Raw genomic sequence first — 144,179 nt, forward strand, 5'->3', positions numbered from 1 at the left:
ACCAGATAAAAGAAAATTAATTGATTACGCAAACGCACACATAATCAGGATTTCAAAGGTAAAATGGTCATTTCTTTTAATTACTCAAAGTACCTTGGACAATAAAACTGGAATAAAACTACTCATTAATCTAATTTTTCTTGATTTAATTAACTAAATAAATAATTATCCAAAAAGGGTTCTCTTGCCCCTTTGATTAATTACAATAAAAATATTCTTCAAAATATCATTTTCCACAAAAATTTAAAAGTACCCTAGAGGTTTCTTTATCAACTTAAAAGGGTGAAATACTATCCCAAATAATTTTCATAAAAACTACCTAGACCCCTTTGGGGTGCACAACTGATTTTATTTATTGTCCAAGGACTCCGAGCACTTAAAATAGATTTCGGGAGGTCAACAATTAGGTGTTAACACATATTATAGAGTTCGTGGTCCATTAATAGATAAACAAAAGTCTGAGATACTGAAGTATCATATGGTTATGTCATTGAGGAATGAGGAAATGATCAGTATGGATTTTGTAATTGTAAGGAATTAGGCGAGCTACATATGGAATTATTCGATTATCTAGTAACTTTGGTTACCCGATTAAGATGTTCGTTCTCTACTAGCACATGAGGATCAGTATATTCAGAGAAACCTAAAGAATATAGATTACCCCGGTATTCTTTCCCACCTTGAGATAAGTGGGTAAGTAGAGCACACTTTTCCGGCGTCCAAGGACATGTCATAACCATGTATATTAGAACCTTGAAGAAAATTGGAATGACCAATTAGTATGCATTGAATTGCATATGGTATTAGTCATCATTCCAATATCCATATGGCTCATATGAAGCTCTATAAGAATGGGAGAATGTCAGATTGTTTGAAATTTGGAATCTCATCCTGAAGAAATTTATGAGAAGTAATAAGAAAGATAAGTTGACCCTTGGATATCTTAGACTTCGCAAGATGATAGTCGAAGGACCTACTAGATTTACCCTCAAAATCGGAATCTGTATATTCAGTCTTTTACATGTCTATGCTTTGCAAGTGTATTGAGAAATCCCCCCCCCCCCCCCCAACAGTTGTACCAATTGATGATATTTGGAGTGCAGAACAATTATCGTATGAGGAAGTCCCTTCTACCCTCTCAGATCGCCAAAGTTCTAGGATTGTGGATTAAAAACCAGAGATGTAGCCTTGGTAATAGTACTATGAAAGAATGTGAAGGTAGAAAGATGACTTAAGAAGTTAAGAGAGATATGAGATCCAAGTATTCGCATTTGTCTCCATTACTAAAGGAGATCTAGACTGAGACATTATAACCTTCATGTTGGTAGTATTACAGCTACAGAGGAAGCTCTGCCGAAACTTCCATAAGATCTCTGAGAGTTTAACATTTGAAGATGAATGTTTTTAATAGGGGGGAGAATATTACACCTTGAAAATTTCACTCTGTTTGTGTTGTGAGTAAACTAACGTAAGCTCGGAGAGGTCATGGAACCCTTATAAGATTAAGGAATACTCTTAACAAGTGTTAAGCAAATGTCTAAAGGTTCCGGGATCAAGCAAATCAGAGAAAATAAGTTTGTCAAAAATTTGGGAAAATTTAGCAAAATTTTGGATAGAAATTTTGGGTAAATTTTAGAGAAGTATATCTCCTAGGATATGAGGAATTACGGAATCCATAACCTATGTAAACTGAAGTTCAGCGAGTCTTCTTTTCAATGCAACAAACCGTTCATCGATATCACATCAGAGTAGAAAGTTATGGATGTTTCACAATTGGCCGTTTGAAGCTTCTTCGCGAAAGCGAGCCAAGGCCTCACGAACGCGAAGGGCAATTATTAAGTCGGTGGAAACCGAAATTCTACCCTATAAATACCAATCCCCACTCATTTTAACTCATTCTTACACCAAAATATGGTCTAGAAACTTCAGGGATCACTCTACCAACATTCCATATTATTAAAACCAAGAAAATCATAAGGATGTTATGTAATCTAGGCTCGGAAAGCTCGTGACAACATCGTATTATCGTGAAAGATGGCGGGATATTGGGCTTGAAGCAATCAAGGACAAATTGAAAGTTAATAAGGTAAGATCTTTCCTCTATAACTATGGAATTGAGTTAATCCGAAGTTATATTCGCTAGATTATCTTGTCATATGTCAAATTGGACAAAAGGTGAAACAAGTCTTGTATGAAATACCATATTGAGGTAATAGGAATGTTGATTATATGTGATTGTTGTATATGTTGAAGTGAGTTGCTTTTGGAGGATATTAATGGTTTAAAGTGAAGGAAAAACATAGTATAAAGGTTGCAATTTGATATGTTGATGCTGTTGGCTTATGGATTGATTTTTGAAGGAAGTCCCGGACGGATTCGTATATGTTTTTCATATAGTATCTTGATTATGTTATTGTTGATATTGTTAGTGATGTTTGGGAGTTGTTTTGGAATTTGGAGAAAGTAAATAATATAGGGAAAATGCTGCTCAAATTTCGTTAGCTTACTTAATAGCTTGGTTTGACCTCATAAGCATTTCACCGAATTAACCTTGGTGCGAATTATCTTGAATGTAGATTTGCAAATTCAGAAGGATAAGCTTCAAGTAGTTAAGGAGAGGAAAAGGTATGCTAAGGCTGTCCCTTTCTTTCTTAAGGCATGATTCCATTGTTTTGAGCTTACACGAAGGATGTCCATAATGATTCCTATCTTAGAAATATTAGAAAGCATATGTTCTTGATGTTCTTATGATATTGTTGATTTTTATCACCTGATTATTATGGTTATTAATCTTATTATTGATGTTGATCTCATCTTATGATTATTGTTCCTCTAAGGTGAGATATGTTCATGATGATAGTTCCATAATAACAATCGGAGGTTACCGATCTTAAGTCACTCCGATAGAGTTATAACGTTTATTTGGGCTCTCATACATGTTTTATATGTATGTATGTATGTATGTATGTATTTTCTCACATCGAGCCGCGCTATAGTCGACCGGATACGACACCTATTGTGCACACCACTGCAGTGGGCAGGTTATGATGATACCCCGAACACGGGATGATATCATATATGGATCGGGCTGCATGTTCCACAGTACTAACATTTATAGATCGGGCTGCACGTTCCGCAGCACTAACACTTATATTATATATGTATGAAAGTGTTTTTTTTTAAAGCTAAGCATGCATGATATCCGCCTTAAGAGGCAATCAGAAGTACAGGTTACTTCTCTTATCTCATGTTCCTTCCATACTTTCATTATGTTGTTATCCATGCCTTACATACTCAGTACATTATTCGTACTGATGTCTTTTTGTTTGGAGACGCTGCATTCATGCTCGCAGGTAGACAGGGAGACGGTTCAGACTCATAGGCTGCCTTCTCAGCAGATGTACTGAGGCACTCCACTTGTTCCGGAGTTGCAGTCCAGTTGGTATGATCCTGTAACACCTCAGACCTTTAACATAAGCTTTGACCATGATTCCAGACTTAGAAAATCAGATAAAGAATGTGGGAATTGGAAATTTCTCTTCAGCTGTCAGATGGGAATTTACGCCCCAGAATATGGATCGTATTTCAGTATATGGCCCGTATTTCAAGTCGTAAAGTGACACCCAAAATCACTGTGCATTCTGGAATTTAGCTTGTGGAATTTTATATTGTTAAATACAGACATACGGTCCGTAAACTGTGATCGTATTTAAGAAAGAAACATAAAGCAGTGTTTTTGTTTGAAATATGTTGAATTACGGTCCAGATTATCGGACCATAACTCAGTATACGGACCGTATCTTGGTCCGTATTTCTCGACCCGCACCAGAACCAATAAATACCAGTCTTCAGTTATTTTACTTCGTTTTTCATAATTCCAAGCCTTAGAAACGAAGTGTTTTTCTCCCAACAAACCAAAACAGCAAGGTAAGTCATTCCACGCTCTTCCAAATCAGTTCCATCATATATGCTCTTAATCTAATCATGAAACCATGTTCTTAACATAGGGTTTTCAAGAAAACCCTATTAAAGAGCATAAAGAGCAAAACCTTGGAACTCTTTTTCCAAGACCAGATTATTATTCAAGTTTGGGAGCAATTCCAAGTATGTTAAGCATATTATCTACATGAGGAACATTGTTTAATCATCCTCATACCATAATAATGATAAATCCCAGTAATCCAGCAAGTTCATGATTTTTCCCTAGTTCTTGATTTTCATAACCTAGGTTAGAGCTTAGTTTTTTAATTATGTTCATACTTGTTTACGTATGCTATGGACCCTAACTTAGTCTAAAAGACTTGTAATTCAATCTACGAGTCTCAGAATGCAGTCTAAGTCAACAGTTATGATAAAGAGTCAGTTGTCAGTTTTACACCTGTTGCTTCATGTTTGATTGGGCCTAAGGCCATAGTTATGATTCATATGTATATGTAATTATTTTGGGCCTAAGGCCATAGGTTTGAGATCTCATTATTTATTGGGCCCGAGGTCATAGTTACATGATATTTGCACAGGTGGTTTCGATACAGATCAACTCATGATATGAGTATCCAGTTTCATTATGCTTTATTGTTCATATATCCCTTATCATTTCTTTAGTTGCTTATCATGCTTGTACAATTCAAATGTACTAACGTCATTATGCATGGACCTGCACTTCACGGTGCAGAGTCTGACTTTCAGGAGGATACAGCAGCCGCTTAGCCTTGAGCACTTTAAGTACATCAGCTAGTTGGTGAGCCCCTCTCATTCAGGGCTTGCCATCTATTTCCAGCTTTCGAATACTAGTTAGTTCATTAGTATTCGAGGCATGTCAGGGTCTTGTCCTGACCTAGTTATTCTTACAGTATTTTGATCATAAAGGTTTCATAGACACGGTTTTTAGTCAGTTATGTTGGTTTTGCCTCACAACATCTATTTCCGCATCATCTATTATATTTGAGTGTGAATATTATCTTGGATCATTTTATATATTGCATGCTTTCATGATACATTGTTAGACTCAGTAGCCATGTGTTCGCTCGGTCATAGACAGTCAGGCACCGAGTGTCATGTCACGCCCAGGCCATGGTTCGGGGCATGACAGATCCTTTGTGTACAAATGGGTATGGTGGGATACTGTCCCATCCTTATTATGTTATGTACTCCAGTAGAGGCTGGTAGACAGTTATGCACAGTTAGATGTTCTATGACCTTCTCGATCCTTATTTTGTTGTATACTTGGTTTCAGCTTGATGACGCTTATATATATCTTTTGGGTTGGTATCCCTTATCGCTGACGATATTTATAAGTTAGCAAGATGGCCCACTCAGGTATGATTATATGATGAGATGCGTGTATATTTTGTGGTGCTCGGTAGGCTAGCTCCGGGCTCCCGTCATGGCCCTCTGGTTGGGTCGTGACAAGTTACTAGATTGCAAAGGTTGTAATCTGAAATTTGCTTAGTGTAGTGGAATTAAAATCCTACTGGGGTAGGTCGTGATTTTTAATCCCTTGAGCAAGGAGTTTTCGACGTAAATATCTTGCCTTCTTTACTTCCGCACTGCATCAGGGAACTAGTAAACAACCAGGTCCCTCATATACTGTTTGGTGGACGCATAGCCTATAACACTTACAGAAAGGATTTGCTATTATTGAGGTCCGACGGTTTTGAAAAGGAATTATTTTATTTAACAGAGTCGCCACTTGAAATTGAGTTTTGATGTTCTAAGTCACCTTATTAATTCATAATCAAAAGGAAATAACTCTTTTATTATTGGTCTGCGAAAACAAAAGAACGAGTAAGGAATTTTGTTGACCGGGAGAAGGTAACAGGCATTCCCAAGTCTCGTGGTTCTATTACGGTCGCTTTTATCAATTTTCTTACTTAGCTTAAATTGTTTTTGGATAAATTGTGTTACAAGCCTTCCAAACCCAACATTGTGGGATTTCACTGGGTATGTTGTTGTTGTGTTACAAGCCTTGATTCACTCATGCTTTTTATTGTTGAATTTTTATTAGTCTTAACCAAGATGCGTAACCGCATTCTGGATCTTGACATACACTGACTTAGAAGCGTAAGCGCTTTCTTCAATATACACGGTTTGTTCGATACTCAAAGATTTATCCGGGTTTCTCGGAATCAATCTTACGGAAAGGATTTGCTATTATTGAGGTCCGACAGTTTTGAAAAGAAATTATTTTATTTAATAGTGGCACCACTTGGAATTGAGTTTTGGTGTTCCATGTCGCCTTATTAATTCATAATCAGGAGGAAATAACTCTTTTATTATTGGTCTGCGAAAATAAAAGAACGGGTAAGGATTATGTTGACCGGGGAGAAGCTACTAGGCATTCCCAAGTCCTGTGGTTCTAGCACGGTCGAATTTATCAATTTATATTAAGCTTAAACTATTTTTGGATAAATTGTGTTACAAGCCTTGATTCGCTTGTGCTTTTTATTGTTGAATTTTTATTAGTCTTTACCCAAATGCTAATCGCATTCTGGATCTCGACATACACCGACTTAGAAGCATAACCGCTTTCTTCGACATACACGGTTTGCTCGATGTTCAAAGATTTATCTGGGTTTCTCTGAATCAATCTTACGGGAAGGATTTGCTATTATTGAGGTCCATTTCCTCCTGATTATTTCCATTCTGATTATTTCTACCTCAAAACTTCTTTGTGTATTCGTGTTGATTTTCCCAGTTACTTGATTACATGGATATCATGCTTGGTTTTAAGTGATTGTGCTTTTTCTGCTTTTTGCTTTCATTAACTGCATATGATGTGAATTAGGGAATGGGCAACAATTAATTTAAAAATCAAGTAAATGGCTTGTGGGTTTAAAATTATGTATTAGCGTGAATCTTATCATTAATTAATGAAAATTTACTTGGCATAGCTACCTCCGGTAAACACCTAATTTTTTGTTATATATGTGTTTCTGTTACTATTATTAACATTTAAATATTTTCTAGATTTAATCTTGACTTTTGACCTTTTTAGTTCATTTTTTATAGGTTTTTATTAGAGAATTTAAAAACCACAAAAATAGTCTCATTTTCATAATATAAGTTTTGTTCTTATTTATAAAGAAAGAAAATACAAAAGATCGAACTAATGATAGTCCGTCACTTGGCAAAATTCCACCATGTCCATACAAAAAGTATATTTCATTTGCGAAGAGAATATTTTATTCTTCCTTCCCAAGATATTTTTATCCACATGAATATTTTGGAAAAATATGACGAAGAAAAACACACTCAAAACCCTAAACTTACACGCTGTATAAAATGCTAAATGTAGAAATCAATACCTAGACCTACATCATACTCAGCAGCCGCAATTCCACTCAAGAAAAGATCCTCTCCAAAGTTGTTTTACCCCTCACGTTCTTCACAGAAAATTCACCAAAAACACAAAAAACAAAACCACCCGTTAACCACCATCCAAACACCATTAATCTCACCTATTTTTCATCAAATAAAAACCCATAAGCTTACCCTTTAAACTTCAACAAAAATCAGCCTAAAACAGCCATGTGAGCGTCACTTTCACTGCTCCTTTTCTCCATTGTTTGTACGCTATTAAAAGCTCCCAAAAACACCATCATAGACCCCATGAAACTCATCTTTACACCCCATGAAACACATGAAACATACCATTAAAACACCATAAATTCCAGCTTTGAAAACCGTCGTCTTTCCGGTTGTTCGGCCGGGTTGGAGTGAGGTTTGTTGAGGTCCGAGGCTAGGTCCATTTTTGTTCTGGTCTGAGGTTCACAAGAATATTTCGGCTCTGTTCGAGGTTCACTCTTTGAATTCCCTATTTCATTCTGATAATGATGTTTGTCCGTATTTATTGTTCCATTCATCTTAGTGTGAGTACTGCTTAAAATGTACTATTTTACATTTGAAAATGACTAGCTGCATGTTGATAGTTATCTTATCATGTCTAAGTTAATGCACTCAAATGATGAGAAAAATTAAGGTCAAAGAATTGTTACGTAAATTGGTCTAAAGTTGATTTTGTTTGATTGAGGGAACTTATAATGGGTTGAGTTGGATTTTACATGTTTGCATGCAGAATTGAATTAATCATCTCTAGGAGAGTGTGAGTTGGTCATGGGTCTGTAATTGAAATTGTAATGTTTGACCTGATGGGTATTAGCTTTCTGTAAATCAATGCTTTTATTTCATGGCTTAATCCACTTTTCTTGAATGCATTTTTTTTTATTTTTTTTTTTGTTATTTTTAGTCTATGTTACTCTTTGAGCGTAAATGAAATGGCTTTAGTTGATTTAATATGGATTACCTTAGGTTTCAGTTATGTATTCATGCTAAAGTAAAGTTTAAGTTTTTAATTTTAGGCAGATGTTCAGGAGAATAATAAGTACTTATTTTTTATATGAAGTTTGAACCTTTATACTCCAATAAAGTTAGGACAGATCTAGTATACAGTAATGTTTCTATTTGAGCTTTTGTTTCTGTTAGCTGAGCATGCGGTATTGAGCCGTACGAGAATTATTTGAATTGTTCCGATAAATAGTATGGGCCTAGTCTGAGTTGAGGGAGACGAGATGCGAATTATTTCAAACCTCGTTGTCAATGATAAAAGAAAAGAGTGGAAAAAACAATTATAAGGGAGAATGATGGGTGGTGAATATAATCAAAACCCGTTATTAAAAGAGTGAAAAATTAATCAAATAATAAGTCTCGGATTTTAGAGACAAATAATGGCTTTTAACGTTAGACAAGCTTTAGGAACGTTTTAAAATGTTTGTCTTGATTAATAATGCAGTTACACATCTTATTTTGAGATGCTTAAACAACTCAAGGATGCGGTTACGCGCCTTAGCCAATTCATTTTTTTAATAATTAATTTCTTTTCGGTCAAAATGCGGTTACGCATCTTATTTCGAGACGTTTAAAAGAAACTCAACGATGCGGTTACGCATCTTGAAAAAATTGTTCTAATAATTAAATTTCTTTAATCCAAATCAAGACGTAGAGACAGATACCAATTGGGTGTGATACATACGAGTGAAGAAAGTGATTGCGCTTCTAAGCCGGTTTATGCCAAGATCCAAAATGCGGTTACGCATCTGGGTTAAGACTAATAAAAGTTCAACAATAAAAAGCACGAGCAGATCAGGGCTTGTAACACAATTTATCAAAAAAAAAAAAACTAGATTGAGCTAAATATAAGTCAATAAAACGATCGTGGAATGCCTAACACCTTCTCCCCGGTCAAGAGAATTCCATACCCGGTCCTTTGTTCTGCGGACCAATAATAAAAGAGTCATTTCCTTTTGATTAAGGATTTATAAGGTGACTTGGAGCACCGTCAATTCCAAGTGGCGACTCTTAAAATAATTAATCCCTACTCAAAACCGTCACTTCAATTAGAAAATCCCTTTTAATAAAAAACATGTATTTATCACGGAGGTGAAAAAAGGGTGTGACACCTCTAAGAGATCTTTATGGATAATAACCGCTCTTTATTTTATTTATTTTTCGTAGCTATAATATTTTTCTACTTTACACATCGTAACTAGTGCAATAACATACCGTTATTGGACTATATCCAGCGAAAGATAATTTTGTTTGAACATATTATAGGGTTGGTTTACTTATATCCACATGTATTTATCTATGTTATTTTTTAGTAGACATGATGTATTTGACTGTATTTGATTTTAACTGTGTAATTGTGTCACTGTATTTTTTGACAAGTTCATGTATTTGAATATATGTTTTGTTTGAAGGGGGGACTACTTACATATGTTTTTTTTTGCTGTATTTTAGTGTTAATATGATTTTCGTGGAATTGTATGCAAAATACTATATTCTGTGTTAAAAATCATCCTAAGAACCTTCCACACGTGTGTCGGTACACAAACAGTAAAGTATTCAATCAACTGAAGGACAAACTAACTAATCGACAGTTAAAATTGTTTGACAAAACTATCTTTGGCAAATTCCTCCAAATGCAACACTTTGAGGTATAAGCACAGATGTTTAGGTGCTTCATGGTTAGAGAGCTAGAGGACAATACTCCTGATGCATTTATGATGGATATAAATGGTTCTGCATTGCGCTTTTACCATTGGAGAGTTTGCCATCATGATCGGGTTAATACACTCTTTACGAAAATCATAGATAGGCAATTCTCTTGCTGTTAGTAGTTTTGATTTAACACACTCGGCAATGTTTCATATCATTGTCCATCCTCGATTAACGGGTGCATACAGCCTAGCCCACCTTTTCCCTTCCAACTAATTCCAAATATTCTTTAACCCGAATATCGACCTTCTCCATTAGCTTATCAAATTCATCATGTGTGTATGCTTTTTCCATTGCTTAGAACACGGGACTCAAGACTTCATGACTCTTCTTGTATTTCTTTGACACGTTACCCCATAGATGCCATATGCACACAAAATGTGGAACAGTGGGATACACTCCTTGATTATGCTCTCATGTCTATCGGATACAACACACATGTTCTCCCTAACTCCATAAGCTTTCCTAAACTGCTCAAAAACCACATCCAAAACTTATCATTCTCCGAATAAATCACACCATACGCTAGGGGTAGTATATTACCTGCATATACAATTGCATTAGAAAAATAAAACATCATCTCGAATATATTTCGTTTGACTATAATGAAGGGTGTATTTACAGTATATCCATGATTTTGTCAAAACAACTATATATATGTATTTCACTTACATGTACCATCTAACGGGCTGGCTGAAATGAATATCCCATTATATGTTATTTTTAGGTGGATACCATCTACTACCACAATGGGTCTACAACACTCGAAACCTTTTATAAATGCATAAAGTGCTACAAACATATACAAGAACTCGTTTTCATGCAATTTACACATTCTAATATGTGATCCAAGGTACGTTTCATCCAAGATGTACAAGTATCCCGCTAATTTCTTGTAAGAATCTGATGGTTCCCCACTCAACTCCTTCATATTCATTTCTTTAGCCCGCCAGGCCAAAGACACATCAACGCCAAATTCATTTTTGACATCATTTACCACATCATTAGAGGTGTATTTCCTTTTATGATTGACTATTTTGAGTTTAACAACACCACCTATCAACCAATTAGTTGTATGACGTTGAAAATACACTTTATCCTTCAATGGACATGTATGCTTGTCGCGGAACTCTCTCACTCTAAATTTTTCAAACATGTCTGTTGAAGGATAAAGTGTATTTGCAACGTCATGCAACTAGTTGGTTGATACACTACTAAAAAAAACAGGATTTCCCGACCTCAAAAAACCGACCTCATGAGGTCGGTAAAGTAGTAATATTTATTTTTCAATTTTTTTAAAAATAAACCGACCTCATTAGGTTGGAAATTTATTTGATACTAAGTATTATAAATTATTTTTAATAAACCGACCTCGTGAAGTCGGTATTATTTTAAATTTAAAATAAAACAATTAAAATTACCGACATCATGAGGTCGGGTTATTTAACTAAAAATATTATAAATTATTTTTAATAAACTAACCTCATGAGGTCGGTATTATTTTAAGTTAAAAATAAAATAATTAAATATACTGACCTCACGAGGTCGGTGTAACTAGTCAAATAAAATTAAAATCAGACCCAAACCCTTGTTTTTCCCATTATTCTATGTTTTCCTTTCACCATTTCTCTCCCCCCTTTCTCTCTTAACCCTAATAACGTCGTCACCATCATTCCTGCTGGTCACCGTCGCCGCCGTCCCTACCCAGTACCGTCGTTGTTGTCGCCGTCCATGGCCAACCATTTGAGGTATGCTTTCTTTGTTTTCTTGGTTTAGATATATATAGCTTGTACCTCATAAGATTTATTATCAAAATACAAATGGGAGCTAGTGACTAAACACCTAATTTGTGTGAAGTCGTTCAGAATACGAGAGTCAAAATAGGGTACTTTTGCTTATTTTGTTTATGTTTGGAGGCTAGCTTTAGTCTGATTCATTTGTTTCAATATATACTGTTTTTGATTTGGTCCAATTTTGATTTATTTGCTTATACTAGATCACCTGTAGTGTTTTCTTCCAGAGGGCGACTTAAAGAAGCCTATGTGGTGTTTGATAAAATGTCAGAACAGAGATACCGTCAAAAAAATTAATAGTACCTTTGAGTCAAATTAATAATTACAAGTATTTCTTTATGTCAATTATATATCACTTTGAACATTAGTAGTTTGAGCAGTTTTAGTACCTTTTTTATGAGTTAGATTAGAGTCGTTTCACATGTTATCATTGCAGTGTTTTCTAGGAATAGATATATAGTAGGAACTAAGGAGTAGTAGGACTTGGAAGACAGATTAAGATAGAGTGAACTTTTGGAAAATTTTGGTTGGGAAAATGGAGATAATGTAAAGGAATATAGGGAACTTATCCAAGCTTGAAGGTGCAGATAATTTATTTATTTTGTGGTGTAATATCTTCCATTCTTCACAAATTCTGTTGAAGTATATCTGAAAATTAAAATATTCAGGAAACTAATTACAAGATAATTACTCAGTGATCAATTATGAATTTTAGCCTTATCTCTGTTTACTTCTTTTGTGCTATGGGGTTCTAAAGATTGATTCTTGATTGACACGCTTATTTTTTGTATTTGACATTTGTTAATTTGATATATAGTTGTGTTAAGAAAGGGGAAGTTGAGTTTAGGTGTTTCAAAATCCAAAGCTATGGCTTTTTCCTCCATATTTTGTTGCGTCAAGGGTTCAGAACAGTATGTTTACTAAATTCCTTCAAAGCTATTACCTTTATCACTGTATTGTTCTAATTAAGCTTTATGTTAAGTTGTTTTTACAAGTTTTGTACTAGACTGCTCTAGACACTGTTGCATTTGTTGGAATGATATATTGAACTGAAAGCCTCTAGTTTTATTTGAATAATTTCTTGTTGTGTAGCCTTCTTGTTGTGTTGATTTGGGAAATACTGCTTATTGAAGCGCAGGAACCTCTTTCTCTTTTCCCCTTTACACTGAATTGATTTTTGATTTTGCATTTGAAATGAACTTTAAATGAAGAAATGGAGATTCATATAGCCGAACTCGAACTTGGTTGGGACTAGTTGTTATTGATTTTTGATTTGAAATAATACAGAAAAGGGCAAGCGAAGAAGGAGCCAACATGGAGGGTTTTTTCTCTGAAGGAGATGCACTTTGCTACAAATAATTTTAATTATGATAACAGGATTGAAGAAGGTGGTTTTGGAAGTGTTTATTGGGGCCAGTTCTAGGATGGATCTCAGGTAATGAACTGCTATAATATACCAACAGTGAATGTCTTCTTGCTTATTGATTTAGTAAAAAAAACAAGTAGTATATGTTTTCTACTTGTTAACTGATTGGAGAAATTATATGAAACATTATGTAGAGTTGCTGAACAATATTGATACGGATCCTCTTTGACATACCCTCTACTGATATCAAGTCCACTAGTTGGTGATATCTAAACATTTCATTAGGATATCCTAAAGTGGATTTCTCTTCAACTTCATTCTATGCAAGATTTGACTTGCGGCTGGTGATTTGTCTACCTCGTCAGCCCAAAAATGTTCAACATTCTGCTTATTTGATAGCTAGTCTTGCATCTCTTAGTCCTAATTAGTACTATAAGCTGGGGTGCACAAAGTCAATTGAGAATCTGTTCCTATAGTGTGTCCGTTTACCAACATTTCAGTTCATAAAAATTTTACGACATCTATTGGCAATTCTTTGTTGCCTTTCGAGTCCGTTTATGGAAAAGTTAAGTACACATATCTTCCAAGGTTAATAATTTCTTCTTAGAACCGACAGAGTGCAATGTGTATTGGCTTCATGTTTTTATGTCTAAAAGTGTAATCATTATTTCCTTTATTTGTCTAACACTGCAAAAATTATGGATTTTGGTTACCCTCAAAATCTTTCACTTGAAATCTTGAAACTCTACGTTACTCAGGAAGGTGTTAGGTCATCCTTTTCATCCAAGGTTAGTTATTTTATCCGTGCTTGCTTTCGTAGTATGACAAAAAAACATTTGAACGATAGATTTAAAATTATCTATCTTTTTGATTTACTTATTTTTTTTATAAGCTTCCTCTTTGATTTACTTAATAAAATCATTCATGAGGGATATCACGCTGTGACATAATAAAAATGAATTTTGAGTATAGCATTGCTTTGTTTTTTTACTTCACAATGCAAAAAAATCCTGCAGCATGTGGATAAGCCAGTTCCTTCGTAGTATGACAAAAAACATTTGAACAATAGATTTAAAATTATCTATCTTTTTGATTTACTTTTTTTTTTTTTGATAAGCTTCCTATTTGATTTACTTAATAAAATCATTCATGAGGGATATCATGCAGTGACATAATAAAAATGAATTTTGAGTATAGCATTGATTTGTTTTTTTTTCTTCACAATGCAAAAAAATCCTGCAGCATGTGGATAAGCCAGTTCCAAATGCAACATTGCAAGTCACTGGTGCGGTCGGTTGGCGTAGGGAGGGTCTTGCTTTCCCGACTGCCATTAGGGAAGTTATTTTCCTCATTTTTAAGGAACTTGTTTTCTAAAGAAAGTGTTTTCCAAAACATCTTCACCAACCAAACATGGAAAATTGGAAAACATTTTCCATACCAAACATGCCCTTAGTTCTTTCAAAGGCCAAATTTAATCTCCTCAAAAAGGAAAAAATTAGCATTATCTTTACTGGTCATCCATCTCCTCAATTTATTTACCTTAAAGAGTAAAGATAATAATCATTGCATTCTGCTTCTTTCAGTTGGTTCTCCTTATCTGCAGATTTTCAATGCTAACTGTTCTCAAACATGTGATTATCTATTCCCTCCGTTTCAATTTGTTTGTCTGCTTGACTTGGCAGTTGGCACGGAGTTTAAGAAAGTAAAGAATACTTTTGAATCTTCTGGTCCTAAACTAAAGATATGTAGAATGTGCCAAAATGCTTTTAATCTTGTAGTCTTAAACATGCTATGTGGAATGTTGAAAATAAAGAGTTGCCAAAAGAGGAAAGAGGCATTCTTTTTTAAACGGATTAAAAAGGAAAGTAAGACGAACAAATTGAAATGGAGGGAGTATCAGTTTGGTCCTATCAGTTTCAGCAGCTGCATCTATAGTTAATTATTTTTTATTCTTAACGTAGTATGTTTCTCTGCTGCCTGGTGCAGTGGTAAAACTATTGAGCTCGATCATGTTACTTTCCACCAATGTGTAAATTTGACCTGTGGTTCTCTTCAGGTACCACATTACTAAAGGAGTAAATCTTCCTTTCCGTGTATTACCAACTATCAAAGAATTAGGCCGTACACGTACGGAAGTGAATATTAAGGTTTGATATGGAATGAATTTTGATTTGAAACATCAATCTGTGTTTATATGATTTACTGTTGCTAACTTTGACTGTTTTCAGGTTAAGAGTTTGTTTGGTGCAAAAATGTTTGCTCTTGGAGTAGTTATTAAAATTCCAGTGCCAAAGAAAACTCGAAAAATGAACTTCCAGGTGACATCAGGGAAAGCAAAGTACAATTCAGCCATTGACTGTTTGGTCTGGAAGTGAGTATTCATTTACTTAATCATGTAATGTACATTCTTTTGCATTAAAGCTAGCTTCTTCAAAAACAGATCTTCAATATGGACAACTTGGTGCAGGATAAGAAAATTTCCGGGACAAACTGAGTCAACATTGAGTGCTGAGGTTGAGTTAATTTTGACAATCACAGAGAAGAAGTCCTTGACTCGGCCGCCAATTCAGATGGAATTTCAGGTAAATATTTTCCCTCCTAAGAGACCTGATAATTGTGTTCGCTTAAGTTGACGATTTTCTTTATCCCTTGTATGGATCTTTTGGAGGGCTTTTTGTGGGGTGGGGTAAATTAATTTCGACAATGGCGTTCTTTCCTTGTTTTGCAATGGTTTATTCTATTGGCGCTAGAGTTCGTGACAAATTTTTTGTGCTTTGCAGGTTCTCATGTCTACAGCATCTGGTTTGCGTGTTCGGTTTCTTAAGGTATGTTTGCCAAACTTACAATTAAATAGTGGTCTCCTTTGGTATGATATCTGCTTCATGTAAGTCAATTTTGTGCAGGTGTGGGAGAAGAGTGGCTACAACACAGTTGAGTGGGTTCGTTAAATCACTAAAGCTGCTTCGTACGAGATAAGGTGCTAAGATGAAAGAACTACTTGAGTTGAGGTTGTCTTCGATTGATAGTCGGTGTAAAAATTAATCTTTTTGAGGGATGGAATCATACCAACACTTATGCACCGAATCCTGTTAGGACTTTAAATGTGTGTGGGCGAGAATAGTACTAGGATGGGTGACCCGCAAAGAGTTCTAATGTTTCACCTGTTACTGACCCCAACTAGTTTGGAATTGAGGCGGAGCTTGATTATCTTTTTTTTTTTTTTTGGTTGTTGTTGTTGTTGTTGTGAGTGATTTGTGAGGACTAACAGAAGAGACCTTTAGTTAATACTTGTCTAGTCCTTTTGCTTATTGTTGTTGGTTTGTTTGATATATTTTCCCACACAAATTACTGTATCTTTGTCTAGCTGGTTCCTGGAAATGAATTAGAAGCTATTTAACCTTCTATTAATTGAAATGTTTTCTTTTGGTTCTATCATATGTGGATTAATGACATAGAGTTTGGAAAAGTTTGAAAGAAAAGTAGACTAAATCGTGTAACACTTCCTTTTTTAATTGTTGAAGTTGTTTAATATTTTATGTATTTGTATTAGTTTGGTGAATTGTTGGCAGTTATTTGAGTTGGTTTTAGTTGAGTATAAAATTATTTTCATCTTGACAGGTGGGCAGTTGCAAAAGCAGCTAGATCCTACCAATTTTTTTGCAGAATACCGACCTCATGAGGTCGGTCTCCTGCAAAATATTTCCAGAAATTGTAAATTACCGACCTCATGAATTCGGTCTCCTGCAAAATATTCCTAGAAACTGAAAATTACCAACCTCATGAGGTCGGTTTTCTGCAAAATATTCCAAAAAATTGCAAATTACCGACCTCATGAGGTCGGGTTTCTGTAAAAAAATTCAGAAATTGTAATATACCGACCTCACGTGGTCGGTAATCTAAAACAATATTATATATTCATATAAATTACCGACCTCGTGAGGTCAAAAAGTTTAAAAATAAGTCAATATACCGACCCTGTGAGGTCGGTAATGATTTTGTAAAAAATATATATATATATTACTATACCGACCTCATGAGGTCGGTAAATTAAAAAACTTTTATCTAGCTTAAAAATTTTACCGACCTCATGAGGTCGGTTTTTTGCGACCTCATGAGGTCGGTAAAATTTCCGACCCACTGTTTGCCGACCTAAGCTTGAGGTCGGTTTTTTGAGAAAACCGACCTCATGAGGTCTGTAATAGCCATTTTTTGAGGTCGGGAAATCCTCTAGTGATAGGTGGTGTTGTTAAACTCAAAATAGTCAATCGTAAGAGGAAATACACCCCTATGGATATAGTAAATGATGTCAAAAATGAATTTGGCGTTGATGTGTCTTACATGCTGGCCTGTTGGGCTACATAAAAGGCTATGAAGGAGTTGAGAGGGAACTAGCAGATTCGTACAAGAAATTGTTGGGATACTTGTACATCTTGGATAAAACGTACCCTGGATCACACATTAGAATACGTAAATCGCATGAAAACAAGTTCTTGTATATGTTTGTAGCACTCTATGCATTTATAAAAGGTTTCAAGTGTTGTAGACCCATCATGGTAGTAGATAGTAGGCACCTAAAAATAACATATAATGGGACATTCGTTTCAGCCAGTACGTTAGATGGTGCAGGTAAGTGAAAAGACATATATATAGTGGTTTTGACAAAATCATGGATACACTTTAAATACATCCTTCATTATAGTCAAATGAAATATATTCAAGATGATGTTTTATTTTTCTAATGCAACTATATATGCAGTAATATACTACTTCTTGCGTACGGTGTGATTGATTTGGAGAATGGTAAGTCTTGGATGTGGTCCTTTGAGCAGTTCAGGGAAGCTTATGGGTGTTAGGGAGAACATGTTTGTTGTATCCGATAGACATGAGAGCATAATAAAGGCTGTATCTAGAGTGTGTTCTACAATTCCACATTTTGCGTGCACATGGCATTTATGGGGTAACGTGTCAAAAAAATACAAGAAGAGTCATGAAGTCCTGTGTTCTATGCAATGGCAAAAGCATACACACGGGATGAATTTGATAAGCTAATGGAGAAGGTCGATATTCGGGTTAGAGAACATTTGAAATTAGCTGGAATGCAAACGTGGGGTAGGTTGTATGCACCCGTTAACTGAGGATGGACAATGACATCAAACATTGCCGAGTGTATTAATTCAAAACTACTAGCAACAAAATAATTTCCTATCTATGATTTTCTTGAAGAGTGTATTAACCCGGTCATGATGGCAAGCTCTCTAATAGTAAAGCGCAAGACAGTACCATTTATATCCATCATAAACGCATTAGAAGTATAGTCCTCTAGCTTTCTAACCATGAAGCACCTAAACATTTGTGCTTGTACCTCAAAGTGTTGCATTCGGGGGAATTTGCCAAAGATTAATTTTAGCAAACAATTTTAATTGTCGGTCAGTTAGTTTATCCTTCAATTGATTAAATACTTCACTGTTCTTACACTAACACATGTGTGGATGGTTCTTAGGATGATTTTTAACATAGAATATAGTATTTTGCATTCAATTCTACAAAAATCATGTTAACACTAAAATACAGCCAAAAAACATATGTAAGTACTCCCACCTCAAACAACACATAATCAAATACATGAACTAGCCAAAAAATACACGGACGCAATTACACAATTTAAAATCAAATACAATCAAATACACCATGTCTACTGACACATAACACATATAAATACATGTGGATATAAGTAAACCAACCCTATAATATGTTCAAAAACAATTATTTGAAGAAAAACAATTACAGTAAGATACATCCAGTGTGCTATGTATTTGAATACATCAGAAGGATAACATATATAAATTATAACAAAAATCAGAAATACAGTAAAATACATCTAATAACAAACAAATACACATTTATCATTAATAGCTAAGGTTATATATAGTCTAATAAATGTATATATAAAGGATCGTTGTATACAAAATACATTGACACAAAAAAAACAGTCATACAAATCATAACTCATACAATGTATCTAAACATAGATTATTCATGAACAAAAGTCAAATACACTACCTCCTCCTCCGTTGCTTCCACCTCATCCATTGCTACTGATGGTTGTTCTTCAACAATATTTTTACCCGAAGCAAGGTCGCTTACTTTTCTCCTCTTTTCTACAGCAACTTTAGAACTTTTTATAACTGGTACAACATCTTTTCGCTTGGATGATTTTGCAACTTCAGTTTGATCCATTTGTTGCATATTTATTGGGTCATGAAGATTCTTACTACGCGTCTCTGCAACATTTTTTGCAGTAGAGCCTGCAATTACATCTTGTTGTTGAGTAATGCCTAAATCAAAAGATGGACCATCGAATAAATTGTGTGCACCTTGAGTAGCCCTGGTTGGAATGTGTCCTTCAGCCATTAAAATCGATAACTAAAGCTTTTTGTAAAAACCCTAAGCATGGCAGACTTGTAATCAGTGAAATTGAAGAAGATACAATGAACAAATACATGTATACATCAACGAAAAAACCACCCAAAAGCACTTACCTATTTGTGCGGATTAACCAAATCGTGCAAATATTGAGGACAGAGAAAATGGCGAAAATTGCAGTTATGATTGGGGAGAATGGGAGAGAAAATGTATTGAAAACGGAAGACTTTTGGGGAGAATGGGATACATGTGTATCTTTCGTTGGGTATAGTCCAGTAAATGTATGTTAATGCACTAGTTACGATGTGTGAATTAGAAAAATACTATAGCCATGCCAAGTAAATTTCCACGAATCAATGATAAGATTCACACTGCTTCATAATTTTAAACCCATAAACCATTTACTTGATTTTAAAATTAATTATTGCCCATTCCCTAATTCACATCATATGCAGTTAATGGAAGCCAAAAGCAGAAAAGCACAATCACTTAAAATCAAGCATGATATCTATGTAATCAAGTAACTGGGGAAATCACCGCGAACACGCAAAGAAGTTTTGAGGCAGGAATAATCAAAATGGAACTAAAAGGAGGATGGTTTACTATGATGCAGTTTAGTCCATTTAATATCTTATTTATTTGTAACATTTTGCACCAAATAATAACCTTATACATACTTGAATAATAAACCGTATATGCTGAAGATTACTTAAGGCATGTTCTGGTACACGTGCAAAAATAAACTGATGCATGGAGGTACTTTGACTGGGAAGAAGGAAAGGGAACAATGAGAATTGAACTCAAACCTCTTGTGTTTGAAACTCACTAGTACCACTATATTATAAACGTTGATAGTATGCTTGGAGGTCAAAAGTAATTTTGAACGCCGGTAACCTAGCTAAATCATGTTGAGGTTTATGTTGTATACTTAATTGCTCATAAATAAAATAAACTTTATTCTAAAATGTCCCTGTCACGGTAACATACAAGTAGGTAGCATTAAGGGTTCTTCAGTCCCATATTGATGGAAAATGAAAAGTAGAGAGTAGCTAGAGAGACAGGATAAGAGAGGAGGTCCACAAAACAAGTAAAGCATACCTTTCTCGGCCTTTTGGCTAAGATTAAGTGTAGTATTTGTTCTTATTAGTTTAATATCTAATACGTGGGTCATTGGCTCACACCATTAACTCAATTTTTTAAGGGGGAAGGCTCATTAGAGTAGTAAGGCCTTTGTGTGTCGCCTTGGTGTTGCACTACGACCTTGGCCTGGCGCACCCCACCAAATCAAGTCTAATTGTTTCTGTTTGTGCTGGGCTACACAAGATTGAGCAAATTATAGTATAGAAATTATGAAATGGAAATCTTTGGTATGTATATAAATTAAGAGAACTCTCTTCTTGTTATTGTCTAATGCAAACATAACAGAAGGGCAGTACATACAGTCAAACATATAATGTTCTGGACTCTGGTTATACTAGTGTTAATTCTTTATAACCAAGAAATGTTTCCATAAAACTTATGTTAATTGGTTACATTTCGCGTCCTCGGAGTTTTCTACAGGAGCAGATCAGTTGCACAAATAAAGAAAATCATCAAAACGCTTGATTCCTGGTCTCTACAATGTGGGAGTTAAATAGTTATAAACCGACTTTGAAAGGAAATGCACATTTGTACTAGTGTTGTGTTAATTCCTTTAAAACCAAGAAATGTTTCCATAAAACTTATGTTAATTGGTTACATTTCGCGTACTCGAAGTTTTCTACAGGAGCAGATCAGTTGTACAAATATAGAAAATCATCAAAACGCTTGATTCCTGGTCTCTACAATGTGGGAGTTAAGTAGCTATAAACCGACTTCAACAAGCAAAAAGTTGAAAGGAAATGCACATTTGTATCATAACACGTATATTTAAATTATTACTGTATGACTTTTGCAGGCCTTCAAATAAATTTGACAGGTTTGGAGTTAGCTGTATTGATAATTTGGGCAGTTCACAACAGTAAAACATTGAAGGCCCTCTCCTTCTGGTTATTTGAATTGTTAATATTCAAACTAATAAACCAAATGGCCAGAATGTGAAAGAAAACTTATTGGTTTTCCTTTCACTCTGTTCATATCGAGTTACTTTACTCTGTGTGTATGCTAGAAAATCCAACAATAACGAGAAAGAGCACCAGCAACCTATATTGGGATCAGGAAGGAGGAAGGAGAAATGAGACGGTGTGAATTGAACTCACACTTATTGTGTTTAAACTTTACTGCTACCACTAAACTATAACATTGATAGTATGCTTTATGGTCAAAACTGATTTTGAACTAGCCAAGTCATGTTGAAGGTTATGTTGTTTGTATAATCAACTGTGTACAGGTAGCTTTATATAATATAGTCTACTTTAGTGTTTATAACTCAAAGTTAAAAAATTCCCCAAGTGAAATGTCTTTGTCACACTAATATAAAAGTAGGTAGCATTAAGGGTTCGATATCCCACATTGATAGAAAATGAAAAGTAGAGAGTTGAGACGCAGTATAAAAGATGAGGTTCGTGAGCTAAGATAAGCATACCTTTCTCGGCCTTTTGGCTAAGATCAATTGTAGTATCTGTTCTTATCAGTTTAATATTTGATATGTGGGTTGTCACGCCCCGAATCATGGCTTGGACGTAACACGGCACTCGGTGTCTGATTGCATGTGACCGAGCGAATCACATGGCTTTCTGAACTATCATGACGCATACATGAGCGGAAATATAATGTGAATGCATGATGAACCTTTATAAAATGTAGTAAGTCATAATACTTATTGCGGAAATAACATGAATGAGCCAAAATGGCTATACGACTCTGAATGTCTGACATGACATAACTGACTTATCTAGTCTATGAAACCTCTATCATGAGTCTAACTGGAAAACATACTTACTGGGACAAGGCTCCCAGCATACCTTAGATGCATAGCTAATCATAAAACAAAAGTTGACTAAACCCCGAATGAGATGGGGCTCACCAATAAGCTAATACGAATGTTGTCCTACTGAGCGGATGTGTCGTCCTGTATATCAGTACCTGCATCGTGAAATACAGGCCCCCGGGCAATAAAAGGGGACGTCAGCACATTGAATGTACTGGTATGTAAAGCAACCGAAAGAAACAACATGGGACATGGAATAACATGATAAGAACTGAAACTGAAAACCTGGACATGAACATGAGCATGACTACATATGTATATATATATATATATAACATAAGTAAAAAACATGATAAGTAGGGAGAGCATTTCATAAACCGACATGTGATATCACCACGTGGGTACGTGGAGTCTGGTACCTCGCCGGACCAGCAGAGCCCTCATACCTTGCCAGAGTATAAGGTGGTAACGTGCCTGATGGATCCATTCAGTGTAAAATTAAGGTATCGTCTTATCTGGGCGGAGTGATCCTTGTCCTACGGTGGCTACGTAGTTTCAGGATATCTGAGCCTTCTCGGTAATTTGTGCAACTCCCAAAAACATTAACATAATATAGTTGGCAAAGAAGCCCATGATTTTCGTGAATTAACTTGTACTTGTCTTGTAATAATGATTTCACGAAATAACTTGTAAACATGGTTTCATGAAATAGCTTGTAAACATATTCTTGATTCATGAGTAATAACAATAGTTCATAATCATATATATGTAATTGACTTGAAAACATGATTATAACTTGCAAAATAAAATCATAAAGTTTCATATGAACATAATGAGAACACATGAGGAAGAATTCATGATTCATGGATTAAGCTAGGGTTCCTAATAACCATAATGGAAGATTAGGAATACAACAACGAATATAGATACAAAATTCATGTACATAAATACATAAATACGGGCTACAAATATGTTGGGTTTAATGCCCTAGGATTTTAACTTCATGAATATCAAGAAACGGAGCATGGGGAAGAACGTAGAGATTCCCACATATGGATGGAAGTTCTACATACCTTAATTGCTCCAAAACTTGAATTGAAGACTTGAATTTTGGAGAAGATTTCCTAAATCTTGATTCTTGAATCTTGAGATGGGTTTTCTTGAAAACCCTAGATTAGGAATGATGATTTCTTGTTTATATTACAAGGATATATGTTAGAATTGAGTTGGAATAATTAGAATGGACTTACCTTGGTGTTCTTGATGTTGGAGGAGAGTAGGAGGTCGTTCTAGGGTTTGAGGGAATGAAAAATAATGAGTTGAACTGATATGGACGAATATATAGTGTTCTGGAAAATTTCACTTTACGTCCAGCAAAATACTGGCCGTATTTCAGTTTACGGGTCGTATTTTGCAATACGGACTGCACTGCGTCTCTTCAGTAAAATGGTCATAACTCTTTACACAGATGTTCGTTTGACCCCCGTAAGATACCGTTGGAAAGGTATTTCAAAGCTCTACAACTTTCATCAAGGAAGTTTTCCCATATTCCAAATACATTGTGAAATACGGGCCGTAAAGTGGAATATAGTCCGTATTTAACCATATGACCTCAAAATGTCAAATTCCAGAATGTTCAGAAATTCTTGATTTCAGTTTACGATCATTGTTCATGGGCGTAAATTAAAATACGACCACTGTTCATGGGCGTAAACCACCATATCACAACTGAACGGGAAAATTTCAATTCCCACATTCTTTATCTGATTTTCTAAGTCTAGGATCGTGGTCAAAACTTTCGTTAAAGGTACGGGGTGTTACAATATCTCCCCCTTGGGATCATTTGTCCTCGAATGATGGGTCATGGTTAAGGATATGGCTTGACATGCCTTGAATACATGAACATGAATGAAAGATGACATAAAACATAAGAGCTTGACATTGTTACGTGCGAGCATGATCATGGATCATGAGAACTGAATGTGTGATTACATGGAAACATGGATACTGAAGCATGAGACATGAAACATGAGCGCTGGATACATGACATGAGCGTGAAACATGAGACATAACATGACATGGGGCATGGAAACTGACATGACATAGTTTCATGAAAACGTCAGTGCCTAAACATGAGACATGAATAGTGAATACATGAACTTGAACGTGAAACGTGAGGCCTGAATACATAAGGGACATTATAACTCTTCTCCAAAATGTCATTGAGCCATCATTAATTCGATACTCGTAATTCTTGCCCGACATACAACATATACCTTGCTTTCCTTAACAACTTTTGTCTCCTACCTCCAATGTCTTTGAAATCTCATTTAGAATCATTAAATATTACTTCTTACTCGTCAACATGTCGTATACATCATACCCTTCGTGGGTCTATTCGTGGTACGCTAACGGGGAAATTTCCAAGGTGTAACATTCTCCCCCTCTAAGTGATTAATTTGTATATATATTATGATGACAATTAGTGATTAATATGTAGAAAATAAAGGACTTAATAAAGTATTGACTTATAATAATTTAACGAGTACAAATCCGAAAATGAAATGATGACGAACCATTAAAGATTGTGATAAAGTAATGCTAGTAATGTTGATAGTAAAATAGTGAAGATGAACGTAATAACAAGGATAACAATATTAATAGTAGTAGCAATAAAAATAGTGGTGAAAATAAAGTATTTAGCTCGTTAATAAATTTAGAAGCCCAAGGAAATAAATTGGAATAAAGGAGAGACAAAATTGGGTGCCAACAATAGCGTCTCATTATCAACTTGTGGACTAACTCCAAAGATAGCAACAAAAATTACTTTGTTCATGGCTGCACATGCACATCAAGTGTTGCCAACATCTGATTAATGTTCATGGCCTTCAAGCGAACCTTTTCACTCCAGAAAGTACTTTATCAATAATATTCTCTCTAACACTTCATCAGTACACCATAACACAGCCAACCATTAGCCAATCAAGTAAAAAGTAGGGTTCTTTCATAACTCAAATAACTAATGAACTGGGCATACACTCAGGAATGAAAGGGGTGATGATCTCATAGTTAGTTGACATCGAATTGCACATATGATTAACTAAGTTATCAAATGTTTGAGAACCCTCTTTTTTACTGCTCTGTTTACCAATTTCACAATCATTTTCGCACATGTCTAGCTGGACGTATGAATCAGTGGATCTAATATATGAAGACAATGCCATGTCAGTGGTCCTGGACTGTCTTCCAGCAGCTGTTATATTCTTGATTCTACAGCAAAGAAAGGTTTCATGACAGTTAGGAATCTAGAAGATCATTTTCGTACCATATTTTGCACCTGTAGCAAACAGTCCAGAAGCTGATGTGGATGTCCTGCTTTCAAGATGACGATTAGTAAGCCCTTTTTTCTTTTAATTGATAAAATTCCCATCAAGTTGGATTTTACCCTCCTCCATGATATTTATACTATCAGAACCTGGAAAAAGAAAGTTAAAAGATTCTTGGTTAGATGAAAATAAAGAACTCTATGATTGGAACGCTATCATATTAGGAAATAAATGCATTCTTGAGCCTATGCTCGAAAACGATTAAGGGATTAGATCAAGGAATACTAAAAAGTTCATGCAAGATCTCGCGCTAGAGAGCATGGAGTGGTACTAGTCCTGTTTGAGGCATAATATTGCGAATTCTCAATAAATAAGCATTCTCAATAACAAACAGAGTTTAGATCATGTTGATATATAGTGTTATCTCTGAAGCACTGCTCATAACAAAACTGTAAAAACCATTCTGCATAGGTGGTTCTCATATGCTGATTTCTTTTTCATTACTATAATACTAGTATCATCATAAATTTGTGGACTAACACAAAAGATAGCAATTAAAATGTGCTTCCTTATGTATAGCTCATGTCTGCAAATATGCTAAGTGTTTCCAACATCTGATTAATACCTACAAGTCCAGTATACATTTTTTTGGCCTTTAAAGAAAATCTTTTCACTAAACAATAGTCCCTTCTCCAATAATTTCTCTCTTCATCCTTTCCTCTCTAACATTTCAGCAGAAAGCAATAACACATGAAGCTATCAGCCAATCAAGTAACTAATGAATTGCACATATCATTAACTAAACTAAAAAGTTACAAACACACAAACGTATGATCAAAAGAGAATAAGTTAAGATGGTAAAATACACGACAGAATAGAAGTACATAAAGAAAAAGTAACCTTTGTGAACATTATCAAACAAATGATGTTATTATAAGAGTACTGGAGCTTTACTAAGTGTAGGAAATATACATTGTAGTTATTTTTCCAACAATCATTCACATTCTAGATGATTGTATCCTGGCCTTTAAGAAAAAAAAGTTGGATTTTTTCATTCAAAGTCAAGGTCAATACACCAACCAACACTCTTATCCTAACCAATAAAAAAATTGGAATTTTGACTCAAAATGTTTTTTCAAAAGGTCTATATAGACATTAATACTCTTTTTCTAACTAACTTTTTGAATTTCAGACTTTGAGAGTTTTTTGTCAAGGTCTACACACCAACTAATGTCTTATAGACTTTTCTTTTCTCTCTAAGAATTCAAATTAATTAAACTGTTTCTTGCTTGACTATTGTTGAATTAAAGATTAAATAGTCTTCACATATTGGTGATTTTTTTCGTTGGAGCATCACCAGAGAATGTGCATATGTAACTGAACCTACTAAATTTGACTGAAAATGACAAGGTGAGCTTCCTAGCATTGATTACAGCAAAGCCACAGTAGTAAATTTTCTTTTCTTTCTGCTATATATAACTCAATATCATTCAATAGAGGAGCAAGCAAAATAAAAACTTGATTTCTTCTTCAGGTTTGGTATTTTCTGTGCAGAAATGGGCATTGGAAAACTTGCATTGTTTACACTATACGCCTTTCTATGTCTTGCTTTCTCCTCATCCTTACCTCATTTGTGCCCTAAAGATCAAGCTCTAGCTCTTCTGCAGTTCAAGCCCATGTTTACAATAAATCCTAATGTTTCTGATATTTTTTTCAATAAATTAGGCCAATGGATTAATTCATATCCAAAAACACTTTCATGGAACAAGAGCACAGATTGTTGTTCATGGGATGGAGTTTATTGTGATAAAATGACACGACAAGTTATTGAGCTTAACCTCAGTTGCAGCCAACTTCAAGGCAAGTTTCATTACAACAGTAGCCTTTTTCAACTCTCCAATCTCAAATTGCTTGATTTGTCTGATAATGATTTCTCTGGATCGGACATTTCAACCAAATTTGGGGGATTTTCTAGCTTGACTCATCTCGACTATCACGTTCAAGTTTTTCAAGTCTAATCCCTTCTGAAATCTCTCATCTTTCTAAATTATACGTTCTTCGTATCAAGAATTATGATCAGCTTATATTCGAACCTCACAATTTTGAATTGCTCCTTAAGAACTTGACCCAATTAAGAGAGCTCGACCTTAGCTATGTGAACATCTCTTCGAGAATTCCTCTATATTTCTCTTCTTATTTAACAACTCTAGATCTTTCAAACACACAGTTATATGGGATATTTCCCGAAAGAGTTTTCCAACTTGAAATATCTTCATTTATCATACAATCCGCGACTCGCTGTTAAGTTTCCAATGACCAAATGGAATAGCAGTACATCTCTCATGTACTTATATCTCTCTGGTGTGAATGCTACTGGTAAGGTACCTGAATCATTTAGCTATTTAACTTCACTACGTGAATTGGACATGAGTTCATGTAATTTCTCAGGGCCTATTCCTAGACCTCTATGGAATCTCACCCACATAGAGCATTTGTACCTCTCAAATAATCATCTTGAAGGATCAATTCAGTTATTCAAATGGGGAAAGCTCAGGGGTTTATCACTTGATAAAAACAACTTCGATGGCCAACTTGAGTTCTTATCCTTTAGCAGAAACTGAATGCAACTTGAGTTCTTATATTTTTCGTCCAATTCCCTAACTGGTCCAATTCCATCCAACATAAGTGGACTGCAAAACCTACAATCACTCTACTTGTCATCAAACCACTTGAATGGGATTATAACTTCCTGGATATCCTCCCTCCCATCGCTAGATTGGTTAGACTTGAGCAATAACAGTTTCAGTGGCAAAATTCAAGAGTTCAAGTCCAAAACATTGTTTAAAGTTGCTCTAAAACAAAATCAGCTGCAAGGTCCTATTCCAAAGTCACTCCTAGACCAGCAGTACCTATATTATCTTTTCCTCTCTCAAAATAATTTCAGTGGACAGATTGCTTCAACCATCTGCAATCTGAAAACATTGGCAATGCTAGATTTGGGAAGTAAAAAATTGGAGGGATCGATCCCACAATGTTTGGGCGAGATGAATGAACTTCGGGTTCTGGATGTGAGCAACAATAGTCTCAGTGGGACAATTAGTATAACTTTTAGTATTGGAAACCAACCTCAGTGTCATTAAATTGCATGGGAATAAGCTAGAGGGGAAGGTCCAACGATCTTTGACCAACTGCAAGTATTTGGAACTTCTTGATTTAGGTAACAATCAGTTGAATGACACATTTCCAATCTGGCTGGGAACCCTGACGAATTTGATGATCTTAAAGTTGAGATCAAATAAGTTGCATGGACCCTTCAAAGCTTCAAGGACCAGAAACTTATTTCCATAACTCCGAATTATGGATCTCTCATCTAATGGATTTAGTGGGAATTTACCAGCAAGTCTTTTTGAGAATTTTCATGCCATGAAAACAATTGATGAGAACATGACAACCCCAAGGTATAATGGAGGTCAATATGATTCTGTGACAATCACAACAAAGGGATTGGATCTTGTATTTGTTCGAGTTTTGACTACAAATATAGTCATTGATCTCTCTAACAACAGATTTGAAGGTTATATTCCAAGTATTATTGGAGATTTCATTGGGCTTCGTACGTTGAACTTATCTCATAACGGCTTGGAAGGTGTTATACCGGCATCACTGCAGCAATTATCTGTAATTGAATCGTTGGATCTCTCATCTAACAAAACTGGAGGAGGGATACCGCAAAAACTTGAAACCCTCACATTTCTTGCAGTCTTAAATCTCTCTCACAATCATCTTGTTGGATGCATCCCCAAAGGAAAACAATTTGATACATTTGAGAATAGTTCATACCAAGAGAATGATGGGTTACGTGGATTTCCACTCTCAAAAGATTGTGGCGGTGATGATGGGGTACCACAAGCGACAACTGCAGTTGAGCTAGATCAAGAAAAAGAAGGAGATTCAGCAATGATCAGTTGGCAGGCGGTTCTCATGGGTTACGGTTGTGGACTCATTATTGGACTGTCCATGGTATATATAATGTTGTCTACTCAATATCCAGCATGGTTTTCGAGGATGGTTGAAGAATTGGAACACAGAATTATCACGAGAATGCAAAAGCACAAGAAAAGAAAATAGTGTGTAACCTCCAGGTATTGAACTTGATCATTATCCTTCAGAAGATTTTTTTTAAATCAATGTATATATTCTACCCCCTTCATCCTTAAAGCTCTTAACTTTTTGCAGGAGAGCTTTAACTTTTTGCAGGATTCAAGTCTACTGAATTTCGGGGATGCAATTAAAAGCTTTTACTTTCCTAGTTTGTGATGTTTCATGAAGTGTTCGCTACCCTATGAATAAAGACATGAGTTTTCGTTTATCAATTGTTTGTTACATATTCAACCTATAGTATTAGTTAGCAAATTGGATTCAACTGCACAGTTCAGTTAATAAATTTATGAAGTTATCTTATCTTTTTCTTAATTACATCAAGTAATTTTGATAGCAAGCTAAACGTTTATCTATTAAGATTGTCCATGATGATATGATTAATTGGCTTAAATATGCTTTATGGTGTTAACTCAATCGATAAAGAGTGCTCTAAAGTTCAAGCATATGACTTCTAAATGGGAAAACATTTGAGCATTTAATCCAAAATCTTAAGGCGATCGAGAAAGTAGTCCAGGACTTCTATTACAAAAAAGTTGCCACTCCTTGTTAGTTGAAAAACACGCCTGTCCATATTTTGCTAATTTCTTGTACTTATTAAGAGCAGACTATTGAGCCGAAACAGCCGTCCTACCTTGGTAGGAGTAAGGTCTGCGTACACTCTACCCTTCCCAGACCCCACATGGTGGGATTTCACTAGGTTGTTGTTGTTGTTGTTGTATTAAGAGCAGACTATTGAGCATTCCCACGAACTAATTGTCGTTGTTTCTTGCTCCAACTTCGGTCACTGGAAAGTTGGGGAGGCCTTGGATTTAAAGATTTAAAAGTCTTTAATAAAGCTTTGTCGGGGAAATGGATGTGAAGGTTCGGGGGTAGAGGTACAAGCTTTATGGAGGAGGGTGATAGTCGATAAATATGGGATAACGGAAAGGGGTTGGAAAACTAAAGATATCGTTTTGCCTTTCGGGTGTGGTTTGAGGAGGAATATCATGAAGGGATGGGATTATTTTGTGGAAAATATCTCATTCAAGGTAGGAGACAGGAGTTGAGTGCATTTTTGGGGACATACTTGTTGTGGGAATATTTTCTAGGAAGATGAATTCCAGAGTTGGTATAGAATATCTTGCCAAAGAGACTTGACAATAAAACAAATTAGTAGGACACAAGGTGGAGGGACTTTTTGGGATTTGAGATTTAGAAAGGTTTTCAAGATCGGGAAGTGAATGAGTTGCAAAGATTGATAGACTTACTTTATAGGCAAGTCAATCCGGTGGTTAATCCCGATGGGTGGTGGTAGGGCCTAGGAGATAGTGGAGTGTTCTCTGTGAAGTCTTTTTATGTGAAGTCTTTTTATGAGAAACTTTTGGTTAGGGAGGAGGTTGATTTCCCATGTAATGCAATATGGGTTCCAAGTGTTCCGCGAAAAGTGTGTTTTTTCACTTGGCTAGCCTCTAGAGGGGTTTTTGACAGCAGAAAAGCTTAGAAGGCGGAAGGTTGTCTGCGTCAGTTGAGGATGTGGATCCACTTCTTCTACATTGCGGGCTTACCATGAGATTATGGTGGGATATGTTTAGGTGGTTTCACACGCATTGGGTAATGCCAAGAACTGTGAAAGATTTGATGTTCAGTTGGAAGAGTGGGAGGAGGAGGAGACGACGGGCTTGGAACGTGATACCAATTGCGTTAACGTGGGTAGTGTGGAAAGAGAGAAATAAGAGAGCTTTTGAAGGAGTAGAGTCCAGTTTCTCTCAGTTGAGGAGTAGCCTCCGCTCTCTTATTTTCTTTTGGATGGAGTTTGTAGAGAATCATATTTTGTAGATTCTTGATCTTTTGGTATATTCTTTGTATATGGCGTTGTCGCAATATTTATTAATGAAAATACTTTTACTTGTTAAAAAATAAAATAGATATATATATAAAAGAATTGAAACATGCTAAGTTGCGAGGACTCTTCACTTTCAATGCCGCACCCGTGTCGGATTCTCCAAAAATACATTACTTTTGGAGAATCCAACACACACACATTGACATTTTTGAAGAGTCCGAGCAACATAAGAAACATGTTATCTTTTCTCAACATTGATCTGTAGAGGTATTGGTCTAGTCCCTATGCTCTTTGTGTTCTTTTTCTTCTTTTTTCTTTTTTTTTTTCTGGTCCTAATCGCGAAACAAATTCAAAACTAATAACTCCATTTGACCATTTCATCTTTTGTTCAATATGTCCTACTTTTTGAATATTTCTGCTAGTTCAGTGCACTTGAGTTCAGGTTTACATCAAGCGGGATTAATTTATATTATTTATACGATTAATCGATACTCGGGGCAGATTTATAGCTTTCATTAAGGATTTACGTGAACTCTGTAACTTTTGCAAAACTCTGTATATATTAAGAAATTTACTGAAGATCAATAAATATTTAATTGCTGGCCTAATTATTATTGTATATTAGTAACTTGAAGTCGTGTTGGAACCTATAAACTTCATATTCTAGATCTGTCAATTATTTCAAATGTGAAAATATACGAGGAGATAAGATGTGGAGAGGAAAATAAAGGGAAAATTATTGTTGGAAAAGCGATCAACAGACGTAATATAAGTTGAAAAGCGAAATGATCATGTGCAAAGAGAAAACTAAGTGAAAAGAAAAGTAAAGGGCTCTTAATCTAATTTTTCATTTTCTGGAAATTACAGGTTTCAGGTCTAGTTAGTTGATGGAATTCAAATACAAGCTTTTACTTTCATTGTTTGTGATGTTTCATGAATTACTTGTTGCCCTATGAATAAAGACGTGACTTTCTTCCTTTGAGACTCAACTAGATTTTGTTTTCATTTGTCTATGGTATGTAGAATAAATTCATCCGAATTACTCCTCCTTAGTTAACTATCTCCTAGGGCCTATTCGACTGATAAACAGAAATCGTACACAACCTGAATCTTTAAATCATTCAATCGGACGATATGTGCCATCACTAGATTATTCATTGGCCAAGTTGAGGACGATATGAACACCTGACTTTAAGTTCAGAAAAATAAAAAATCTGTAGTTACAGAGTTCGAAAATAATTTTATGCAGACTCATGATGGTCTTTCATCAAAAGACTATCATGGTATTTAAGTGGAGAAGGGTAAAGAGATTGAAACTTGTGTTGGCTAGCTCTCCAGAATTTCTCGGTTATTAAGAAAATTACTATCAGAATCTAGGCATTGATAATTCTGAAGACAGGTTTATCGTCATGTTCTGCCACCTCATTTTCCTCATTTTTGTTCCTTGTGACCTGGAAATCTTTTGCATGGTATAAGATACAATTTCATGCTATATTACTTTATCACATGAAAGAAAAAGAGCAACAGAGATACACAACACAGTGAAAAGTTCATACAGCACTAAGGCGGATATTTTATCTAAAACATTTGTAGAACTTCATAATCCAACAATGTTAATAATGAGTTATATTAGCGAAATTTGTATGCTTAATTTATGGGTTGCTCATAGCGCTTTGTGTCATTTAAGTACTTAAAGAAGAATTTGAGTGTAAATAAGATGAATTGGTAAAGTTCTACTGGTTGATAATATAATGTTTAGGAATCACGTACAACACGCGAGGACAAGATCATAGTAAAACACGTGATAATCTGTCGGGAAATTGGAATCACAGTAGAAAGCACATTAAAGATCCTAAAAGAGTTCCAATGTCTCGCGTACATCGAAATGAAAAAGGTATTCATTGATATTGGTCAACATACATTAGCTTGAATAGCAATGCGCACTATGGAGGTGGCGTAGCAGTTGAAAAGTTGGAGAAACAACCTCGGATACAACAACTAAACCTCAGTACCAAACAATAACTTGCATAATGATACATGCAAAATCGGGGGTTGCTACCATTCAAAGCCCAAAATAAGAAAGACATAAACACGCAATTGAGTGATAGAACTGCTAGTGATCGAAATCCATATACATTTGACAATTTATTTAGGAAGAAATCAAGCAGAACCCGCTTGCCTTTAAGTGATGTGTATCGTGATCAACAGTTGTTCAGATTAATTAATTAGCAAACCACACCATAACTTCAAAATTTTGGGGCAAAGAAAAGGATTCAGAAAAACGAAAGTAGAAAACAAAAAGAAATACCTCGTCAAACAGACTTGGGAACCAGGTTTGCCGTGCATTTTCACAAAAATGTCTCATCTCCTTAATTTTTATCTGCTGTGACTTCAGCTTTCTTTATGCAGTGCTTCAATCTCCGTGCAAAAATCCATATGCGGTATTCTTTTAGCTGATTCGAGCTAGATTTTATCACCAAGCAGGCTCATTGACAATTTTGCAAATAAAAGCTGCTGCAGTTATCAGCTCCACTAAATAAAACTATGGGCTGGAACTTTGTGTATTCCAGCATCTGACATCGCTTTTCTCAAGGCAGCAGCGTGGTCCCACCTCTCTACCTCAGCATAAATGCTTGAAAGTTGCACATATCGCCCTGAATGATTCGGTTGCGACTTAAGCAATAGTTGTGCTACTTCATTTCCCAACTCAATGGCTCCATGAAGTCTACAAGCACCCATCAAAGCACCCAACACAGTGGCATCAGCTTCAAAAGGCATCTTCTTTATGAAGTCGTATGCTTCCTGTAGTAGCCCAGCTCTCCCTACGAGATCAACCACACAACCATAATGTTCCATCTTAGGTACAAGTCCAAATTCATGTGACATTGTTTCAAATAATTTAAAACCCAAATCGACAAGCTTGGCACGTGCACAAGCTGATAGAACTGCCACAAAGGTAATCTCATTTGGTTGCACCCCCTTTGCTCTCATCTTCTCGTACATCGTTAATACCTGCTTCTCTCTACCATTCAAAGCTAGGGAAGAAATCATAGCATTCCAAGCGCAAACCTTCTTGCTAACCATCGCATCAAATACCTTCGAAGCATATACCAAACAACCCATCTTCCCGTAAAACGCGATCAACGCGGTCGTCATGAAGACACTCAACTCCTCATTCTTTACCATGTAAGCATGTACTTGCCTCCCTAAATATAACGCCACACCAACATCAAGAAACGTGCAAGAAGAAAGAATACTAACAAAAGTAGCCTCACTTGGCTTCAATAAACCTTGCTCCACATCCTCGTGTACCATCATTTTCTCGAAAAACTTAACAGCAACCTCAGAGCATCCGTTCTTCATATACCCATGAATCATACTAGTCCACGAATAAACATCTCTATAAGTCATGTGAGAAAACATCAAGAACCCCAAACCCATATCCCCATTTTTCCCACAAGCATCAAGCCGATAAAAGAAGTACACACACACGGGTCACCCAAGACCCCTCTTCTCAAGACTTGAGAATGAAGGTTCTTGCCTATATATGAAGCCAAACAGGGCGGGAAATACACGGCTGCTTTACTAAGGGAAGGGAAAGTATGGCTATTGGGTTGAGCTTGATGAAAGAGCATGTGAGTGAAAAGGTTAAGTGCTGTTTGAGGCTGAGAAATGTTGAGGTAAGCTCTAATGAGAGTGTTGTAAAGGAGCGTGTTGATCCATTGAGAGGTAAGGAGGAGAGGGCCACTGGTTGTAAGAAGGGAATATATTTGTTTGATTTGGTTCAAGTGTTTGATGAAATGCTGCAAAAGTTGAAGCATATGTTCAGGTTTTTTCGGCTTTGGCATTCCAAAAGATTAAACATTGTCAGCACCTAAGATTATCGAGAAGTAATTAATAAGCAGTCAAAAGACATTTTTCACTGTCCCACAAAACAAAGAGAAACTGAAAAGCTTATCTGTATCCGATGATTATACCAAGCCAATAGATGCATGAAATGTGTCTGTACATAAAATTTTTAGCACTTAATCATGGTTTGACCAGGTATTCAACCTGGAACACAGAGTAATTACGAGAATGAAAAAGCACAGAGTGATGAATGGCTTAGCATATTTAACCTTCAATTAATTAAAACGTGTGTTTTTGGTCCCTTCATGTAGAAAATATGTTATATTTAACTAATTATAGAACTATGTTACAGTCAAATATGAAGTAAAAATACAAATTTAACATATCACATGAGAAAGTAAGTAGTTGAACGGGTAATAATTATGGTAAATTCATGATTATTCACAAGCAAAGGGATCAAAAGTGCACAATTCAATTAATTGAAGGTTTCATGTGCTTAGTCAGATATCATAGGGACTATAATAAGAATATATCAATAACTGAGAGACCAAAAGTGTTATTAGCCCTGGTTTGTTAAGTAGAGATTATTAGTTGAGTTCATGATCTCAACTTATATGATTGTTTTCTATAAAGTATATGTACGTCTGAATTAGACTGCAAAATTCAGCTAATAAATTTCTTATCTTTTTTCTAAATTTCAAAGGCAAGCTAAACGTTTACCTGTTAAGACTATCTTTGAAATGCTAGATCACTGACCAACAGTTTAGAAGTCAATTACAAGAGTTTGAGCTTCACTCTGTGAGCGTTTTTTCAACGATTCCTCCAAATTTCTCTTTTTACATAACAATGTAAACACACAGTTATATTATCTAAAAGAGTTTTTGCACATTTCAAACTTGAAACTCCTTGCTTCATCTTAAAATTATCAACTCATGGCTAGGTTTCCAATGACCAAATGGGAACAGTAATATATCTCTTATAGGAAACAGTCTCTCCACCCCACAGAGGCGGGGGTAAGGTATGCATACATCCCCCGACCCCACCTGTGGGATTACACTGGGTCTGTTGTTATTGTATGCATTTATATCTCTCTGGTGTAAATTTTACAGTAATATATGAACCCAGTGACTATCTCCTACGCCTATTCGACTGATAAACAGAACCTTTACATAACTCGAATCCCTAAACCTTTCATTCAATTTCCTAGCTGGTCCAATTACTTCCAATGTTAGTGGACTACAATTGGACGATACCATCCTGGATATCCTCCCTCCGGTTACTAAATTATTTAGGCTCAAGGACAAACAACAACAACATACCCAATGTAGTCTCACAAGTGGGGTCTGGGGAGGGTAGGATGTACGATACGGGAGCCTTCTCTGTGGTCGCACAATAAGACAACGAACTCAAAATTGAAAAAAAAAAAAAGGATGAATTGTTTTAGACATTCTGAAACGGATTCTGAAGTTAGCGAGTTCCCTATTCCGGATCTCTAGATCCAACTTTTTTGTCCTTTCATTTGAGTTCATAATAATACTAACTGGCATATGTCTTTAGAAACCCCACATGGAAGACATGGTGGATCTTTAGCTATTATCTGGATATACCAAGAAAGATGTACGGCCTAATGAGGCTACTATAAAATATTCACTCATGGGTGGCGCAAGCTCTTCTATTCTGGTTCATGGTACCTTTGTGGGGTATAGACATTGTTTCCGATAGATCCTCGATATTTAGACTCAAGAAAAAACAATTAATTTCATTGGCCAAGTTGAGGAATTCAAGTCCAAAAGATAATCTTGGATTGATTTAGAGCAAAAATAATCTGCAGGGTCTTATTCCAAAATCACTCCTAAACCATACTCCCTCCGTCTCAAATTATCTATCGTAGTTACTAAAAATAGTTGTCTCAAATTATTCAGCGTTTTAGGAGTTCAAGGCACAATTAATATTTTTTCCCCATTTTACCTTAGTAGAATTTTGTCATTAACGGAGATGACACATAAATATAGTAAACATTTAATGGAGGAGAGAGATTATAATTTAGACACAAAATAAGTGTAAAGTTACACAAATGTCCCTCTTAATTAATGGGCGTGTAAAACAAAAAAGCAGCAAATCGGAGGGAGTATATTTTCATCAAATGCAAAAGGGTCAAAGCAGAAACTTGAGGAAAAAGCAAAAAGTTCCAAACTTTGAAACTTTTGGCCACATAAATTTGCAAAAGATTCAACCTTTTCACTTTCTAACTTAAATAATTCAAAAGTATCTCATTGTACTATCAAAGAAGACATACAATTGGCTCATTTTGTAAGTAATTATTAAGCAACAAAGAAAACAAAAGTTACCTTTAAGCTGTAAATTGTTGACTTTGAACCAAATGGGGTTTCTCTACAATGCATTTGAAACTAAAAAAAAATCCCTTTTTTGCTCCATTGATTTCACTGATGAATTGGCTCAATTAGGACTCCACCATTTTCTTGTGTTATGGGTAATCCTGTTTATGATGTAATTTTAAATGCTGCATTGGTCCCCAATCTTTTCTTTATGTCAAGTTTGTCCTCTTTAATGTCTAGAAGTAACTTTTAAAAGCGTATACATTATTACTATTATCAGTACTACTTTACTTTATTACTATTATCCTCCCTTCGTTCCAATTTGAGTGTCTTACTTTTCTTTTTTGTTTATCTCAAAAAAAATGTTTCTTTCTATATTTAATAAGTTGAAGATTTAAAAGATATTTTAGTTCATTACACACATCTTTAATTTAGGACCACAAGATTCAAAAATATCTTTTATTTCTCAAATTTTGTGTCAAGTCACACTAAAATACTTAAATTGGGACGAAGGGAGTACTATTATTACTATTACTATCTATATAGAAGGGAGAGTTGAGCTCTTTGCTCACCTTGGGTTAGGGGTGCTTTAGGAATTTTCTTTGCTATTTGCATTGCGTCACTTGTACATCTCTGCTTTTGACGTTGCACTTTTTCTTTGATTGTCAAAAAAAACTAGGCTTAACCAACTGTTTCAGGGTATTCGCGACATTTAATATTTTTACCTCATGCTGCCTTTTGTACATTCTGAATAACATATTAAACTTTTAGATTTAATTCATTTATCACTTTGTTGTATAGTTAGAATAGGTCCATCAGGTTGTTTTTGTACTTGAATCAGATGGATCAAGTTAATCTCCTTCATGCTGTTGTACTTTTATTTCTAGATAATGGTAATCTCCTATATATCGCACTACTTTTATTTTTACCAAGGATATATCAGCTGACAAAAAAGTTTACTCAGGTCAACTCAAGTTCGTTTTTTGTACTTGATGTTGTGGCAGCAGGTAATGTCTTGCACAAATATTTCCTCATAGGTGGTTCTTTATTTTTTGTAACCTATCAATGCCTTCTATTTACACGTCGTGATTTTTCTCTCATAAACTGTGTATGTATAATTAGTGGTTGTTCCATTAAGTTTCTTATACTTTAGAAGTTCAAGCTCTTACAATTTATAATTAACTTAATTATGCTCCTCTAATTGTTCTTTCAAATACCGCGAAAGAAGGGAACCTCAAGTGTATAGTCCTGATGATATTTATAGTTTTGGTCTTTTACCAATTTTCAGTTGAGGAGCTTTTGCCTCAATCAAGAATATGTGGAATGATCGTCATAACCTGGTTCTTCTTTCCCATCACGTACCAAAATGATGCGAAGAAATTGTTGGTTTGCCCAAGAACTTATGATGTTGGTGTTGTAATTCGAGAATGGAGCATCTAGGAAATGCTTCGTGATTTCAATTTGAATACATATATATATTTTGAGGAAAAATTTGGTTTGAAATATAAAATCACGAAGTTAAGATTGTTTAACGTGTAAGTTGATTTAATAGAAGAAAAAAAAATCCGTGTTGGCCGGAAAATAAAAAAACATCTTGCATCGACTAATGAAGTGCAAAATAAACCTGATTTGATTAGTGAATTATTTAAGGCCAAATTCAAAGAATTGAGATAGATACATTAAAGCAAAGTATCTTGGGAAGAGTTCAAACTTTCATGTACATTGTCGAGTTTCAAAAACGAGGTTTATCTAATGCTCATTTTCCTATTATACTAAGCAACCACCTGAGGCTTACGATAGTATAATCACATCATAAATTGTTTTAACTGTCCACACTATAAAGGCATTGGGCACGGGCTTAGCACATTCATTGCCGCACTAGTAATTATATATTTAACATAAATAGCAATTTATAGTAACTCTATTGTAGTTTCTTTAAAATGTAGTTTTATTTCAAAAAGAGTAACAACAAGGATTAGGCCTCGTTTAAAATAATGATTTGAAATCAGGTTGATTTGAAGTTGAAGTTTTATTTGGACATACAATTTGGATTTTTTAAGTTGTATTTTTTCTTATAAACATGAAAACCCTACAAGTTGTGAAAACTATCAAAACTTTCTCAATTCTTTCACAAGCTTACCAAATGAGCAAATCATAGTTCATAACAAAGTTAATACACAACTAGAAGACATTTCTAAAAAAATGCAACACCTATTGATCATACTTTAGTTCAATAAAAAGAAAAATTAAATATGAGTTGCAGTGTAACTACTCTTTAATATAATCCTCTCAAATGGTACGATCAATCTCTTCACGTCGAACATGCATTTCCGATCAGATGACCGAGAAGACAAACCAAAACTTCAAGTCAAGTTTTACATTTAAGAAAACATATCTACCAGCTTATGAATCTTTTTTTTTAATATAAAATATAAACTTATGGGTCAAGTTTTACATTTAAAAATTTAAAAATCGCAATTTGAAGAGTAAAGAAAACACGTTGTTTGTGAAACTCAGAAAAGCGGAAATTATGAAATGGTAATCTTGGGCATGTTTATAGATAGATGAGCACCCTCTTGTTAGTGTTGTGTTAATCCCATTATTTGGTTAATCCTTTAGAATCACATAGTTTTTTCACGAAATGATGTTTTAACCAGTTAACTTATCCGTACTTCGCGCGGTTAGAAATAAGGGAAAATACATAAAATAAAAATAAAATAGGAAAGTATTATCTAAATAAAAGCCTCCCACTTTTGATAGTTTAAATTTATTATAGGACATAATTTTATGTTTACTTTTTTTTAGAAATTTCAAAAGTCTCTAAATAAACTGCTACCAATAAACATTATTTATAATGATTAATATTATTTTGAACTATATATTTTGCATTACCTCTTAAGTAGCCCAAAGTCTCTAAATATATCTACTTGACTTTTCATTTTCCACTATAATAATTACTCCAAATATATCTACTTAAATTTTTCTTTTTCACTGTAATAGTTATTCTAAATATACCTACTTAACTTTTCTCTTCAACTGTTATAGTTAATTATTTTACAAGAATGTTGTTTACCATTAGTAATCATAAAAATTCCTCTTATTTGTGAACCCAAGAGTCTAAAAAACCCAAGAGTCTAAATATAACTATTGACTTAACCTCTTCCACTATAGCTATTGGTTTTGATTAGATGTTAAAAGAATCATTTTTTGGTCTTTATGGCATATAACCTTTTATCATTCTTCTATAATTGCTCATTTGTTACTTATTTTATGTTTTCTTAAGTAGATTATATAACATTTTTTTTTAAACTTTTCAGCAATGAAAGAGAATGACAATCATGTATCCCCAAAAATTACTTTGCAGAATAACAGTTCTGTATCATCATTTACTAACATCCACCCCCCATCCACCCCCCCCCCCCCCCCAAAAAACAAAAATTCGCATATAGAGGAGCAACTTTAAATCAACTAAAATGATATTTAAATCTTAAATTATATGTAGTTCACCTACTACAAATAATTTTTCATATCCCTAAATGATATTTATCTAGTTAGGCAAAATTTATATTATAAAATCTCCACATAATTCGATATCTGAGAAATTAAATAGGTGCACGAACCTATAGCTTTAAGTTGAATCATCTCGGATATAAAGTGGATTGTAGTTTAAATGTCAAATACCTTATTGGAACTTTGTATGAATTAAGAGAATTAACTGAAGTCTTAAATCTTTGACAACCCTTTGACATCCAACAAATGTGCTCCAACAACATTCACTTCAAACTTTTTCATGATATAATTCAATTATGAAAAGAAATGTAGAAACTATACAATCTTGACTTGTTCCATTCATTCACCAAGAGAGAATATATATAGGATACAATCTTGAACCCTAGTAAAACAAGGAAACTAACTAATATATGGTAATTATCTCCCTAAAAATATGCTACCAAATAATATCAAATAATATAAAGATATTATACCGCAATACCCCCCCCCCCCCCCTCAAGTTAGAGCATAGGAATAAAAAATGCCCAACTTGGAAAGCAAGAAGTCAAACTGAGTTTTGCCGAGAGCTTTGGTAAAAATGTCTGCCAATTGTGAAGATGTTGAAACGTGTGATGGAGAAATCAAACCTTCATTAATTGCATCACGAACAAAGTGACAATCTACCTCAATGTGCTTTGTTCGTTCATGGAAAATCGGATTTTTTGCGATGTGCAAAGCGGACTGACTATCACAAAACAATTTGATCGCCTTGGGATGTTGTATACCTAAACTCAACAACAGACCTCTCAGCCACTTCAACTCACAAGTGACCGCAGCCATGGACCTATATTCAGCCTCTGCAGAAGATCTAGAAACTGTGTGCTGCTTCTTTGTCTTCTAAGAGATGGGAGATTGACCTAGAAATAATACTAGCCAACCTGTCAACGAACGACGAATAAGCGGACAAGCCGCCCAATCAGAATCACGCCATCCCTGCAAAGTCAACTCACTATCGACACGTAACAAAATACCCTGTCCTGGTGTGCCTTTCAAATAACGGACCACTCGTAAGGCCGCTTCCCAATGTTCAATCTGGGGTTCTTGCATGAATTGAGACAAAATATGAATAGAATATGCCAAGTCCGGTCGAGTGACCCCCAAATAAATCAAACGCCCGACTAATCTACGGTAGACCTCCGGATCCGACAACAAATCTCCATTTGCAAGGCCAAGTTTATGATTTTGCTCAATAGGGAACCCACTTGGCTTTGCACCTAACAATTCTGCTTCAGAGATAATATCAAGAGTATACTTGCGTTGACACAAAAACAACCCTGATGAACTACGAGCTACTTCAACACCCAAACAATATTTGAGAGACCCAAGGTCTTTCATTTTGAAACAATCACTCAAATAGGCTTTGAAAGTTGCAAGTGCAGCGGAATCATTCCCAGAAATAATAAGATCATCAACATAAACCAAGATATTAATCTGAATATTCCCTCTAGTAAATGTAAAAAGAGAATAATCAGAATAAGATTGAAGGAAACCGTACCCTTTCAAAGCAGTTACCAATTTTGCAAACCAACATCTAGGGGCCTGTTTCAACCCATACAGCGATTTGCGCAAACGACACACCAACGTAGGATCTGGACTTTCAAACCCGGGAGGGAGCTTCATATACACCTCCTCATCAAGGTCACCATGTAAAAAGGCATTATGAACATCCATTTGGTGAAGTTCCCAATTTTTGGATCCTGCAATGGATAGGAAGGCTCGAACAGTAGTCATCTTGGCGACCGGAGCAAAAGTTTCATTGTAGTCAATGCCCGCTTGTTGATGATTTCCCAACACAACCAAGCGCGATTTGAACCGTTCCACATCTCCATTTGACAAAAACTTGGTCTTGTACACCCACTGATTACCAAGTGCTTTCTTACCTGGAGAAAGATGTTCCAAAGTCCATGTACCATTGTCTTCCAATGCACGTATCTCTTCTTTCATTGAATGTCTCCAACCTTCGTGTTTCTTGGCTTCTTTGAAGGTCTTAGGATCCTTACTCGAAATAATAGCTGCAAGAAATTTACGATAATTTACAGAAAAATTGTCACAATTAATATAGTGTGCCAAAGGATAGGGAGTACATGAGGATTGATTGGTAAGAGGAGTTGTAGGGGACGGACTATTAGCAAAAACTGAGTGTGTCACATAATCACGAAGCACAACAGAGGGAAATTTCTCCCGAAAACCATGCCCCAAGCCACCTTCCACATTCGTGACTGGGGTATGGTGTTGCTGCCCCACCTCGCTGCCAGCGGGCGCTGGATTCCCAGCGGGCTGTGCAGTGGCTGTTGGCAGCCGCTCAGCCTCGCTGCCAGCTGGCGCTGGGTTCCCAGCGGGCTGGACAGTGGCCGCTGACTGCAGCTCGACCTGACTGCCAGCAGACGCTTGTTGGGCCGTGGTTTGCGGCTGCTGCTCGGCAGCCTCCGAACTATCAACTTCGCCCCCTAATTCATCCCCGTACACCATAAAATCACGATCAATTTCAGCACCCTCATCAAAAAAACTAGACGAAATATTAACATCTTCCGGACAAGCAAAAGGAAACACATCCTCCACAAACTTTACATCACGAGAGACAAAAACTTCCTTCGTATCAAGATCAAACAACTGCCACCCCTTCTTACCAAATGGATATCCCACAAACAAACACTTTCTGCTCAGACTAGCAAATTTGTCACCCTGAGTTTTTTTATTATAAGCAAAGCACAAACACCCAAAAGTACGAATAGCATCAAAAGAAGGAGGTTTATTGAATAAAATTTCAAAAGGTGTTTTATTTTCCAATTTGGGTGTGGGGGTACGATTTATGAGATGAGATGCAGCAAGAACACATTCACCCCAGAAAAAAAATAGGCAAATTGGCCTGAAATCTGAGAGCCCTCGCAACATTCAACACATGTTTATGCTTCCTCTCTACCCTCCCATTCTGTTGCGGAGTACCCACACAAGAGGTTTGAAACAAAACACCAGTGGCGGAAAAATAATCGATCAAACAATTAAATTCTGTACCATTATCACTTTGTACAACTTTAATTGTTTGATTAAATTGTCGATCAACCATAGAAACAAAAGCCATAAACATCGGAAACACTTCTGTTTTATCAACCAACAAGTAAATCCAAACAGCTCGGGAAAAATCATCAACAATTGTTAAAAAATAACGAGCTCCACACGACGAAACATGGCGATATGGGCCCCACAAATCACAATGTATTTTCTCAAATATTCTAGATGCATTGTTATCACTTAAAGGAAATTTGTCTCTAGGATGCTTAGCACGTAAACACACTTCACAATCCTTTGCTAAACTACTCTTATCACTACTGACATGAGGAAGCAACTTTAACTACTCTCTCGGAAGGATGCCCCAATCGTCGATGCCACAATTCCAATGCGGACGTTTCCACGACAGTAGACACATGTTGCACCACGTCCGGTTTGCTAAAATAGTATAGTCCGTCCCTCCTAACTCCCGTTCCAATCAGCTCCTTCAGTGGGTCATGAATAGCACACATATAAGAATTAAAAGAGACAATAGTATGTAAATTATCAGCAAGTTGGGGGACGTAGAGTAAGTTGCAACGAAAATAAGGCACATAAAGGACATGATGTAAGGTAATTTTATCTGACAGTCAAATAGAACCTTTCAAAGAAGCAAGCACCTTTTCACCATTAGGCAAACCAATAGGACAATCAACAGTATGGACATCAAACAACCAAGATTTCTCACCGGTAACATGATGAGTAGCACCAGTGTCAATAATCCAAGAAAAAACATCAAACTTACCATTCAAGCGATTTTCGGGAATTGTAGCATTACCAAAAAATCCCGTAATAGCCTTCCATTGTTCGGAAGTAAAGTGCTGACCGACGGCAGCGTTATTTGATGCGCCCTTGAAACGAGTAGGCGTGATATAGTCCCCGGGTCGGTCTTGAGGACCGAGAAAATAGGGAGAATTAGACTCAATTTTGGGTGGTGGTGGAGGAGGTACGGCGTCACCGGCCACGGAAATTTACGATGAAGAGAAGAAAAAAAACGTGTGGCCTGATACCATGTAGAAACTATACAATCTTGACTTGTTCCATTCATTCACCAAGAGAGAATATATATAGCATACAATTTTGAACCCTAGTGAAACAAGGAAACTAACTAATATATGGTAATTATCTCCCTACAAATATGCTACCAAATAATATCAAATAATATAAAGATATTATACCGCAATAAGAAATTAAATTAAAATAACTGGTGCGAGATCCGACATTCGTCAAGTGAAATTTCATATAAGAAAAAAGAATCTTACTCAAGAATAAGTGCTTTGTATACCGAATAAGATGCCAATTGATATGAACTTATACAAGTACATATAGAGGAAGACCATAAGATGTCATAAATTCTCATAGCTTACGTATCCTCTCTATATCATGTGTTACCTGCTTCCCTGAAGAAAACTTCTAACTACAACCAAAAAAAAAGGGGCTAAATGCCTGCTGAGAATTTGAAGTTAATTAGCTTGCACAGATTTATACATTAAATAGTTGTCTAAATGGATTTAAATTCTCCATTATCATTGATAAATAATGTAAATATGTAGTCATAGAATATTTTGTAAATCTTCTAATTTAGGTTAGTATATTTTGTATCCTATTAGGACATTGTGTCACGACCCGACTAGGGGCCGTGACGAGTACCCGATACTTGTACCGAGCACCCCTTATCTATCATATTACCTTTACCTCATGGCAAGCCGTGTAAACAGAGCCATATATTTTTTTTTCCTTTCTGAACATTAACATTAGCAGCGTCACCATAAACATAAGTAGTAAGCTTTCCGCTATCGCGTTATACCGGGACGCGAACACTTCAAAATACAACACATCTAACTGTACATAGCTGACTGTGCATATCTGTCTACGAGCCTCTAGACATAGTAAACTTATACATAGAAAGGGCCGAGTACTGTCGTGCCCGGATGTACATACACAAAATAGTACCGCTGGAGTGAGGCTCCGAAACAACTGGAGCGCTGTCAAGTGTGGCTGGTAGAGCTTCTAAGGATCACGTCCACCTGTCTGCTGACCTGCGCGGCATGAAACGCAGCGTCCACAAGAAGGGACGTCAGTACGAATAGTGTACCGAGTATGTAAGGCATAAAAGATAATATAAACAGTAACATAGAGTACGATTAACAATATCATGGAGTCATAGGACATATAACGGGGCAGGAAAGTAACCTGTACGTGGGAAGGCCTCTGTTTCGGGCCGGCTATCATGTAGGCTTGTCCTTTTCTCCTTGAGACATTTCTTTCTCGTAGACACAGAAAATAGGATTTATATCGTGTCATATTTTATAATATTATGTGCTGCTCTATCATAGCGTGTCGTATCACGTCATGTCGTAGCATCTCATATCATAGTATATCTTGGCATAGCGTATCATGTCATAGCATTGCCCCTTTTTCAGAACACGGTGTCCCTTATTCTCGTAGACAGAAAATAGTACAATTCAGTAAATGGTATCTTTTACTCACATTTACAGACGCCGAATACATCGGCTCTCCCAACCCCCCTCCCCAACTGTATCCCAACACATCATATCATATATATCATACATCATATATATACAGACGCCGCGTACGGCTCTCCCATATCCCGCGTCCCGGCATCCCGCGTCCAGGATAAAATCCAGCTGAATCAGGTGGTGATATAACAGTGGCCCTTCCCCTTTCCCCATATACATATATGTGTACATTTACTTCTCTATTATACATATACATGTCTTATATACAAATACTTGTCCTATATACATATACATGTCCATACACATATCCCTGTATCATATAACCAGCATGCACGGGAGTCCAAAGAAAGTTACGTCTATCGGAGTGACATAAAGTCGGTAACCTCCGATTACATTATAGAATACTCGTGATCGCTTTGTCTCACCTTGAAGGAACGAGTATTTTAAGGTGAGACTATCAACGGAGAATAATATTAAAGTAAACGTAGAATGAAATCGTGGGCATCATAGATGACAGTTCATAGACTTTGAAATCTTTAGAAAATAAAGTCATAGCTAGGAAATATAAATGGATTCAAAAATTAGTTTATCATCTTCATGTTTACATAAGATACTTAGCTTAGTCATCTTAGTCATAGAGTCATTCCGGTAGTACGTATCATAGGCATATCCTCTTATCTAACATCATTGTTATCATTATCGTCATGGAAGTGCCCTCGTTAGAGGAGTCATAGTACTTATCATTGGGTAACGAAATCGGGATCAAAGGTTCCCTTTGGATTCACTTCAAGTAAGTCAAGCAAGACTGTAAGGAAAATCTGAGAGTAACGGGCCCACCTCGGGCCGGATGGGGTGGCGTATATGATTTACATATGTTACATGTCATGTCATTACTTGTGAGGGTTCTAGGGTAATCGGGTCCCACTTATGCAAGTTCTAAGGGTTTAAGAGGTCTTTCCATCATTTGCACACTTTCTAGTTCAATTCTATTGAACAAAAAGTGGAAAACTTTAGGTACGGATTCCGGGGACTAGGGTTGTCCCCGAGGCTCGTACCCGACTTATTACATCTAAGACATGCCATAGAAAGAAGGGTGAAGCCTTACATACCTCTTTCCGCTCCTTTTGCTACTCCACATTCACGTTGCAATCTCGTCAAAATCTGCAATTTGGTCATGTTTACCAAAACTCTTATTAGGATACTTAGAGTTAGAATCTTAAGGAAACACTTGGCTACCGAAATTTCGGCAGCATTTCCTCTGTAAATACACCATCCTCGACATTCAACTTAGCCAAATTTAATCAATCACAATCCGGGAATTCAAACCCGGCCAAACTATCAACATAACTCAACAATCACACTAGCAATTTCCATATTCAACTCAAAGTACATTCCAACACTTCAATTAGCATTCTACTTCCTTCAAGACTTTCCAATTTCAATAAAACAACAACAACCTTATAATACATATTCCAACAACATCATACTAATATCATTACATACCATCCATACAAGAACATTATTTTCAATGTGCATAAACTTCTAAAATAAGTCTCCAACTTCTACAACTCCACTAGGGTTATTAAGCATTCATTAACAACAAAGCATCCACAACACAATAACAACCAAAATACTAAATAAACTTAACTCATTTTCTTCCACACTACACCATAACCTCACGGCCATATACCATGCACACACACACGGCCCAATCATGCATTCACAACTATAACCTCTCCAAAACCATTCAACTTCCATTTTCCACATAACATTCACAACAATAACAACCAAATACTAGATGAAATAATTAAAACATAGTTCCTACATACACATACATGCACGGCCACACACAATATTCCTTTCCTTCATGAATTTCATCCATTTTAGCATACTACTACACATATAAGCCATTCATAACACATAAACAAGATTAAAACTCACCTTTCTTCTTCAACTCCTCACTTGACTACAACTTGGCAACTTGTATGATTATGAATTCTTCTTGCTCCAACAACAACTCCACTTTGTTAAGGACCCTCTACTTGGTAGGAAATGATTTTTGAAGGAATTTTTTGTCAACTTTTCTTGTTGATTTGCACTTGGCCGAAATGGCCTTCAACTTTACTCTCTCTTTCTCTTGTTCTTACTTTCTTGAAAGCTCTAGAGACTTGTGAGATAAAGATGACTTAATCATCTATTTAATCTCATGAATTAATTCAACATGGTCCTAGCCCATGCCCATGGCCGGTTGGGCCTTTTATTTTCTTGCAAATTTTCAAGCCCAATTATATTGGCTAGTTCTTGTAATTCATGAAAGGTATTTTTCCAACTTCCAAATTTGCCCTTCGTCTTTCTTCCATATTCCCACGAGTCATATTGCGAATTTCCCTTTATGCCCTTGACCTTCCTCATTAATTCCACTTCTAAATTTTTCATAAGCAACTCACATGTCAAACAAAATAAAATATGGCCTTGCTTGTTGTCTTCCCACGATTGTCTTGAATTATACGATTATTCGAAATGCGGGATATAACACATTGTAACTATGGTATATTTACCAATTCCATCAATGAGAATAATCACGGAATTAATCTCTTTCATGGTATCAGATACTAGGGTTTCTTTTCCTCCTCTTCCGCTGCCCTAATTTTTCTGTCGTCCTCTTCCTTCTTTTTTTTCCGTCCACCTTCTTGCTCTCCATCAATTGCAGACACCAAGTTCCATCCTGCTATGGTTGTCTCCAACATCAAGAATCACATTCCTATCGTTCTTGAGATGGAAACGGATCATTATTCGGCTTGGGCCGAATTATTCAAGCTTCATGCCCGGTCTCACCGTGTCCTTTCCCACATTCTCCCGACCGGAAAGGAGAAGGTTCCTTCCACCGACGAAGAAAAGGAGTTGTGGTCCACCTTGGATGCCATGGTACTTCAATGGGTGTATGCAAACATCTCCACTGACTATTGCATACGATCATCGAAGAAGATCTATCAGCAAAGGAGGCCTGGGATCGCCTCCGTAATCTTTTTCAAGACAAAAAAAACTCCTGTGCCGTTGCATTGGAACGTGATTTCTCTCATGTCAAGTTGCGGGATTTTCCGAACGCTTCGGCGTATTGTCAACGACTCAAGACCTTGGCCGATCAACTCAAGAGCGTGGAGGCTCCGGTGACCGACAACCGCCTCGTTCTTCAAATGGTGGCTGGCCTAACCGAGGCGTACAAGAATGCAGGCACCTACATCCGGCAAAGTAAACCTCTTCCATCATTCTCTGAAGCTCGGTCAAGTCTGTGCCTTGAGGAAAATGCGTTGGCTGAAATTCATGATGACTCGCCCACGGCTATGGTGGCTAATTCCCAACGTGAGTTTGATGACTCCACTACTATGGAAAATTCAGGTCGTGCTCACCATCATCGGGGCAAAAATAACCACAAAAATCGTGGCTCTAGCGGCGGGAAAAATAACGGCGGTGGTCGTGGTTCTGGCGGCGGCAGTTCCAACCGTCGCCATGGTAGTCGTGCCTCAGGCGACCGGCAGCAGTCCCCCATGCAGCAGCAGTGGCAGCAGTCCTCTTCACCGTGGCCATGGGGGTGGATGCCGCAATGGGCTCCCTCTTGCCCGTATCCCACCCAGCAGTGGGCTCGGCCACAGCAGCAGTGGCAGCCGCAGCCACCTTCTTCTGGTGGCAAGTCGATGGCCCAACCTGGAATTTTGGGCTCGCGGCCACAGCAGCAGGCCTAACGACGCAGTGGACTCCGACTGATATTGAGTCGGCCATGCACACGATGACGTTAAGCCAACCCGATCCAAATTGGTATATGGATACCGGCGCCACATCCCATATGACATCCACAAAAGGTACTCTCTAGTCTTATTTTAATTTGAGCAATCATAATACTGGCATTGTTGTTGGTGATGGTAAGTCAATTCCAATTCAAGGTTGTGGTCGTGCTAAATTGCCTCCCCCGAACCTTCCATTATTATTAAATAATGTCCTTCTTGCTCCAAAACTCATAAAGAATTTAATATCGGTTCGTAAGTTTACTACTGATAACTATGTAAGTGTTGAATTTGATCCTTATGAGTTTTCTGTGAAGGATTTCCGGACGGGAATGGCTCTCATGAGATGTAATAGTAGGGGTGCTCTTTATCCATTGTCCACCTTCAAACACCCTATCCATTCACCATCAACTTTTGCTGCCTTGTCTTCTACACATTGGCATGATCGTTTGGGCCACCCGGGAGCTTCTATTTTGGATTTTCTTAGGCACAATAAAAGCATTGAATGTAATAGTTCTAGTTCATCTAGTATTTGTTATTCTTGCGTTCTTGGTAAACATGTTAAGTTGCCTTTTGCTAGTTCTATTTCCGAGACTTTATTTCCGTTTGCCATTATTCATAGTGATTTGTGGACTTCTCCCATTTTGAGTTCTATGGGGCATCGTTATTATCTTTTGTTCTTGGATGATTTTACTAATTTTTTGTGGACTTTCCCTTTGGCTAGAAAATCTGATGTTTACTCAAAATTCATAGATATTAAGTCCCATATCCTTACTTAATTTAGACGTCCTATCAAAAATGTCCAATGCGATAATGGGAAGGAATATGATAATGGTCAATTCGGAAAATTTTGTGCGTCCAATGGGATGTCTTTCCGTCTTTCCTGTCCTCATACATCCTCTCAAAATGGGAAAGCCGAAAGAAAAATTTGTTGAATAAATAATGTCATCCGAACTCTTCTTGCTCATGCCTCCATTCCTCCATTTTTTTGGCATCATGCATTGCAAATGGCGACTTATCTCCTTAATATTTTACCAAGAAAGTTGTTGGGTCACAAATCCCCTTTAGAAGTCCTTTATCAACGGAAACCATCTTATTCTCATCTCCGGGTCTTTGGGTGTTTATGTTATCCCCTTTTTCCGTCTACTACTATTCACAAGTTGCAACCTCGATCAACTCCATGTGTCTTTTTGGGATATCCACCAAGCCATCGTGGCTACAAATGTTTCGATTTATCCTCCAATAAAATATTTGTCATCACGTGTTATTTGATCAGACTCAATTTCCGTTTTCTAAAATCCACACTTCCACTCCCACCACGTATGACTTCCTTGATGATGGTTTTTCCCCTTATGTGATCCGTCATCTCGCCACCAGCCCCTCTCCACCGCAGTCGTGTCCCCCTCCTTCGCTGTCCAGTGGTTTTCCGCCTGGTCTGGGCCAGCTGCCCACGCCACCTTTGGCTGGGCAGCAGCGTCTCCCTTCCTCTACGCTGGACCAGCCCGCACCTACGCCCAGCCAGCTTGCCAACAGCCCACAAAACTCCACCACTCCTCCTCCTATCCAGCATCCCCCTACCCAAACGCGCATGGTCACTCGTAGTCAGCGCGGGATCTTTAAGCCCAAGCACCCATTTAATCTACATACGGCAGTTACCAGGTCCCCCATACCTCATAATCCGTTGGATGCGCTACGTGACCCGAATTGGAAATTGGCCATGAATGATGAATATGATGCTCTTATTAAAAATAAGACGTGGGAGTTGGTACCCCGTCCACCTAATGTGAATGTTATTCGGTCTATGTGGATTTTGACTCATAAACAAAAGTCTAATGGTGCTTTTGAGAGGCATAAAGCCCGTCTTGTAGGTGATGGCAAAACACAGCAGGTTGGCATTGATTGTGGTGAGACTTTCAGTCCGGCCGTAAAGCCAGCTACGATTTGCATTGTCTTGAGTCTAGCTCTCTAAGCATTGGCCCATTCATCAGTTGGATGTCAAAAATGCATTTCTTCATGGCGAGCTCAAGGAGACAGTATATATGCATCAGCCAATGGGTTTTTGACACCCATCTCATCCCGATTATGTGTGCTTGTTGCGCAAGTCCTTATATGGGCTTAAACAAGCACCGAGAGCTTGGTATAAAAGATTTGCTGACTTTGTTTATTCCATTGGTTTTGTTAATAGCAGGTCTGACAACTCATTGTTCATCTACAGCAAAGGGCACGACTTGGCTTACATTTTACTATATGTGGATGATATTATTCTTATTGCTTCTTCTGATACTCTCCGCTGTTCGATTATGGCCCTTCTTGGCTCAGAATTTGCAATGAAGGTCCTAGGTCCTTTGAATTATTTTCTTGGCATTGCGGTGACTCGTCACAAGGGTGGTATGTTTCTTTCACAAAGAAGTTATGCTACGGAGATTATTGAGCGTGCAGGAATGTCATCGTGTAAGCCTTCTTCCACTCCGGTTGACACTAAGTCGAAGGTCAGTGCCGCTTCTGGCGATCTTTGTGAAGATCCCACTCATTTCTGGAGTCTTGCAGGTGCTCTTCAGTATCTAACCTTCACCAGACCGGATATTTCTTATGTCGTGCAGCGGATTTGTCTTCATATGCATGCTCCTCGAGATACGCATATGCTTGCTCTTAAACGGATTATTCGGTATATTCAGGGTACTCTTGATCATGGTTTGCATCTCTATCCATCTTCAGTTACTGATTTGGTTTCGTATACTGATGCTGATTGGGGGGGATGTCCCGACACGCGACGTTCAACATCGGGTTATTGCGTGTTTTTGGGAGACAATTTGATATCTTGGTCATCCAAACGCCAACCTACTCTTTCCCGCTCCAGTGCGGAAGCAGAATATAGGGGAGTTGCTAATGTTGTCTCTGAATCATGCTGGATACGTAACCTGCTCTTGGAGCTACATTGTTCGGTCCCTAAGGCTACTTTGGTCTATTGTGATAATGTCAGTGCCATTTACTTGTCTGGGAATCTAGTCCAACATCAGCGCACCAAGCACATTGAGATGGATATCCATTTTGTTGGTGAGAAGGTGGCGCGCGGCCACGTACGTGTCCTTCATGTTCCGTCCCGCTATCAGCTCGCCGATATTTTCACTAAAGGACTGCCGCAGGTGTTATTTGAGGATTTTCGGGACAGTCTCAGCGTTCGTAAACCTCCCGTTTCGACTGCGGGGGTGTGATAAATATTGTAAATATGTAGTCATAGAATATTTTGTAAATCTTCTAATTTAGGTTAGTATATTTTGTATCCTATTAGGACATTGTAACTATGGTATATTTACCAATTCCATCAATGAGAATAATCACGGAATTAATCTCTTTCAATCATAAACAATATTTTGGTGAATTGAATTGTGATAGAAGCGGATGAAATGTTTCATGCTCACAATAATGTTCCTCCATTACAGATATTTTTATGATGAATCAAACAGGAAAAACGTAACATTCATTTCTTTGGAAGATAAAAAGTTGAGAACATTTAACATAATTAAGAGAGTTAAATGAGTGGTTTTGAGTTTTTTCTACATAGAATATAAATGAGAAAAATAGGAAAAAAACCAAAAAAAGGAAAAAAAAAATGAATAGTTTTCTAGATCATAGGGAGGTGTCACACCACCTTCCCTAGTCATCCTTCCGGTCTTTTTCATATATCCACCATTTGATCTTCTCCTTGTCCTTGCAAGAAACAATATGGTACTACGAATGAAAATGGTAAGTAAACAGAGTAAAATTCTACATGTTAGATTCTTTCGTAGGATCAACATAGGATACCAAAAACTATTTACTGAATGAAAATCTTAAAAAATAAGATCATACAAACGTATTTGTTATTAACTACCTTTTAGACAATAAAAGAAGGCACAAGGGTACACACACATGGAAATGACGTACCCAAGGAAAATGAATAAGAAGACACATATATAGTGGGGGGAAATAGAGTAGAGGCAGAGGAGTAAACGACTGTAATTAATAGTGATTAATATTTGTGAAAATTACTCATGGGATACAGATTAAAAATCATTGACGCTTAAAATGGCTTTTCACTTCTGCCTTTGGAGTTGCTGCACAAACGTGTACTTTTGGAAGAAATGGGAAAAACGGTTTTTGAATTTATTGTAAACAAAAAAACGGTTTTTGAATTTATTGTAAACAAATTTGATGTAGCAATAAATATGCTGTCGTGGGTTGATTAGAGGGTTGCTTTGTACGTGGGCTGACTTTGGCCATACTCTAATAAAGCAATAAGTATTAAGCTTTTGTTTTTGTTAATTGATTAATGAGTAGATTAGTAGAGAAATGGTGGAAAAAATGTCAAAAAAATGAGATAAAAGATAAATAGCAATGGAGACCATAGAGAGGTGTCACATCACCTTGTCTATGCCTAACTTTATCATATAATGAGTAGATTAGTAGAGAAATGGTGGAAAAAAATGTCAAAAAAAAGGAGATAAAAGATAAATAGCAATAGAGACCATAGAGAGGTTTCACATCACCTTGTCTATGCCATGCCTAACTTTATAATATATATAGATTGCACAAAATGGACGTTAATTGGTATTTTCACAAAGTGGTTTTGCATTCGGCAGAACCCAAGCTCTTTCAAGAACAAGTGACGTATGTCCTGTATTTATACCCAATAGCTTAGACTCAAATCTTGTATTTGTATTGAAGAATTCATCTAATATGTAGAACCCAATAGCTTAGACTAAAATCTTGTATTTTTATTGAAGAATTCATCTAATATTTCTATGAATATATTGAACTCATGCTCCGCCTCTACAGTACTTTGGCTATACTTGTGTTGGGTTAATCCTCAAAAATCATGAAACTTTTCCATAAAATTGATGTTAATTGGTTACATTTCCCATCTTGGGAGTGGTTTTACATATATACAACAGTAGCAGAGTTCTATGAATATAGAAAATCATCAAAACCCTTGATTTTTTGTCTCTATAATGTGTGTTTGTGTGAGTTTTATGCAAAGCTCATTATGCTCGATCGGAGCACAGGAATATGTTCATGCCAAGCAACAAGATGAACTCAGATAAAGAGTATATGATTTTCTCCAAACATGTAGACATTTAATACTGGGAAGAGTAGGTAGCAGTGAGGGCTCATCAGTCGCACATCGTTGGAAAATGAAAAGCAGAGAGTAGAGAGGGAGTATAAGAGACGAGGTCCATGAGCAAAGTAAAGCATACCTTTCTCGGCCTTTTGGCTAAGATCAAGTGTAGTATCTGTTCTTATCAGTTTAATATCTGATATGTGAGCCATTGGCTCACATGATATTAACTCAATTTTTTAAGGGGGAAGGTTCATTAGAGTAGCTTGCTACTCGGGCCTTCATGTGTCGCCCTGGTCTTGCACTATAGCTTGGGCCTGGTGCACCCCACCAAATCAAGTTTAATGTTTCCAGTTCCAGCTAGACTTATATACTCTCATACACTGGAAAATCTGAACTACATCTTGAGATGCATTATGAAAGAAGAGGTCCACAAAGCTAGTGTTAAGCTAGGCTTCATATACTCCGGCATCATATAACAGATACACCCTTGTTTCATTGCATAACATTGGAACGATGTAGAAAAGATTAGCATAGACCCTGCGCAAGGATGACACACACAAATCGAGAATGGTCCAAATATTTCGGATACAACATCTCTACCCCATAACTCCTGATACAACACTTACAACATCTCTCTCTGTGTTTCCAATAGTAAAACTTGTTTGCGGTTCTCCAAACACAATAACAAGAAAAATACAGTTCAGGAGGATGAAGATATAATTATGAAATTGAAACATGGGCAAGACGGCAAGTACATAGATGAACACCCTCTTCCTGTTATTGTGTAATGCACATAATAGAGGGGCAATCCACATCATTAACATAGGCTGCCATCATGGCTACATGTCCAGTAAGGAACTCTAAGACTGGAGCCAAGAATAATGTCAAAGAATTCGTTAATTCTACTTCTACAATGTCGCACATAGCTGAAAACATACTCCTGATTTTGGTCACCCATGCTGTATATATATATATATATATATATATATATATATATCTTCCTTGCCTAAAAGACTGAGATCAAAGACGTGCTTGGTCCTATATTTTGAGCTGATTGAAAAAACCCCAAGGTTATCAAATTATGGGTTGAGAAATTTCTATACCCTAAACATGTCTATAATGCTGGGTACACTGACAACAGGTCTCATACAAGTCGCATCTTGAAACAAGTGACCCTGACAGGAACAAAATTGATAAATGCGCTATGTATCCCCGTTATCATCTTGAGCATTTTCAAGAATGTTTCCTTTTTCGGCATTTTTATTTACATAAAATGCTGAACAGCTCCAAGGAGATCTAGAAGGTCTTATTATTTTTATTTGTAAAAAATCATTGATTTCATTTTTGCAAGTTTCCATTAATTCATGGTTCATTTGAATAGGTCTTGCCTTTGTAAGGATAGCCTGTTCATTGAATCCATCAATATATGGTAACTCAACAATGTGTCGCTTTCTTTCCCAAAAAGCACTTGGTAATTTTGAACAAACTTCATGTTCGAGTTTTTCTTGAAAACTTGCTATTTTGCTTTCTATCACCGGGGTTTTTAAAGTTTGTTCAATCTTTTTAATCTTAATTTCATCTTTTAAGTATGAAATTTGATTAGACAATAAACCTTTTTGAGTCTTAGTGTGAGGTCGCCGATTAATTTCTAGCTAAGACGTTGGCAAGCCTGAATAGACCATTGTTGCTCAAAGGCTAGGAGTGCCGCTAGGAGCCTAGGTTCGGTGTTCCCGCCCCCAAGACCACAGAGATAGAAAAGGCAGACATGTTAGGGCATTGGAGAAACAAGTTAATAAGAATTAAGAAAGATAAACAGTAAGCTCTTACTAATTACAATACAAGAACAAGTAGGATAAACATAACAGAGATAGTAGACGTTCCCACATAGGATAGTATCCCCAAAATATTATTGTTTTCTGAAAAGTAAAAATTTATGAAAACCCACCGATCTTTTGATAGATTAAGGTTCTATAATAGTTTCAAATGGGAATTTTATTTTCAAAAACAAGATCTATTATGTTATATAAATTTCTTTGAAAAAGAAATATCATTTCAAAATTCCTTGAAGAACCCTAGAGTTCTTGACAATAGACATATTGCTATAAGGATTAAAAATATTATTCATAATATTCTGAAATTCAAACGGGGCGTTTTTTAACCCAAAAGGCATAACATTCAATTCATATTGCCCAAAGGGGACATTGAATGCAGTTTTGTATTTATCTTTTTCAGCAACTTGTATTTGCCAAAATCGTGATTTCATATCAAACTTACTATAAATGTTTGCTTTGTAAGTTCTTTTTAATAAATCTCTTTTATTAGGTATCGGGTACCTAATACATTGTAGTACTTTATTTAAAGGTAACTAACCTGGGAGATCCTCTTTCTTTTTTGGCATTTTTATTTACATAAAATGCTGAACAGCTCCAAGGAGATCTAGAAGGTCTTATTATCTTTTTTAGTAAAAGATCATTGATTTCATTTTTGCAAGTTTCCATTAGTTCATGGTTCATTTGAATAGGTCTTGCCTTTGTAGGGATAGCCTGCTCATTGAATCCATCAATATATGGTAACTCAACAATGTGTCGCTTTCTTTCCCAAAAAGCACTTGGTAATTCTGAACAAACTTCATGTTCAAGTTTTTCTTGAAAACTTGCTATTTTGCTTTCTATCACCGGGGTTTTTAAAGTTTGTTCGATCTTTTTAATCTTAATTTCATCTTTTAAGTATGAAATTTGATTAGACAATAAACCTATTTTGAAAATGGTGTTTGACTTAACAAAATCACTTTCTTCTTGAGAAATAATGGATAGGTAGGGAAATCTGATTTCCTTTCCTAAAACTGTGGTATAGATTGCATCTAAACCAGCATAATAAGGCTTTATTTGAGTTATAAAAGGGGTTCCCAAAATAACTTGTTCATTTATATCCTGGGTAACCACAAAATTATTAATAAAACAGACTCCATCGTTACAGATGTGGGCTTTAGATAATTTGTAATCTATTTTCAGTTTCTCTCCAGTGGCGGAGTATAGCTTAGAAGTACTTTTTTCCAAATACTTAGTAGGTATTAAACCTTCCATAATACAGTTTTTATCTGCTCCTGAATCTATTAAAGCTAACTTATTAAGCGTTATGTTTCCTACTTTTAAAGTAATAGGAACATGCCAGCTTTGTGATTTGCCTAATGCTATAGTTTTTCCTGTATTGTTATTAATAGATGTTTCTATAATTTCATCACTTTCTTGATGATTTAAAGAATCGTTATTGTTGGAATGATTATCTTCACTATCTTCTACAAGAGTTTCTTTTCTTGTTTGAGATAGAACTTGAGCAGTTAGATAATCCATTTCGACTTTATTAAGCCTCGATTTAACATTTTTAATCTCTTTTTTTACCGAGATTAATTCATACTGTAAATCTTGGATGGTAGGTTTCTCATCCTTGAAAGAAAACCTGTTCATAACATTTTTCATATGAAAGGGTTCAATTGACAGTTTTTCCTTGGATTGATTAATAATAATATTTTTTAATTCAATTAGATATTTCTTTCTGGCCTCTTCATCAGTAATATGAGTAACAAGGTCAAGAAGAAATTCTTTTGACTCTTTAGTAATAACGTTGATTGAATTCTGGCTAAAGGTGCAAATAGCTCCTGTACAGTTACAACCTTCAGATTCAGAAGTGTTAGAACTGTAATCTGATTCAATTTCGATATCACTAATTTCACTAGAAGAAGATGAAGTGTTATCATTATCTTCTAGAATAGTGTAGAGTTTATTTTTTATTTTATCATCGATTTCGAGAAGATTTATCTTCTTCTTTTTCCTATTATTGACTCGACACTCGTTAGATCTGTGGCTTGTTTTGCCACAATCTCCAGAATTCTTTTTTGGTGATCTTTTAAATATTTTCTTTTTATGGGAATTATCTACATTCTTCTTCTTCCTATAATGAGGTTTTGAAGCTGTAGATTTCTTAACAATTTTACTCAATTTTTTGGATGGAGCAGAGATTTTTTCAAAACCAAAGTCTTGACAAAAACTTCCTAAATCCTTTCGAGATTGTTGATGATCTTTTTTTAAGAAATGTTTCAGTTTTAAATCTGTGCATAGATCTAATCCCGTAACATTAATATAACTAATTATATCTCCATAGGTAAGGTTTTCATATGGAATTCTTCCATTGAAACTATCCTTGATTTTAGTTTTAACCTTTTCGGCGAATAATGAAGGCAGACCGCTAATAAATCTTTCTTTCCAGAAATCATTACCACAGTCTTCTCTTATCATAACCTTTTCTAGGAACATATCTTTATACCACCTAAAATAATCTAATTTGGGGCATTTAAGATTGTTTAGTAATTCTAAACTTCTATCTTGGAAAAGTTTTGGCTCTCCAATGAAGTGTTTAGCAATACTGTAAATTAGTGTTGTTGAAGCATCTTCTATTGCTTCCTCAACTGCTACTTGGTTATTTCCTTCCATTTTTAATACAGTACTTATGGTGATGGCTCCTAAAATTTGGGCTCTATTATCTTCAGAGAGATAATTATCCCACCAATTCTTTAACATTCCTGTGAAACCAGAAATAATTAAAGAAGCAGCATATCTGTCTCCAGCATGCTTAATTTTGTAAGTTGTGATAGCCATACCCATTTCGTGTAATACTTTGTAGATTTGGCTTTCTGCTAATCCATCTATGTTCCATGCAGATATATCGTTTCCACTATGTGATGTACTAGTGCGAAACTGATCTTCTTCAAATTGAACATCTGGGAAGGAAGGTCTTTTGTAATAATTCTTTTTCGTAGAATATCTTGGGTTAATAGTTAACTTATGAATTTCTTTGTCATTAGTACTTAAATTTTTAACTTCTTTAGTACCAGTCTTCTTTGAAGTCTTTGTTTCAGATATTTTTAACTGTTTATTAATCTTTTCAAGAAAATCTTCTTCAAGATTAAACTTATCACGTAATTGTGGGAATTTTTCTTTAGAAAATTCTGGGAGTTTAAATATTGGATGTTTCTCCATGCTAGTACTAATTGTAGCTTTTGATGGAGCTATCTGTTTATTAGTATCTTTTACTAATTGGTTAGATACTACATGTAAAAGCTGGTTTATATAATTACTTTGTTGAATCAATTTGTTAACGTCCTTAGTTTTAGGATCACTATCAATATTGGTTCCTTCTCTTTTAAAAGGGGTTGCAGTAATTATTTCTTTACCTATTGGTATATAAATTTCTTCTAATGGTGGAACAGTTGATTCAACTATTCCTTTGGCTTTTGTATGCCATTTGTTGACTAACATAGACAAAGATTCCTTTTGATTTGGAATTTGCCCTGTTAATTCGAACCATTTGAAGAATCTTATATTACTCTTACATCTTGTCATGTCACTAATCCAATTAGCTTTAAAATCTATTCTAGCTTCAAAGCTGTAGGTATCCATGTACCAATCTAATTTCTTTTTGTTCCTTGGACTTTTCATTTCTTTGTCTAAGGCTAAAAGATCTGGTTTGAAATCATTAGTTCTAAGCATATCTAGTGAATCTTTTGGCTCTTCTTGTTGTAGATCCATATCACTAGCAGTTGGGCTTCCAGTGTTTATCTCAGATTGTTGTGAATGATAATAAACTTTAGGGATAGTTTTTGTAAAATCTACTCCTTTAAGTTTTCTATTAATTTCATTCATGAAAGGTTCATGGTTTTCACCTACTTCCTCTGGGGGTTTAAAAGAAGAATGTCTTGAGTAAGACTTTCTTTGACTTGACGAAGGCCATGAATACGACATTCGACTGCCAGAAGATGATTCATTAACCAATGTAGATCTAAGGAACTTTAGGTCAATAGATCCATCCGGGTATTGAATAACCTGTTGAATAGCGGAACTCTCAGGTTCAGCTTTTGATTGAGTTATGGCATCAAAGTGCCATTCATCTTTGGATAAAATTTCATTCCATTTTATCATTCCCCATCTTACAACTAAACAGGGAAATTCCAATTCCCACATTCTTTATCTGATTTTCTAAGTCTAGGATCATGGTCAAAGCTTAGGTTAAAGGTACCGGGTGTTACACTTTCAGTTTAAAGACACACCAAAAATCTCAGACAATACATCTGAGTGAGAGCAAAGTGAGGTATACCATAGACTGTGTAAGAAAATAGTCTGTGAAGAAAAATAGAGTGTGAGTGATATTGTAGTGAGGTGGGAAAATCAAAAGAGTGTTATTTCTTTTGAGGGTGTAGTAGTCGTAGGAGTATTTGTACTCATTACTACACGGTGTAAAATTCTTTGCTATTGTGATATCAGTTGCTCCTCTTGGCCGTGGTTTTTCCCTTATTCAGAAGGGTTTCCACATAAAATTCCGGTGCCATTATTGCTTAATTTTATTCTTGCTGACTTAACCATAACTTAGTGTTCCGCGTTTATCACTAATACCGTGAATATTATTTTTGCGGGTCTATTTTATTCCCAACAGGCGCCACGCAAGCGCAGGCCCCCGCTGCCACGACCACCTGGGCTGACCTTAGGCGGACACCCCTCCAAAGTGCAATGAAGGTCACCAACCTAGGCGGGCACCCCTCCAAAGTTTGGGTACACTTCGACTAATTCTACGAGGCACCCTGCTATCTCTCACCAACAGATCTTTTCAGCTCTCTTTAAAAAAAGTCATAGCCTTAGGAATATTTAGCATAAAATTTCTTCTGAATCCTAGTATGAGCAAATTATGTCATCCCATTTTAGTGACAAAGTCAAGTATCTATAGTTCCACGGGGATTAAAGGTGTTGTGTAGAACCTGATGTTAACAATAATGCCAAAAAGAAACGTATTATTAAGAGCCCGTTTGGCTTAGCTTATAAGTTGCTGAAACTATTTTCAGCTTTTTTGAGTGTTTGGCTGGCCATCTTATAAGCCATTTTGTGCTTAAAATAAGCCCAAAAAAATAAGTTGGCCCGTTTGGCTTAGCTTAAAAAAAGTAGTTTATAAGCTGTTTTTTTAAGCCCATCCAAAAAGGCTCTAAGAGCCCGTTTGGATTGGCTTATAAACTGCTTATAAGCTGTTTTCAGCTTTTTTGAGTGTTTGGCTGGTCAGCTTAAAATAAGCTCAAAAAAATAATTGAGCCCGTTTGACTTAGCTTATCTAAAGCAGCTTATAAGCTGTTTTCAGCTTATAAGCTGCTTAAAATAAGCCCATCCAAACAGGCTCTGAGCCAAAAATACTGAACTTATAATGTCCACTCCTACTGGGTTATTTTGCTTTTTGAACTTTTTCATAATTAACACAAGAAAAATGACAATCTAAACCATAAGTCAGCTGACACTTCGGTGGCAAACAAAATTTTCACTAAAAAGATTAATAGTAATATAAAGAAGTAAGCACGTGAAAAAAGTAAAAAGATTCAACACCTACTATATATAATGATATACATAAAACATAAGTGACTATTTATCATTTTCTCCGTAGAAATACATGAAAGTTTGTTTGGAAGCACAAAAATGGAGGAGGAAAGTTTGCACTATAAGAGGCAAAAGTTTTGCCTTTTTGTACAATAAAATGACTGGTAGAAATTATCTCTGCCATGTTTTTAATACTTTTTGTTTCGCAACTTGAATTTTGATCATATGAGAATACAAGAAACATCACTAAAAGACAAATGTAAACAATGTTGAAATTAGAATTGTTGGGGATACTCAAAGAATTGGAGGTACTCAAAGAAGAGAACCCCTCCAAAAATTGGCGTATGCCACTAATTGCATGCACACGGCATTCTTCAGAAAAAGGCGTACGCCACTAATTGCATGCACACGGCATTCTTCAGAAAAAGGCGAAAGAATAGTTCGCTTTGTGCTCACTACATGGCTGCGTGAGTTCTGCATCTAACTTGTGTGTCCATTTTATTTTGTGACAAAGCTTGTATTTACTTGTTACTTATGGATGTGGTACTCGCTTCACTCCTTTTCCTTGCGTAGATCATTTGTTATTATATGTGGCCACTTATTTGGCCCATTTATAGTTACGATGTGGAGGAATTTATCTGCAAGTAACATTAGAAATGTTTACACCTTGGACCAAATTATGCTTTGTGACGAGGATGCGTGATATTACATTTGTTTATGTTTTCTTATGGTGTAAATAAAAAAAAATAAAAAATAAAAAGCAAGTGAGATTTAGATATGTTGGAATACATTGTAAGCTTGTGAGTAGTACTTTGATTCCAGCACACTCTTGACAGATTTGACACTATTCAAATGTAGTGAGATGGTCATTTGATGCATATATTGCCAGATGAGCCTTTACTTTCAATTTCAAATGACAATTGCTTCCTCTTGTTAGGGTTGTACGAAGAAAACCGACAAACCGCATCAGATCGATAATCTGAGTCAAATCGAGAAAAAAAACCCGACTAGTTGTTTGGTTTGACTTACTTTGGTATTGAAAAAAACCCGACTATAATTTGTTTGGTTTGATTTATACTAAAAAAAATAAAATCAAACCAAACTAACCGACAATACATATATAATATTTTAAAATAATTTATACGTAAAAATATTTATTTGTAATGCGAATTTATAAATATTTCTTAAATTTTTTCATATTTTTTGCCTTTTAACATATTATTTCAAGTTTGGACTTAGAATTTTGAGTGGTCCAGTAAGTTCTATAGCCCATAGATGTTAGCAACTCAAATAAGTCAAACCAAAATCAAATCAATACCCATGATAGCAACTCAAATAAGCCGAACCAAAATCAAATCGATACCAATGCTAACAAAAGAAATTCAATTTTATCTCTAAGAATGACAATAATGTTGGAATCTATTCTTTAGTTTTGTGTTGGTTTAAATAGTGAAAATACCTAACTTAATTTTATTTAATTTTTGTCATTACTTGTAAGCAGTACTTATTTTAGCATAACTTGGTATTTTTAGATTATGATCATTTTCATTATGACTAATTAATTAGCAATATTTATTTTATGCTATTTCATTATCCTTTTTGTTGAATATTTTCTCACAGTATCATCACTCATCTCACATTTTTTGTGTTATTTTCTTAAGAAACACCTTAATTATATAGTTGTATCTTACTAGAGAAATCTTTGAAGTAAAAGTTGTATTGTATTTTATATGAAGACTTTTTCGGAAAAAAACCCAAAAACTCCAAGAAAACCGAAAAACCCGAGGTTGAAAAACCCGACTTATATTGGTGTGGTTTGGTTTATAGATTTTAAATCCGACACAACTAGTTTAATTTGGTATTTAAAAAATCTGAACCAACCCGTTCATGTACAACCCTACCTACTGCTGCGAGGGCCAAAATTCTACTAGTAAACAAGCTAAAGAAATAAATCCAACAACACAAACATAGAGATCACCGAGTACCAATTTTCACGTTGAAAGCAGATAAAATGTACGACGAATGTTAGGTTCTTGGAATAACCTTCTAGGCTTCAGCCAGATTAAAGTTATATATTTTTCCTTGTGCAGTCTATTGATTTCCTTCTCTATTTCATCTAACCTCCCCATTAAGAGAGAGTCTAATTGATAATCATTTGTGAAACCAATCCACTTGCTGGCAGAGTCATCAAAAGGCCACCCTTCATACATACGGAGGCAGATCTACAGTGTAATTTATGGATTCACGTGAACCCAATAATATCTATTCAGATCTTATATAGTCATATCTTAAGAAATACTGTGAGTTTAGCTATTATTGTGTATTAACATCGTTGCATTATCAAGTAAAAGTAAAGGGATCTGCCTCATATGGCTGTAATTTAAAGGAGTGACCATTGAACAAGACAAAATGTTTAAATAGTGGTGGAGCCACATCCAGATATCTGAAACTGGTCAAACTTCCAGTCCAAACAACATAGTGCTAAACTGAATCCAAAGTGTAACAACAAATCCAGATTTCAAACACCAATTAACCAAAACCAAGAAAAAATTATGACGTAGGCTCAGCCACTTGGGCCAACCTTAGGCGGGCATCCCTCCAAAGTGCAATGGAGGTCACCAACCTAGGCCATGGGTCTTACTGATCGCCCATAGACCCCGTCCAGGTAAGTATGTTTCTTGTTGCTCCTTCCTATCCTTTTATATTCATCAAGATCCTTGTTTCACTTTATGTCAGCCGATGAGGGATATTTTGCCCTTGATTTAGTTATTTTATTTCTTCATTTATAGCAAAGCCAGATAGACAACAAACAGATCTTTTCAGCTCCTCTCAAACGAAAATGCTATATTCTTGGGCAAATCATGTAATCCAATCTCAGTGATAATATAAAACAACATTAACAACTTGTTTGGATAATCATTAGTTATAGTTTCATAAGATGACGAAAAACTTTTGACAAACATAAAGGACCAACAATGTAGTAGCTGCAGAGAAGTCAGTTTTTGATTTAACATATTTTTGTCTTCCGGAAAATGCAATTCCTACCATTAATTGTCTATGAAACTGTACGGTGCATATTTAAATGACTATTTTGAATCTAGCCTCAAACACAAAGATACCATTTTTGTCATTTTCTCGGTAGAAATACATGAATCTTCATATGGAAGCACAAGAAGGGAAATAGTAAAGTCCACACAATGAGGCAAAAGTTTCTCCTTCTGGCACGTAAAAATGGCTGGTAGAAATACTGCCATGTTTTTAATTACTGTTTGTTTCACAGCATAAGTTTTGTTGAAACTTTCATTCAAAAAAACAATAAAAAACATTGAGACTCGAATTGTTGGGGGTACTCTAAAGAAGAGAACCCCTCCAAAAATAGGCGTATGCCACTAATTGCAGCGCACACACGGTATTCTTTAGTAAAAGGCGAAAGAATAGTTCGCTTTGTGCTCACTGCATGGCTGCGTGAGTTCTTCAGCTTACTTGAGTACTCCTTTTAAATTGTGACAGAGTGTGTATTTACTCATTGTTTATTGATGTGGTACTCACTCTCCTTTAAAATATTGCTCTCTACTTCTTCCCCTTCTTCACTAGTATGTCCTTCAATATCTACATGAAAAATCAAACATATTTTTCAAATTGAAACGACTTGAGTTGTCCTGTATACTTTCTCGTTTGATTTAGCCTTGGTTTCTTGGTGAGTCGGAAGAAATATATGCTCATAAGTTGATCGATGGAATGTTGCATAGGATGTTTTGGACGGAGTATGTTTATAGCTGAATTCCCATACAGGTTTGGTTTTTTAAGTGTATAGTGAAGGACACATTGGCAGAAGCAGAAAATAAATTAGTTACTGGTTGTTAAATTGCATTTTTTATGTTTACTTCAAGTTGGCCTTACAAATGGCATTGAGTAGTGTAAAAAGCCTTATACCTCAAGCAGGGGCGGGACTACAATATTTGGTATGGGTTTAGATGAAACCAGTAACTTCTGCTTAAGGCCTGTACTTGTATTAAGAAATTCATTAAATATGTATAGTATAAATATTTAATTGTAAATACAAGCTATGGATTAATGGCAAGTTCAGACACCATAAACTTAAAATCCTAGTCCCTGTCTCAGACCTTGAGCTAAAATTTTGATACTCTAAGAAAGTGGAGTATTGACAGGTCATAGAATAATACCAGAAATGGACAGGGGATTTTGCACGAGAAACGACTGGTTGAATTTTGCTCATATTACATTAGATTAGAATAAATAAATAACCAATAAAAAAAGTTGTAACTAGAATTGTTGGGGGTACTCAAAAATGAGAACCCCTCCAAAAAATAGGAATATGCCATTACTTGCAGCGCGCAGACGGTATTCTTTAGTAAAAGGCGAAAGAATAATTCGCTTTGAGCTCACTGCGTGGCTGCGTGAGTTCTACTACTCACTTGTGTTTCCCTTTTATAATACTAAAAAGTTTGTATTTACTCATTGTTACCGACGTGGAACTCACCTCACTCCTTTAAAATATTGCTCTCTTCTTCTTTTTTCTGCTTCTTCACCAGTCCTTCTATATCTATATGGTAGAAAATCTAACATGTTTTCAAAATAGAAATGACTTAAGATGGTCATGTATACTTTTGTTTGATTAATTTAAAGAGTTTCTCGGTGATTTTGATGAAATATTTGCTCACAACTGATTGATGAAATGTCGCATAGGATGTTTTTGACTGAATATCATTGAATAGTTGTTGAATTCCGATTAGTGGTGAACTCAGGATTTTCACTAAGGAAATTCAAAATACAAAGAAGAAGCCAAAGGGTTTCAACGTTTACTCTGTATATATAAACAATAACTTTAACATTATATATCCAATGTATTTTTTAGTGAGTTTCCGATTAATCGCTTGAGCCCCTGATTCATTTAGGTTTGGTTTTTAAGTGTATAATGGAGGACCCAATTGGCAGAAGCAGAAAGGAAAGCAATTGTCGTTTGTTTAAATTGCATCGTTTATGGTTACTTCAATTGGCCTTATGATGGCTTTGAGTAGTTTGAAGAGCCTTACGCTTGAGCAGGGGCAGACCTACACATTATTAGGTACGGGCTCGGACAAATCCAATAGCTTTTGCTAAGCCCCGTTTTTGTATTAGGAAATTTATTAAATATATGTAACTACTTGTGAATACGAATATGGGTTTAATGACAAGTTCAGTACCCATAAATTTAAAATCCTAGCCCCATCCCTGGGAGCTAAGATCCTGATACTCAAATAAAGTGGAGTGATGCGGTTTTATCACTCCCTAAGAAGAACTCCATCTTTAGGCTTTTGAATGGCATGAGAAAGCTTTAACAAAACTGAGCCACTTGCTAAAGAATGTGGACTTTGAGTAGGAAAGCTTCTCAATGTTAATGACCACTCGAGGGTGTTCTTTGATGACAGATTGAAACAAATAGTGTGTATTTTTAAAACCACTATCTGTCTCTGCCTTCATATGGCTTCAATTAACCACAGCCTGATTTCTCAAAGTTAGTCATTCTTTTGGCCAGTAATGGTGAATGACACAATTATGTTCGTTCAATTCAGTAATGGTTTTCATGGTCAAATAACAGTTTATTTGAGTGAACCAATCAGGCAAAAAATATATGTTAGCTTCAAATTGATTCCCAAGTTTGTTGACCAATCATAATTTCAGACAACAAGTATAAGTAAAACAAGAAAATTTTGTTTAAGAATTGAGTAGGGGCCGCGCGAACGCAGGCCCTGCTGCCACAAATTATGACATAGGCTCGACTACTTGGGCCGACCTTAGGCAAGCACCCCTCCAAAGTGCAATGGAGGTCACTAACCTACGCTATGGGCCTTGTTGATCGCCCATTGACCCCGTCCAGGTAAGTATGTCCCTTGTTGCTCCTCCTTATTATTTTATATCAATCCAGGTCCTTCTTTCACTTTGCGTCAAACGATGAGGGATACTTTTCCCTTCATTTTTTATTTTATTTTCATTTTATGGCACCACATGTACAATAAACAGATCTTTTCAGCTCTCTTAAAAAAATCCCTTAGCCTTGGGAATATTTAATCCAGTTTCAGTGACAATGTCAACTTGTCAAGTGTCTATATAGTGCCTGATGTTTACAATAATGCTAAAAACGTGGAGTAAGTATGATTATCTTCAAAGTTGCTGAACTTATAATGAGCAATCCTACTAGGTAATCTGATATTTTGCGTTTAAAACTTATTCATAATATTTTTAATGACTGTGGCGTACGGGTCGTTTGCAGTTTGCACGTGCCTTGATTAAATTTACGGGTACCTTGCTACCTTTCACCAGCACAGGTACTAGATAACTCTGTCCATCAAAGCTTAAACAGATACAAAGAAATCACCTAATATTTTGTTTCCTTTGAACTTTGAACCCTTTGGGTGCAAACTTATTCATAATTGACACAACAAAAAGGAACAAACTAAACCATAGATTAGTAGCTGACATCACTGCCCTGTAGATAAATAACTCTTAACAACCTGTTTGGATGGTTGTTACTTATGATTTAATAACTTACGGAGAAGCTGTTCGTAGAGAGCACTTTCCTTTTTAGTGGGTCCTATGCAGTGTGATCTGCATTAGTCGAGCCTATAGATACGAATGCCTAATGGTGAAAGAAATCATTTTGATATTTGGTGATAAATATTTATATTTGATGAAATATCATTTACCTCACATTTAGTGATTTATTGGTGCTTGTATTACGAAGTGTCAAGTTTAAACCTTGTAAAGTTGTAACATTGACTTAGTTTCAACCATTTTGTCCTCAATGGTGACTCTTTTCTTGCTACACGCTAGAATTTGGCTCCTCCATATCAATGTTCCATGCCATTCCGTTCTCTTTCATCCATGCAGAAAAGATTCTACTGTATATTAAACAGATCACAAAGAACACTACTATAAAGGCACAAACATATAAAGGTTGAAACTAGATTTGTTGGGGGTACTCAAAATAGATAACCCCTCCAAAAATAGGCACATGCCACTAATTGCAGAGCGCACACGGTATTCTTTAGTAAAAGGCGAAAGAATAGTTCGCTTTGTGCTCACTGCGTGGCTGCGTGAGTTTTTCAGCTCATCTGTGCTTCCCTTTTATATTGCACAAAGTTTGGATTTACTCATTATTTATCAATGTGGTACTCACCTCACCCTTTCAAAATATTGCTTTCTTCTTCTTTTCTGTTTCTTCACCAGTCCTTCAATATCTATATGATCGGAAAGTGACATAATTTTTCAAATAGAAACTACTTAATCTGGTCCAGTATACTTTCTCGTTTGATTAACTTAAAAATTGATTTCACCTGAGCTTCTTGGTGATGTGAAGAAATATATTCTCACAAGCTGATTGATGTAATGCCGCATAGGATGTTTCAGAATGAGTATATTGAATAGTAGTAATCGAACGGATAGTATAAATATTTGTAGTGGGAAATTCATTACATATGTATAGTATAAATATTTAATTGTGAATATGATTTATGGATTACGGCAAGTTCAAGACCGAGAAACTTCAAATCCTAGTCTCATCTGTAAGTAACATTTGAAATGTTTACCTCGGACTAAACATTTGATTTTTGTGTATGTTTCTCTCATGGGAAAAAAAGGCAAACTGAGATTTAGATATGTTGGAATATTATTGTAATCTTTGTGAGTAGTACTTTGATTTCAACACACTCTTGACAGGTTTCACACCATTCAAATGAGTCAGTAGTAAGTTGGTAATTTGATGCATATTTTGCCAGATGAACCTTTACTTTCAAATGAAACCTGCTTCTTTCTGCTGCACGGGCCAAAATTTTAGTGAACTAGCTGAACAACAAATCCTACGAAACAAAAATAGAGATCACCCGGTACCATTTTTTTTTCGCGGAAACAGATAAATAGAAGAATGTACGATGAAGGTTGGGTTTGGTATAAAATAATTGAATTGCAGCTAGAACCATTAAGGCAACTCTTCATGATAGGCAGAGACGGATTCATAATTTAAAATTTATGGACTCTTACAATGACCTTAAGTTAATACTACTATAATAATAACTGGGTTCACACTCAAATATTTAATGTATTTCTTAATATATACATAATCTAGGTAAATACGATAGTGTTTACGTGAATCCGTAAGACCTTCTATATGTTCCCTGTTCATAGGACTGCCATTTAAGGGAGTGGCCATTGAACAAACATTTGTCTATATGTTCCCTGTTCATAGGACTGCCATTTAAGGGAGTGGCCATTGAACAAACAGCACAAATGTTGATCAGTGGTGGGCCTGTCTTATAATAAAGGGGGTACTCTCTTCTCTGATGTGCGCTATATTATTGTGTCCTATTCCTTAAGGAGTGATCCGGGATTAAGCCACGTGGCGATACCCGCCAAAAGAAAGGGGGCCTTTCGTACGGATTGGAGTACGAAGATAATTATTCAGCACACTAAAATCTAGTGGATGGGGTTCCATATTCATGAAAAGCCGGGGTTGAAACATGTTTTGAAACTAAGACAACAATTATTTCGAATAATAAGAAAGAGTTAAGCGCCTCCAAGGCCTATAAATAGAAGCTTCTTGAAGTCTCTATTTGGCAAAGGGAGACGGAGAGGAACTTAGAAGTCGGAAAAAAAACGAGTGTAGCCATGGATTCTTTTCTAAGACTTCAAGAAATTTCTATCGAAACATTTGTCTATATGTTCCCTGTTCATAGGACTGCCATTTAAGGGAGTGGCCATTGAACAAACAGCACAAATGTTGATCAGTGGTGAGCGTTTTCATGGTGAGGCAAAAAACAGACGCTTAATGATTGTACCAATTCTATATAAACCAATAAAAACATGCCCGGTATTAAATATAACCCCAAGTTCAATAATAAATCCAGATTTCAGAAACGAAGTCCAACAACAATAAAACTTTGTTTAAGAATTGGTAGGGGCCGCGCGAACGCAGGTCACAAATTATGACATAGGCTCAACCACTTGGGCCGACCTTAGGCAGGCACCCCTCCGAAGTGCAAAGGAGGTCACCAACCTAGGCCGTGGGCCTTATTGATCACCCATTGACCCCGTCCAGGTAAGTATGTCTCTAGTTGCTCCTTCCTATTAGTTTATATTCATCTGGACACTTGTTTTCCTTTGTTTAGCCGATAAGGGACATTTTACAAAATCTACTTTCTGCTTGATTTCGTTTTTTCCCCTTCATTTGTAGCACGCCATATAGACAACAAACAAATCTTTTCATCTCTCTTAAAAGAAAAATGTCAGAAAAGAATGCATTTATGTCATGACTATAACAATATTCAGTAAACTCTGCATGTATACAAGTGCTCAATAATGTTAAACTAATTATACCGAAGCAATATAAAAGGAGAAACAAGGAGCTAATTTGTGATTTGATAAGCCAAAGTATATAGAGAACGAAAAAAACTGCACTACACGAAAGGAGCTTTTAGGTGCTTTTTGTACGACAAATTATTTCTTTTTAAAAAAAGCTAATTGTTCTTCTAAAAAATATTTTTGAGTGCAAAACATTATTGAAATTATATTTATTAAATATTGATAATAATGTTAGCACATTAGATAGTATTTTGATCAATTTTTTGCTAATTAGAGATGTATAATAATGCCACGGGCGGAGCAAAGTTGAGGAAAGGGGATTCGATTGAATCTTCTTTGTGGAAAATCCAAAATGCACAACTAGGAAGAGAACGGTTTTTTTTTTTAGTTATATATAAACTACGAAATAAGCTATTTAATCTTCTTGACATAATGGAAAATTCTAGTGAAGGCAAAGGCGATAAAAAGATTACCAAGTCACGTGCTCAAGTTCCATACGTGACCTTTAGTATTTTTTTTAAATTCCCTTATATAAATTCTTATTTCATCAATGGTAAGAGCGTATTGAGTTAAATGTTGAGATATATACACGAAAGAAAATGAATTTTTAGCTATACTAGTTCAACCAGGCTCGTGCTTAGCCCGAACCCAAACTCAAAATTTAAAAGTCTTAAATTCGGTTATGGTATAATTTTCACATTTTTCTATTGCATAATTAATTTGTGGCAGTAGCACGTTAATCACGTATTGTCGATAAGTTCTCAAAAGAATCAAAGTATTTTATTCACACAATTGGATAATCTTTAAAAAATGATATTTCTATGAAGAAGCAAGTTTGAAAGGGAATTGGCAACTAATGAAGAGTCATACACGTGATTCGATATTGTACAAACTAAAATGATTACAGCATGTAAATAATTATAACTCGGCGAAGATTATAAATTTGGAATATGTGACATTTTTATGATTTGTGCGCATATAGTTTGAACAAGTAAGTTAATGTTGTTAGATATGAACTACATAGCTCATCAACTATAAACCAACTCAATTTCCTATATCATGCAAAATTATGTATTGGAGGAAAGTCGAACTTAGTATCATATTTATTAGTTTTTAATATTAATATTATTTTTTATGCAAAAACATATTCGGCGCTTATTACCTCAATGATCGCAAATGGAATACAAATTATGATGTGATATCCTTTTCACTTGCTAATCTTAGTTTGACTTGGTACAAACGTTTAATTTAAAAAGTTTAAATTTTGTGATCTTAAACTAAAATTATACATAATGTACTAAAATGCATTTTAATCTTATGGTATTAAACATGTTATATTAAAATAAAAAGAAGGTCATATGAGATGTTGAAATTAAGAAGTTGCTAAATTAGGAAAGAGATATCTTTTCAAAACAGGTTAAAAAAGAAAGTAAGACAAACAAATTAAAATATAAAAAGTAATAATTTTCAAAAGGTATTAAGTAAGTTATAAATTAATATACAATTACGATTTAATTAAACTAATCGAAAAAATTCTTAAAAATTATCATGTGATATTTGTTAGCAAAATCTTTAAAAAATAAGCATCATACTAGTAAGCTATGCCCGTGCGATACATGGAGCCCGACATAATTAATTTGGTTACTCAATTTAATTAGTCTTTATGGTTTGTATATTTTGCAAAGGATACCGCGATTCTTCTTAGTGAGCCTCCATAATTTTTTCTTTTCCCCTTAATTTCTCAATTGTTGTTAAAATTTATCTTATTTTGGTTATGTCTGTCTTTTTTTATATTTAGTAAGTTGACAAGTCAAATATCCCACATGTCAAATTTATAATCACAAGATTCAAAGGATATTTTATTATATTATGCACATTTTTTATTTAGAACCACAAGATAGTCTATCTTCATTTCTTAAACTCCGTGTATAGTCAAACGTAGACACTTAAATTGAGACAGATGGAGTATATGCCAAATGAAGGAAATGAAAGGACAATTAAGACATCGCGGACACGTAGGGACATAAAAAGTAAACACACAAGAGGTAGTATTAATGTTAAACTTCTGAAATGTACATATGTTAGTCCTAGCTTAGAGTACAATTTCAGTTGCTTTTTGTACACTTATTGTTGCTGTGTTCGTCCACTGGGGAGTTTGTTGTTAAAAAAAAAAATTGTCTTGTTTTGGTTATGTCCGCCTCTTTTTGTATTTAGTAAGTTGACAATTCTAATATCCTATATGTCAAGTTTATAATCACAAGATTCAAAAGATATTTTATTCTATTATACACATTTTTAATTTAGAACCACAAGATTTGAAAGTCTATCTTTATTTCTTAAACTCCATGTCTAGTCAAACGTAGACACTTAAATTGAGATAGAGAGAGTACATGCCAAATGAAGGAAATAAAAGGATAATTAAGATACTGCGGACTTGTGGAGACTTAAAATGTAAACACACAAGAGGTAAAATTAATGTTCAACTTCTGAAATGTACACATATTAGTCCCTGCTTAGAGTACAATTTCAGTTGCTTTTTGTATAACTTATTGTTGTTGTCTTCGTCCACTTTGGGCGTTTATTTTATATATAAGAAGAAGAAAAACATAGAATAGAAGAATAGACATATGACCAAGTAATATGGGACGAAAGGAGTACTTCATTTATTAATTCTTAAAGAACGTGAAAATCAAGTATAATAATGTGGCCAAGTAATATGGGACGATGAGAGTACTTCATTTATTAATTCTTAAAGAACGTGAAAAGTCAAGTAATGTGACCAAGTAATATGGGACAGAGGGAGTACTTCATTTATTAATTCTTAAATAACGTGAAAAGTCAAAAGTGAACAAGTAAAAGTGTACGGAGAAAATAAATATGTGTCGGGGAATCAAAATTGAAGTGCATACATGTATGCATGAGAAGAAAATAAATATTCAGCAAGAACGTGAAAAGTCAAAAGTGAACAAGTAAAAGTGCACGAAGGAAATAAATATGTGTCGGAGAATTAAAATTGAAGTGCATGCGTGTATACATGTGAAGAGAATAAATATTCAGTAATATGACATATATCCACGTGGGATTTATCAATTCTTAAAGAACGTGAAAAGTCAAAAGTGCACGGAGGAAATAAATTTGTGTAGGAGAATTAAAATTGAACTGCATACGTCTATGTTATACCCCATTTTAAACGGGTCAAATCGGAGTACAACATACTGGTGATTCCCAAATTATTTAAACTTAAGGAGTCACCACCTAATCATTTTAACGGTGAATTAGGACACCTAATTATTAACTAAGGTAAAGTTAAATTAAACCTCCGTTAATGGTCTGGTTAATCAATGTGATTCTAGGTAAGGGTTCTTGATTATCCTAAAGGGAAGGGGTTAGGCATCCTTTAGAATCTGTTAATTACGGTTACCGACCAAACTTAGGTTAATTAACAATATGTGAAAATCTGAAATAATATTTTGAAAGATATTGGAGACAAATAATTAATAAGTTGAAAGACTAGACAAGTGATGTACGTAAAGGAACATTTGGGTTTTTTGGAACAAGAATTTTAATCGCATAAGCTTAGCTTTACTTGAAAATCAAGAGAGTTAAACTTTAAAATATATATATATATATATATATATATATATATATATATATATATATATATATATATATATATTCAAAATCATTGCTTCCCACTTTAGAAAAAAGGGCTCAACATATCGAAAGGTCACTTTTAATGCAGATTTGAAAGTTCTAAAAAAATAAGCTTCAATGTGAATCAAGGAGCGAAAATTGCATAGATTTTCAAAGGACGTTTTAAACAAAATCTGGATTTACGTACTTAAAAAAAAAAAAAACTTTACTGTAGCCTCAAACTGAACTCAATTAACGTTTTAAAATAAAAAGATAATTACTCCTCAAGATTTCACTAAAATAATATCCCAACTACCCCTCTAAAGTTAGATGTTCAAGGCCATTAAACTAAAATATATCAAATAAACAATCACACAAGAATACAAATAACTAAGTAAGCGTAGATATGTTGAAATGCAGCAGCCAATCTCGTCGGATTGCTTTCAGGAGAGGGAGAAAATCGAATAAGAATCCAACATGAGTTCAAGATTTCATCTCGACCCTCATTATTTCTATTCGGGTGGGTTTCGAAGGAACTAAGGACACAAAGTGAAGGAGAGATGCTGTTTTGGTCTAGCGGCGCCATCGAGTCTTATTTGAGACTCCTTGTAACTCCGGATGTCATGCAAAAGAAGAAAAGAAAAAAAAATTAGAGCGACGACATAATTTCATAATATATAAGATTTTATGAAAAGATAACCAACATAACAACGCATTTTTGATATTCAAGACAAACAAGTGACTTATGTATACATTATGTATATTTGAGTATACCTCGTATATACACATTCATAAGGATACTTAGAAGGTTAATATTGGAAAGCTTTTGCCCCCATCTTCCCGATGTTGCACAAGTTCCTAGGGATTTCCAGGAATCCCAGGCATGGCTAACACCGGGGAGGGTTCAAGCTTAATCTACAATGACCAACTAATCTCCCCATAAATGTATTAACTAAGGTATACTGGTCATATACGTACATATATACGACTCAATAAGGCATATATGCTCACACAATAACATACAGGACTCAGACAATAATACATTTCAGTGAAATATTCAGCATAGATATAACCCAGGCAAGGCATACTTGTAATTTTTTGGGCACACACAGGACCAAGTAAAAAAACATGTTGCAGTATACAATATAACAGGACTTAAGCTGATTGTATTCACAGTATTCAGACATACACTGGACTCAACCGAAGTATACTTGCAACATTTGGAATTCATGCAAATTCTAATCAAACATATTGGCATATTCGTGCAGACACAGAATCAAATAGGGCACACTGGCAGCATACAAAACAGGTACTGATCTGAGGCAGGCTATAGTTGTTCATATATGGTGTCTATGATTATTCTTACAAAGCTAAAATAGGGGACAACACAGAACAAGCAACCACCATGATGAGTTTAAGCAAGGAAAACCATTTGGACTCAACAACATCTTCAATGAATAGCAGCTGACTGTTTGAATCATTCCAGTCAAAACAAATGAGGGAGACGAAGGGTATATAAACAACAGAGCCAATTCATTATAGTCACTCACTAAGATGGACTCTTGTTAATACTGAATATTATACTTAGTTGGTACACACATAATCAGGACAGACCCTTATTGACTCAAAGAAAAGCAAACAAGTGGAAGGAAAATAAAACAAACAATGTTCCAGTTAAGAAAAAGTACACTCATTTTAAGTGACTGATTATTTGGAAAAGGAAGAATTGTTTGAAACTTTAATATGGACAAAATCACAATCAACTATTGTTTCAATACCAATTGTTTTTAGAAAAGGATATGCTGGACCTTAAAGCTGATACTTAACAATAGAAAACTAAAATAGGCCTGGAATGAATCCAACCATTATGAACTGAACCAAGCTAAAGAATGGCATGCACATAAGTAAAAACTAGCAAACAAAGTCTCTTTTCCATAAATATTCTGCACAATATTGTCATTCCTATCTCAGGAAATTTAAACTAGAACCAAGTTAGTCTCTTTAAATCAGTCCCAGACCAAGAGCAGGACACAATCTCCTCATCACATTCCTATCTACATGATCACAGAGAGTCCACAAAAACAAGACACTAAACTAGCATGGTAATCAGCTATACAAACTAAGAAGCTAAACATGGTGTAGGATAAGCTGCATTAAGCCAAATGAAATCAAACAATTTAGACATGGTATTAGGCACACAGAACTCTACTAATCGAGTAACGGGATCCAAACTTAATCAAGAGGAATCTGAACAAGCAACTGGGAAGCAAGCATTATGCTAAACATGACAAGGACCAAATGAAACAAAGAGATAAGAAGTTAATGCCACCCTAAACATGGGAACTGTTGAGCCAAACACCAAAAAAAAAAAACACGGGACAGCCATACTATATCTAATATGATAATAACCCAGCCAACAAAGAAATAAGAAGTTAATACTACACTAACATGATAACTAAACTAAACAAATTAAACATGATAACCAAGCTAAACAGGGCATAAATACCACACTAAACACAGACAACTAAACTAAACTATACTAAACAAGATAACTAAACTAAACAGAAGATAAACATTACCCTAAACCATGATAACTAAACTAGACAGGCAACAGAAAATAGATATAGCAAAACCAAATTAAGCAGATAAAGCACTAAAACACACAAGGGAAGGTATAATGCAATAAGATAAAAAATAATAGAGGGTTACTGACCTTCCTCGTGTGTAGTGAACAGGGTGCGGGGGGTCTCGGATCTATGCTCGAATGCCAACGACGCTCGGATCTTTCGAATGAAACCCTCACCGAGAATGGAATTTAAATTCCTTCCAAGACCCTCAATACACTCAAACACAACAAAAATAAGAGAAATTAAAACTGGAAATCAAACTAGACTCGGTATATATTCTACTGGATTTTTAATTAAAATAAGACTAAGTCTTTAAAGCTTTTAATCGAAATTTTAGGATGTTCAACCTAGATCCCAAAAAAAAACCCTTCAACACTGAGGATGGGGTTCCTTTTATAGAACCCGATATCCCCAGGTTTCATCGTCGTTTTAGTTGTAAGGTGAGTAGGAATGGAGGGAAAAATCCCTCCAAAATGTTTGAACAACCAATCACATGCGAGCATTTGAAATCAATAAGTGGACAAAACCCATTAAGGGTTTTCAGATGAAAGCAGAAGAGAGGGGAAGAAAACAAAATTACCCTCTTTTCAACGGTTGAATCCGGATGGGGGAAGGACGAGCCATTAATTCCCTTCACCAAAATGGCCATGCATGGCCAGTGACCATGAAAGGGCTCTGTGGATTTGCTATTCGCGTCGTTGAAGAGAGAGAGAGGAAGAAGAGAAAAGGGGTGTGGCGGATCTGATTCATTAGGTTTAAGGATGAACAACAAAAAGAAAATGGACCGGGTCGGGTCAGCTTAAAGGGTTAATGGGCTGATGAATTTAAAATGTGGGCTGGTCGGGTTACTGAGTTTAAAAATATGGGCTGGGTCAGTTATTGTTTGGGCCGGTCTGAAAAAATGTTTGTTGTTGATTGGGTTCGGATTTGGGCTCAAAATTTAGTTGATGAAAGAACCAATTTGGGCTTCTAAATTTAAATGAAAGACCTTCTTCAATTAATTATATATTAACGTGTGCTAAAATATTACTTACTATAAAATATATTTATTACTACTCAAATGAAATTATACGATGTCGTAATAGCCGTGCGATAATATTTTAAAGTTTTACAGTAAGTAAATGCTATTGCGTAAAATAAATGCGATGCGTGCGTGCATAAGACGGTAAATAGAAAATGTTAAAAGCGATCGTAATGCAAAATGAGAAAAACGACAGTATTAATTAAATTGTGGCAAAGTATAAATGACTATTCTTAAGCTATCAAAACTTTAGAAACGCAAATAAATATTTGGAAGAAAGGCGGGACAAAATTGGGTGTCAACAACTTGTCCCTCTTTGGCCGGTAATGATGGAAGAATTTTCGGGCAAAGACGTTGACGTAATAGCCTATTTTCTCCCGACTAAAGAGTTTAGGAGACGATAAGGGTAAAGAAAATTTGAGAGGATTGTGGCCGAACTTCGGTCTCCGAGTTGCCTACATATCTCGGGTTGCACGAGAATCAGGACGTGTGTAGTTCTGGGATAAGGATAACTACGAAACCTATGAATAACGAGTCCCAATTGGTGCGAATTTTGAAAAATATTGTCCCAGTGTCGAATTATGATGACGTTGGGTATTATGATCGAACTTGAGAATTCTGAAATAATGAATATGCGTGAACTCGATGATCGGATTATAGATGTAAGTGGAGTATTCAGATTTAGAGACGAGCATTCGAGGTAGACCCTTGACCCTTGTCGGGAAGTCTGACTATCCTTTCCAACAAATTGCCCCAGTTCACTGCCGAAGAAAAAGTTCCACGTTGTGCTAAAGCTCTTGCGAAACGTAAACTAGATAAAATAGTTAGCAAATAAATATTGGAAGTAAAGCGATGTAAAATAGCCTTAGCTGAGGCTAATGCAAATGAGGTTTTAGGCCGATGATTCATGAAAATGATGCCTTTGGCGATGGTTAATGAAAATGGGGCCTTAAACCAGATATGAAGATGAGGTTATTTAAACCGATGATTTATGAAAATAAGGTTTTCTGAGCCGACATAATGAGGTTTTTCTTTAAAACCCAATGATTGATAAAAATGAGGTTTTCAAACCAACATGATTCATGGTGCAAAGCATTTGTACAGTGAATTTTAAAGCATTTGTGCGGTGCATGTGCATTTGCAAGCATTTATGTGAAGCGGCTGAAAGCATTTGTGCAGTGCGTGTGCAGTGTTTCGTATGCAAAGCATTTTGAAGGCAGTTAGGCAATGCATGTGCAGTGCATTTGAAAGCAATATTGCGATATGTATGCAGTGTATTTGAAAGCATTTATGCAGAGCATTTGAAGGCATGCGGTGCATTTGAAAGTATTCATGCAGAGCATTTGAAAGAGGCAGTGCTATGCATGTGCAGTGCATTTGAAAACAGTAGTGCGATTCATGTGCGGTGCGTTCGAAAGCATTTATGCAGTACGTTTGCTGGGCATTTGAAAGTAATAGTGCAATGCATGTGCAGTGCGTTTTAGAGCATTTATGCTGGGCATCTGAAAGCAATAGTGCATGTGCAGTGCATTTGAAAACAATAGTGCATGTGCAGTGCATTTGAAAGAAATATTGCATGTGCAGTGCATTTGAAAGCAATAGTGCATGTGCAGTGCATTTGAAAGCATTTATGCGAAGAATTTGAAAGCAGTAGAAAATATTTGTGCGTCGAGACATTTGAAAAATCATTTGCAAGATTTAAGCATTAATTTATCGTAATTTTCGAGAATTATCGACACTTGAGAGGCATAATTTCTCCTAAACGTTATTAGAAAACTCAAACCATTCGGCACGTAGTCCTTGTAAGGCTGTAAACGTTACATATTTCAGCTCCCGCAATTTGGAAACCTGCACTCAAAGAAAATTTGTAATTTCCGGGGGGGGGGGGGGGTGACTTTGAAGATCCGGCTCTTGACGCTTCATGCTTCCAACTTTGTCTGGACTTGTAACCTCCGCCTATTTCTAAGTCTTGGCCAACTAATAAAACTATTTGATTAAAAATCATATTATTTCAAAAGAAAATATGCATAGTAAAATATGTATATAGTGATAAATAATTTCTGCTACACTTGGGACTGTGACACACTGTGAAACGAAGCGAGCGTCCTTTCTCCAAAATCTTTCCTTTGTCTGACGACTCTGTTGACCATATACTCTTTCATGCCTCTCGATGTCGTTTTGCAATGATGCCTTTAAAATTGTCTCAGTTTCTAGCACAGGAGGATATTGAACTTTTACATGACAAGACCGAGCCTTATATAGGCTGCCTACGTATCCCACTAAGGGAATCAGGTCAAGCGTAGTTCAAAAATACAAGGCAAAATAAAATTTAAGATTTTCTAACAATGTGACCGAAGCCTATGTAGGCCGCCTACGTATCCCACCGCGGGAATCAGGTCAGGCGTAGTTCATAATATACAAGGCAAAAATAAAATTGAGGTTTTCTAATAATGTGACCGAAGCCTATGTAGGCCGCCTACGTATCCCACCGCGGGAATCAGGTTAGGCGTAGTTCATGTTACAAACAAATGGAAATTTTTGGAAATTTCTATCTTAAAAGCCCAAACCCGATATAGGTTTCTTATGTATCCCGCCGAGGGAACGTAGCTTCATTACATAGAAAGACATTACAAGATATTACATATAAAATAAATGAAAAGCTCCTAGACGTAGTATCTTTTGACGGCATCTGCATTGATAGCTTTCGGCCACACTTCGCCATCCATTTCTGCTAGAATTAGTGCTCCTCCAGTCAGTACTCGATGAACCACGTAAGGCCCTTGCCAGTTAGGTGCAAATTTTCCCTTAGCTTCATTTTGGCATGGGAATATGTGCTTCATTACCAATTGCCCCCGTTTGAATTGCCTTGGTCTTACCTTCTTATTGAAAGCTTTGGCCAATCTGTTCTGATGAAGTTACCCATGACAAACTGCATTCATCCTTTTTTCATCAATGAGCATCAATTGTTCATATCGATTTTGTATCCACTTGGCATCACTCAACTCAACTTCTTGGATAATTTTCAAAGATGGTATCTCTACCTCTGCAGGTAACACCGCCTCTGTCCCATAGATCAAAAGATAAGGTGTTGCCCCAGTTGAAGTCCTTACAGTGGTGCGATAACCGAGAAGGGCCAATGATAATTTTTCGTACCAATGCCTGTAATTATCAATCATCTTCCGCAATATTCTCTTGATGTTTTTGTTGGCTGCTTCAACTGCTCCATTCATCTGAGGTCTGTATGGGGTGGAATTGCGGTGAGTAATCTTAAATGTTTCGCAAATCTCATGCATCAGATCGCTATTAAGATTAGCTCCATTATCTGTTATAATCGACTCAGGGATTCCGAATCGACAGATGATGTTATTGCGAACAAAGTCTGCCACTACCTTCTTCGTCACTGACTTGTGCGAAGATGCTTTTACCCATTTTGTGAATTAGTCGATGGCTACCAAAATGAACATGTGTCCATTTGACGCGGCAGGCTCGATAGGACCAACGACATCCATGCCCCAAGCTGCGAATAGCCACAGAGAACTCGTCACATTTAATTCATTTGGCGGGACTCGAATCAAATTGCCATGAATCTGACATCGATGACACTTTTGCACAAAACGAATGCAGTCTGATTCCATAGTCATCCAGAAATAGTCAGCTCGTAGAATTTTCTTAGCCAGAGTAAAACCATTCATGCGAGGCCCACATGTATCGCCATGCACTTCTTCAATCAACTTTGTCGCTTCTTTGGCATCAACACACCTTAATAGTCCTAAATCTAGAGTCCTCCTATAAAGGATTTCTCCATTTAGGAAAAAGTGGTTTGCTAATCTTCGAAGTGTTCTCTTCTGAACACTGGTTATGCCTTCTGGATAGTCTCCTGCCTTGAGATACTTCTTAATGTCATAGTACCAAGGTTCTCCATCAGGTTCTTCATCTATACAGAAACAATAAGCTTGCTGATCGTGCACATTCACCTTGATAGGATCTATGTAATTCTTGTCCGGGTACTGAATCATAGAGGACAAGGTTGCCAAAGCATCAACGAACTCATTTTGAGCCCCTAGGACATGTTTGAATTCCACCTTGATAAATCTCTTACATAGATCTTTCACGCAGTGCAGGTACGGAAGTATCTTCACGTTCTTAGTGGTTCATTCGCCATGTACTTGATGAACCAACAAGTCTGAATCGCCTATAACCAATAATTCTTGTATGTTCATATCAACGGTCATTCTGAGTCCAAAGATACAAGCTTCATATTCCGCCATATTGTTGGTGCACGAAAACCTGAGCTTTGCTGAAATTGGATAATGCTGGCCTGACTCCGAAATTAAGATTTCTCCAAAGCCAACTCCTTTGGAGTTTGCAGCCCCATCAAAGAACATTCTCCACCCCGGATATTCCTCTGAGATATCTTCTCCGACAAACAATACCACTTCATCCGGGAAATAAGTCTTAAGGGGCATGTATTCTTCATCTACGGGATTTTCAGCAAGATGATCGGCTATTGCCTGCCCTTTGACAGCCTTTTTAGTAACATATACAATATCAAACTCACTTAGCAAAATTTTCCATTTGGCTAACTTCCCCGTAGGCATAGGTTTCTGAAAGATATACTTGAGTGGATCCATCCTTGAGATGAGATAAGTAGTATATGCCGACAGGTAATGTCTCAACTTTTGTGCAACCCAAGTCAAGGCACAACAGGTGCGTTCCAACAAAGTATATCGGGCCTCGTAAGGCGTGAACTTCTTGCTCAAGTAGTATATTGCTTGCTCCTTCTTTTCGGTTTCATCATGTTATCCCAACACGCATCCAAATGCATTCGCTGACACAGACAAATATAATAACAAAGGTCTTCTGGCTTCTGGAGGCACCAAAACAGGCGGATTAGACAAATACTTTTTTATTCTCTCAAAGGCTCACTGGCAATCTTCCGTCCATTTGGTAGCAGCATCCTTCCTCAATAACTTGACTATTGGCTCACATATTACTGTCGATTATGCTATGAATCGACTAATGTAGTTGAGACGACCAAGGAAGCTCATCACGTCCTTTCGACTCTTTGGGGCAGGCAAGTCTTGAATAGCCTTTATTTTCGAAGGATCCAATTCTATACCCCTCCTGCTCACAATAAAACCCAACAGCTTACCAGAAAGAACACCAAATGCACACTTTGCGGGATTTAATTTCAAATTGTATCGCCTCGACCTGTCAAAGAATTTCTTCAAATCCGTCAAGTGATCTGAACTCTTTTGTGACTTGATGATGATATCGTCCACATAAACTTCAATCTCCCTTTGGATCATGTCATGAAAAATAGTAGTCATGGCTCTCATATAGGTGGCACCTGCGTTCTTGAGCCCAAAAGGCATCACTCGATAATAGTATACTCCCCAAGGTGTGATGAATGTTGTTTTCTCAACATCTTCTTTATCCATCAGAATTTGGTGATATCTTGCGAAACAATCAACGAATGACTGCAACTCATGCTTTGCACAGTTATCAATAAGTATGTGAATATTTGGGAGGGGGAAATCATCTTTCGGGCTAACCTTGTTGAGATCCCGATAATCCACGCATACCCTGACTTTGCCATCCTTCTTTGGTACAGGCACGATATTGGCTAGCCAAGTGGGGTACCTTGTAGCTCGAATGACCTTTGCATCAAACTGCTTGGAGACTTTTTCTTTGACTTTTAAACTCAAATACGGTTTAATGTTTCTCTTCTTTTGTTTCACAGGAGGACAAGATGGATCAATAGGCAACTTATGCGAGACAATGTTTGTGCTTATACCCGGCATATCATCGTAAAACCACGCGAACACGTCTATATATTGTCTCAAAAGGTTGATCAATTCTTCCCTTTGTGACGGAGTAAAATAGACGCTAATTCTTGTTTCCCTCACAGTTCCTGAATCTCCCAAGTTTATGGTTTCTGTTTCATCCAAATTTGGTTTTGGCTTATTCTCAAAATGTTCAAAATCCTTAGCTAACTCTTCAGGTTGCATGTCCTCTTCATATTCTTCAGAGTCTTGTTCGGCATTTACTATGGGCTCGCCTGTTTCATTACGTGTCACATTCACAGCATCAGCAGATTTACTAGTTTGATTGCTGAAAAATAAGAGAAAAATTAATTAAATAAAGACGGAATAAGAAATAGAAAAGCATAGTTTGGGTTTGGCATTTAAGCTTTCAAAAGTTGGAGGCAAAACACAACAAAAGCATAAACACGATTCAGGCCTTAATTTTGAATCGTGTTGTTTCATCAAATACTAATACAAATCGTCTACCAAGACTTCCAGAGAACCGGGGGCGGGGTACAAGTCCAATTGTTCAAAACATCTCTAGGCTCAGCATCCCAGATAGTTGGAGTTTCAGGGCAATCATCCAGAACCACGTTGCATTCAGTTTCTTTCTCGGCAATGAATAGATTCTTGAGACCTTCCACAAGGTTGTCTTCAGCAACTTCCTCTGTCACTCGGGTGATGGATGCCTTGAAAAATGACTGATTCAGGAGAGGAACAAGTTTTGGCAAGGGAATATCACCTTTCCTTTTGAGACTAGCCAGTGAGATTTCTTGAAGAGTGGGTTCGTATCTAAGACCAAAAGTATCCTTCTGACCGGGTAACTGAATTGGTTCCACTATTCCATCCAAGTTCACCCTGAGACCTCGACCAGGCTTGAAACCATTCTTCAACATTTCCCAAGCCACCATCATAAGCGCACGTGGCAATTTTACCCTTTCATCTTGAATAGTACACATGGTTTCCTTAATATGGAAAGCATATCCATCTAGCCTTTCTACACTTTCGATAACAGGAATTGAGTTTTCGGGATAGATCGGATTGTTGCCTTCTCCGTGGATCACAATTTCCTGACGATTCCAGACAAATTTCAAATTTTGATGCAAGGTAGAAGGGACTGCACCAGCCATATGGATCCATGGCCTTCCTATCAGCAAGTTGTAACTGGAGGATATGTCCATCACTTGAAATTCCACCGTGAACTCCACGGGTCCAATCTCCAACACTAAGTCAATCTCCCCTACGACACCTCTTTGAGCTCCATCAAAACCTTTAACTCTCACGTGACTGTCACGAAGTTTCCCAATATCAATTCCTAAGGCTAGGAGAGTAGTGACAGGACATATGTTAACAGCTGAACCCCCATCAATCAACACCTTGGAAATGAATTTTTCCCTGCATCTGACTGTAATGTTCAACGCCTTGTTGTGCCCCAAACCTTCAGGTGGCAACTCATCGTCATGAAAAGAAACTTTGTGGGCTTCGAGGACTTCTCCAACCATGGCTGAAAGTTTCTCGCTAGAGGTCTCAGCTGGAACAGAAGCTTCATTCAGTACCTTCACTAAAGCGTCCCTATGATTTTCAGAACTCATCAACAATGCCAATAAGGAAATTTGGGCTGGTTTTTTCTTTAGTTGTTCAACCACAGAATATTCCTTAGTCGGCATTTTCTTCCAGAATTCCTCGACTTCAGCCTCGGCCACAACCTTCTTTTGACCATTTTCCTTACTTGGTGCTCCTCGTGCTACCTCTTCGGGGGCATAACACCGCCCAGATCTAGTCAATCCAGCAGCAACAGTCTCTACAACCAATTTTTCCTTTGCTTTGTTCCTTTCATCAGACTGATAATTCCAAGGGACTGCTTTGGTGTTGAAAAAAGGTGCCTGAGCAACTAAGGTCGTGATCCTAGGCCTTGGAGTAAGCACTTCCACTTCTATTGGTGCCCTCGTTTGAACTGTGATTACGGGGGCAATAAAGGCTGACGATTCAACCTTTTCCTCTTTTTTGACCGATACAATAGTCCCTTCCAAATTGCAATCTTCATCAATGGTAATCATGTTCATATTTGCATCACCATGATTGGCTAGAGGGTTGTTGATTATATTCGGGGGAGCTCCTTTGAGCTGGATGACTCCTTCTTTGATTAATGCCTCGATTTTGTCTTTGAGAGTAAGGCAATTTTCAGTATCATGTACGGTAACTCCTGAGTGATACGCATAACGTTTAGTCCCATCATACCATCCAGGAAGGGGATTAGGAACTCTTCCCTGAATTGGTTGGAGTATCCCTGCGGTTCTCAACCTTTCATACAATTAGGCTAAGGGTTCGGCTAACGGTGTGCAGGTTTTGGTTGGCTTTCTTTCAAAGTTTGGGCGAGGTCTGGGTGCATTTTGTGGACGGTTTTGTGGTTGGTATTGGGGTTGAGGCGAGTAAGTTGGCTGGTATTGTGATGGGTTTTGGTGGGCAGGTGCTCGAGGTGGGTAATATGCTGGCTGGGTATGGTAAACAGGATGGGGAGTGGGTGGAGGTTGATAATAAGGTTGAAGGTCTTGGGCATGTTGGCTATAATATGAAGGCTGGGATGATGGGTATTGGTAGGTTAACATCTGGTTTGTTCTACGTTCCTGGATGGTCAAGACCGCGGACACTCCGTCCCTCTTCTTCTTAGCTGAATCTGCTTGAATTGCCTTATTTGTTGCCTGTAAGGCTGCCAAATTTGTGATTCTTCTTGTCTTAACACCTTCCTCTATGAAGTCTCCCATCCTGATAACTTCAGAAAACTTTTGCCCAATGCCACTTATCAACGTTTCATAGTATGTTGCATCTTTCAGAGATTGTACAAAGAGTGTCGTCATCTCACTTTCCGCCATTGGGGGCTGGACTTTTGCGGCTTCTGCTCTCCAATGCATAGCATATTCTCTGAAAGTTTCTGTTGACTTCCTTTCTAACTTCATCAAATAGAATCGGTCTGGACAGTCTCATTGTTGAACCTAAACCTATCCATGAATTCTTGCGCCATTTCTCCCCAACTATGCCATTTCTGCGGATCTTGTCATGTGTACCAATCAAGCGCTTCTCCTGTCAAACTCCTTATAAACAGTTTCATCCTAATGGCTTGATCTTTCCCTACTCCCACAAGTTTGTCACAGTACGATCTCAAGTGAGCCCCCGAGGATTTCCTTTTCCATCAAACATATCGAATTTCGGCACCTTATATCTAGCAGGCAACTCAATATCGGGATGAATACACAGATCCTCGTATTCCAGTCCTTCACATCCCTTGTGGGTTTGGATGCTTCTAAATGCTTCCTTCAGACTACGAATCTCCTTTGCCACATTCTCGTCTGCTTTCGCCCAAGCTTCCCTTTCCATCTCCTCATAAGGATCAACCTCTTGATGCTGCACGGCCTGCAATTGGGTAGTGAAAGGTTGAGCTTCTACTACATATACCGGTGGCACATATTGCATGTTATGGTTAGCGGTGTGTGCCAATGGTATGTGTTGAGTTGCTTGGTAGTTTTGGGTAAGTGGGGTAGTTTGGAGAACTGAAGGCTGAGGAATATATGGAGTGGTGAAAGGTGGCGGATTGGCTTGTTGGCAGTTAACTTATTGGGGGTTGGCTTGTTGCGGATCATTTTATTGCGGGATGGTTTGTTGTAGGTTGGTTTGTTGCGGGATGGTTTGTTGGGAATTAATCGGTGGTGGGATGGCTTGTTGTGGATTAGATTGTTGTGAGATGGTTTGTTGTGAGTTAGTTTGTTGCGGGATGGGGGGTGAATTGGTAGTGCTTGGATTGAGTGTGTGAAGTGGAGGGTTTGAGGGAAAGTGCTGAGAGGCAGGCGAGTCAACAGGCGAGAAGGATGGTGGGATTGCCGCACTTGTTCTTTGTTCATGATGAGGAGTGTTGAGGGTAATGGATAGGTTGGTGAGATTTCGCAGTTGCTCAATTTCACTTTGCATGTTGGCCATTTGCTGCATCAATTGGGCGATGAGTTCATCATTCCCTCCTCCCGAAGCCTCAGGTTCTTCTCTTGGAACGGTGATAAGTCCCAAGCCAGTCTGTTCGGATGCCCCTGAATCATTCATATCGTTGGATGCTCGTGCTTTTAATCTTGTGAAGTACGGGTGATCCGCCAATTCGCAGTCAACACGAATCAACCTTTGGGGGAAATAATCAAAATAAAAGAAAACCTTCAAAAACGAAGAAAACTGCGTTAGTATAGTGCGAATGATTGCTGCTTTAAATAAAATAATGTGAACATTTGACAAGTAATGTTGAAAGAAGCACATATTACATAGCAAACAAATCAAATAGTAAAAGAGAATTCTAACAATCATAGCACGACCTATTATGCACGGGACCTCTTTTGTGCAGAGGTAAGCCTAACGCCAAATATTCGGGATTATGATAGAGTGATCCAAGCCATTTAATTGAGACACTTGAGTTTGGAAATAAAAGGCCAAATTTCATTTAAATAAATAAAAGCGAGTACATTAATGAGGCAATAATCCAAAATACATCAAAGATGGCATAATGTAAAGACAATTCCAGAACTTGGCCTAAATTTTGCATTTGATCATGCTGGCGGCTGAACGGAAGATGATGCTCCATCATTGCTGGGCCCTGCTCCCGCATTCCCCAAATACTGCATTATATTCGCCATTTGAGCCCACATCTCGGGAGTGACAACCATGGCCCCAAAGCGAGAATGTCTTATCCAAATTGTTTTCACTTTATCCTCGAAGCCTGATTCACCTGCTGGGCTAGGCTCTATGTTGCCATAGTCTTCTTGCAGCCATGCATGATATTCTGGGATACCTCCTGCCGGTCCAGCCCCAATACTCATCGGATCAATGTTAACCCATTCATCGAGAATTTGGCCAGCTCTAGGAACTCTAAAGTCTGGCCCAAAAAGGATTTCAGAACCACTCATATCCGCTTGGAGAGGGATTACTTGATCTATACCGAACTGTCGAAGCACGCGTACCGAAGCATATGGCTGGAGGCCTTTCAGCCCAATAAGCTCAATTTAGTAAAGCCTCATACCTCTTATGTAGGCCGAGGTACGTGATAGCAATGGGTACTTCCATTGGATCTGATCACCAGTTCGGGAAGCCAAGAACTCATACCAATCATGAGTGCCCACTGGAGATACAAACGGTTTCGTCCTTTCATAGAAGCTACCAATTTTGTTCCATTCACAAAAACATATGTCAGCCATATTCGGGCGTTGGTAAAAATGCTCCATTGCCCACATCTAGAGGAGAAGATTGCAACCCTCAAAGAAACTTATTTCTCCCCGTTTACACTTTCCCAAATGTTACACCTCGGAAAATTTTCCGTTGGTACGCAAGTAAACGAAGTAGTGATGTGTGCGAGGAGTGCGAGTGTATAATGTTTCATGAGAAATGTGCGTATATGGACGAGAATGATTAGAATGAAAAGTCGAGAAATGTGAAAAGTTGAAAGTTGGAAAAACTGCCTAGTGGTCGTAAAGTGCAAAATACGGACCGTAAAATGGAATACGGTCCGTAAACTGGCAGTCGTAAATTGGCATGCAAGGTTTCAACTTTCTGCCCAGTTGAGAAATGGTAAAATATGACCAGGAGGACGGACCGTAAAGTGATTTACGGCCCGTAAACCATGGTCGTAAATCATCATGCATGCAGCCAAAGTTTCTGGTTCTGCTTAAGGTTAAAGACGACCACGAGGGACGGTCCGTAAACTGGAATACGGACCGTAAACCTCCATGGACGACCACTGTTCACCTCAGCACAGATTTTCAATTCATTAAATATGAGGACCAAGACTTGATTTATTTCATTTCTATATTACACCACTTCTCTCTAGAATCATCTCTCTATATTTATTTCATAAGTTTTCAAGGATTATAAGTCTCCAACAACATAAATAAGTGAATCAAGTGTAATCAAGCCATTAAATACCATTCAAGTCAAGAAGTGCAAATGGAGAAAAACTAGGGTTTTGCTCAAAGTGAAGTATTATCAACCAAAGCTTGTTCCTACATCATCTAAGGTAGCAACTTGAGCATCGAAGGAGTACGCGCAAGTGTAGAATAGTTCGACGAAGAGGTATGTGAGGCTAACCCTTCTTTCCTAAGGCATGGTTCTTGGCCAAATTCCTAATCCCTCTATATGAGTATGTTGTCTTCACATGGTTGACATTCCGAGCTCATAAGCTCACGCCCCTTGATATGTGCTATGATTATACTATGTTCCTTGTATGACGAGTAAGTCTATAACGTAGATGTAACGATAATGATGAGGATAGTAATGATGATGAGAGTAAAATGAGATTAGATATGCTTACGAGCTATTATATATGTATATGTGTGCCTATGAAGGGCTATGATAAGACCCCGAGCTTATGACGCCGAGTAAGAATATATGCATATGACTATGTATAAAGTATGTATACGATTACAAAACGTGCGCACACCTCTGCAGATGGTACGGATGACCCTGATGCTTTGGTAGGGCCAGATATGTATGATCTTGAGCCTTGGTTGGCCAAGTATGTATGAAACACCGATCCTACGAGGTCGGGTATGATATGTAAATACTATGTAGATGATATGACTATGTATACAATATGAATATGAATGTGATAAGACTATGTGCATATGACACGTATTAGAAATGAGAAGTCCCTATGGAAAAGCAAGTATATACCATGATGACGATAATAATGTCTCCCTTCCTATGATATTTCATATGTTGCTTATTATGCCTCTATATCGATGTTGATCACGCTTTACATACTCAGTACATTTTTCGTACTGACGTCCTTTTGTTTGTGGACGCTGCGTCATGCCCGCAGGTGCACCGGGAGACAGACTTGATCCATAGCTGCTTATCCAGAGATTGCATAGCAGAGCTCCATTTCTTCGGAGCTAGAGCTTTTGGGTACTCATTCTTTTGGACTACTCGAGTGAGAAGGCTACGCGGTCACCGGAAATTCGGACCCCCCGCGCATATTCCAACTCTCCTAAATTTTGGGATTTTGAAAAAATTTTGCGGGTGCGCAAAACATACCACGCGTGTACGTGTGATAGTGTGAGTTTCCAAATATTGAGGAAATATGAACGAAATGCTAGTTAAGGAAAGCAGTAACATAGAAAATTTCACATAATAAAACAATCACTTAAAAGCACATAAGAAAAACAATAAAAGCAACAATAAAGGCAAAAATAAAGAAAACACCCAAAACATCCAATTAATTATTAACCTAAGTTTGTTATGGTTAGAAACTAAAATCCCCAGCGGAGTCGCCAAGCTGCTATATCCCATTTTAAACTGGTCAAATCGGAGTACAACATATTGGTGATTCCCAAATTATTTAAACTTAAGGAGTCGCCACCTAATTATTTTAACGGTGAATTAGGACACCTAATTATTAACTAAGGTAAAATTAAACTAAACCTCTGTTAATGGTCTGCTTAATCAATGTGATTCTAGGTAAGGGTTCTTAATTATCCTAAAGGGAAGGGGTTAGGCATCCTTTAGAATCCGTTAATTACGGTTACCGATCAAACTTAGGTTAATTAACAATATGTGAAAACCTGAAATAATATTTTGAAAGATATTGGAGACAAATAATTAATAAGTTAAAAGACTAGACAAGTGATGTACGTAAAGGAACATTTGGGAACAAGAATTTTAATCGCATAGGCTTAGCTTTACTTGAAAATCAAGAGACTTAAAATAAAAAAATAAAAAAATCAAAATCATTGCTTCCCACTTTAGGCCAAAGGGCTCAACATATTGAAAGGTCACTTTTAATGCAGATTTGAAAGTTCTAAAAAAATAAGCTTCAATGTGAATCAAGGAGCGAAAATTGCATAGATTTTCAAAGGACGTTTTAAACAAAATCTGGTTTTACGTACTTCAAAAAAAAAACTTTACTGTAGCCTCAAAATGAACTCAATTAACGTTTTAAAATAAAAAGATAATTACTCCTCAAGATTTCACTAAAATAATATCCCAACTACCCCTCTAAAGTTAGATGTTCAAGGCCATTAAACTAAAATATATCAAATAAACAATCACACACAAGAATACAAATAACTAAGTAAGCGTAGATATGTTGAAATGCAGCAGCCAATCTCGTCGGATTGCTTTCAGGAGAGGGAGAAAATCGAATAAGAATCCGACATGAGTTCAAGATTTCATCTCGACCCTCATTATTTCTATTCGGGTGGGTTTCGAAGGAACTAAGGAGACAAAGTGAAGGAGAGATGCTGTTTTGGTTTAGCGGCGCCATCGAGTCTCATTTGAGACTTCTCGCAACTCCGGATGTCATGCAAAAGAAGAAAAGAAAAAAAAGAATTAGAGCGACGACATAATTTCATAATATATAAGATTTTATGAAACGATAACCAACATAACAGCGCATTTTTGATATTCAAGAAAAACAAGTGACTTATGTATACATTATGTATATTTGAGTATACCTCGTACATACACATTCATAAGGATACTTAGAAGGTTAATATTAGAAAGTTTTTGCCCCCATCTTCCCGATGTTGCACAAGTTTCAAGGGATTTCCAGGAATCCCAGGCATGGCTAACACCGGGGAGGGTTCAAGCTTAATCCACAATGACCAACTAATCTCCCCATAAATGTATTAACTAAGGTATATTGGTCATATACGTACATATATACGACTCAATAAGGCATATCTGCTCACACAATAACATACAGGACTCAGACAATAATACATTTCAGTGAAATATTCAGCATAGATATAACCCAGGCAAGGCATACTTGTAATTTTTTGGGCACACACAGGACCAAGTAAAAAAACATGCTGCAGTATACAACATAACAGGACTTAAGCTGATTGTATTCACAGTATTCAGACATACACTGGACTCAACCGAAGTATACTTGCAACATTTGGAATTCATGCAAATTCTAACCAAACATATTGGCATATGCGTGCAGACACAGAATCAAATAGGGCACACTGGCAGCATACAAAACAGGTAATGATCTGAGGCAGGATATAGTTGTTCATATATGGTGTCTATAATTATTCTTACAAAGCTAAAATAGGGGACTACATAGAACAAGAAACCACCATGATGAGTTTAAGCAAGGAAAACCATTTGGACTCAACCACATCTTCAATGAATAGCAGCTGACTGTTTGAATCATTCCAGTCAAAAAAATGAGGGAGAAGAAGGGTATATAAACAACAGAGCCAATTCTTTATAGTCTCTCACTAAGATGGACTCTTGTTAATACTGAATATTATACTTAGTTGGTAAACACATAATCAGGACAGACCCTTATTGACTCAAAGAAAAGTAAACAAGTGGAAGGAAAATAAAGCAAACAATGTTCCAGTTAAGAAAAAGTACACTGGTTTTAAGTGACTGATTATTTGGAAAAGGAAGAATTGTTTGAAACTTTAATATGGACAAAATCACAATCAACTATTGTCTCAATACCAATTGTTTTTAGAAAAGGATATGCTGGACCTTAAAGCTGATACTTAACAATAGAAAACTAAAACAGGCTTGGAATGAAGCCAACCATTCTGAATTGAAGCAAGCTAAAGAATGGCATGCACATAAGTAAAAACTAGCAAACAAAGTCTCTTTTCCATAAATATTCTGCTCAATATTGACATTCCTATCTCAGGAAATTTAAACTAAAACCAAGTTAGTCTCTCTAAATCAGTCTGTCACGACCCAACCCCGTGGGCCGCGACTGGTATCCTAACTGGATACCCATACATACCTACTTAATCGAATTGGCGTACCATACAGAATTTTTTTTTCAAACAGATGTTTACAGAATCAAGCCAATACATATACGGCGCGCGTGCAAACATACGCATACCTGAACATACAGAAATTTACAAACAAGCCGATAAGGCAAACATACAGATGGAGTCACAAAATCACCCGTACTTACCTAAACAGATTAAACCCGTAACCCACATATCTATCTACAGGCCTCTACAGACATACAGAATCAGATGACGGGACAGGACCCCGCCGTACCCCAAAATACCATACATACAGAGTCTACAGATGACAGAAGATATATACCAAAAGTATTTGCTCCGGATTAAAGGAGCTCTTCCAATATAGCAGAATCGATGCCCTAAACTGGCGGTGTATCTCCAGGTGCGTCTGTACCTGCGGGCATGTAACGCAGCCCCCGAAGAACCGGGGGTCATTACGAAAAATGTACCGAGTATGCAAAGCAGAAACATAACAAACATAATCATAGTCTGAACCGGAAGCGTATATATATAGCGGACAGAACCATAAATCAAACGGACGGACGGAATCATAATCCCGACAGACGGACAGAATCATGGTTCAGACAGACAGATAGAATCGTAAACCATACGGACATACAGATTCAGAATCCATACGGACATACAGACAAAATCGCAATCCAGACGGACGGATAGAATTATGCATGCAGAGTCATACAGAGTTATACGGAATCATATAGAGTCATACAGAATCATACAGAGGCATGTGCTTATATAAATGCTGATGGAACATGCATACATACATACAGATCCCGGCCCTGTCTGGGGGCACGGTAACAGAACCCGGCCCTCTTAGTACGGGACGCGGTGGACAGACAGAATCAGATCAGATCATATGCCATCCTGGCCGCCATCCCCATACACAGATCATAATATCATACAGATATAAACAGATCCCGACCCGCACACCGAGGGACGCGGTGAACAATGCAGAGGAATATGCACGATAACAGAACCTAGCCCGGGACGCAGTGAAGGAATGCATTGAGACAACCACGAACAGATTAATGAGAAACCACATACATACATACTCAACATACAGACTCAATCAAACTGAAGGGTGCCAAACGGCGAGTCAAGTCAGAGCATCCGGATAGTATGCATAATACGCGTCTATGTCCTAATTGGGAAGGCACGACAGATTATTATCAAGATCAGATTCTCAGATGTCCAGAAATCATTTTGTAAGATTTGCATAAAAATAGTCATTTCATAATCAAAATAATAGTCCAGATGTTTTCTGAGAGAATCGGACAGAACCAAAGTAATTAAGGTTATACAGAAGGCATCGGGCCTTGTGAGCCCGCCTCGGACCAACTCGGGGCGACATATGTAAATTACTGATAATAGACCTTATGAGGTCATCCATAATTGTTTGGAAGTGTTCCGACTCCGTTTTGGGAAGGTTTCGTGCAAAAGTTCACTTTGAAGGCATTTTATAAGGGAATGGTTTCAATTGTACTGAAGGAATTGGAATGGATTTCCATCTCGAATTCCGAGAAACGGAGTCGTACTTAAGGCTCGCGGCCGAGCCTATTACATCCAGAACATGCCTAGGAATAAAGGGGAAGGCTTTACATACCTTGGTTGCGTCCTACGCTCGTCCAAACTCGACTCCTGTTTCGCTCAAAAACTGCAAATGGTCACATTTACCAGTTACTATTCATGAGACTTAACATTTCTAACCTTAACCAATACTTGTTTATAAGAATTTGGGCAGCACCTCCCCTATACATATAGCCTCCCCGAGATTCAACTCGGCTCCAAACAACCAACAACAACCCAACAACAATATCAACAACATCAATAACAACAACAACAAGCATAACATAATACACGATATGGCTTTACTAGCCGTCTTTCCGGCATAACGAAACATCTTTCATTTCAACCTTACACTTCCAAACCAATCCTACCATTTTCATATTCAACACTTATCAGGATCATTACAACATATTTCAGGGGCATATCATACCATTTTCACAAGATATACGCAATATACAAGTTTCCTACTAAGGGCAGACTTCGCCCACAACTTCCAATCTTTTAGCATAAACGTCCATAACATATTCTTACCTTCCAACTCCATCAATGATAACCATAATTTGCATCTTCCTACTTTCACTTCCGCATTTACATAATTATAATAAACTTGCATGTTTTCGTACAACAACTTAATAATCATTTTTTCATAACAACAAAAACCACTACTCTTTCATTCACTTCACAATTAACACAATTAGCATACTAACAAAATTTAGTTCACCTTCCAACATCAACACACCACACGGCCACATACTATATTCTCCAACTTCCATTAATTCATTCAACTTTCATTTCTAATACAATTCCCACATTAACTACAACTAGATTTTAACATGAATTCAAGTCACCATAACCATGCAATATATATGCATATATTCGGCCAACACATATCCAATTCCAACACACAAAATTTTCATGCTTTTCATTCATTTCCACTTACTACATCATACATACACCTCTCATAACATAACAAAAGCATAAAATTCTTACCTTTCCTTCAAGTTCTTCACTTGCCACTAGAGTTGTCCTCTTGCCAAAATAATTATACCAAGTTGTAGAGAATCTTGAGCTTGGTAATAATCCCACAAGAAATGAATTTTTGAACCCAAGATTAGGCTCCAAGAATTTTTCTTTCTTTTCTTTCTCTCTAGCCGAACCCTCTTTCCTTTATTTTTTGTTCTTGGTTTTTCTTTGTTTTTCTTGAATGTTCTAAGGATATGGATGCATATATAATATCACATGGAAATTAATTAATTCCATGGGCTAGGCCAAGCAATGGCCGGTTGGGCCTCCCTTGTTGGGCCTTATTTTCTTATTATTTTTTTAGTCCAATTGTTGGCTAAATAATTGTAATTCATAGCACAAGTTTCCAAAATTCCAACTTTGCCCTTGACCTCCTTTCGTAATTCCACACCAATGTATTCATAGCCAACACATTCATACCAAGTAAGGTCCAATTATGGCCTTATTCATTACAAGTCAAGTTATCTCAAATTTTTCGAATATGCAAAAATGTCGGATGTAACATCCTCCCCCCCTTTAAAACATTCGTCCTCGAATGTTAAATCGACTTCATGGGGCGTCATACTATTTCGGGAGGGTTCTTTTATAATCGTCCTTTGTTGACTTTCCGATACGGATTCTTTACCATTACGAGGGAGTGATTTTTCACATTACTGATTCAAGTGCTTTCATAACGTATTTTCTCACATCCCGCATAATCACTGGGTCATGAGCTACATTCGAATAACAGAGGAATGCTTTTCAGACATCATAATCAATATCATTTCTTGTTATACTCCTCGAGTCTTTGCCACGTTATCACAATCCTACTTCATACCAAACACTTCACACCAAACGGATTCATAACTGGGATCGGACGCATAGAAGCGTATTGAACAGATTCGTAATCGGAGGCAAACATATTAAACCATGGCAGACAGATTCGTAGTCGAAGTCCGATGTACGGGAGTATGTCAGACAGATCCGTGATCAAGGTCAGACGTATAGAGAGGTATCAGACAGATTCGAAATCAAAGTCAGGCGTACGGAGGCGTATCAGACGGATTCGTAATCAGAATCAGACATACGGAGATGTATCAGACAGATTCATAATCAGAGTCAGACGTACAGAATCATATCGGACAGATTCGTACCAGGGTCAGATATACGGAGATGTATCAGACAGACGCGTGATCAAAATCAGACGTACAGAGGTGTGTCAGACAGATTTGTATCCAGAGTTAATTTTACAGAGGTATATCATACAGTAACATAATCGGATCCAGAAGTACGGAGGCGTAATAGGCAGAGCCTTATCAGAATCAAAAGTGCAGAAGTACAACAGATAGAATCTGGATTAGAATCAGATCACTCTTATTGAGGCTCCGGTGACTTACGAAAATTTCCTTTTTATCGATATCTCATTATTCATTCCGACCATTGTATCACAGGTTATTTCATCAAAATCTGTTCACTCATTCATAAACTTGTTCGTCAAGTTGTCATACAAATCGTCTTACGTGTCGCTTATCGACTTTTTCAAAGCTTCCGCTTCTTCACGTTTTCTTATCCTTCATCTTTCCTACTATCCCTACTCATTTTCTTTTCCAGATATCGTCGCACCAGACTAAGTTATAATGTAATAGGGGTTTTTCTATTCTTTGACAACCTTCATGTCCTCACCCCCACTTCATTTTATCTATTCGGTTTAGTAAAACCTTTCGTCTATCACAACATTAGTCGCCGGGACTCGGCTCTTGACCCATATGGGCACCAGACGAAAATCATACACATACACACGCACATATACAGTTGCTAATATCTTACTGGCGAACACCTCCGACCGTTATTCAAATTCGCTCAATTTCCGAGCGGTATTGCGCTTTTTATTTTTGCCCATTTAGTCCGCATCAGTCTGCGTGACTTCTGTAAGGGCACTAGTTACTCCACACATTCTCTTTTCCCTTAGGTTACCTCAAATTTCCGTTTATATCTATCATACTTACACTTGTGCAAAATTTTGCATTACTTCCCAGGGGGTCACCCATCCCAGAATTGCTCTGGCCTTAGCACGCTTAACCTCGGAACTTTCATGCATTTGGCGCGTTACGGCTAATATAATTTCGTCGATTGCCCCGCACGACCTTTGTCACGTAATTTAGGGCAGATCGGGGTCTTAGTAGATTTTCAGAAAATTCTCGTGGTGGGTCCCACCCCGGGCTATACCATACAATTACCATGTTGTCTTTCTGAACCTCCGATATTCACTTTCATGCACATATACATACGATTTTGGACAGCCCACAGATTTACATCTTCATCCCACGAATCCCATCTCCAATTAGTCGATGAAATCTGATAAAATATCATCGTAAGGTGCTCTCCACCCACCAACAGAGGAAAACTAGATTCCGACAAGTATCGCGGAACCTTTTAGTACTTAATTTACATATTTATCTCCATATTTCTGGAAATATTTGGGCAGAGGTTCCTCTGTATTTCTCACTATCCAAAACCTGTACACCAGAAATACCAACCATGCCTCACAGGGCCGATAACTTCAAATAAAAATTTTAACAATGTCGAAACTTACCTCACATGCCCAACTCAAATGGCATCGGAGGCACTTTCTTGTTCACTTTCATCTGGGGTTTCTAGATTCACACTGATGGTGGGGACATCTCAGTCGCCCTTGCCTTTAGTCACTAGGTCTCTAATCCTTTCTAAATTTCCGTCGTCATCATTGAATAACACTTTTCAGATATCATACACACATCGGAAATTCTAGGAAACTTACATACTCATAAATGATCAATCTCGGGTCTAACCTGGGGAGCTGCCGTGGGAACTGTGTCCCTCATCATCATCATCTGTCTGGCCCCCATTCGCCTGGCCCCCGCTATTACCTGCATCCGAATCAGAGGAGTATAGGTAGACCAAAAATTCCTGGTTCACTGATGGCCAGGACAAAGGACTGGAGTAGGGCGTAACACTCTCCGGGGAAGCCTGTCTAACATAATGCTCCATTACAGGAGCTGCTGGTATGTCCTCGGGAACCTCCTCCTCCGGCATCCCAGAGGAATGCTCTAGTGGCTCAGCATCGGGGCTATCCTCCTTCCTGGGGGTAAGAAACTCTGGAGGTATCGTCGCTGGATCCTCCGAGGGGTCAGTATCATAACTATCTTCTCTGGGATCCTCTGCTCTGGGGATCAGAAACTCGGGAGGAATTGTCTCTGGATCCTCCGAAGGGTCTGTCTCAATCGAGTAGCTGGGGATCTGCCTACTCGGTCCTGGTGACATCCTAGGGGCCTTCTTAGCACCCCTATCCCCATCATCAGAAGCACTCTTCTTCATTCTTTGTCAATCCGCAATCACCTGCAGGAAGAGGGTCAGAAGCATTTTTCCCAAATACTGACACTTCTGCTCTTCTGGAGCCTCGCTGTAGATACAACAATTCGTAGGAAACATCCTAACCATACAGCTTTATCGCACGATCTAAGATCCGAAGAAGGGTAACATCTTAGATGTCCTGTAGCCTCCTGTTTATAGATGTGGTGCACAACACACCGATAAACAAGACTCTACTAGACACGGCCAAAATAATTATACCAAGTTGTAGAGAATCTTGAGCTTGGTAATAATCCCACAAGAAATAAATTTTTGAACCCAAGATTAGGCTCCAAGAATTTTTCTTTCTTTTCTTTCTTTTCTTTCTCTCTAGCCGAACCCTCTTTCCTTTTTTTTTGTTCTTGGTTTTTCTTTGTTTTTCTTGAATGTTCTAAGGATATGGATGCATATATAATATCACATGGAAATTAATTAATTCCATGGGCTAGGCCAAGCAATGGCCGGTTTGGGCCTCCCTTGTTGGGCCTTATTTTCTTTTTTTTTTTTTTTAGTCCAATTGTTGGCTAAATAATTGTAATTCATAGCACAAGTTTCCAAAATTCTAACTTTGCCCTTGGCCTCCTTTCGTAATTCCACACCAATGTATTCATAGCCAACACATTCATACCAAGTAAGGTCCAATTATGGCCTTATTCATTACAAGTCAAGTTATCTCAAATTTTTCGAATATGCAAAAATGCCGGATGTAACACAGTCCCAGACCAAGAGCAGGACACAATCTCCTCATCACATTCCTATCTACACGATCACAGAGAGTCCACAAAAACAAGACACTAAACTAGCATGGTAATCAGCTATACAAACTAAGAAGCTAAACATAGTGTAGGATAAGCTGTATTAAGCCAAATGAAATCAAACAATTTAGACATGGTATTAGGCACACAGAACTCTACTAATCGAGTAACGGGATCCAAACTTAATCAAGAGGAATCTGAACAAGCAACTGGGAAGCAAGCATTATGCTAAACATGACAAGGACCAAATGAAACAAAGAGATAAGAAGTTAATGCCACCCTAAACATGGGAACTGCTGAGCCAAACACCAAAAAAAACACGGGACAGCCATACTATAGCTAATATGATAATAACCCAGCCAACAAAGAAATAAGAAGTTAATACTACACTAACATGATAACTAAGCTAAACAAATTAAAGATGATAACCAAGCTAAACAGGGCATAAATACCACACTAAACACAGACAACTAAACTAAACTATACTAAACATGATAACTAAACTAAAGGGAAGATAAAAATTACCCTAAACCATGAAAACTAAACTAGACAGGCAACAGAAAATAAATATAGCAAAACCGAATTAAGCAGATAAAGCACTAAAACACACAGGGGAAGGTAAAATGCAATAAGATAAAAAAGAATAGAGGGTTACTGACCTTCCTCGTGTGCAGTGAACAGGGTGCGGGGGGTCTCGGATCTATGCTCGAATGCGAATGACGCTCGGATCTTTCCAATGCAACCCTCACCGAGAATGGAATTTAAATTCCTTCCAAGACCCTTAATACACTCAAACACAACAAAAAGTAGAGAAATTAAAACTGGAAATCAAACTAGACTCGGTATATATTCTACTGGATTTTAAATTAAAATAAGACTAAGTCTTTAAAGCTTTTAATCGAAATTTCAGGATGTTCAACCCAGATCCCAAAAAAAAAACCCTTCAACACTGAGGATGGGGTTCCTTTTATAGAACCCGAAATCCCCAGGTTTCATCGTCGTTTTAGTTGTAAGGTGAGTAGGAGGGAGGGAAAAATCCCTCCAAAATGTTTGAACAACCAATCACATGCGAGTATTTGAAATTAATAAGTGGACAAAACCCATTAAGGGTTTTCAGATGAAAGCAGAAGAGAGGGGAAGAAAACAAAATTACCCTCCTTTCAACGGTTGAATCCGGATGGGGGAAGGACGAGCCATTAATTCCCTTCCCCAAAATGGCCAGGCATGGCCTGTGACCGTGAAAGGGCTCTGTGGATTTGCTATTCGCGTCGTTGAAGAGAGAGAGAGGAAGAAGAGAAAAGGGGCGCGGTGGATCTGATTCATTAGGTTTAGGGATGAACAACAAAAATAAAATGGACCCGGTCGGGTCGGCTTAAAGGGTTAATGGGCTGATGAATTTAAAATGTGGGTTGGTCGGGTTACTAAGTTTAAAAATATGGGCTGGGTCAGTTATTGTTTGGGCAGGTCTGAAAAAATGTTTGTTGTATATTGGGTTCGGATTTGGGCTCAAAATTTAGCTGATGAAAGAACCAATTTGGGCTTCTAAATTGTCACGACCCAACCCCGTAGGCCGTGACTAGTGCCCGATCTGGGCACCCAAACCCATCTATCAAATGCATTCAAGTATATAGCAGAAGCCGACAAGGCTATATTCCAAATTTAGATAATTTTTAGAAAAATTTCGGCAGAGTTTCCTTTGTTTTACAGACTATCCAAAATAGCCCTGTACACAACAAACACCAACAAAGGCCCCATAGGGCTGACAAAGCAACGTATAAACATATGCGGACCGGCCGCCTCGGCGTATGGGATCGCCCAAACAACATATACACATAACCATACAGAAAGACCATAACCCACAGACATGTCCACAAACCTCTAAACTGACCGACAGAATCATATGACGGGACAGGGCCCCGCCGTACCCAAATAGTCAGATATGCAGAAATATATACATGGCGAAAGATATATATACCAAAAGTGGACTCCGAATCAAAGGGAGTACTCTAAAATAGCAGAAGTGGAGCCTACAGTGGTGGATCACCGGCGTCTGTACCTGCGGGCATGAAACGCAGCCCCCGAAGAAAGAGGGGGTCAGTACGAAAGATGTACTGAGTATGTAAAGCATGGAGTACAGAAATATAGACCACAACTGAAAGCAAACAGGATACAAAGGAGAGAAATGTCGAACAGTATATCCAAATGTGTATCAAAATCATATATACATAATGCAAACAAAATCATGCAAAGCTCAGGAACGTGGCCACCACTCCGACGCTGGTGCCACCCACAGCATAACACCAGAAGGTTCAAATCTCCGTACATCCCCGAGCACACACATATCAGCATATCATATCACCAGCCATATCACAGCATAACTCCAAACGGAACCCGGCCCTATGGCGAGGTCTCGGGAACCGTAACACAGCATACGGCCGAATTTATCATAGTGCGCACGAATCATAACCGGCCCGGGAACCGGTGAACGAAGTCATAATAAGGCACGAGCGGAGTCGTGAGCAAACAATGCAATTGTATATCAAAATAGCCTTTCAAAACTTGAGTACTTCATAAGTCATTTCATTAACCAAAGTAGTCGGATAATTAGTTAGTACGGAAGTTTATTTCACAAAAATGTTTCCAAAGTGGTACGTATGGCTCACAACATAACTTAGTATATCATAGTAATCAAAACATCATTTCATAGGGGACAATTTCAAAATCGAAGATTCTTTATCGAAACTTATCCAAAAGGAGAGCCTAATAGAACGAATAAGGCATCTCGGGGTTAGCAGGCCCACCTCGGGTCCAGTCGAGGTGGCGAACATAAATTACGAACATTTAGTGTCTATGGGATCATACATAAAGATTTCGAAGTAATCTGATTGCATTTGCATAAGTTTCGGACGCTTACTTGCTTTCTAGCCAAAATAGGGTCATTAGGCTTCAGTTGAATTGAATGAATAGTAGCCATTTTATAGATCGGATTTCGAGGAGCAGAATTGCTCCCGGGGTTCCGATATCAACCTAACATACTAAGACATGCCAAAAGAAGAAGTGGGGAGCTTTACATACCTTATAAACGTCTTATGCTCACCCCAAACTCAAATCCCGTTTCGTCCAGAATCTGCAAATGGTCAAAGTTACCAATTAGAGATTCTAAGGCTTAAGAATTTCCTTAACTTCATTTTTGTCTACCGAAATTTCTGCAGCATTTCCCCTATATATCTAACACCCCCGAGACCTAGCTCGGCTCAATAAACATCAACACAGCAACCCAAACATCACAAACATCATAAGTCGCAACAAAATAATTCTAACGTCAATATTCTTTCTTTCTACATAAATCAACAGCTTTCATTCAAACTTCGAAATACCAAACTAACATCCACATTATTGTATTCATTTACTCATTCAAGATTATTCAAACACGTCCCAATAATATTCCAAGCAATATACATAAGTTCAAACAATTCGCTACTTTTCCATATTGCATCCCAAACGTCAACAACTACGACGAACTTACTAACTCTCATTGTTTTATTCCAAATTCATTAACAACAACCATAAGTCACATTTGAAGTCTTAATATCATAATTATACAAGGATATACGCGAATATACCAAAATCATATACTTTCCCATAATAATCCGCAACCATTTCCAATGCCAATCCAATTCGTTAAACATTCATTTACGTCATAAATGTCACAACGACGCAACTAACCAACTAAACAAATCAAAGTCACGTTGCCTTACACACCACACAAGTCACGGCCACTACACCTCACACACACACACACACGGTTTCATACACACACCAAACTACGAGATTCTTGTCTATTCTCAATCCTTATCATATTCATACCAATTCCATAACATTAAAAGGTCAAAATTCTTACCTTTTCTTGAAAATCCGACTTGCCGCAAACGTGATTCTTCCGCCAAACTAATTGTATCCCGTTGAAGAGCGCCTTGAGTGCACTACAAATATGGGAAGAACAAGATTTTTGGAACCAAGACAAAGGCTAGAGAATTAATTTTTTTTTGGAAAATGGGGGTTCGGCCGAATGGGGCTTATAAGCTCAAAGTGGAGTTGTTGATTTTTTTCTTGATAAGTCTAAAGTGAAGCCTTGATATATATCCAAATGGGTGGTCACATGTATATCACATGACCATTAAAAATGGGTTGGGCCTTGGCCTCTTGGCCGGCCACCCCAAAGACTTGGGCCTCAATTTTTTTTTGTTCAAATTTTTCTTGGCCCAATTCGTTAAAGTCTCGTTTTGTAATTCCCGAAACTAATTTTCGAAATTCCAAATTTACCCTCGGCCTTCCCCAATGTATTTACACCAATAATTTCATAAACGACATAAGCATAATGACTAAAATCAATTTATCTCCTTATAACATACAAGTCTTAATTATTTTTCTCGATTTCCAATTATGCGAAAACACGGGACATAACATAAATTTAAATGAAAGACCTTCTTCAATTAATTATATATTAACGTGTGCTAAAATATTACTTACTATAAAATATATTTATTACTACTCAAATGAAATTATACGATGTCGTAATAGTCGTGCGATAATATTTTAAAGTTTTACAGTAAGTAAATGCTATTGCTTAATTGCGTAAAATAAATGTGATGCGTGCGTGCATAAGACGGTAAATAGAAAATGTTAAAAGCGATTGTAATGCAAAATCACAATAATGAGAAGATAATAAATATTCAGCAAGAACGTGAAAAGTCAAAAGTGAACAAATAAAAGTGTATGGAGGAAATAAATGTTCGGAGAATAAAAATTGAAGTGCATACGTCTATACATGAGAAGGGAATAAATATTAAGTACTATGACATATGTCCACGTAGGATAAAAAAATAATTGGATAAAGTGTACTAGTTATATAGCTTATGGTACAAGCATTCATTGCGTGTACAAGTTGTAAAGCTTTTGGTACAAATTGGTGAAGCTATGTTAGTCCTCCTTTATATAGCTTATGGTACAAGTATTCATTGCGTGTACAAGTTGTAAAGCTTTTGGTACAAGTTGGTGATGTTGTTTTAGTCCTCCTTAGCCATTTATATATAATAGAAATTTGTGTAGGAGAATTAAAATTGAACCGCATACGTCTATACATGAGAAGAGAATAAATATTCAGTAAGAACGTAAAAAGTCAAAAGTAAACAAGTAAAAGTGCATAGAGGATAAAATAATTGAATAAAGTGTACAAGTTATATAGCTTATGGTGCAAGCATTCATTGCGTGTACAAGTTGTAAAGACTTTGGTACAAGTTCGTGAAGCTGTGTTAGTCCTCCTTTGGCACTTATATACAATAAAAATAAAAATGTTAGATGTCTCCACGTGCCAAGTAGGTGATCAAAAGTTAGACAACACAAAAGGACTTAAATTTTAAAATGACATTTAACCCTGTGAGGACCAAAAAGTCGATATCAACGTTTGTAGAGAGTAAAAAGTGAGAGAAGTCATAATTTTTTAAACTTCTAAGTTCAAATCTTGAAACGTTGACCAAAATTACCAGCATATTTTCCTACTTCAATTTAGCGAGGGCTTATCTGCCATTTTGTTCTGTCCATCATCCCAGCAGTAAACATTCTGTAATTGAACCTCCCGTAAACCAGAACATTCTAACTGTATAATATACATAATCCAAAACGTTGAAACTAGAATTGATGGGAGTACTCTGAAGAAGAGAACCCTCCAAAAATTGGGCGTATGCCACCAATTGCAATGCGCACACGGTATTCTTTAGTAAAAGGCGAAAGAATAGTTCGCTTTGTGCTCACTGCGTGGCTGCGTGAGTTTCTCAGCGCATTTGTGCCTCCTTTTTATATTGCGACAAGTTTGTTTACGCATTATGTTATCGATGTGGTACTCTACCTACCTCCTATAAAATATTGCTCTCTGTTTCTCTTCAGCTTCTTCACCAATATTTCAATATCTACTTTTAATCAACACGTTTTTCAAATAGAAACGACTAAGCTGTCCCTGTATACTTTCTTGTTTGCTTAATTTAAGATTTGATTTCGGTTTAGTTTCTTGGTGATTCTGAACAAATATATGATCACAACCTGATCGATGAAATGTCGCAATAGGATGTTTTGGACTGAACTTCTTGAGTAGTTGAATTCTGATGCAGGTTCGATTTTTGAGTGTATAGTGAAGGACCCAATTGGCAGAAGCGGAAAACAAAAGCAGTTGCCGGTTGTTTAAGTTGCATATTTTACGATTATTCTTTAGTTGACCTCTCTGTGATCTATTGGTCATGGGATACTAATGTTTGTATCAGACTAGCTTGCATTACAACCCTTAGGATGTGGTCGATCATGCGTGAACGTGGGATACTTCATGCGCTTCCCTGCGTGAACGTGAGATACTTCATGCGCTTCCCTTTTAATGGTTATTTTAAGTTGGCCTAATACCAGCATTGAGTAGTGTGAGGAACCTGGTTGTACCTCGAGGTAAAGTTTTGATACCCAAAGAAACTGGAGCTAAAATTTATCACTCAGAAGAAGAAGTTCATGAGGTGTTTTTGCCTTTTGAATGGCATGAGAAAGCTTTCTCAAACTTGAAGAAAATTGAGTCACTTCATTGTCAATGTTAATGACCACTGGTTTTGATGCTGAGGCAAAAATAGACTCTCTTAATGATTATACCAATAAGTATAATACAAATAAAAGCATGTCCAAATTTTTATTGAAACCCATGTTTAACAACGAAAACATACTTCCATTAGTTCATGGTTCATTTGAATAGGTCTTGCCTTTGTAGGGATAGCCTGCTCATTGAATCCATCAATATATGGTAACTCAACAATGTGTCGCTTTCTTTCCCAAAAAGCACTTGGTAATTCTGAACAAACTTCATGTTCAAGTTTTTCTTGAAAACTTGCTATTTTGCTTTCTATCATCGGGGTTTTTAAAGTTTGTTCAATCTTTTTAATCTTAATTTCATCTTTTAAGTATGAAATTTGATTAGACAATAAACCTATTTTGAAAATGGTGTTTGACTTAACAAAATCACTTTCTTCTTGAGAAATAATGGATAGGTAGGGAAATCTGATTTCCTTTCCTAAAACTGTGGTATAGATTGCATCTAAACCAGCATAATAAGGTTTTATTTGAGTTATAAAAGGGGTTCCCAAAATAACTTGTTCATTTATATCCCGGGTAACCACAAAATTATTAATAAAACAGACTCCATCGTTACAGATGTGGGCTTTAGATAATTTGTAATCTATTTTCAGTTTCTCTCCAGTGGCGGAGTATAGCTTAGAAGTACTTTTTTCCAAATACTTAGTAGGTATTAAACCTTCCATAATGCAGTTTTTATCTGCTCCTGAATCTATTAAAGCTAACTTATTAAGCGTTATGTTTCCTACTTTTAAAGTAATAGGAACATGCCAGCTTTGTGATTTGACTAATGCTACAGTTTTTCCTGTATTGTTATTAATAGATGTTTCTATAATTTCATCACTTTCTTGATGAATTAAAGAATCGTTATTGTTGGAATGATTATCTTCACTATCTTCTACAAGAGTTTCTTTTCTTGTTTGAGATAGAACTTGATCAGTTAGATAATCCATTTTGACTTTATTAAGCCTCGATTTAACATTTTTAATCTCCTTTTTTACCGAGATTAATTCATACTGCAAATCTTGGATGGTAGGTTTCTCATCCTTGGAAGAAAACATGTTCATAACATTCTTCATATTAAAGGGTTCAATCGACAGTTTTTCCTTGGATTGATTAATAATAATATTTTTTAATTCAATTAGATATTTCTTTCTGGCCTCTTCATCAGTAATATGAGTAACGAGGTCAAGAAGAAATTCTTTTGACTCTTTAGTAATAACGTTAATTGAATTCTGGCTGCAGGTGCATATAGCTCCTGTACAGTTACAATCTTCATATTCAGAAGTGTTAGAACTGTAATCTGATTCAATTTCGATATCACTAATTTCACTAGAAGAAGATGAAGTGTTATCATTATCTTCTAGAATAGTGTAGAGTTCATTTTTTATTTTATCACCGACTTCGAGAAGATTTATCTTATTCTTTTTCCTATTATTGACTCGACACTCGTTAGATCTGTGGCCTGTTTTTCCACATGTCCAACGTGTATCTCCAGAATTCTTTTTTGGTGATCTTTTAAATCTTTTCTTTTTATAGGAATTATCTACATTCTTCTTCTTCTTCCTATAATGAGGTTTTGAAGCTGTAGATTTCTTAACAATTTTACTCGATTTTTTGGATGGAGTAGAGATTTTTTCAAAACCAAAGTCTTGACAAAAACTTCCTAAATCCTTTTGAGATTGTTGATGATCTTTTTTTAAGAAATGTTTCAGTTTTAAATCTGTGCATGGATCTAATCCCGTAATATAACTAATTATATCTCCATAGGTAAGGTTTTCATATGGAATTCTTCCATTAAACCTATCCTTGATTTTAGTTCTAACCTTTTCGGCGAATAATGAAGGTAGACCGCAAATAAATCTTTGTTTCCAGAAATCATTACAACAGTCTTCTCTTATCATAACCATTTCTAGGAACATATCTTTATACCACCTAAAATCATCTAATTTGGGGCATTTAAGATTGTTTAGTAATTCTAAACTTCTATCTTGGAAAAGTTTTGGCTCTCCAATGAAGTGTTTAGCAATACTGTAAATTAGTGTTGCTGAAGCATCTTCTATTGCTTCCTCAACTGCTACTTGGTTATTTCCTTCCATTTTTAATACAGTACTTATGGTGATGGCTCCTAAAATTTGGGCTCTATTATCTTCAGAGAGATAATTATCCCACCAATTCTTTAACATTCCTGTTAAACCAGAAATAATTAAAGAAGCAGCATATCTGTCTCCAGCATGCTTAATTTTGTAAGCTGTGATAGCCATACCCATTTCGTGTAATACTTTGTAGATTTGGCTTTCTGCTAATCCATCTATGTTCCATTCAGATATATCGTTTCCACTATGTGATGTACTAGTGCGAAACTAATCTTCTTCAAATTGAACATCTGGGAAGGAAGGTCTTTTGTAATAATTCTTTTTCGTAGAATATCTTGGGTTAATAGTTAACTTATGAATTTTGTTGTCATTAGTACTTAAAGTTTTAACTTCTTTAGTACCAGTCTTCTTTGAAGTCTTTGTTTCAGATGTTTTTAACAGTTTATTAATCTTTTCAAGAAAATCTTCTTCAAGATTAAACTTATCAGGTAATTGTGGGAATTTTTTCCTTTAGAAAATTCTTGGAGTTTAAATATTGGATGTTTCTCCATGCTAGTACTAGTTGTAGCTTCTGATGGAGCTATCTGTTTATTAGTATCTTTTACTAATTGGTTAGATACTACATGTAAAAGTTGGTTTGTATAATTACTTTGTTGGATCAATTTGTTAATGTCCTTAGTTTTAGGATGACTATCAATATTGGTTCCTTCTCTTTTAAAAGGGGTTGCAGTAATTATTTCTTTACCTATTGGTATATAAATTTCTTCTAATGGTGGAACAGTTGATTCAACTATTCCTTTGGCTTTTGTATGCCATTTGTTGACTAACATAGACAAAGATTCCTTTTGATTTGGAATTTTCCCTGTTAATTCGAACCATTTGAAGAATCTTATATTACTCTTACATCTTGTTATGTCACTAATCCAATTAGATTTAAAATCTATTCTAGCTTCAAAGCTGTAGGTATCCATGTACCAATCTAATTTCTTTTTGTTCCTTGGACTTTTCATTTCTTTGTCTAAGGCTAAAAGATCTTGTTTGAAATCATTGGTTCTAAGCATATCTAGTGAATCTTTTGGCTCTTCTTGTTGTAGATCCATATCACTAGCAGTTGGGCTTCCAGTGTTTATCTCAGATTGTTGTGAATGATAATAAACTTTAGGGATAGTTTTTGTCTAATACCATTTTGAGGATCTTTTTACGGCAAAAATAGTAAGTAAAATAATTGCGGAATTTAAAGGAAAGTACTTACAAAATTTGAAGACTTTTTATTCAAACATTGAAAGCATACATGGAAATTTTACAGAGAGGGAAGGGGAAAGACTATTTCAAAGTAGAGGGTGAATTTTCGAATGCCCTACTGATTACATATTGAGAGTCTTATATAGACCTCGAAAATAATTAACATCTCTTGGATGATCACAAGTGGACGGCTATCTTTGAAGATGCCTTCTGCTTTTGCTTTTTGAAAAGTTGGACGGCTACTTTTATAAAGTAGTTCGCCACTTTTCTTTTGTAAAGTTTGGACGGCTGCTTTTTGTAAAGTTTTCTGCCATCTCCTTTTACCTCTTTCTTTTCCAAAGGGGTAAATACTTTAACATAAATCTTGATAATGAAGATATGCTTGGGTCATTCCTTTCGGGTCCATCATGTCGCCATTACCTTCTGCTGATGAGGATGTCGTATCCAGTAGTTCTTGAACATCTGCTGGGTCGGTATCATCAATATTGCTGAGAGCTTCTAGGAGCTTCTTTTTTAATTCTGCATTGGATTCGGTTGATCCTGTCCTGCTGCTGGATGGCTTTGAATTCTTAATTTTCAAATTTTTAGACTCCAGTGTCCATCCTTTGATTTTAATGGTTATTTAATCCTTGATATCTCAGCTATGTCAAAAGACCAACTAATGATATAAGAAATTCTTTTTATTATGTAATATTGACATAATTTAATATGATCCGGTAAGGTGGAAATCTCCTGATCCTTCTGGAATTTCTCGTAATGAATTTTGAAGCTTTTAGGCAGTGTTGCTTCATTGCCTCCAAATCTTTCCCACCAAGTGTAGAACCATCTTGGGATTATTGACTTGGAAATTTGTTCGCTATATTTCACGAATCATGTGTGAGAAATGGGTCTTACATATAGAAAATTGTACCATGCCCATTCATAATCATAGTAATTATAGATCTGGGGCCTATGTTGCTTTGATAATACGATAGGAGTATGGAGATGATCCACTTTCCAATCAAAAGGACTGATAATCTTGTTTATGGTGACCTTGGAGTATGCAATACCATCTTGGCCATGTTTGTTATTTGTAGTATGTTCAATTGTTATTGATCCTGTATCCGTCAGGATAAATTCACAATATCTCCTAGTCTTGATAGGGTTATTGGTTTCAATATAGTCAAAATTAGTATAGCAAGGTTTGAGTAAATCCTTAACCTTCCAATTTTCATAATGTTTGTCCAATGCTGACACAGGGAGCATTGCTTTGTTAATGATTTTGAACTCTTCTGGAGTTTCCTGTTGTTCTTCCTTCTTTGAGGGAGTGCTGGGATCAACTACTTGGGAAAAAGACTCTGGGGTCTTCATTTCGTAACAATCACTGGTTTGGACTTTTCCTTTACCTGTTGTGGAATTGGTAGAAGGTTGGTTCCTTTGAAATGGTGATGATGATTCTGTTTGAAGAATAGAACCGAGGATAGTTAATTTTTGGTTTTGGATTGGAAATGTGGGCCTCATGGGCCTGGGTAGGTTTGGAAATTCAGCTAAGGCTGAATACCTGTTATCATTGGATTTTTTATCTGGTTTTTTCTAGAAAGGGGAGTTTGGGTCTCCTGGCCTCATGACTACCCTGTAAAAATTCCCTTGTAAGAAAATCTGGTAAAGAGTTTAAATCTCCTTTTATAAATTCGATTTCAAAATCAAAATTTGACAGTAATGCTTGCCACCTAGCAAAAATTTGTTTAGAAACAAGATTTTTAACATCTTTTTGTAAAATGTCTTTTGCTGATTTGCAATCAACTCTTAATAAAGATTTCTTATTTATCAAATCGTCTTGGAATTTTGTAATACATAGTACTATAGATAAAATCTCTTTTTTAACAGCACAATAATTCTTTTGTGCAGGATTCCAGATCCCTGATGTGAAACGAACCAATTGTTCTATAGACCCTGGGGCTAGTCTTTGTTTAAGAATTCCACCGTATCCTTCATTAGAAGCATCGGTTTCTACTATCATGAAAGCATCTGGGTTTGGAATACCTAGACATGGAAGTTTTTTGACAACAGTCTTGATTTTCTTAACTGTTTCTGTTTGTTCTAGACTCCATGGGACTGGGTTTTTCCTAAGACGCTTGTAAAGGGTTTCGCAGATCTTTCAGATATTAGGAATAAAGTCTGCTACATAATTAAGACTTCCTAAAAACATTTTTAACTGGATTTTGTCAGGAATTTCATCTGGAAATTTAGAAGAGAACTCTATGGCTCTACAAATGGGTTTATAAGTACCTTGGTATAGGTCGTGTCCTAAAAATCTAATAGTTGTTTGAAACAACTTAATCTTTTTAGCACTTACCACTAAACCATTATGTTTAACTATCTTAAAGAAAGTATTCAGGTGTTTAAAATGAGAGTCTATGTCTTCAGAAAATATTAAGACGTCATCTATATAGACAACAGACATATTGCTATAAGGATAAAAAATATTATTCATAATATTCTGAAATTCAGACGAGGCGTTTTTTAACCCAAAAGGCATAACATTCCATTCATATTGCCTAAAGGGGACATTGAATGCAGTTTTGTATTTATATTTTTCAGCAACTTGTATTTTCCAAAATCCTGATTTCATATCAAACTTACTATAAATGTTTGCTTTGTAAGTTCTTTTTAATAAATCTCTTTTATTAGGTATCGGGTACCTAATCCATTGTAGTATTTTATATAAAGGTTTGTAATTAATAACTAACCTGGGAGATCCTCTTTCTTTTTTGACATTTCTATTTACATAAAATGCTGAACAACTCTAAGGAGATCTAGAAGGTCTTATTATCTTTTTTTTTTTTTTTTTGTAAAAGATCATTGATTTCATTTTTGCAAGTTTCCATTAATTCATGGTTCATGTGAATAGGTCTTGCCTTTGTAAGGATAGCTTGTTCATTAAATCCATCAATATATGGTAACTCAACAATGTGTCACTTTCTTTCCCAAAAAGCACTAGGTAATTCTGAACAAACTTCATGTTCAAGTTTTTCTTGAAAACTTGCTATTTTGCTTTCTATCACCGGGGTTTTTAAAGTTTGTTCAATCTTTTTAATCTTAATTTCATCTTTTAAGTATGAAATTTGATTAGACAATAAACCTATTTTGAAAATGATGTTTGACTTAACAAAATCACTTTCTTCTTAAGAAATAATGGATAGGTAGGGAAATCTGATTTCCTTTCCTAAAACTGTGGTATAGATTGCATCTAAACCAGCATAATAAGGTTTTATTTGAGTTATAAAAGGGGTTCCCAAAATAACTTGTTCATTTATATCCCGGGTAACCACAAAATTATTAATAAAACAGACTCCATCGTTACAGATGTGGGCTTTAGATAATTTGTAATCTATTTTCAGTTTCTCTCCAGTGGCGGAGTATAGCTTAGAAGTACTTTTTTCCAAATACTTAGTAGGTATTAAACCTTCCATAATGCAGTTTTTATCTGCTCCTGAATCTATTAAAGCTAACTTATTAAGCGTTATGTTTCCTACTTTTAAAGTAATAGGAACATGCCAGCTTTGTGATTTGACTAATGCTACAGTTTTTCCTGTATTGTTATTAATAGATGTTTCTATAATTTCATCACTTTCTTGATGAATTAAAGAATCGTTATTGTTGGAATGATTATCTTCACTATCTTCTACAAGAGTTTCTTTTCTTGTTTGAGATAGAACTTGATCAGTTAGATAATCCATTTTGACTTTATTAAGCCTCGATTTAACATTTTTAATCTCCTTTTTTACCGAGATTAATTCATACTGCAAATCTTGGATGGTAGGTTTCTCATCCTTGGAAGAAAACATGTTCATAACATTCTTCATATTAAAGGGTTCAATCGACAGTTTTTCCTTGGATTGATTAATAATAATATTTTTTAATTCAATTAGATATTTCTTTCTGGCCTCTTCATCAGTAATATGAGTAACGAGGTCAAGAAGAAATTCTTTTGACTCTTTAGTAATAACGTTAATTGAATTCTGGCTGCAGGTGCATATAGCTCCTGTACAGTTACAATCTTCATATTCAGAAGTGTTAGAACTGTAATCTGATTCAATTTCGATATCACTAATTTCACTAGAAGAAGATGAAGTGTTATCATTATCTTCTAGAATAGTGTAGAGTTCATTTTTTATTTTATCACCGACTTCGAGAAGATTTATCTTATTCTTTTTCCTATTATTGACTCGACACTCGTTAGATCTGTGGCCTGTTTTTCCACATGTCCAACGTGTATCTCCAGAATTCTTTTTTGGTGATCTTTTAAATCTTTTCTTTTTATAGGAATTATCTACATTCTTCTTCTTCTTCCTATAATGAGGTTTTGAAGCTGTAGATTTCTTAACAATTTTACTCGATTTTTTGGATGGAGTAGAGATTTTTTCAAAACCAAAGTCTTGACAAAAACTTCCTAAATCCTTTTGAGATTGTTGATGATCTTTTTTTAAGAAATGTTTCAGTTTTAAATCTGTGCATGGATCTAATCCCGTAATATAACTAATTATATCTCCATAGGTAAGGTTTTCATATGGAATTCTTCCATTAAACCTATCCTTGATTTTAGTTCTAACCTTTTCGGCGAATAATGAAGGTAGACCGCAAATAAATCTTTGTTTCCAGAAATCATTACAACAGTCTTCTCTTATCATAACCATTTCTAGGAACATATCTTTATACCACCTAAAATCATCTAATTTGGGGCATTTAAGATTGTTTAGTAATTCTAAACTTCTATCTTGGAAAAGTTTTGGCTCTCCAATGAAGTGTTTAGCAATACTGTAAATTAGTGTTGCTGAAGCATCTTCTATTGCTTCCTCAACTGCTACTTGGTTATTTCCTTCCATTTTTAATACAGTACTTATGGTGATGGCTCCTAAAATTTGGGCTCTATTATCTTCAGAGAGATAATTATCCCACCAATTCTTTAACATTCCTGTTAAACCAGAAATAATTAAAGAAGCAGCATATCTGTCTCCAGCATGCTTAATTTTGTAAGCTGTGATAGCCATACCCATTTCGTGTAATACTTTGTAGATTTGGCTTTCTGCTAATCCATCTATGTTCCATTCAGATATATCGTTTCCACTATGTGATGTACTAGTGCGAAACTAATCTTCTTCAAATTGAACATCTGGGAAGGAAGGTCTTTTGTAATAATTCTTTTTCGTAGAATATCTTGGGTTAATAGTTAACTTATGAATTTTGTTGTCATTAGTACTTAAAGTTTTAACTTCTTTAGTACCAGTCTTCTTTGAAGTCTTTGTTTCAGATGTTTTTAACAGTTTATTAATCTTTTCAAGAAAATCTTCTTCAAGATTAAACTTATCAGGTAATTGTGGGAATTTTTTCCTTTAGAAAATTCTTGGAGTTTAAATATTGGATGTTTCTCCATGCTAGTACTAGTTGTAGCTTCTGATGGAGCTATCTGTTTATTAGTATCTTTTACTAATTGGTTAGATACTACATGTAAAAGTTGGTTTGTATAATTACTTTGTTGGATCAATTTGTTAATGTCCTTAGTTTTAGGATGACTATCAATATTGGTTCCTTCTCTTTTAAAAGGGGTTGCAGTAATTATTTCTTTACCTATTGGTATATAAATTTCTTCTAATGGTGGAACAGTTGATTCAACTATTCCTTTGGCTTTTGTATGCCATTTGTTGACTAACATAGACAAAGATTCCTTTTGATTTGGAATTTTCCCTGTTAATTCGAACCATTTGAAGAATCTTATATTACTCTTACATCTTGTTATGTCACTAATCCAATTAGATTTAAAATCTATTCTAGCTTCAAAGCTGTAGGTATCCATGTACCAATCTAATTTCTTTTTGTTCCTTGGACTTTTCATTTCTTTGTCTAAGGCTAAAAGATCTTGTTTGAAATCATTGGTTCTAAGCATATCTAGTGAATCTTTTGGCTCTTCTTGTTGTAGATCCATATCACTAGCAGTTGGGCTTCCAGTGTTTATCTCAGATTGTTGTGAATGATAATAAACTTTAGGGATAGTTTTTGTAAAATCTACTCCTTTAAGTTTTCTATTAATTTCATTCACGAAAGGTTCATGGTTTTCACCTACTTCCTCCGGGGGTTTAAAAGAAGAATGTATTGAGTAAGACTTTCTTTGACTTGACGAATACGACATTCGATCGCCAGAAGATGATTCATTAACCGATGTAGATCTAAGGAACTCTGGGTCAATAGATCCATCCGGGTATTGAATAACCTGTTCAATAGCAGAACTCTCAGGTTCAGCTTCTGGTTGAGTTATGGCATCAAAGTGCCATTCATCTTTGGATAAAATTTCATTCCGTTTTATCATTCTAGGTACAAAAGTACTACTATGTTCTTGGTTTGATGCCATGAGCATAGTAACTCCTTTTGGACTCATTATTTTAGGTTTTGGAGCTAAAGTTGTTTTCATTAGTCTGTAATATACTCTATATATGACAACTGTTTCTTTTTTATTAACTTTGCTATTCATGTTTCTTGTTTTAATATTAAGAGTTAAAGTATCCAATATATTTTGGTCATTGATGTCAACCGAATAATTTGGATAACAGTTGAAGTAAACCGGGCCATGAGCTAGGTTACTCTGTAAAACTCCTAATAGAGAATCATCAAAGTTTAATAACCTATCATCTCTTAGTAAGAGACATAAAGGTGTGTCTAAACCTAATCTGTAAAGAGGTTTGACAGCAACTTGGACAATCCCTATGTGAAGAAAATTATAATTTTTCTTATATATGTTTGTATCATGAATGGATAATAGCTTAATAGTCTCTGCAGAACTATTGATGGCAACAGTTGATTCACAAGTTTTGATATTGTAGTTTTTTACAAAATCAAACTTCCCTGTGTTATAGATTTGCCGGAATGGCTCTTTTGGAATATTCCAATTTTGTAAATCATTTTCAACTTTACCTATCCTTGTAGTATCCTTCCAAGATCAAGTTCATCACCACTTTGGAGAGAAACAAGAACAATCACCTTCCATGGTGTTTATCTCAGATTATTGTGAATGATAATAAACTTTGGGGATAGTTTTTGTAAAATCTACTCCTTTAAGTTTTCTATTAATTTCATTCACGAAAGGTTCATGGTTTTCACCTACTTCCTCCGAGGGTTTAAAAGAAGAATGTCTTGAGTAAGACTTTCTTTGACTTGACGAAGGCCGTGAATACGACATTTGACTGCCAGAAGATGATTCATTAACCGATGTAGATCTAAGGAACTTTAGGTCGATAGATCCATCAGGGTATTGAATAACCTGTTCAATAGCAGAACTCTCAGGTTCAGTTTCTGATTGAGTTATGGCATCAAAGTGCCATTCATCTTTGGATAAAATTTCATTCCATTTTAATGAAAGAGCATGTGAGTGAAAAGGTTAAGTGTTGTTTGAGGCTGAGAAATGTTGAGGTAAGCTCTAATGAGAGTGTTGTAAAGATGATTCATGAATATTCACAAGCAAAAGGATCAAAAGTGCACAATTCAATTAATTGAAGGTTTCATGTGCTTAGTCAGATATCATAGGGACTAAAATAAGAATATATCAATAACTGAGAGACCAAAAGTGTTATTAGCCCTGGTTTGTTAAGTAGAGATTATTAGTTGAGTTCATGATCTCAACTTATATGATTGTTTTCTATAAAGTATATGTACGTCTGAATTAGACTGCAAAATTCAGCTAATAAATTTCTTATCTTTTTTCTAAATTTCAAAGGCAAGCTAAACGTTTACCTGTTAAGACTATCTTTGAAATGCTAGATCACTGACCAACAATTTAGAAGTCAATTACAAGAGCTTGAGCTTCACTCTGTGAGTGTTTCTTCAACGATTCCTCCAAATTTCTCTTTTTACATAACAATGTAAACACACAGTTATATTATCTGAAAGAGTTTTTTCACATTTCAAACTTGAAACTCCTTGCTTCATCTCAAAATTATCACCTCATAGCTAGGTTTCCAATGACCAAATGGGAACAGTAATATATCTCTTCTAGGAAACAGTCTCTCCACCCCACAAAGGCGGGGGTAAGGTCTGCGTACATCCCCCGACCCCACCTGTGGGATTACACTGGGTATGTTGTTATTGTATGCATTTATATCTCTCTGGTGTAAATTTTACAGTAATATATGAACCAAGCGACTATCTCCTACGCCTATTCGACTGATAAACAGAACCTTTACATAACTTGAATCCCTAAACCTTTCATTCAATTTCCTAGCTGGTCCAATTACTTCCAATGTTAGTGGACTACAATTGGACGATACCATCCTGGATATCCTCCCTCCGGTCACTAAATTATTTAGGCTCAAGGACAAACAACAACAACATACCCAATGTAGTCTCACAAGTGGGGTGTGGGGAGGGTAGGATGTACGATACGGGAGCCTTCTCTGTGGTCGCACAATAAGGCAACGAACTCAAAATTGAAAAAAAAAAGATGAATTTTTTTAGACATTCTGAAACGGATTCTGAAGCTAGCGAGTTCCCTATTCCGGATCTCTAGATCCAACTTTTTTGTCCTTTCATTTGAGTTCACAATAATACTAACTGGCGTATGTCTTTAGAAACCCCACATGGAAGACATGGTGGTTCTTTAGCTATTATCTGGATATACCAAGAAAGATGTACGACCTAATGAGGCTACTATGAAATATTCACTCATGGGTGGCGCAAGCTCTTCTATTCTGGTTCATGGTACCTTTGTGGGGTAGAGACCTTGTTTCCGATAGATACTTGATATTTAGACTCAAGGAAAAACAATTAATTTCATTGGCCAAGTTGAGGAATTCAAGTCCAAAACATAATCTTGGGTTGATTTAGAGCAAAAATCATCTGCAGGGTCTTATTCCAAAATCACTCCTAAACCATACTTTCTCCGTCTCAAATTATCTGTCGTGGTTACTAAAAATAGTTGTTTCAAATTATTCATCGTTTTAGGAGTTCAAGGCACAATTAATATTTTCCCCTCATTTTACCTTAGTAGAATTTTGTCATTAACGGAGATGACACATAAATAAAGTAAACATTTAATGAAGGAGAGAGATTATAACTTAGACACAAAATAAGTGTAAAGTTACACAAATGTCCCTCTTAATTAATATTTCTTACAGGGCGTGTAAAACAAAAAAGCAGCAAATCCAAATCGGAGGGAGTATATTTTCATCAAATGCAAAAGGGTCAAAGCAGAAACTTGAGCAAAAAGCAAAAAGTTCCAAACTTTGAAACTTTTGGCCACATAAATTTGCAAAAGATTCAACCTTTTCACTTTCTAACTTAAATAATTCAAAAGTATCTCATTGTACTATCAAAGAAGACATACAATTGGCTCATTTTGTAAGTAATTATTAAGCAACAAAGAAAACAAAAGTTACCTTTAAGCTGTAAATTGTTGACTTTGAACCAAATGGGGTTTCTCTACAATGCATTTGAAACTAAAAAAAAAATCCCTTTTTTGCTCCATTGATTTCACTGATGAATTGGCTCAATTAGGACTCCACCATTTTCTTGTGTTATGGGTAATCCTGTTTATGATGTAATTTTAAATGCTGCATTGGTCCCCAATCTTTTCTTTATGTCAAGTTTGTCCTCTTTAATGTCTAGAAGTAACTTTTAAAAGCGTATACATTATTACTATTATCAGTACTACTTTACTTTATTACTATTATCCTCCCTTCGTCCCAATTTGAGTGTCTTACTTTTCTTTTTTGTTTATCTCAAAAAAAATGTTTCTTTCTATATTTAGTAAGTTGAAGATTTAAAAGATATTTTAGTTCATCACACACATCTTTAATTTAGGACCACAAGATTCAAAAATATCTTTTATTTCTCAAATTTTGTGCCAAGTCACACTAAAATACTTAAATTGGGACGAAGGAAGTACTATTATTACTATTACTATCTATATAGAAGGGAGAGTTGAGCTCTTTGCTCACCTTGGGTTAGGGGTGCTTTAGGAATTTTCTTTGCTATTTGCATTGCGTCACTTGTACATCTCTGCTTTTGACGTTGCACTTTTTCTTTGATTGTCAAAAAAAACTAGGCTTAACCAACTGTTTCAGGGTATTCGCGACATTTAATATTTTTACCTCATGCTGCCTTTTGTACATTCTGAATAACATATTAAACTTTTAGATTTAATTCATTTATCACTTTGTTGTATAGTTAGAATAGGTCCATCAGGTTGTTTTTGTACTTGAATCAGATGGATCAAGTTAATCTCCTTCATGCTGTTGTACTTTTATTTCTAGATAAAGGTAATCTCCTATATATCGCACTACTTTTATTTTTACCAAGGATATATCAGCTGACAAAAAAGTTTACTCAGGTCAACTCAAGTTCGTTTTTTGTACTTGATGTTGTGGCAGCAGGTAATGTCTTGCACAAATATTTCCTCATAGGTGGTTCTTTATTTTTTGTAACCTATCAATGCCTTCTATTTACACGTCGTGATTTTTCTCTCATAAACTGTGTATGTATAATTAGTGGTTGTTCCATTAAGTTTCTTATACTTTAGAAGTTCAAGCTCTTACAATTTATAATTAACTTAATTATGCTCCTCTAATTGTTCTTTCAAATACCGCGAAAGAAGGGAACCTCAAGTGTATAGTCCTGATGATATTTATAGTTTTGGTCTTTTACCAATTTTCAGTTGAGGAGCTTTTGCCTCAATCAAGAATATGTGGAATGATCGTCATAACATGGTTCTTCTTTCCCATCACGTACCAAAATGATGCGAAGAAATTGTTGGTTTGCCCAAGAACTTATGATGTTGTAATTCGAGAATGGAGCATCTAGGAAATGCTTCGTGATTTCAATTTGAATACATGTATATATTTTGAGGAAAAATTTGGTTTGAAATATAAAATCACGAAGTTAAGATTGTTTAATGTGTAAGTTGATTTAATGGAAGAAAAACAAAATCCGTGTTGGCCGGAAAATAAAAAAACATCTTGCATCGACTAATGAAGCACAAAATAAACCTGATTTGATTAGTGAATTATTTAAGGCCAAATTCAAAGAATTGAGATAGATACATTAAAGCAAAGTATCTTGGGAAGAGTTCAAACTTTTATGTACATAGTCTAGTTTCAAAAACGAGGTTTATCTAATGCTCATTTTCCTATTATACTAAGCAACCACCTAAGGCTTACGATAGTATAATCACATCATAAATTGTTTTAACTGTCCACACTATAAAGGCATTGGGCACGGGCTTAGCGCATTCATTGCCGCACTAGTAATTATATATAACAGAAAATTGCAATTAATAGCAACTCTTGTATAGTTTCTTTAAATTGTAGTTTTATTTCAAAAAGAGTAACAAAAAGGATTAGGCCCCGTTTAAAATAATGATTTGAAATCAGGTTGATTTGAAGTTGAAATTTTGTTTGGACATATAATTTGGATTTCTTAAATTGTATTTTTTCTCATAAACATGAAAACCCTATAAGTTCTGAAAACTATCAAATGAGCAAATCATAGTTCATAACAAAGTTAATACACAACTAGAAGACATTTCTAAAAAATACATCAATAAAAAGAAAAATTGAACATGAGTTGCAGTATAACTACTCTTTAATATAATCCTCCCACATGGTACGAACAATCTCTTCACGTTGAGCATGCATTTCCGATCAGATGATCGAGAAGACAAACCAAAACTTTAAGTCAAGTTTTACATTTAAGAAAACATATCTACCAGCTTATGAATCTTTTTTTCATATATAAAATATAAATTTATGAGTCAAGTTTTACATTTAAAATTTTTAAAATCGCAATTTGAAGAGTAAAGAAAACACGTTGTTTGTGAAACTCAGAAAAGCGGAAATTATGAAATGCTAATCTTGGGCATGTTTATAGATAGATGAGCACCCTCTTGTTGGTGTTGTGTTAATCCCATTATTTGGTTAATCCTTTAGAATCACAGAGTTTTTTCACGATACGATGTTTTAATTGCACAAAATGGATGTTAATTGGTATTTTCACAAAGTGGTTACCCAAGTTCCTTCAAGAACAAGTGACGTATGTCCTCTATATATACTCAATAGCTTAGACTCAAATCTTGTATTTGCATTGAAGAATTCATCTAATATGTAGAACCAACCCAATAGCTTAGACTAAAATCTTGTATTTTTATTGAAGAATTCATCTAATATTTCTATGAATATATTGAACTCATGCTCCGCCTCTATAGTACTTTGGCTATACTAGTGTTGGGTTAATCCTTAAAAATCATGAAACTTTTCCATAAAATTGATGTTAATTGGTTGCACTTCCCATCTTGGGAGTGGTTTTACATATATACAACAGTAGCAGAGTTCTATGAATATAGAAAATCATCAAAACCCTTGATTTTTTGTCTCTGTAATGTGTGTTTGTGTGAGTTTTATGCAAAGCTCATTGTGCTCGATCGGAGCACAGGAATATGTTCATGCCAAGCAACAAGATGAACGATAAAGAGTATATGATTTTCTCCAAACATGTAGACATTTAATACTGGGAAGAGTAGGTAGCAGTGAGGGCTCATCAATCCCATATCGTTGGAAAATGAAAAGCAGAGATTAGACAGGGAGTATAAGACACGAGGTCCGTGACCAAAATAAAGCATACCTTTCTCGGCCTTTTGGCTAAGATCAAGTGTAGTATCTGTTCTTATCAGTTTAATATCTGATATGTGAGTCGGCTCACACGATATTAATTCAATTTTTTTAAGGGGGAAGGTTCATTAGGGTAGCTTGCTACTCGGGCCTTCATGCGTCGCCCTGGTCTTGCACTCTAGCTTGGGCCTGGCGCACCCCACCAAATCAAGTGTAATGTTTCCAGTTCCAGCTCGGTTGAGATACTCTCATACACCAGAAGATCTGAACTACAACTTGAGAGGCATTATGAAAGAAGAGGCCAACAAAGCTAGTGTTAAGCTAGGCTTAATATTGTCCGGCATCATATAACAGATCTACCCTTGTTTCATTGCATAAAATTGGAACGATAAACATTAGCATGGCCCTTGCGCAAGGATGACATGCACAAATCGAGAATGGTCCAAATATTTCGGAAACAGCATCTCTACCTCATAAAGGTAGGGGTAAGGTCTACGTACATCCTACCTTCCCAGACCTCACGTGTGGGACTACACTAGCTATGTGGCTGTTGTTGTACCCTTGTTTCATTGCAATAGGAATTGAATGAACTTCATAAATGGAAGTACTCAAGATAAAAGAGGTTGCAGTAATTCATTTTCAGAAATCATGCTTCAGATATGAAAATTTATACGGCTAGTTCATCTTCAACATCATTGGTTTTTTTGGAAGAGGCTCAAACCATTGCTTAACAATATGGAGGAAAGGGGAATAACTCCTGATACAAGACTTACAATGACTGTCTATGTGTTTCCAATAGTAAAACTTGTTGCCGGTTCTCCAAACACAATAAAAAGCAAAATACAGTTCAGGCGGATGAAGATATAATTATGAAATTGAAACACGGGGCAAGAAGGCAAGTACATAGATGAACACCCTCTTCCTGTTATTGTGTAATGCACATAACAGAGGGGCAATCCACATCATTAACATAAGCTGCCATCATGGCTACATGTCCAGTAAGGAACTCTAAGACTGGAGCCAAGAATAATCTCAAAGAATTCGTTAATTCTACTTCTACAATGTCGCACATAGCTGAAAACATACTCCTGATTTTGGTCACCCATGCTGTTGAAAGGCTTGTGTCACTATATATATATCTCTCTCTTCCTTGCCTAAAAGACTGAGATCAAAGACGTGCTTGGTCCTATATTTTGAGCTGATTGAAAAACCCCCAAGGTTATCAAATTATGGGTTGACAAATTTCTATACCCTAAACATGTCTATAATGCTGGGTACACTGACAACAGGTCTCATACAAGTCGCATCTTGAAACAAGTGACCCTGACAGGAACAAAATTGATAAATGTGCTATGTATCCCCGTTATCATCTTGAGCATTTTCAAGAATGTTTCCTTCTAGGGGCATCTGGATAGAGTTCTTCACTGGAAAGGCTATAAGCTGTTGTTAGTTATGTTGTTCAGACTCTTAAAAATATCGGCCGATGCATGTCGGATCCTCCAACATTAGTGCATTACCGGTATGTCATCATTTTTTAAGAGTCCGAGCAACATAGGTTGTTAGTGTTCATCTAAATCCAGCTCTTCCCAGTTATCTTACTCACTCTTTTTTCTTGCATCAGCCGCCGAATCTCAAGAGCATCAGCCCACCTGCCTACTGCTCTGTACACATTTGCTAGCAGAACATAACTCAAATGATAATCCGGATTTAGTTCCATCATTTTCTTTGCAATACGCTCAGCAACAGTAGGATTCGTACTGCTAGTACAAGCACCAAGTAGAGTAGCCCAAAGGGAACCATCGTTTCTGAATTCCGCACCTAGAATCAAGCTTTCAGCTTCTTCTACCTCCCCAACCCGACCTAGAAGATCAACCATGCAACTATAATGCTCGATATGAGCTTTAATACCATACTCATTAATCATCGAGAGAAAATACTTTCGACCTTCATCAACCATACCGCTATGACTACAAGCAAAAAGAACAGCGATAAAACTGATATAATCTGGCTTAACCCCTTCACTAATCATCTCCTTGAATACTGCAATAGCTTCTTCGCCTTTCCCATTCTGAGCGAAACCGGATATCATCGAGTTCCAGGTAACCGAGTTCCTAACCTTCATTTGGCGGAAAATCACACAAGCATAATTATCAAACCCACATTTTGCATAGAGATCAACTAGAGCCGATTCCACGATAACGTCGCTCCAGCCACCTCTCCTCAAATACTGGCAGTGAACTTCCTTCCCTGACTTCAAAGCTGCCAACCCTGCACATAAGGGTAGCAAAATTAGCCCATGAAAACATAACACGCCCAAGTTTGGGTAGGTCAATACAGCCCATCAAAATTTGGGCTGAAATCTTGTCAAAATATTTTCAAAACAACATTTTTTAATTTGATATGTTATTTATAGCCATAACAAAGAAAAAAATCATTTTTTTAGGTACTAAAAAAATTATAAAAGAACAAACAAGAAATTAATAAGTTGGATTATGACCCGCTTTTCAGCCCAAGTAACCTTTGGACAGGTCAATAACCCGCTCATTTATTAATTCAGCCCATTTTAACCCGCTCAAATTCAGCCCAACCGCCCATTTGACACACCTACCTGCACAGGCACGAAGAACGGTCCCAAAGCTGTAAAGATCAACCTCCCCCATCGTCCTAAAGAGCTCAATAACCGTTTCAAACTCCCCCTTTTGACAGTATCCACCCATTAACGCACACCACGAAACGGAATTCCTCTTATCCATTCGGTCAAAAACACGCCGAGACTCATCAACCACCCCACATTTCGCGTACATATCCACTAAACTACTATCGACAACCACGTTCCCACAAAGACCACTCGTCACAATCTTAGCATGAACTTCTCTACCTTGCCTCGACCTCCCCGAATTACCCAACGCAGTCAACACACTACCAAACGTAAACAAATCCGGTAACAACCCATTCTTCCTATGCATCGCGTAAAACAACGCTAATGCCTCGACGTGCAATTCGTTCCTCGTAAGAGCTGAAATAACCGAAGTCCAACAAACAGCATCCCTTTCAGGCAATTCATCGAACAACTTAAGTGCACTACCCGAATCATAATTCTTACCATACATATCGATTAACGCGCTAACGATCACGTTATTCTCGTCGAATCCACGATTAATCACAACACAATGAAATCCACAACCCAATTTCAAATCACCAATTTCACAACAAGCTTTAATTACAGCAGATAAAGTAAAACCATTTGGTTCAAACCCAAAATCAATCATTTCCTTATATAAACTCAACGAAATCTCGGGTTTTCTAACACGAACATAACCCGTTATCATCGAAGACCAAGCGACAACATCCTTAAACAACATACTATCGAAAAACCTTCGAGTTTGATTGAAATTTGAATTTGATTTGAAGTAAAGAGTAAGTAAACTGTTCCCTACAAATCGATCGGTTTCGAGCCCGGTTTTGATGCATTGTGTGTGGAATTGAAGACCATGAGTGAGTGAGTTTGTTTTTGTACATGTTTGTATTAATGTAGCGTATAATATTGGTTTTGAGGTGGTTTTTTGTATTGTGTTGAGGAGTTTTATAGCTTGGTATAGTAAATTTGACTTACAAAGATGAATAATTTCGGATTCTTTAGATTTCAACAACATTGACACTACTGATGAATAATCAGTAGTTAAGTGTTTTTTTTTAAAAAAAATTAGCGGTTCTTCTATGTGCTTTTATTACTGGGTTTTGAAAGAGAAAATGAAAAAAAAGGTCTCGGGGGTAGATTCAGAATAGTTTCTTAAGTATGCAGTTAACAGCTTTTGGTGCTTTAAGTTTGTCAAAGTTAACATTTTTGGACGTCGTCAAATATTTGACGGGCTCGGTTTGTTAGATTTGATGGGAGTTATGAAAAAGAAATAGGTGAAACTAACATTTAGAGGTAAAATTTATGTAGTTTCTGCTATTGCTAATTTTTTTTTTTTAGTCTGGTGCAGTTTTTTTAGGGGTAATTTCTGCTATTTTTAATACTCCCTCAGTCCCATTTTATATGAAGGTATTTGACTTGACATGAAATTTAAGAAATAAAAAAAGACATTTGAAACTTGTGGTCTAAAATAAATCATGAAAATTTGTGTGGCTAGAAATTATTTCATAAGGGGTAAAAAGGTAAATTTAAAGTTGAATTGTTACAAAATATAGAAAAGTGTCGTTCTTTTCTAGGCTGACTAAAAAAGAAAGAGTGTTACATAATTTGAGACGAAGGGAGTATCTTTTTAGTCTCTAGTGTAATTTTTTTGTTGCATATTATATGATTAATGGGACTTTCTTGATGTTTATATTTAAGTTTCTTTTTTCTTGTTTCCGTCAAATCTGACAGACACATTTAGCTGAATATTTGAAGAACGTTGACACTACTGACGAAGAATCAGTAGTTAAACTGCTTTTTTAAAATTTAGCGCTTCTCCGATGTGCTTTTATTACTTTGTCTTGAAGAGAAAATGACAAAAATGATTTCTTATGTTTGAGGGTAGGTTCCGACTAGTTACTTAAGTATGCACTTCACAGCTTTTTGATATTTGGCACAAATATCATTTTTTGTGTCATTTTACATTCTACTCTTATGACTTTTATCGCTTAATTCATGATGCAATCGTCGTATTTGAACTTATGTCGTTATATTTCATGTGTATAGGTACGATGATGACAAACGATGAAAAACTGTGCTTAAAGTGATTGATTTTGGAGCATATGACGATTAGACGAGGTGACGAGTCGAAGACCACAAGTGATGAACTAAAAGAAAAAACATTGAACTGAAGGTCTCGCTTTTCATCCGCATCGCGTGAAGAAAGCGGACAAAAATCAGCTCCAAGCATTACCATCAGGCTGTCCATCCGCATCACGGAAGGAAAGCGGGAGGCCTCAGAACATTGCGCGATTCATCCACATCGCGGAAGGAAAGCGGGGTTCTGCGCAGCTTTCCCGGTTCGACTGGGATTAGGTTTACTTATTTTTTGTTTTTACCCTAGACTATATATAGACGTTTTATTAGCTGAAAAGGGTGTGCTGGGATTACTCAAAGACTTGTAAGCCACCATTCTATTTTCTCTCTCTAGGTTTATTTTATTTTTCATCTTTTTCAACCCTAGATTATTCATGAATTCTTTTGTCTATGATCGAATCATGAGTAGCTAAACTTCTTAATTCTAGGGTTGTGGCGAAAGACTTGAAAGTTGGTTTGATGACAATTATTATCTATTGATTTTCCATATTTTGGGTTGCTTATTTATTCTTGATCTTAATTGTTTGATTATCTGGCCAATAGTTAGACACTATCTGTGGTGCGCGAATTGGACTTGAGAAAGGGAATTCACGTACGTAATAAGAATAAATAGAGTTTGTTCGATTTAATCGTTTCGCTACTGAGGATAGAGATATACCCTTTAGCCCTACTTAGTTGAATACGGAGAAATAAATGCGTTCTTGTTACCTCTGATGACCATAGAGATATAGGCGTTATAGTAACATCTACAGGCTTGTGAGTAGTTCGAGAGAATATCATAAAGTATAATTAACCCGTCAACTAGTAACCTAGGAAATAAAATAGGTGGAATTGTCCGAAGATCAACTGGATTGTCGAAAGCCATGATCCTAGATCTTTCTCTCATCTGATAATTCTTACAATCTTGTCAAGATATTCCCAGTCACAAAAACACCCATCACAAATTGTTTACTTTTCAGTTTTAGTTTAGTACAACAAACATCTTGATTTTTACTTTCTTGAATAGTTTCATTCGAATTTGAATTAGCTTAACAGTAGAATCTAAGTCTCTGTGGGATCGATATCTGGACTTAACAGTCTATATTACTTGTACGACCACGTATACTTGCGTGTGCGTTTGGGATCAACAAGTTTTTGGCGCCGTTGCCGGGACTTAGAAAAATTTACTGTTTTTCTAATTTGAGTTTGTTTGTCTATTCAAGTCTTTACTTTTTCATTGTTCTACTTGTGTCACTTCAGGCTTTTCTAGTTTATGCCAAGCACTAGAAGTTCAGGAAAACCGTTAGTTGATCTTGATCACGAAATCGAAAGAACTTTTCACCGACAGAGAAAAATGGCTAACGAAGCAGCAAGACTTGCTCTTGAACAGGCAGAAAGGGATAGAGCCAGAAACGGCGATGAAAAGGGTGAAAGAGCAGCTGCGAGAGCACAAGAACAACAGATTCTTTTATCCAGTTATGCTAGGCCTAGTCTGGAAACTATTGCTAAGGCTATTGTTAGGCCTGACATTACTGGAAATTTCGAGCTAAAAGAAGGAACAGTGCGGCTGGTGCAACATACGTGCCAGTATATGGGTAAGTCTAGTGAAGACCCGCATAAGCACTTGATGCAGTTCGTGGAGTTGAGCGAGAATTTCCAATATAGAGATGTTCCCGATGATTATGTGAAGCTGTCCTTATTTCCGTTCTCACTGATTGGCGAAGCGAGAAAATGGTTGACGAATCTACCTGCAGGGTCTATCACTTCTTGGAAGATATTATCAAATAAGTTTATCGACAGGTTCTTCTCACCCAAGAAAACAAAGGAGTTGCGAGGAAGAATTGCTAACTTCACTCAGAGAGATTCCGAATCTCTACCACAAGCTTGGGAAAGGTATAAGGGCTATCTGCGAGATTGCCCCCATCACACGCAGCCAAAGGAGATCATTGACAACTATTTCGTAGAAGGTCTTAACCATGAATCAAGGGCCCTGTTGAATGCTTCAGCTCAAGGGCAGATCTTAAACAAAACATATGAAGAGATGGAAGATCTCCTTGAGATGATGTCTGAGGGTCATCATGAGTATCACGAGACTAGCCGGGGGTTACCACAAAAAGCTGTTGGAGTTCTTAAAGTTGATGATGTTGCAGCTATTCGGGCTGATATAGGCACTCTTACTAACGTGATGTTGAGGGTGTTTCCTCAAGCTCAGCAGATTCAACCAGTTCAACATATTCAGCAGGCAGCATGTGTAAGTTGCGGTGAACCTCATGATTATAATAATTTTCCATTGAATCCATAGTCCATCTATTTTGTGGGACAGCAGAATCGTGGTATTGGAAATCGGGAAAACTATTATGGAAATAATTACAACACTCCATTTGGAAAGCAGGATTTCCACAAGCCGAACAATTATCAGCAACCTCAAGCTCAGCCAGCTAGCAATTTAGAGGAGATGATGAAGTAGCTCATAGTTCAAAATCAAGTGACGCAGCACCAAAATCAGAAAATTCAGAGTGAGATGCAGAAATCTATTCACGAGCTTGAGCGTCAGATGGGGCAGATGGCTCTTATGCAGAATGTCAGACCTTCGGGTGCTCTTCCTAGTGATACTGAAAAGAATCCAAAAGAATGCAAAGCAGTCACCTTGAGGAATGGTAGAGAGCTAGAAGAAATGCCTCCGAAAAAGAAGAACATAGCAGAGGCAGAACTTACCCCTGCTAAGCGAGCTGAACCAAAGCAAACACGCGCAGAGCAACATGTAGAGGAAGTGGTGCGACCACCCCCTCCCTTTCCACAGCAACTTCAGAAACAGAAAGCAGATTCGGCTTGCAAGAAATTCCTTGAACTCTTAAAACAGGTACACATCAACATACCTTTGGTGGAGCTTTGCAAGAAGTCCCAAAATATGCTAAATATACTAAAGATGTGGTTGCGAAAAAACGACATTGGACAGAGTTTGAGACTGTTGCACTTACTGAGGAGTGCAGTTCTAGAGTGAGGAGTAAAATTCCTCCAAAGTTGCAAGATCCGGGCAGCTTCAAAATTTTGATTACGATTGGCAACATTGAAGTTAGGCTAACATTGTGTGATTTGGGTGCTAGTATTAATCTGATGCCCACCTCTGTGTTCCGAACGTTGGGTTTGGGAGTGAAAGATGGGAAGATGTCCATCACAGTTAATGGACAAGAGGCGACTTTTGATGTGTTTAAAGCTACCAAGCTTCCAGCCCATTATGAGGAGTTGAAGATGATTTCCGTGGTGGAACCCAAGCTCACTAATGCCGAGTTAGATCACTTTCTAGCTTTGCGAGTTCCGTTGGAGACATCTTTGGTGTATGAGAAAGATCTGACAATTGATGTAGAAGTGGAGGAGTGTCTTGGCATTCTTGACACTTCATGTGCTTATCTACGAGCAAGTACACCGGTTGAGGAGCTAGACAGACCAGAGTCATGGAAGAAGCCGAAACCATCTATTGAAGAGGCTCCCATTCTTGAGTTGAAACCATTACCTCCTCACCTTCGATACGCTTTCTTGAGTAGTGGAGACACATTGCCCGTAATCCTCTCTGCTTATTTGACTGAGGTGCAGGTTGAACGTGTGTTACGAGTGCTAAGAGATCGAGTCCGAGCCCTTCGGTGGTCGATAGCTGATATTCGAGGTATTAGTAGCTCGTTTTGCATGCACAAAATATTATTGGAGGAAGACAGCAAACCCAGTATTGAGTGCAGAGGCGACTGAACCCGGTCATGAAGGAGGTGGTGAAGAAAGAGGTAATCAAGTGGCTTGACGACTGCATTATTTATCCCATCTCTGACAGCAATTGGGTGAGTCCTGTACAATGTGTCCCAAAGAAAGGGGGCATGATTGTGGTGGAAAACGGGAAAAATGAATTGGTGCCTCAACGAACTGTTACGGGTTGGAGGATATGTATTGGCTATCGCAAGTTGAACAACGCCACCAGAAAAGATCACTTTCCTTGTCCCTTCATGGATCAGATGCTCGACAGATTGGCTGGGCACGATTATTATTGCTTTTTGGATGGTTATTTGGGTTACAACCAGATCATGATTGCACCTGAGGATCAAGAGAAAACCACATTCACATGTCTATATGGCACGTTTGCATTCCAGAGGATGCCTTTCGGTTTGTGCAATGCTCCAGGGACTTTCCAGCGATGCATGATGGTTATTTTCACCGATATGGTGGAAACTTATGTGGAGGTATTTATGGATGACTTCTCTGTTTTTGGAGATTCTTTTGATAACTGTTTAAATCATCTTGATGCCGTGTTAGCTCGTTGTGAAGAAACGAACTTAGTACTTAACTGGGAAAAATGTCATTTCATGGTTCGAGAGGGAATCGTTCTTGGGTACAAGTTATCGAGCAAGGGAATAGAGGTTGACAAGGCGAAGATTGAAGCAATTGAGAGATTTCCACCACCCGTTTCAGTTCAGGAAGTACGCAGTTTTCTTGGGCATGCAGGATTCTATCGACGGTTCATCAAAGACTTCTCTAAAGTTGCTAATCCAATGTGCAAGCTTTTAGAGAAAGATGTGAAGTTTGTGTTTAATGAAGCCTGTCTGACGGCTTTTGATGAGCTGAAACGAAGGTTAGTGTCGGCTCCTATTATCATCGCACCTGATTGGTCTCTGCCGTTTATTTTGATGTGTGATGCAAGTGATTTTGCTATGGGAGCTGTCCTTGGTCAGAAAAGGGACAAGATTTTTCATCCTATTTACTATGCCAGCAAGACACTTGATGCAACCCAGATGAACTATACTGTCACAGAGAAGGAGTTATTGGCGGTTGTCTGCGCCTTTGACAAATTCCGATCATATCTTGTGGGCACGAAGGCGATTGTCTATACTGATCACACTGCAGTTCGTTATTTGTTTGCAAAGAAATATGCAAAGCCGAGGCTGATTCGTTGGGTGTTGCTGCTGCAAGAGTTTGACATCGAGATTCTTGATCGAAAGGGCACAAAAAATCAGGTAGCAGATCACTTATCGAGATTAGAAGATCGGGAACATGTGGATGAAAGAGTGGCGATTAAGAAGACTTGTCCTGACGAACAACTCTTTGATCTTCAATCGGCTGAGGTGCCATGGTATGCAGACATGGTGAACTTTATAGTAAGTGAGATTTACCCCCTGGTGCTAATCACGAGAAGAAGAAGCGAATTTTGCATGACAGTCGTTTCTATGTGTGGGATGAGCCTTATCTCTACCGGGTTGGCACAGATCAACTGATCAGAAGGTGTGTTCCAGAGGAAGAGGTCTCCGCGATTCTCGAGAAGTGTCACTCATCACCCTATAGGGGACATCATGCTGGTGACAGAACAGCTGCAAAGGTACTTCAGTCCGGGTTCTACTGGCCAACTTTGTTCAAAGATGCTCATGAATTTGTGTGAGCATGTGATAGCTGCCAGAGAACCAGAAATATCTCCAAGCGTCATGAAATGCCTTTGAAGGGCATCTTAGAAATCGAGCTGTTTGATGTGTGGGGTATTGACTTCATGGGTCCCTTCATACCATCCAAGGGGAATAAGTACATATTAGTTGTTGTAGACTATGTCTCGAAGTGGGTAGAAGCCATTGCACTTCCCACCAATGATGCTAGTGTGGTGGCACGAATTCTGAAAAAGAACATTTTTACAAGGTTTGGGACCTCTCGGGCCATCATCAGTGATCAAGGTACGCACTTTTGCAATTGGCTCTTTGATAAATTGCTGCTCAAGTATGGGGTGAAACACAAGATAACGACTGCTTATCATCCTCAGACGAGTGGTCAAGTGGAGGTATCGAACAGAGAAATCAAGAGGATTTTGGAGAAGAATGTGAGCGTAAGTAGGAAAGATTGGTCATTGAAGCTTGATGATGCTCTGTGGGCATACATCACAGCTTACAAAACTCCGATTGGCGCATCTCCCTATGCCTGTCAACCGGTTCCAACCGGAACCGGACCGGTAACCAGTTAGGAAACCGGCCGGTTCCGGTTCCAAAACCGGAACCGCCTAACCGGTTCCGGTTTAACCGGTTCCGGTTAACCGGTTTGAAGGTCCAAACCGGAACCGGTCCGGTTTGGACTCGTTAAATTTTTTTTTATTTTTTTATTTTGTATTATATATATATATTATAGTATTTATTTGTATATTGTAGGTATATTTACATATGTTATACAATTTTATAATTAAAGTTTAAATATTTACTGACTAACAGCCTAACAGCAAGTCAGCAATACAGAATAATGCTTTTCATACACATATATATGTATAACTTACATATACTTATATATATGTACTATATATACTTATATATATGTATAACTTAATATATATACTAAATATATGTATAACTTAATATATATACTATATATATGTACTATATACTATATATAGGATAGCTTAATAGATATATAGGTATAACTTAATATATATACTATATATACATATCTACTATATATACAATATATACTATATATATTTATATAATATATATACTTATATACTATATATACTTATATATGTGTATAACTTAATATATATACTATATATACTTATATATATGTATAACTTAATATATATACTATATATATGTACTATATACTATATATAGGATAGCTTAATAGATATATAGGTATAACTTAATATATATACTATATATACATATCTACTATATATACAATATATACTATATATATTTATATAATATATATACTTATATACTATATATACTTATATATGTGTATAACTTAATATATATACTATATATACTTACTATATATACTTACTTATTATATATACTATATATACTTACTTATATACTATATATACTTACTTATATACTATATATGTACTATATACTATATATAAGTAAGTATATATAGTAAGTATATATAGTATACTTACTTACTTATATATGTGTATAACTTAATATATATAGTATATATACTTGTATATATGTACTATATACTATATATACTTACTTATATACTATATACTATATATACTTACTTATATACTATATATACTATTTTTTCTATATATACTTAAAATATACTAAGAATATACTATATATACTATATATACTATTTTTTCTATATATACTTATATACTATATATACTATTTTTTCTATATATACTTATATACTATATATACTATTTTTTCTATATATACTTATATACTATATATACTATTTTTTCTATATATACTATATATACTTATATATGTTTAAGTATACTATATAACTTAAGTATATTCTTAGTATATTTTAGGTATATTCCTAACTTAATAAAAGTAAAAATATAAACACAAATAAATAGAAGAAAGCTCAATGAGCCATATATTTTATTCATTCTTGGATAACATTTATTTGCAAGTTGTATTTTTTTTAACTTGCAAATAATACATGAGTTATACAAAAATAGTAGAATAATAAAATCACCAATTTTGAACCATTTCGTTAATTTCCCCCACATCATATTCGGTCATGGAAATATCTTCAAAGTCTTCCATTTGGTCCGGTCCACTAGCTATCAAATCTTCAATTTCTTCGTCTTCGCCTTGCTCCGCTTCTGAGTTTTGGTTGCGTCGCTCCGATCTAATCCAATCTCGAATGCACACTAGTACTTGCAAGCTAAAGCCGGATAATGAATGTCTATGGTCTCCAATTTGCTGTCTTCCTTGGCTAAATGCGCTCTCCGAAGCCACGGTTGATACTTGAACCGTAAGGATATCTCGAGCCATTCTTGAAAGTATCGGATAGCTTGCCTTGTACTTCTTCCACCATGCTAAGACGTCCACCTCATCCAGTTGGCTGATATCCACATTTGGCTGCATCAAATAAAAGTTAAATTCATCAAAGTTTGCAGTAGAAGAAGATATAGGCTGTGAATGTAAAACTTTTAAACCCGACAAGCCCTTTTTGCTACTATGAGAAGTAGTAGGGCGTGGAGCAACTGGTGTAGCACGTTCTTCCAAACTAGAATAATGAGTAAAAACTCTTCTAAACTCATCATCAATAGCGAGATCGGCTTCAGCTAAAGATGGTTGAACTCCCTCTTCAATTTCTAAAAATGTATAAATTTGACTAACCAAATTTTTAGTATAAGACACTTTTAAACAAGGATTTAAAAGAGAACCCAATATAAATAAAGTTGGGATGGGAAAAAAATACTTCTTAAATTTGATTATCATTTCAAAAATAGCCACTTGATAATCGGGTTTATATTTATACTCTTGTAAAACTCTAGCTATTTCCGCTAAGTAGGCTAAAATTCCGGTTACCGTGGGATAGAATTGTGTTTCATCATCATCATCATCATCTAAGTCTTCATTAAAAGTGTCGGTAAAATGTTGTTGCATTGCCTCATGACCTAAAAGTGGATTATTTCCACCAACATCAATACCTAAATTAGGTGTTTCTTCCACAAATGTTTCCTCATTAAGCGCACCCCTAACAGTACGACTACTACTACCGGCACCACGTCTTAATCTCTTTGACATTATTAAATAGAAATAATTTAAATCACAATAAAATAAATTACAACAAATTAAATTGCTAGAATTAAATTGCGTAAATTAAATTTCAAAAAATAAATTGCTAGAATTAAATTGCGTAAATTAAATTTCGAAAAATAAATTGCTAGAATTAAATTGCAAAAATTAAAGATAGAGTTGGAACGAAGGTACCAAATTGCCGGAATAATTTCCAACAAAGCGAAGGCGGCTAGAATTGCAAATCCACCAAAGCTACTTCGGATTGTTGCAAAATCACCAACTCCACCAACAATATTATAATTGCAAAATTAATAATTGAAAGTTCAAACTATAATAAGACTTTGTGGCTAATTATTGCAAAGTAACTATAATTGAGAGATTGAGATTTGAGAGAAAGATGAAGAAGAGTGAATTGAAATGAAAATGAAGAAGGGTTTATATAGGGGTGGGGGAGGGGTTAAAGTGTTAAAAAAAAAAATTGGGGGCCAAAAATTAAGAAAATGACCGTTTGGCAACGGCCATTTTTGCAAATGGACCGTTGCCAACGGTCCATTACCGAGGCCCAAGTCCAACGGCTCTTTTCTTTTTTTTTTTATTTTTTTTTTATTTTAACCGGTTTAACCGGTTTAACCGGTCCGGTTCCGGTTAAACCGGTTTAACCGGTTCCGGTTAAGAAAAATTTGGAACCGGACCGGTTAACTAATATCCGGTTAACCGGAACCGGTTAACCGGTTATACCGGTTCCGGTTCCGGTTCCGGTTTAACCGGTCCGGTTACCGATTAAAACCGGTTACACGGAACCGGTTGACAGGCATACATCTCCCTATAAGCTCGTCTTTGGTAAGGCATGTCATCTACCAGTTGAGCTTGAGCATAGAGCATATTGGGCGATCAAGAAGCTGAATCTAGACATGGTTCAAGCTGGAGAAAAGAGACTGTTGCAGCTGCACGAGTTGGAGGAATTTCGCTATCATGCTTACGAAAACGCGAAAATGTATAAGGAGCGAACTAAGAGAATTCATGACAGGCGCATCCAATCTCGTGACTTTGAGCCTAGGCAGTTAGTCTTGCTGTATAACTCTAGGCTAAAGATTTTCGGTGGAAAGTTGAAGAGTAAGCGGTCTGGGCCATTCGAGGTAGTTCGTGTGACTGCACATGGAGAAGTTGAGCTAAAGAAACCCAACTCGGATGAGACATTCTTGGTGAACGGGCAAAGAGTGAAGCATTACTACGGGGAGGCCACTGACCGCGCGAGGTCCTCCATCGATCTAGAAGAGGCTTGAGGAAAGCCTACGTCGTGCCATGACGTTAAATCAAGCGCTTCTCGGGAGGATCGCGCAAGTCGACCCGGGTTTGTATTTTTTTCTCCAACTCATGATATAACCGTGCCCCTTCACCCCTATTCCCTTTCTCACACACATTCCCTCTCACACGAAAAATCCCCATCCCCATTCCCTATCTAACAAAAACAACTTCAAGTTGCTCCAATCCATCCCCCATTAACTTCACAAGGTAAGTAGGTCCATCTTCCATTTTTTTTCTTTTCCCCTTTTCCCCGTGTTATTGATGGTTGTAGTTGTAAGGTAGGGATATGGGTATGGGCGAATCTTGGGCGGGGATTGGTATTGCTTGTGTGGTATGAGTGAGTATGGCTAGAATGTGACTCCCGTTGCTCAAGGGAGGGTTTCCAAACCCACCATTGTTGTCAAAAGTTAAAGGACAATTTTAGGCCCACAAGGTGTTCGATAAAAGTCCTAAACCAAGTTTTGGTGGAAATTGTGAAGTCTTGAGTAGCAATGGAACATTAACCAAGCATAGGAACCCTTGTGCATCTCCTCTCACCATAAAATTCGAATTGTGAAGGAGAATTGGAGAGTTGTGATTTTCCATCCCAAGCCCTACAACATGAAATAGCTTACTTTGTTTTTGTTTGCTTTGTCATGTAGGAGTAGTTAACTTCTTTGATTTTGATTTTCGTAATGTAGTTTGAAGTAAGTGTGGGGTTGTGCCACGACCCCCTTTAGTTACTGACCTGTACCTCTCGTTTGGTAATGCGTTGTTTTGCAGGCAAAATGGTTCACGCCAAGTCCAAGGGCAAATCTGTCGCCTCCTCTTCCCAAGGCACAAAAAGAGGAAGAGCACAAAACCCGTCCAAAGCGACAAAAGGGCAAACATGCGGAAAGGGCAAGCATCCCGCGGTTGTCATTCCTCCGGCGTCTAAAAGGACGCCCCACCCCCATCTGTCAGGGGACGGGGAAGAGTGGTATGCGGGGTTTGACACCTCTAAGGGATACAATCATGAGCGAGCGATCAGTCGAGTCCCTTTGAAGAAGAATTTTCGAGATATCTACAACCGCATAGTCGTCATGGGATGGACGTCTGTGTTTGAACAACGGGGGCCAGTGAACATTGATTGGGTCATGGAACTTTACGCTAGCATGCCAAGCCGCGGGAATCCCGATCATGTATTCGTTCGAAAAAATTTGGTGTCGTTGATGTTGACACCCAATTTTGTCCCACCTTTCCTCCGAAATATCTATTTACGCTTCTAGTATTTTTGGCAACTTTTAAAAAATAATTATTTATATTTTACTATAATTATTAGCTTTTATTAATACCGGCGTTTCGTTATTCTATTGCAGTCACTAGCTGTTATTATTTTTGTTACTTATCCTTATCATTATTGTTATTATTATTATTACTATTATTAATATTATTATTATTATTATTATTATTTGTTATTATTATTATTACCAGTATTATCATAATTTGCATTATAATCATTGCAGCATTTTTACCACCTTATGCATACGCATCGCATTTATTTTGCGCAATTAAATAATAACGTTTATTTACTGATATTATCGCACGACTATTATGACGTCATATAATTTTATTTTTATCCGAGCACTAATAAATACATATGTTTATATTAAATAATATTTTGGCACACATTAATATATAATTAATTAAAATAGGTCTTTCATTTAAATTTAGAAGCCCAATTTATTTCTTTCATTCAGCCCATATTTTTAATTCATCAATCCAAATCCGAACCCAATTAACTCATACTATTTTCGGACCAATTCATAAAATCAGCCCACATTTTTAACCGACTCAGCCCACCATTCGTTATAATCTACCAGCCCAAATCAGCTAGCCCATTACCCGTTCAAGGCATACCCGACCCGACCCATGAAACGATTATACACGGTTGCCCTATTCTTTCCTTGATCCGCCGCACCTTTCCCTTCCTCTCTCCTCTTCCCTCTCTCTCTCTTTCTCTTCTTCAACAAAAAATAGCAAATCCACAAAGGCCCTTTCGTTGAATCCAGGCCATGCATGGCCGTTTAAGGGTGGAAATTAATTAGCCCGTCCTTTGCCCTTTAGAATTTCTGTCGTTTGAAGGGTTTATTTTTGTTTCTTTCCCTCCTCTCTGCCTCCGATCTGAAAAACCCTTAATGAGCTTTGTCATTTTTTGCGAGTTCAAATCTGTGCTTTATCAGTTCCCTTTCACTTTCGGGTACAAGATTGTTAATGGGTTTCGTCCGCTTGTAGGTTTGAATCTGTCCCCTTTTGTATTTTTCGTAGTACGAGTTTAATGGGATTTGTCCTCTTCATATGTTTTCTGATCGAGGACACAAAAAGGCCCTAACGTTGTTGACCGAAAACCCCGCCCAAAATTTCAAGTCCCAGCCCAAACCCTAGCAGTTCCCCTATAAATAATTGCTAGTTGAGTCGTTTAGGGAGAGTTCTGGAATCGCAAAAATCCCCCTACAAACATAAGTCTTTTTAGCCACCGAAATTCCCTAGAAGTGGAATTCTTTTAGTCGCCCAAAAATCCCCCTACAAAATACAAGTTTTTTAGTCGCCTCACATTTCCCTAGAAAATAATGGTCTTCATCATTTTTTTTAAAAATATTTCTTGAGATTCAGTCGAAATACAAAATCATCTTTTTTTTTATTATTATTTTGGCCCTTACTACCGTTTCGGGTCTGAGTGAATTCAAGCTCAGATTTCGTAGCAGTCGAGTGTAGAGCGGAGATTTAAAACCCAATTCGCTGCACTCGATAAAGGTAAACAACCCTCTTTTCCCTCATTTATTTTATGCATTTGATTTATGTATGTTTTGTGTGTTAATGTAGTCCATTTTAGTTTGGCATGTTAGTTTATTGTTAGACCAGCATTCTTGTTTAGCTCTATTTACTTGTTAGTTATGATCTGTTCGCTGTAGCATGAGAGTAGGATTAGTTTGATCGTTAGTACATTAAGCCTGTTGTTAAGGTAAAATTCATAGTTTCTATTTGTTTAAAATGATGTTTGGATGATTATATGTGAGTTAATCATGCTAGTTGGTTTAAGTTGCATATCCCCGTATAAATATGGATAATTAGTTAGTAGGATATTCGATTTTGTTTAAGTGTTGTTGTTAGGTCAGGCATGACTAGTAGTTAAATCTGTGGCTGATTTCTGTTTGCTCCTGATTATGTTAACGAAGAACACCTCTATAAGGTTGTTTAATGTAGTTTAGTAATGACATAGTAATATGGAGGGCTGAAATTGTAACATAGAGAAAACATATCCAGTTTGTATTATGATAAGAATGATGGCTGGTGGTTAAGATAAATGAATCTGGTTTGTTTTTATCTTGAAGAAGGTTAAATCTGGTCTTTGTTTGAAGATATGCATGAGTCCTTTAGGAATCTGGCCTGGTTTGTTTAATCTCTTAAAATAGATATTGTGATCTAAGCTGAGTTTCCTACTTATAGGCCTATAAACCTTGTTTAAGTTTACATACTTGTTTAGTTATATGCTCACGGGAGGGGTCTATAAGTGCATTTGTTGTTTGAATGCCATTCTTTGCATGACTTGATTAGTCCTATACCATTAAACCCCCTTATATATCCCTCTAAGTTCAGATATATATATATATATATATATATATATATATATATATATTCCTGTTTGTTAGTGTAATAGTGAAAGTTTGATCAAAGTTTTGGCCATTATTACTGTATGAACAGTATATCCATGTTTTGACTAAGGTTTGAGTATGTTGTTTCGTTCAAGCATGGTCCATATCTAAGCGATTGTTGTATTTAAAGACATGTGGCTAGGGAATCTCTATACTAGACTAATCACGGTTATGCAATAGAGTATGTCAAAATATGAGTATTGAAATAGGTCCTGTCCATTTTAAGTGTGAAAATGCCTTCTAAAATGAGTAGTCTTTTCTAGTTTATCAACTTAGTTTTACCTGGAGATGAGGTGTATGATTTCACATGTTAGGTTGATTTTTAAGATAATTCTGCGATGCTTGTCTAATTGAGGCCGTATATGCTATGTATATTTGAACTAGTTTGGTGTATTGTCCCTCTGTCCTAAACTGTTGGGTGTATTCTCTCTCTTGCCTATATATGTTGTTATGGTATTTAACTGGAATTCTGAAATATGCACGACCTTAAATACATTTTTCCTTAAAACCTTCTTTTGCTTAATTGATTGGGTGTGGTATTGAGTGAATGTCCCTGCATATACAAGTTATGTTCAGTCCCGCATACACCTGAGAATGTAAGTTGGTATATCTGATTATATATGGTATATCATTCCTTACTTGGTTGATTGATAAGCTACCCTTGTTTAAATTTAGGCCACACTCCCATTATATCACGCCCTTGTCTGATTCTGTACTTTTTTTATTTCTTATGTGGCTGTCCATTGCAAGTGTACTGTGTGATTAGGTATATGTATTGTATATGACCAGTATATCTTAGTTAATACGTTGATAGGGAGGTTAGTTGGGTCATTATGGATCAAGCTCGAACCCTCCCCGGTGTTAGCCATGCCTGGGATTCATGAAATCCCTTGGAACTTGTGCAACAACGGGAAGACGGGGGCGAAAGCTTTCCAATATTAACCTTTTATACATCCTTATGAATGTGTATACATGAGGTATACTTAAA

The 144,179-nt window shown here is 36.5% G+C and overlaps 3 protein-coding genes, 11 non-coding genes and 5 pseudogenes across 15 annotated transcripts; 8 read left to right on the forward strand and 11 right to left on the reverse strand.

Annotated features, from left to right (window-relative positions):
• The first annotated feature begins 7,326 nt into the window (after positions 1-7,326).
• Positions 7,327-16,794, forward strand: LOC132630694 (AP-2 complex subunit mu-like). 2 transcript variants are annotated; one of them, XM_060346254.1, is made up of 7 exons: positions 7,327-7,795; positions 13,134-13,281; positions 15,269-15,359; positions 15,441-15,583; positions 15,680-15,794; positions 15,993-16,037; positions 16,116-16,794. In XM_060346254.1, exons 2-7 carry the CDS (start codon positions 13,214-13,216, stop codon positions 16,158-16,160), a joined length of 507 nt encoding a protein of 168 aa, XP_060202237.1. In that variant the 5' UTR covers positions 7,327-7,795; positions 13,134-13,213; the 3' UTR covers positions 16,161-16,794. The 2 variants fall into 2 exon arrangements, with proteins under 2 accessions (XP_060202237.1, XP_060202245.1); XM_060346262.1 differs by lacking the exon at positions 13,134-13,281.
• Positions 16,795-20,729: 3,935 nt separating this feature from the next.
• Positions 20,730-20,915, forward strand: LOC132618381 (U2 spliceosomal RNA; annotated as a pseudogene).
• A 1,279-nt stretch (positions 20,916-22,194) lies between these two features.
• Positions 22,195-22,300, forward strand: LOC132618402 (U2 spliceosomal RNA; annotated as a pseudogene).
• A 2,929-nt stretch (positions 22,301-25,229) lies between these two features.
• On the reverse strand, positions 25,230-37,985 carry LOC132630706 (putative pentatricopeptide repeat-containing protein At1g10330; annotated as a pseudogene).
• On the forward strand, positions 27,362-30,238 carry LOC132625804 (receptor-like protein Cf-9; annotated as a pseudogene).
• Positions 37,986-56,120: 18,135 nt separating the features above from the next.
• LOC132618357 (U2 spliceosomal RNA) lies at positions 56,121-56,316 on the forward strand. Its single transcript, XR_009574074.1, has one exon. It is a non-coding gene; the product is annotated as a U2 spliceosomal RNA (small nuclear RNA).
• Positions 56,317-56,466: 150 nt separating this feature from the next.
• Positions 56,467-56,571, forward strand: LOC132618528 (U6 spliceosomal RNA). Its single transcript, XR_009574159.1, has one exon. It is a non-coding gene; the product is annotated as a U6 spliceosomal RNA (small nuclear RNA).
• Positions 56,572-63,743: 7,172 nt separating this feature from the next.
• Positions 63,744-63,856, reverse strand: LOC132618505 (U5 spliceosomal RNA). The gene has a single exon (XR_009574151.1). It is a non-coding gene; the product is annotated as a U5 spliceosomal RNA (small nuclear RNA).
• A 2,050-nt stretch (positions 63,857-65,906) lies between these two features.
• LOC132618349 (U1 spliceosomal RNA) lies at positions 65,907-66,064 on the reverse strand. Its single transcript, XR_009574069.1, has one exon. It is a non-coding gene; the product is annotated as a U1 spliceosomal RNA (small nuclear RNA).
• A 672-nt stretch (positions 66,065-66,736) lies between these two features.
• On the reverse strand, positions 66,737-66,854 carry LOC132618471 (U5 spliceosomal RNA). Its single transcript, XR_009574138.1, has one exon. It is a non-coding gene; the product is annotated as a U5 spliceosomal RNA (small nuclear RNA).
• An 835-nt stretch (positions 66,855-67,689) lies between these two features.
• LOC132618483 (U5 spliceosomal RNA) lies at positions 67,690-67,808 on the reverse strand. Its single transcript, XR_009574145.1, has one exon. It is a non-coding gene; the product is annotated as a U5 spliceosomal RNA (small nuclear RNA).
• Positions 67,809-69,117: 1,309 nt separating this feature from the next.
• Positions 69,118-69,277, reverse strand: LOC132618328 (U1 spliceosomal RNA). Its single transcript, XR_009574058.1, has one exon. It is a non-coding gene; the product is annotated as a U1 spliceosomal RNA (small nuclear RNA).
• Positions 69,278-70,366: 1,089 nt separating this feature from the next.
• LOC132618477 (U5 spliceosomal RNA) lies at positions 70,367-70,483 on the reverse strand. The gene has a single exon (XR_009574139.1). It is a non-coding gene; the product is annotated as a U5 spliceosomal RNA (small nuclear RNA).
• Positions 70,484-72,343: 1,860 nt separating this feature from the next.
• Positions 72,344-72,490, reverse strand: LOC132618343 (U1 spliceosomal RNA; annotated as a pseudogene).
• Positions 72,491-86,315: 13,825 nt separating this feature from the next.
• LOC132609024 (uncharacterized) lies at positions 86,316-88,688 on the reverse strand. Its single transcript, XM_060322860.1, has 3 exons — positions 88,454-88,688; positions 86,595-88,120; positions 86,316-86,534 (listed from the first exon to the last, which is right to left on the reverse strand). Exons 1-3 carry the CDS (start codon positions 88,686-88,688, stop codon positions 86,316-86,318), a joined length of 1,980 nt encoding a protein of 659 aa, XP_060178843.1.
• Positions 88,689-108,042: 19,354 nt separating this feature from the next.
• On the reverse strand, positions 108,043-108,160 carry LOC132618469 (U5 spliceosomal RNA). Its single transcript, XR_009574120.1, has one exon. It is a non-coding gene; the product is annotated as a U5 spliceosomal RNA (small nuclear RNA).
• Positions 108,161-124,970: 16,810 nt separating this feature from the next.
• LOC132618368 (U2 spliceosomal RNA) lies at positions 124,971-125,164 on the forward strand. Its single transcript, XR_009574075.1, has one exon. It is a non-coding gene; the product is annotated as a U2 spliceosomal RNA (small nuclear RNA).
• A 150-nt stretch (positions 125,165-125,314) lies between these two features.
• LOC132618578 (U6 spliceosomal RNA) lies at positions 125,315-125,414 on the forward strand. The gene has a single exon (XR_009574178.1). It is a non-coding gene; the product is annotated as a U6 spliceosomal RNA (small nuclear RNA).
• Positions 125,415-125,819: 405 nt separating this feature from the next.
• LOC132630712 (pentatricopeptide repeat-containing protein At1g03540-like) lies at positions 125,820-128,747 on the reverse strand. The gene is made up of 2 exons (XM_060346279.1): positions 127,570-128,747; positions 125,820-127,229 (listed from the first exon to the last, which is right to left on the reverse strand). The coding sequence occupies exons 1-2, from the start codon at positions 128,612-128,614 to the stop codon at positions 126,532-126,534; spliced, it is 1,743 nt and encodes a 580-aa protein (XP_060202262.1). The 5' UTR covers positions 128,615-128,747; the 3' UTR covers positions 125,820-126,531.
• Between the last annotated feature and the right edge of the window lie 15,432 nt (positions 128,748-144,179).

Source organism: Lycium barbarum, chromosome 1, assembly GCF_019175385.1.
Source record: "Lycium barbarum isolate Lr01 chromosome 1, ASM1917538v2, whole genome shotgun sequence".
NCBI lineage: Eukaryota > Viridiplantae > Streptophyta > Magnoliopsida > Solanales > Solanaceae > Lycium > Lycium barbarum.

Bases quoted from the DNA above. Each gene is read 5' to 3' on its own strand.
- LOC132630712 (XM_060346279.1), bottom strand. From the start codon at position 128,614: ATGTTGTTGAAATCTAAAGAATCCGAAATTATTCATCTTTGTAAGTCA. The intron at 127,230-127,569 runs GTAGGTGTGTCA...CCTTATGTGCAG, and splicing joins CGTTCTTCGTGCCTGTGCAG to GGTTGGCAGCTTTGAAGTCA.
- LOC132630694 (XM_060346254.1), top strand. From the start codon at position 13,214: ATGATAACAGGATTGAAGAAGGTGGTTTTGGAAGTGTTTATTGGGGCC. The intron at 13,282-15,268 runs GTAATGAACTGC...GGTTCTCTTCAG, and splicing joins AGTTCTAGGATGGATCTCAG to GTACCACATTACTAAAGGAG. The intron at 15,795-15,992 runs GTAAATATTTTC...TGTGCTTTGCAG, and splicing joins CAATTCAGATGGAATTTCAG to GTTCTCATGTCTACAGCATC.
- LOC132609024 (XM_060322860.1), bottom strand. From the start codon at position 88,688: ATGACGACACTCTTTGTACAATCTCTGAAAGATGCAACATACTATGAA. The intron at 88,121-88,453 runs GTAGAACAAACC...TGAGAACCGCAG, and splicing joins GGTCTTGACCATCCAGGAAC to GGATACTCCAACCAATTCAG. The intron at 86,535-86,594 runs GCTAGTCTCAAA...CTCCTGAATCAG, and splicing joins CTCTTCAAGAAATCTCACTG to TCATTTTTCAAGGCATCCAT.